Source organism: Marmota marmota, unplaced genomic scaffold, assembly GCF_001458135.2.
Source record: "Marmota marmota marmota unplaced genomic scaffold, marMar, whole genome shotgun sequence".
Classification (NCBI taxonomy): domain Eukaryota; kingdom Metazoa; phylum Chordata; class Mammalia; order Rodentia; family Sciuridae; genus Marmota; species Marmota marmota.
Genome location: NW_026000016.1, coordinates 7,829,501 through 7,933,631, shown reverse-complemented (window position 1 = coordinate 7,933,631; position 104,131 = coordinate 7,829,501). Strand labels below are relative to the sequence as shown.

The window sequence follows — 104,131 nt, the reverse complement described above, 5'->3', positions numbered from 1 at the left end:
TTTTTTTTTTTTTTTTTTTTTGGTACCGGAGATTGAATGAACTCAGGGCACTCAACCACTGAACCACATCCCCAGCACCCCCTTTTTTTTAAAAAAAATGTTTTTTAGTTGTAGATGGACAAAATACCTTTATTATTTTTATGTAGTGCTGAGGATGGAAACCAGTGTCTCACATGTGCTAGGCAAACACTCTACCACTGAGCTACAGCCTCAGCCCCTCCCCATCTCTCTTTTATATTTTATTTAGAGACAGGTTCTCACTGAGTTGCTTAGTGCCTTGCTGTGGCTGAGGCTGGCTTTGAACTCACCATCCTCCTGCCTCAGGCTCCAGAGCTTCTGGGATTACAGGCATGTGCCACTGTGACTAGCATCTTTTGGAATCTTGGTGGAAGCCTTCATGACACCATGACTCTAGCATTTTCATTCCTGCAAAACCAACACCATGTGAACAATGCCAAGGCTATAACACTGTGGTACATGTTATTCCTCAAAAAAGTCAAATCTAGAATTAACACCAATCCAGCATTCTACTTCCAGATATATGTTGAAAAAAATTGAAAAGAGGACCTGGAACACATTTCTAATAACAGTATTTACAGTAGCAAAAAGGTGAAAGCAACCCAAGTGTCCATTGACAGATAAATGAATCAATAAAATTTGGTACAGACATATAACCGCAAATTATTAAATCTTAAAAAGGAAGAAAATTCTGACATGCTGTAATGTGGATGAATCTTGAAGACATGTCAAATGAAATAAAGTCACAAAGGGACAAATACTCTGACTCCACTTATTCAAAGAACCTGAAGTAGTCAAACTGATACATAATAGAAAGTAAAATGTCAAGTAGTCAGGGTCTAAGTGAAGAAGGCAATGATGAAATATTTTTTAGTGCGTAGAATTTCAGTCTCAGAACATGAAAAAAGTTCTGAAGATAGTCATGATACAAAATATTGTGAATGTATTCAGTGCCACTGAACTGTATACTTAAAATGCTTAAAGTAAATTTTATGTACATTTTAGCATAATAAAAAAACTCAGCTCTTTCATTATTTTCAATTATATTTTGGTATTTCATTTGTTGAGAGACATGAAAAAATCAAATAAGGATAAGCTTTTAAACATTTTGAGGAGCAAAGATCTTAAGTTTGGAGAGTTTATAAATTTACTTAAGACTGTTGTTTTCCTCAGTCTTTCTGGTGCTGTTACCAAAACACCTAACAAGAACAATTAGAGGAGAAAAAGTTTATTTGGGGGCTCATGGTTTCAGAGGTCTCAGTCCATAGAGGCCAACTCCATTTCTTGGGGCCTGAGGTGAGGTAGAATATCATGGCAGAAGAGTGTGGTGAAGGAGAGTGGCTCAGGACATTGAACCAGGAAGCAGAGAGAGAGAGAGAGAGAGAGAGAGCGCTCTCCTCACCAGGAATGAAATATATACCTGAAAGTCAGGCCCCCAGTGTCCTATCTCCTCCAACCACACCCTACCTGCCTATAGTCACCACTCAGTTAATCCCTATCAGGAGATTAATGCACCGAGTAGGTTAAGGCTACCATAACCCAATCATTTCACTTCTAGAGTTTTGCACAGTCTCACACATAAGCTTTTGGGGGATACCGAATATCTAAACCACAACAGATATAGAGAGCAATGTCACATTCATGGTAGGAGTATAAAAAATTCACATTTGAGTTGCTTAATTTAGCAATTTATTATCTTGAATTTTAATTATGTATATTAGCATCAATAAACTGCTAATGTAAATTCTAATGCATCACTAAATTTTCTACTTATACTTTTATTTTAATATCAAGATATCACAAGGAATTGTAAATTGGAGTGACCATTATTTTTATATAGTCAAATAGATGAAACTAAATAATGAATGACTTTTACTCAAACAAATTATGAACATGTATACGGTAGATCTTGTTTTTTTTTTTTTTTAACTGCAGGGACATTTAATTGAGTTAATTTTACTACTAATATTAAGGCATATTATCATCACCATTTTATTCAAGACCCCTGTTTTATTTTAGTTTTGTGTTATATTCATCAGTATGCTTCTAATTATATTGAATGGCACGTGCCCTTCTATAGGTATGATTTTTGAAATTTGTTTTATTTTATTTTTTTGTGATTCCTGTACATTTGTATCAATAATTTGGTTCTATACAGATTTTTTAAAAATTTTTCAACAACTGTATGATTTTAAATCCCTATTCTATAGTTGTAAGAGCTTCTAAGCCATTGCTTCTCATGATGTATGATAAATATTCTGATGCAGTAATGATCCAATTCAGTGCTGGTAGAAAAATTCATTTATATATATATAAATTGATTTTTCTCCATATCATCAGTATATATATATACTGTATATACACTTTTCCTGAGATTCTCTCAGATTCTCTAAAACAGTTAATTTTCTCCTTTTATTATTAATTTTAATTGATAGAACATAATTTCATTTATTTACAGAATACAATGTGATGTCTTTGTGTATATATACAAAGTGGAATGATTCAACTAATCAATATATGCATCACTGCACAAACTTATCAGTTTCTGTGGTGGGACATTTGAAATTTACTCACTTAGCTATTTACAAATATACATTATTAACTATAGTCTTTGTTTCCAATAGATCTCAAACTTATTTCTCATGCCCAACTGAAATTTTGTACCCTTTGATTGTCCTTATTTCCTCTCCCTACTCTCCCCATTATCCCCCAACCTCTGGTAACCATTATTCAACTCTCTAATTCTATGATTTCAACTATCTTAGAATCCACATGTGAGATCATAAGATATTTTTGTTTATGTGCCTGATTTACTTCATTTAGCATAATAACTTCCCCCAGTTCATCCAGGTTGTTTCAAATGACAATTTTTTTCTTTTTTTAATGCTGAATTGTATCATTATATGCAATAGTATTCCAATGTGTGTATACCACACTTTTTTTTTCCATTCATCTACTGATGCACACTTGGTTCCTTTGCTATTGTGAAGAATGCTATAATGAAAATAGAAGTAAGGATATGTTTTTGATATAATGATTTTAATTCCTATAGATATTGTGTTAGCTTTTTGTCACTGTAACAAAAGTACATGATGAGAATGACTTAGAGGAGGTAAGAATGATTTGGGCACAGTTTAGGGATTTAATTCATCTGGCTCCATTTTGCAGAGGGGAAACGAGATAAAGTAGAACATCATGGCAGAATAATATGGTGGAAGAAATCTGCTCAGCTCACACCATCTGGGAAGCAGAGCAGGTGGGCAGCAGAGAGAAGATAAGCTTTCCAGGGTATACCTCCAGTGATCTCCTTTTTTCACTAGGTCCCACCTCCCAGTAATTCATTCAACTATCAGAGAATTAATCTACCCATGAAGTCAGAGACTTCATGATCTAATTTCTTCCCCTAAACACCACTTCTAAGCCCATGAGACATTGGGGTATATTCCAGATCCAAACCATAACATGTATACCCAGAAGTGAGATTGCTGGATCATGGTAGTTCTTGCCGGAGTGCGGCTGCAGCAAAATAACTGGGGGGTGACGAACGACTTGTGTAGATTGATACAGCAGGAGTAGGAGCCGTTTATTGCAGGACAGGAGCAGTATTTATACATTCCACACAGCTTATCTAATTAGCATAAACTAGATACATCAGTCAACCAATAAGAAATCTCCACACTTAATGGCTCGCTGGTGTTACTTCACAAACCACTCCCTCTGGCATTTTGCCAGGCGCCATCCAGACTTGTTTACAGACTCTAACAAGTTCTAATTTTATTTATTTATTTTGTGTGTGTGTGGTTTGGGTTTTGCAGTGCTGAGGATATCAAACCCAAGGCCTCATGCATGTTAGTCAAGTGTTTTACCACTGAGCTACACCCTCAGTCCTAATTTTAGTTTTTTGAGGATATTTTATACCATTTTCCACAATAACTTCACTAATGTACATCCCAACCAACAGTGTATGAATGCATGTTGATCATTTGAAATGTGTGGTTCTATACAAATTTTCCTTTTCCCTTCCTTGTCAACACTTGTTATCTTTCTATTGTACATAAAAAGATAAAACTCAATACTAAATGACTTATTCTCAAATGGATCCTGAATGCATACACTCTTGATCTTGTTTCTATTTAATTGCAGAAACCCTTAATTGAATTAATCATACTATTACTATATGGCATATTATTATTAGTTTATTTGAGACTTCTCTCTTGTTTGATTTAATTTTTTCATTATCATATTCATCAACATCATTCTTCCATTTTTCTTTTTGTATTAGTCTACTAATGATCCCACTTACCTTTATTAGTTTTAACTTGTATGGCAGTGCATGAATACCCTTGTCATTGACACTTAATATTATCTGGCTTTCTAATATTTCCTAATTGGATGTAAATAAAGTATAACTTATTATTTTAAATTTTATTTTTCTAATTGTGATTATTGTATTAAGAAAGAATTTATCTTCACATATTTTTATTCATTTTTAGCTACTTAGGCGTTTCCTTCTACTAAGAAAGGGTTTAGCTTGCTTTCTTTTTTGTATTAATTTTCATGGGTTCATTTTATATTCTAGATACTTGTTCCTGGTTGGCTTTGTAGGTTATATATATTTTCTCCTACTTGCTAATCGTGTCTGTCTTGTCTATTAAAACAAATCTTTATTTTGATATAGTGGAACACATCATTTTTTCTATTTATGATTTGGAATTTTGGGGTCCTCAAAAAGTCCCAAATATATCATTTACATTATTTACTATTAACTTTATACTTTGTCTTTTACATTGATATCTTTAATCCATAGGGATATTTTATGTGATATGCTATAGGGATCCAATTGATTTTTCTCCATATCATCAGCCATTTCTTTTCCAGCTCCATCTACTAAAGGAACCATTCTTTTCCACATTCACACAGCCACATCTATTATATGCTAAGTTCTCACAGAGTTGAGGCTGATTTGAAAGTGTCTGATTTGCTCCTTAAGTCTGTTCTTATACTATCATGTTATTATTTTTTTGTGTGTGGTTGTTTTGGGAAAGGTGGTCTTTCCAACCACCCCCACCCACCCACCAAATCTACACATAATATTGGGTTCTGAGCCTTAAAATGTTTCCTTTTTAAAGAGATAAAGAGCTCATAAAGCCTCAACAAGATGTACCACTGTGTGCAAAAATATCTTTCACCCTTTAAGACTCAATGAATAACACTTTGTTTGGCTTAAGCATATATATGTCAAGAGCCCTCAAGCATAGCCCCAGCTTTCAGAATTTCAGACTCCACAAAGAGTCTGAAGCACAAGTGCGGTGCAATTAGGCAAATTGCTCTGCATTGGTTGCTGAGAGAGATCTGCTAGACCTGAGGGATGTTTTACACTATTAAAGCCAATCCCATTCTGTCCCTTTTCTATGTGAATAAAGGATTGTTTCATCTAAACTACTTTGTGTTCTCCTTGGCAACTGCAATATAATACCAAGATGCAACGAACAGAAATGTCCTATCCTGGAATTGGTAACTCATGCATAGTGTTCTGCTCAACATTTTAAAGTACGATTTGTATTATGCCTCATAGTAAGCTCTTGCCACTTTGCTTCTTTTTGTAAAATTTTGCTGAATTTAGCTATTTATTATTCTTCTACATAAAATTCTTATAGGAATTGCATTAAATTCCTAGATTGATTTGGAGAGAGTGACATCTTTGCCATATTAGTCATTGCATCTATGAATGTTAAGATCTATTTTCATCCATTTGATTCTTCTTTTCAGTCTGAAAATGGAAAAAATACCTCTGTGAAGGTCTTCTGTATTCCTTGTTAGGTTCAAATCTAGTACTTAGTTTTTGTTGCTATTGATAATGGTCTGTTGGAGATCAGGAACTGGTCCTTATTCCACAGTGTGGAAGATTAAACACACAAGAAATTCTGAGGAAAATGTAGAAAGCGAGTTTTATTTAGGAAAGAGACAGACTTCTCTGAAGAGAAGGGGCCCCAAAGCTGGATGTCCATGGGAAGGAGTAGTTTTGTCTCTCTGATAGATTCCAGAATTCCCCATTTAATTATTGTCTTCTCTGTCTTCTCTATGTACGTTTCTGAGGGGAGGAAGGGGCAGGAGCACAGAGGTTAACCTCTAGCAACCCATTGTTCTTTATCTGATAACCAGTCCTCATCTTCTCAGTCCTGATCATTCATTACCTATACTGACTATCTGATCTTTACCCCCACTCCTTCACTTCCCTCTCTGATTAAGGGAACCCTTACTGCTGTGAGCGGAAGTGGGTGATGACCACCCTGGCTGCTTCAGGCTGAGATGGGGCAACATAGGGCAAGAAGTTCAGCTTTCCCTTTAGGAATGTTTTAGGTTAGTCAAGGGGTTCATGGTAAAAGGCTAGTTTAGTAAAAACAGGTTGCAAAATCATCTAGGAGTTGAGTGCCCCATGAGAAAAGAAAGAAGACATGAGATTAATACAATTAATACAATGCCACAAGATCCACATATACCAATGAATATTATGATCATGATAGAGACCAGCAATTTTTCCCACAAGGAGGTGCCAGAGAACCAAGAGCTAAAAATCTGTTCTCATGACAAGGCTAGTGAGGACACAGCATTTATTTTGGAATGTAAACCTTTAAGGATTTTACTCACATTGTCAGAGTTGTCAAGTATATAAACACAACATTCAGTTCAGATAATGGCACAAGCACCACCTTGGGCTGCACTAATAACACCCAAGGCCATTGGGTTTTGTAAAAACAACCTTTCTCATGAGTGCTCTGTGTAAAGGAGAGAAATACATTCCTCAACCTCATGGAGAGCATTTAGAGTATAATTGATTAGGGACTCCATGTGTCATATTACATCTTGTAGGCCCATTTGTGGGAAAAACAATAAAACTAAATGATCATACTAATGAAAAACATCATTCACATCTATGTTTGAGACTGGGGAGATTTGATGGTTGTCCTATATTTTATGTCAACATCCCTTTCATCCAGGGTTCCCAATAGTACAACTTCCCATCCAGCCTAGGGGAAACTGTATTAGTTCCACATACTCATTGGTTCCCATTGACTGCTGGCCATCTAATTTCAGGTCCAAAAAACCTTTGGTCCCAAACCAGTCATTGGCCTGTAAAATCATCATGTGTTGGCATAGTGACTCTGGAATCCATCCTCATTCCCAAGAGGCATTAGGCCATCTGTCATACATGTGGTTACATTGTTCCTAAAAGACTGGGTATTTTTTTTATTTAGATGCCCCATGGTGGGTATAAGCCATATATTTGTTCCAAATCTTATCCTCTTATCTTTGACATTAACAATGGAAAGAGAGGAGTATCTGGGCTTAAATGTAGTTTAACAGCTGAAACATTTTGAAGATTGGCTTACTGTAGAGTGAAATTCTTTCCATGACCTGGCTGTGAGAAAATATCATTTATAGGCCATAATTTAACATCTGCATAAATAGCAGTTTTAAAGAGTGTATCTCTTTCTTCTGTTCTAACATTAAAGATTATCACTTTATTCAGTCATTCCCTTGTAAGGGAGATAACCGCCGAGGCAGCCCAGAAGTGCTGGAAAGGGGCAATGTTCTGCACATCCAGCAATTATCTCCCTGTAATCTAGTGGCATACTGCTGAGCCCAGTCTAGAAAAGAGTTGACTTCAGTGGACTTGTCTAAAATAATAAAGAAATAAAGAAAAGTTTACATATCACCATTGTCTCTGCAGAAGACATATTTTAGGTCTCCTAATGGGCTGCAGAGATTTAGGAAGAGAAATTTCTCTGGGAGTCAATCCGGGATGCCAAAGTTTTACCTGAGGGTGGTGGATCCAGTTCTCTTTTCCAAGCACTTTTACTGTAGAGGGTGTAGATAAAATCCCAGGGCGTAGATAAAACCACAGTGAATGTCCCTTCCAGATGGGGTCTAAATTTGGAGAATTTGAAGTATGGTCTTGACCATAATTAGATCCCCAGGCTCATACAAAGGTGGAGAAGTGAGTATCTCAGAGATGGGATATCTACAGATTTCAGCATGAAATTTAGCCAGATTTGTGATACGAGTCACCACATCTGTGGTTTCCTGATCTTTGGATTAAGCCTTAGTGTTCCCAAGGTGTTTTTAATTCTGAGTACGGCTAAAGGGAACACTTTGGGTCACAGGTAGTGGGTTTCTTGAGTGAGTTTTCTCAGATGTGTCTTTAAGATATCATTAGCTTCTCTACCCTTCCCAAGGATTGGGGTCTCCATGCACACTGGAGATGATATGCCAAGGGCCATGGATACTCCCCAAGTAACAGCTGCCTTGAAAGCTACCCTGTTGTCACTCTGGAGGCTGTGAGGCAGTCCAAATTGGGGAACTATTTCCTGCAACAGCCTTTACCACCTCTCCTGCCTGTTCAGTTTGGGAGGGGTAAGCCTCAGTCCATCCAGTAAAGATACCTACCATAATCCACAGGTATTGGAACCCACTGCTTTTACGCGTGGGGGTAAAATCAAGTTGCCAGTTCTCCTCAGGGAATTGTATTGACCTTTGTAGTCCTGGAAGCCTTTTGGTGAAGTTAAGTGGGTTATTTCTCTGGAATTCTCACAGGCTTTGATTATTTGATGGATCATTTGGGGCATTTTTTTTTCTCTCCAGTCTCTAGAGTTAATTAGAGAGTATTTTCCTTTCCAAAATGGAAAGATTGATATAAGGTATGTAAAATCTCTCATTAAGAGTTAGCAGGTAAGTAAAGTTTATTATTTTCCATCTGAATCCACCCAGAAGGCAACAGAATGCCTACCCTTTTCTAACCTGTTGTTACTTTTTGGTGTATTAAGGTTTTATCTCTGGGGGAGGTCCTGTCCATAGCAGAGGGGCTAAGGTCATTTTTGGCAGAACATTCCCATAGCCTCTCTGGCCTGCTGTTCTGCTCATTTTTGCCTTCTGTTATCTATTCCTTTTTGATATCCTGGGCAGTGGATTACTCCTACCTCTTTAGGTAAATGAACAGCTTCTAACAGGGTTTAGGATCTGTTGGTAGTTCTTTATAGAAATTCCCCCATCTGTTTGCAATCCTCTCTCTCTTCAAGTTGCTGCATGTGCACGCAGAATTAGGTAGACCTATTTAGAGTCGGTGTAAATATTGACTCCCTGCTGTTTTACCAGCTTGAGTGCTTTTGTTGAGCTATCAATGCTTCAAGCTGTGCAGTTGCACCTGGAGGCAAGGATTGTGCCTCTAAGGTGTCATGTAAAGTCACCATGGCTTATCCAGCTTTGCACTCTCCCTGCTCCATGAACAAGACTCCATCCATGTACAAGGTGAGGTCTGAATTAGACAGGGGAGGCTTTGAAGGTCCCCTCAGGCTGAGTAGTCTATAGCTAAGACTTGTTGTCAGTCAATTCAGGATTTCCCTCTAATGATTCTGAAAGGAGAATGGCTGGGTTTAAGTTAGAGCAAGTCCTTATTTGAGCAACTGGTCCTTCTAGAAGTAAAGCCTAGTATTTTAGAAAGCAAGTATCTGAAAGCCATAATCTCCCTTTAGTATTTAAAATCCCTGAGAGATCATGAGAGGTACAGACAATGAGATCCCTTCCTAGGGTGATTTTGATTGCCTCAGGGGCCAGTAAAACAACTGCAGGCATCACTTGAAAGTAATGGGGCTATCCCTGAAACACCTTGTCAAGCTCCTTGCTGAGATAGCTGCTGGCTCTTGAACTGGTTCATTCTTTTCTGTGACACTCTCATGACTATTCCTCTTCTTTCAGTGACAACAGGTTAAATTCTTGCTCTGTAGGCAAGCTGAGAGGAAGGTCTTGAAGTAAGGCCCCTTTTAATGCTTTAAAGGTTTTAACACTCTCTGGTTCCCATATTAGGGTAATTGTTCATTATGTAGAGTTTCCTTAAGGAAGCTTTAAAGAGGCTTAACTAATTCCCCATACCCAAGGACCCCAAACCTGCCATATCCAGTTATTCCTAGGAAGCCTCTGAGTTGTCTTATGGTTTGGAATAGAGGGTATCACCTTATGTGGGTTGTCCTCTCTTCTCCTAGCTTGATTCCCTGAGACAGCTGGAATCCTAAACATTAAACTTGTTGTTGACATAATTGAGCTTTCCTTTTTGAAACCTTATATCTGCTATGAGCTAAGAAATTTAGGAGTTATGTAATGACCTCCTGGTACTCTTCCTGGGTTGTGGCACACAGGAGGATGTCATCTACATATTGATGAAAAACCAAAGATGACCTTTCTTTGAATCTGTTAAGTCCTTGGCTAGGGCTTGTCCAAACAGATGGGGAAAATCTCTAAGTCCTTGAGGCAACACTTCCCAGGTTAATTGAGATCCACTATCAAATTCCTTGAAAGCAAATAATATTGTGATTGAGAGTCTACGGGTATACAGAAAAAGGCATCCTTTCAATCTAATACAATAAGCCAACCTGCAGAAGTTGGGATCTCAGATAATAGAATATATGGATTAGGAACCACAGGATGGAGGGGAATGACTGCTTCATTAATTATTCTAGAGGTCTTGAACTAGATGCCATTCCCTTTTTGGCTTTTGAACTCCTAAAATGGGTGTATTACATGAGCTGTTGCAGGGCACTAGAAGTCCCTGCCTTTTGAGGTTTTGAGTGATATCCAATAAGCCCATTTTTGCTTCTGGGTGCAGGGGTTATTGTCTCTGATGTGGAAAAACAAAGGGATCCTTTAAGACTATTTTTACGATGACTGTACTTTTTGCTCACCCAATCTTGCTGTCAGTGACCCAAACATCAAGGTTTATATCACATTCTGATAGAGGTAGACATAGTGGTCCCAGGGGTCCTAGATTCATCATGATGGAAGCCTGAGGCTTTGAAAGGAAATCTTTCCCCATAGGTAGAGCACTTGGACTATAAAAAATGCATGAGAAAACATCATTCTATCCCACTCACAACTCAGTAGGGGGAGTGAAGTTCCTGAATAGATCATCCAGACACCCCTTGCACCATCATAGTATTAGAGGAAAGGGTTCCAGGTAAAAGATGAGTACTGAAAAGCTAGCACCAGTGTCCAGGAAGTAACTGACCTCTTGGGATTCATGTGTGGTGACAGGAGTTACAGGAGCCATTAGAGTCAACCCCCGGCCCTGTCAGTCCTGTGTGGGGAAATCTAGCCGCCCTGAAAGCCTACACACCTAAGGACATTCATTCCTCAAGTGATTGCCACAGCACATAGGACAGGGCCCTGGAAATAACCATTTGGCCTATGGGCATTCCTGTTGGTATTGTTTCTCATTCCCATAATGGAAGCAAGTCCTTTTGTGACTTAAGGTCCACTCCATTTCTCCCCTTTCTTACCTGGGAAACTTACTCTTTGCAGGGCCATAATCAATGTTTCAGCCTTCTTTTTGTCTCTATGTTCATTTTCCTTCTTTCCTCCTGATCTTTGTTATAAAAGATGAAAGTTTCAAGTCAGAAGATGTCATCTAAGGACTGATCAGGGCCATATGCCAAGTTTTGTAACTTCCTTCCAATGTCTGGGACCAACTGAGTGATAAATTTATCTTTTAAAATTAAGTGGCCCTCTGTGGGCTCAGGATCCATGGTGATGTGTTTTCTCAATGCCTCTCTGACTTTCTCCAGAAAGACAATCAGATTTTCCTGAAGGCCTTATTATGTCTCAGACAGCTTGGAATAATTAATAAGTTTTTGTCTGGATCATCTGAGGCACTCAAGGATTAATGTCTGGAAATGTCTAATTTTTCAGTTTTCCTGTTCATCATTTGGATCCTTTTCAGCATCAGGTCTAGGAACCAGTTGTGCTCCAGATGGATAATTAGGTTTGCTTCTAGTTTGTGCTGCTGGGGCCTTACTGAGATGTAGGTCACCCCCCAAATGTTCAGCCTCATTGGTGGTTAAAGTCTGGTTAAGCAACAGCATAATATCTTGCCAGGTGAGATCAAATACCTGACATAAGTTACGAAACACTATGATATGTATTTAAATCCTCTGAAAACCTCCTTAAATCTCTTTATCTGTCTTAAGTCTTGGAGGGAGAAAAGGGTATGTACTTTAATTGGTCTGAATTCTCCTCCTGGCAGAGGGGCTTTTGGTGGGTGAAAGAAGAAGGTGGAAATTCCTGGGGTCTTTTTAGTTTTTCTCCCTCAGTAAATGATTCTTTAAGGCCTTCTCCTGTTGTGGTAGTGACCACAGAGTCTAATCAGCATTGTTGGCATAATTTGGTGTTTTCCCTACAAGCAAAGAAAGCATGAACATAGGGAACTTCAGACCATTTCCCTTCCCTTTTCTGAAACACACTAGGCTGTAAAATAGTATTAAAGTTCATACTTCCCCGTGGCATTCAAGATTCCCCATCAGAGAGTTTGTACTGAGGCCAGGCCTGGCATCAGAAGAAAATGAGATGCTTTTTCTCAAGAAAAATTTAGGGATGAAATTTATCCCAACTTTTCAGTATGGTTTGGCATAGAGGGTATCACTTTATGGGCAGGCCAGTGGTGAACCTGGCATAACTGTTACTCCCACCTATGTAAGAGAAAACAGAATTCTGGTGCTCACACCAGAGAAACCACCCACTCTGCTAGGGACATCTCCCTTATGAGTTTTTGATGGCCAGCAAACCCATTTATCACTTTTATGTCCTGCTGTATTTATTGCAGCATTAGCAGTAAGGATGTGAGGGTCTTTGCTGGCCACGTGTCAAAGACTCAGTGGCCCTTACTGGTTTCCCCCCGCCACTATGAAAACTTCCAGATGTGATGACCCATGATAAAGAAATGACTATGATAGGATGCATTCCTCTGCTCAGTGCATCTATATGATTATGGAGTCTGGTCTGTAAAAAAGTTGCCACTCACGTAGACTGGAGAGCCAGAGTCGCCAAGGGTGAAAGCTGGAATAAAGATATTATGCTTAAAATCACTGTAGGTCAAAGGAATCTCCTGAGAGCAAGGAGGACATCTAGTGGTTGTTGAATGCTTAGTGTCCTGTTTCTGGAGTCATCTAAGGAAAAAGTGAATTGAAAGGATATTGGCCCTGTGATCTTGGGAGTGTCGAGAGGAGATTGTAATTGGGAGGCTTCATCATCTAGAGGGTGATGGGTTAAAATATGTCTTCCAAGATCTCTGAAAAATAGGAAAGTATAGGTATAAATCTCCCATCTGCAGCCAAAGAAGCTAATGAGACACACAAAGCACAAAAACAACAATGGGGACAATCTCTATAGGCTTGTGATGGCTCAATGTAAGAACCCAGGACTTTCTTATGAACCATTCCATGTAAAATGTCCCTCTCTCAATTTCTGGAGTCTCACTGGTGAGGGAAGGAGAGTGCTCATGAGAAGCAAGTGTGGAAGAGTGTGGTCAGCTCATACAGAAGTGTATGTTTTACTGGGGTGTTTACTCAGCACCACTTAATTGCTTGGTCACTACAGGATACCCAGAGGGCTGTTGGGAGATGGAATCAGACAGAGATCTGAGATCCCCTGAGGAGTAGCTTTAGACAGGACCTCACAATTGTTCCCTAATTTTGCCCAAATCCTCACATCCAAAGGCAGGCCAGGATCAGGGGCCACTGTCTACTAGTGCCAGACATGCTCCAAGCCAGAATAGGAAAGTAGGAAATAACCTTTGCAGAGCCCAATATGTCTGCCATGCAGGGCAGGTGATTAGGAACCCAAAAAATTTCGAAATTTTTCACCCGAGATTTAAGATTGACAGCCTTCACTGAGCATGTTTAAATGACAGGTGCCCTAAACTGTCATCCAGAAAGAGAAAGAGACAGAAAAACACACAGAAAGATGTAAGGTATGGTGAAAGAGCTTATCTCCATGACCATCCTGGGTGAGCCTCCAGCTGATATAGGTCCATTGGACTACCACTCAGTAGTCCATTCAAATCATTAATCTATTAAGTGGATTAATTCTCTTCTCTTCTTTCAGTCTAGCTTTCAGTCCATTGGAGATCAGGAACTGGTCCTTGTTCACCAGTGTTGAAGATGAAACACCCAAGAAATATTGAGCAAGCATACAAATAAACTTTTATTTAAGAAAGGAACAGAGACAGAACTCTCTGAAGAGAAGGGGCCCCAAAGTTGGATGTCCATGGGCAGGAACGGTCTTGTCTCTCCTATAAATCCCAGACCCTCCTTTTAATTATTGTCTTCTCTTTCTTCTCCATGTATGTGTTAGGGCAGGAAGGAGCAGGAGAACAGAGGTTAGTCGTTAGCAATGCATTGTTCTTTCTTTGACAACCAGGCAGGCCTCATCCTCTCATTCATTACCTACACTGAGTACTTGATCTACTCCCTCTATCTCACTGACTGGTATTTTTTCCTAGTGAGTTATTGCTGGCTATGAAATTTTTTTGATATTATTAGTAGAGATTTATCTGGCAATCTTCTGAACTATCTTCCTGATCTTAGTAGTTTTTCTGTGTAGATATCAACATGTCATTTCTTTTACAAATCTTTTATCTATGTTGCCTCATTGGTTCTCCATTTTATAAAAGTACTAGTAATTAAAGAGGTCATCTTTGTCTTGCTCCCAAAAGTAAATCAAACCAGTCTAATTTTTTTCTATTGAATAGATATTATCTTTATATCTATGAAAGATGGGCTTTTAAAGTAAAGGATATCATGATATAGTCTTATTTTTCTTTTATGAGATATCATTGACAAATTAAGATTATATTTAAGGTGTACAATATGATGTTTTAATTTGCATATATACAAAACACACTGTGTGGTATCTTTGGTTGTTGGATGAAATTCTTAATAGATGTCTGTCATGTGGTCTAGGGTACAATTTAATTCTGCTATTCTTTGTTGATTTTCTGTCTGGATCACTAATCCATTAATTGAAAATGTTGTGTTAAAGTCATCTACTGTTTTTATATTGGTTTCTATCTCCCCCTTTTGTATCATTAATATTTGGGTGCATGTATGTTTGTAACTGTTATTTCCTTTTGTTGAAATGATCCCTCTATCATTATATAATTACGTTCCTCGTTGATTTTTACTGCTTTTAATTTAAAGTCTAATTTATCTAATAAAACATGGCTACTCATGTTTTATTTTGGATTCCATTTGCATGGAATATACTAATTATTCAATCTCTTCACTTTAGTCCATATGTGTCCTTACAGTTTAAATGTTAAGGAAGTTTACATATATATTCAAAACGTACTGGGCTGTAGTTTTCTTTTCTGTGTTGTTGTTTATAGAGTTGGGTTTTGTTGTTGTTGTTGGTGGTGGTGGTTTGTTTGGTTTTGGTTTTGGTTTTGGTACTGGGGATTGAGCGCAGGGGTGCTTAACCTCTGAGCCGCATCCCCAACCCTTTATACATATTTGCTTGAAGACAGGATCTCACTGAGTTGCTTAGGGCCTCCATAAGTTACTGAAGCCGGCTTCTAACTCACCATCCTCCTACTCCAACCTCCCACAGATGTGCACCACCTTGTGCCTGGCTTTTATAGAGTTTTTGCATCCAGATAATGCTGGCCTCTAAGAATTAGTTACAAAGTGCTCTTCCCATTTCTATTTTTTTTCTTCTTGGAGCAGTTTGAGAAGTATTAAGATCACTTCTAAAAATATTTAAAAATATTCATCAAATGAAGCCATTCTGGTCCTGCACTTTTCTTTCTTTGAGAGGTTTTAATCACTGATTTAATCTCAACGTTATAGGTGAAAGAATGAACAAGGCTCGGCGTCAGAGAAAATGCCCGTTTATTGAGGAACAGCTCTGCATATTTATAAAGCCGGAGGTAGTTTGACAGTTATGACAGTTTAACAGTTTAAAGGTTTGAGGTTGGCATGGGGTGCTTTCTGATTGGTGGGTAAGGATCATGTGAGCCAGCAGGGCTAGTTTGATTGGTGGGTAAGGATCATGTGAGCCAGCAGGGCTAGTCTGATTGGTGGGTAAGGATCATGTGAGCCAGCAGGGTTCACCATTGGATGGCTCTTCTCTGCGGATGGGGAAGTTAGTCTTTGGAGCTGGGGTGTCTCCCAGCAATAGGTGTGTTCAGATTTAACATTTATTTCTGAATCATTTGATGTAATAGGTGTGTTCCTAAGAATTTTTCCATTTCATCTAAGTTTTCTAATTTTTTATCATAGAAATATTCATATTATCCTTTAAAAAATCTTTTTAGTAACTTTAGGTATAACATCCCATCATGTTTTTTTCTCCTCTTCTTTCAGTCTAGCTAATGGTTTTGTTAACCTTTACAAAGTATAAACTTTGGTTTTTTTGAATCTCTATTGTTTTTCAATTCTCAATCTTTGCTCCAATTTTTATTATTCCTCTCCTTCTGCTAGATTAGGGTTTATTTTATTTTTTCTTTTCTCATTTCTCAAAGTATAGTTAAGTGATTGGCCTGAGTTAGTTCCTATCTGATACAGGGGTGGATACCTATAAACTTCTCTCTGAGCACTGCCTTTGCTAAATCACATACATTTTAGAATGTTATTTTTTAAATTTTCATTAGTCTTCAAGTACTTTCTAATTTCATTTGTGATTTCTTCTTTGGCCCATTGGTTGTTTAGAAGTATGCTCTTCAGTCTCCAGATATTTGTAAATTTTACAGATTTCCTTCTGCTATTGATTTCTAGCATTATTCTATTGTGGTTGGAGAACATACTTTGCCTCATTTCATTATGGAATTTTGCTTTGTGATCTCACATGTTTTCTTGATAATGTTCCATGTGTACGTGAAAAGAATGTGTATCCGTCAGCTTTTCATCACTGTGACCAAAATACCTGACAGAACAACTTAGAGGACAAAAAGTTTATTTGGACCTCACAGTTTCAGAGATTCAGTCCATGATCAGTCAACCAGTTTCACTGCTCTAAGTGCAAGATGAGGTGGGGTATCATGGCATAAGGCATACGACAGAGGAAAGCTGCTCAAGTTATGGCAGCCAGCAAGCAAAAGAGAGAGACAGATAGGGTGAGGAGCCAGAGACAAAATATAAACCCCAAGGGCACAACCCCAGTGATCTACTTACTTCAGCCACGCCAACCTGCCTATAGTTACCACCCAGTAGTCCATTCAAATCATTAATCCATCAAATGGATTAATCCTCTGATTATAGCTCTCAGTCATTTCAGCTCTGAGCATTCCTGTATTAACACATGAGCTTTTGGGGGGACACACTGTATCAAAACCATAACAATCTATAGAGGAGTCTTCTCCATATTACCTCTGTTTTGTATAGGGTATTGCTTACCTTCTCCATTTCCTCATTGATCTTCTGTTTAAATGTTCTAGTCAGTATTGAAAGTAGGGTAATGCATTCCCCCACCATTAACATAGAACTTTCTTTTCTTCTTTCAATCCTGTCAGTGGTCGTTTCACATATTCTGGGGCTTTATTTTTGGGTGTATGTATATATTTATAATTATTATATCTTCTGATGCTTCGCTGAATACATGATGGCATTCTTTGTCTCTTGTAACAGTGTTTTACTTAAAGTCTAATTTGTCCCATGTTAATATTGTCATCCTGCTCTCTTTTGGTTGCTATTGGTATGGCATATTTTTCTGTCCTTTAACTCTCACCTATTTACATCTTTAGATCTAAAGTGATTCTCTTGTAGACGAGCACAGTTTGTTATAAATTATGCTTTTGTTTTGTTTTTTTTATTCATTCTGGAAATCTTTGCCTTTGGATTGGGAAGTTTAATCCACTGACATTTTAAGTATTACTGATAAGCAAAATAGAAGAGAAATCAGTGGAGTCGAGGGAGATGTTTCAGAAGGATAGGAAAAGGGAAGAACAAAGGAGCAAATGTGACCTCACTTTCCAATGTACATACATGAATATACCACAGTGAGTCTCATATTTATGTACTCCACAGGTGCTAATTTTAAAAACACTATATGTAAATAGCAAAAAATGTCAGTGACGTAAAGGGAAGGATGAGGAGGGATGAGAGGAGGGAAAGGGGAAGACCTAGGGACTGAATTAAATTATATTCCATGCTTTTATCATTATGTCAAAATGAACCCTAATAGTAAATTAAAAAGAGTAAAAAATAAAATTCTAAAAGTATTACTAATAAGGACTTCTGTCATTCCCTTCATTACTGCCTTCGTTTGTGTTTAGTTGACTTTTTAATGAAACATTTTGGTTCCCCTTTCATTTCTCTTTGGGCATTGTGTGTGTGTGTGTGTGTGTCTATGTGTGTGTGTTTATAACATATATAATGGGCATTACATTTAACATTAAATTATTAACAATCTAAATTGATGTTATTAACAATATAAATGATAATGTAACTTAAATAGTATACAAAATCTCTACTCCAATGCTTCTGTCCCTCCCCCACATTTGTTACTATCACAGATTATACTGTTATACCTGCATGCCCAATAATAAAGGTGTATAATTTTTTTATGCAATAGCCTTCTAAATAATGTGGGTAATAAAAGTGGAGTTACAACCTCAAAACAAAATAATATTGGTGTTTATAGCCCATATATTTACCCTTATCAGATGGCAACCGAGAATCCCTTGTACATGATGAGTTACTTCTCTCCTGCTGCTTTTCAGAAGCTTTCTTTGTCTTGTGGTTGGTTATAAAGGGTCTGTATTTGGATATCTTTTGAGTTTATCCTATTTGGAGTTTGTTGACTTTTTTGATATTTTGATATCCATAGATTTGAGAGGCAGTGAGGTGTAGGTTCTTTGTCACAGATCAGAAGAACGAAACCCAACAGCAATGGAGGCTAAGGTTAGAGTAACTGGTTTTTGTTTGTTTATTTTTTGGTTTGTTTTGTATAAGAGAGAGTAAATGAATTTCTCACAAGGGAGAGGATCCTAAGTGGATTGTTGCTGAGTTGCTGTGTCTAGGAGTTTATATGGTATTGAGGGGGGTGACCTTTATTGACTATTGACTCATGACTTTTAGGGAGGGGAGTTTTTACATCCACAATGAGACACGGGTAACCATGTGCCCCTGTCCAATCAGGATGTTGCTCATGTGCTGTTCAGGTGGTTGATCAGGTGCTGCTCTCTGGTCCCTCAGATACTTTGCACATGGAATTGTTGCAATCCAGCCAGACCCTCCCTGTCAGTCATATTTCTAACTCTTGCTTTCATATGCATGTCCTTCATCAAATTTGGTTTGTCTTTTTAACCATTATTTCTTCAAATATAATTTCCCTTCTATGAATCCTATAATGTGTATGTTTATCTGCCTGATAGTGATCCTCAGATCTCTTTGATTCTATTTCTCTTCAATCTTTTCTTCTTTCTGCTTCAGAGACTCAATAATTTCAATTGCGGTAGCTTCAGGTTCAGTGATCCTTTCTTCTGCCTGCTCAGATGTGCTACTAGGTCCTTCTACTGAATTTTTAATTTTTTCTAGAATTTTTTCTATAATCCCTGTTCATTTGACATAATCTTTAGTTAATATATCATTTTCCTTTAGCCATTTGAGTATATTTAAGACAGTTATGAGGTTTTTTTTTTCTTTTTGTTTGTTTTGGTGGGATACTGGGTATTGAACCCAGGGGTGTTCTACTATTACTGTAGAAATCAGAATCCGGTCCATGGTCCATGGACTCGAAGAATGAACAACGGATACGGCAAAGATAAGCAAGAAAGAGAGCTTTAATAGAGGAGATTAAGGTTCAAATGAGTAAGAAAGCTCTCAACGGAGAATATGAGAGGGGCAAGAGTGCCACCAGGGTCTCTTGACATCCCTTCTTTTAAAGGCACCTGAGGGGAAGTTGACTGACCCTCTTATAACCAACCAGTCCTTGAGAGTTCGTCAGGTGTGAGCTACGTAGCCATTCTTTTTGTTAAGAATAGAATCTTTTGACCCATTTGGGAAATAGATGCTGTTGTTTGACATGCTGGGATACATCCAATGGTGAAGCATACCTCCAACAGGGGTCCTGACATCTGTCCTCTTATGGACCCTCACCATTTCCCCTCCTCTGCCTGTTTCTCCTACCTCACCACCACTGAGCTACATTCCCCAAGCCCCTCACACCCACCTTTCTTTGAGGCAGGGTCTTGCTAAATTTCCAAGGTTGGCCCTGAACTTGTGGTTTTCCTGCCCCAGCCTCCGGAATTGCTAGGATTACAGCATGTGTTACCACAACTGGTAAGATGATTGTTTTAAAGCCTTCAAAGTTTTACCTTCCTTAGGAAGATTTCTGTCAATTTGTTATTCCTCTAAGTGAACCATATTTTCTATTTCCTTGTGTGCCCTATGATTTGTTGTTGTTGTTGTTGGAAACAACTTGAAAAGATGACGTAACACTAAAAGTCCTATTCTTCCTTTCCCCAAAATTTCCCAGGATTGTTTTTCCTTTTTAATTGTTGAACTCTAATTCCATTTGCTTAGTTACTTTCCCAGATAGTTTCTGTAAATATTGCACTCCTTATTGTGTATGATTACTGAAGTGTGTATGATGCTTTTGGAGACATTTTCTTGATTGTCAAAAGAGTTTTAAAACATCAGCTTTAGTTTTTGCCGATTCTCTCTGCTAGTGTACTCCTTGAACACTTACCCAGGCTTGCACTGAGTCTAGGCATCAGCCTGAGATAAAAGCTTAGGGTCTTTTCAGGTCTTTACTGAGCATGCATCTTGCCTTGGGCATAAATGTAGTTTTCTACAGTCCCTTATTTACATGGGCACCTCTGAGTGTCCCAATTCCCTAAAGAAAACTCCACAGATTTTGCTTCTGGACTTCAGGCAGTCCTGCGTATGTCATTGTTTACCAAGCTTGTCATTAGTTCATCTGTAAGATCTTTCCTTTTCCTTTCCTTCCCACCCCACCCCTACCCTTTCTTCTTTTCCTCTTCTTAGTCAAGAGTTCTGAATCAGGTGAAATGGAGGCAGCCCTTGGAGCATTAGAACACATATACACAGTACTTTGCAAATTTGCCCTTGCTCCCTATGAACCAGGGACCAGGATCCCCACTAAGAATGGGCTGTTCTCTTCAAGAATGTCAGAGTTGGGGAGGAAGTGAAGCACAAGTGAGGAAAAATGTCATGAGGCTTTCCTGCCATTTTTAAATCGCCTGTTCTTGATCCAGTATCTGCATGGCTGCTGTGCTTCCTGGGTTTCTGATAAAAGCTGGTTCTGACACTTCCTGCTTGTTTTTTGTTGGTTCTATGGGGACAAAACTTCAGAGCTATGTATTCCATTATTTTGCTTGAATTTTATGTTGATCATTTGCTTGCCTTTCTTTATAGCTTCACCATTTAAAATACATGTATTTAAACAATATATCACTTGTTTTGCCTGATTCTAAAGATTATGAAATATCATTCTTCTATGACTGGATTCTTGTGTTCAATTTTGTTTCTGAAATTGACCTACTATACCTCAATTACAATTCTACTGTGGGTAGCCATTTAACTGGTTTGGGTATTTTGCTCTTTTTAATGCTACAATGAATCCTTCTGTACATGTAGATTTTTGGTGCACATTTATAACTATATATCACTACCCAAGAATAGATCTGTTAGGATATTCACGTTTATACATAATGAGGAAGTGTCAAAATATTTTCTCAAAGTGACTTTTCACCTATGTTTAAAATACTTACTTCCATATGAACCTGTGTTTGTAATCTTATTCCATTGGTAGGATTTGTCTGTTTCTCCTATGCCATTATCATATTATCATTTTTAGTTACTGTTCTTGTATTATAAAACAATTTTTGATACAAAAATTGCTCCTATCTCTTAGTTTGCCTTCAGAAATATCATGGATATTCTTAGTCATTTTTTCAACTGTTTAACTCAAGCATCAGAAATTTAATTTCAAATGTCCATTGGTAATTACTTTTTCTTTACCTTTTTTTTTTTTTTAATTTTGTTTGGTTTTGGGTATTGGGAATTGAACCTAAGGGCATTTAACCACTGATTCACCCTTCCCCAGCCTTTTTTATTTTAAGACAGGATCTCACTAGGTTGCTTAGGGTCTCGCTAAGTTGCTGAGGCTGACTTTGAACTTGCAATCCTCCTGCCTCAGCCTCCCAAGCTGCTGGGATTACAGGTGTGCGCCACTGTATGCCTCAGGTTGTTAATTTCTAAAGTTCTATTTTGTTCTTTCCCCAAACTATTTAGTTGCTTTTTATCACATATTTTCTTCCTCCTATTTTAAAACTTAGCAAGTGGTAAGATTATGGCAATACTTATTTTTATAATATTGTTTAGAATGATTATTCATTGAATATGAACTCTAATAAGGTCTTTTTCTCCTCCTTTTTAGGAAAATATAGATAAGGAATAAACAAAAGGTAAGTCATCCACAGTTTTGTCTCCCTGAAGAAATCATGTAATCATTTCTTTTTAATTCATTCAGAATCCTGAATTGTTTATTCTGTTTGTCATCTTTTATTTGTATAACTAATTTTTATAATGTGATATTCTTTAGCTAAATTCCTAAATTTTACAGAACTTGAAGGGACAGAGTATAGTTATATACATAAAGTTAAAGTAATTATTACTTTTCTGGATAAAATCTAGACCTTGACATAGTTTACCAATTTATGTAAACACTGTTTGTTATAATATTCTAACACATGTAGCTTCTGTAACAAATATAGATTCTCAGGTTTATAAACAAACAGTCCTTAGAACATGTATATCAAATCTTCCAATTAAACTGAGACACAAAATTGATTTTGCCATACAAAATAAGATTTAACCTAATCACCATGGTAAATGTTGTGTAAAGATTTAGTAGTAGTTTCCTGATCTATCTAGCTAGAAGATGTAATGACTAGCTAAATATTTTCTTCTCCAAGCAAGTGCTTGGGTAAATTACCTCCTTTTTTTTTTCTTTCTTTTTTTTTTTTTTTTAATGTTTCTTATTCTTGCCTGCTCTGTTACAATTTCACACCAGGGCTAAGTGAAACAACCTGGGATTTATAATTTTGTTTCTATACTACATATATTTTTAATAGGGTCATCCTACCCTTACAAAAACAGGTTCATGCAATATTTATTAATTTGTAACTTTTTTTCCTAACCAAGTATTTTAAACATCTTTCCAGTTACAATACAGACTTCATAAAATTGGTCACACAGTATTCCATTTAACACCTAACTTCCTGTTGCCATATTACCACCGACTTAATGGCTTACAACACAAGTTTATTAACTTCCAGTGTCACAGGTCAGACATCAGCCAGTTGAGCTGAATCTCACCTGCCAAACTGTTGGGACGAAGACGTTCCTTTCTGAAGGCTTCAGGAGACAATCTATTTCTGTTCTCTTTCAGGTTGTTAGCAAATTTTTTCTTATGTTTAGAGAGCTGTTCTCATCTTTTAGAGGTTACCTGTATTCACTGGCTTATGTGTTACTTTCTCCATCTCTACAGTCAACAACTGGGTGGGGAGAGGGATTGTCAGTTTCCTCTCATGCTTTGATGCACTGACTGACTCCAGTGCCTTCTTTTTCTGCTCTTAAGAACCAATCCAATTTCATCAGGCCTACTTAGGTAATCCCTACCTAAGGTCAGCCAATTCGCAATCTTAATTCTCTCAGGCAACATAATACAGCATATTCACAAGTGCGACACTTGATCATGGATAATGAAACCTTGCTGACTCTAATATATTGCTCTGTTGTTTCATGAATTAATGATGATTAAATATTTGTTGTTTCTAATCATTTGGTATTACAAAGACTTGTAATACAGTTAGATGCATCTCACATCTATTTTTAAATGGTTACCACTACATTCACTTTTCCCCCTGCTTTATCAAGGTATTATTGTTAAATAAAAATTATTGATATTCAAGGTGTACAATGACTTGACACCCACATGTATAATGGTTACCACAACAAAGTAATTAACATATTCTCTCCACAGTTCCCACTGGGCGTGTGTGTATGCTGCGTGCTATGTACATGTGATAAGGACGCTTAAGATCTGATTTTAGTAAACATAGTCACCATGCTATACATTAGATCCCCAGAACTTATTGATCATTAACTAACATTTCATCATTTCTTCCACCCATGATCTTTGGCCCCCACCCTCTATGCTTTCACAGTAATTCCTTTGAGTTCAACTTTTTTTGGATTCCAAATAGAAGTGAGAGCATACAGTAATGTCGTTCTGTATCTGGTTCATTTCACTTAATATAATGTCCTCCAAGTTCATCTGTTTTCCTTTTAATGGCTACATAATATTGCATTACACATACGCATTCTTTAATTTTTTTCTAATTATTTATATATGACAGTAGAATGCAAAACATCATACATAAATGGAATATAACTTATCATTCTTCTGGTTGTACATGATATAGAATCACACTGGTCGTGTAGTCACATATGCACACAGGCTAATAATACCCAATTCATTCAACTACCCTTCCTACCCCCACACCCCCTCCCCTCTTTTCATTCCCTTCTGCCTAATCCAAAGTACCTCTATTCTTCCCTTGCCCCCTCTCTATTATTGTGAATTAGCATCCGCATGTCAGAGAAAACATCTGGCCTTTGTTTTGGGGGGATTAGCTTATATCATTTAGCATGATATTATCCAGCTCCATCCATTTACCAGCAAATGCCATAGTTTCATTCTTCTTTAAGGCTGACTAATATTTCATTGTGTATGTATACCACATTTTCTTTATCCATTCATATGTTGGAGGGCATCTAGGTTGGTTCCATAGTTTGGCTATTGTGAATTGAGCTGCTATAAACATTGATCTCACTGTGTGACTCTAGTATGTTAATTTTAAATCCTTTGAGTATAAACTTAGGAGTGAGATGACTGGGTCAAATGGTGGTTCTATTTCAAGTTTTCTGAGGAATCTCCATACTACTTTCTATAATGGTGACACCAATTTGCAGTCCCATCAGCAATGTATGAGTGTGCCTTTTCCCCCCACATCCTCACCATTTGTTGCTTGTATTCTTGATGATTGCCATTCTGACTGGAGTGAGATGGAATTTCAGTATAGTTTTGATTTGCATTTCTTTGATTGCAAATATTTTTCAAATATTTGTTGATTGTATTTCTTCTTCTGTGAAGTGTCTGTTCAGGTCCTCAGCCATTTAATTTTTTTTTTTTTTGGTGTTGAATTTTTTGAGTTCTTTATGTATCCTAGAGATTAATACTCTGAAGTTCATGTGGTAAAGATTTTCTCCGATTCTGTAGGCTCCCTCTTCATGTTATTGATTATTTTCTTGGCTGAGAAGAAGGTTTTTAGTTTGAATTCATCCCATTTATTCATTCTTGATTTTACTTCTTGTACATTGGGAGTCTTGTTAAGGAAACCAACATGGTGAAGATTTGGGCCTACTTTTTCTTCTGTTAGGCACAGGGTCTCTGTTCTAGTGCCTAAGCCTTTGATCCACTTTGAATTGAGTTTCTTGCAGAGTAAGAGATGGGAGTTTAACTTTATTTCACTACATATGAATTTCCAGTTTTCCCAGAACCATTTGTTGAACAGGCTATCTTTTCTCCAATAAATGTTTTTGGCGCCTTTAGAATGAGATTACTGTATTTATGTGGGTCTGTCTCTGTGTCTTCTATTCTGTACCACACTGGTCTACATGTCTATTTTAGTGCCAGTACCATGGTGTTTTTGTTACTATGGCTCTGTAGTATAGTTTAAGGTCTGTTATAGTTATGTTTCCTGCTTCACTCTTCTTGCTAAGGATTGCTTTGGCTATTCTGGGTCACTTATTTTTCCAAATGAATTTCATGATTTCTTTTTTCTGGTTCTATGAACAATGTCATTGGGATTTTAGTAGGAATTGCATTAAATCTGTTTACAGCTTTTGGTAGTATGGCCGTTTTGACAATGTAAATTCTGCCTATCCATGAGCATGGGAGATCTTTCCATCTTCTAAGGTCTGCTTTAATTTCTTTCTTTAGTGTTGTGTAGTTTTCATTGTAGAGGTCTTTCATTTCTTTTGTTAAATTGATTCCCAAGTATTTTATCTTTTTTGAGGCTACTGTGATTGAGATAGTTTTCCTTATTTTTCTTTCACTGGATTCATCACTGATGAATGTGTTTGATTTATGAGTGTTGATTTTATATCATGCTACTATGCTGAATTCATTTATTAGTTCTATAAGTTTTCTGGTGGAATTTTTTGTATCTTCTAAATATAGAATTATGTCATCAGCAGATAGTGACAGTTCTTCTATTTGTATCCTATTTGTATCCCTTTTATTTCTTTCTAATTGTTCTGGCTAGAATTTCAAGGATGATGTTGAATAGAAGTGAAAGAGAACATCCTTGTTCCAGTTTTTAGAGGGAATGCTTTCAAGTTTTCTCCATTTAGAATGAGGTTGACCTTGGATTTAGCATATATAGCTTTCACAGTGTTGAATTATGTTCCTATTATCCCTAGTTTTTCTAATGTTTTGTACATGATGGGGTGCTGTATTTTGTGAAATGCTTTTTCTGCACCTATTGAGATGATTATATGATTCTTGTCTTTAAGTGAATTGGTGCAATGAAGTATGTTTATTGGTTTCCATATGTTGAACCAATCTTGTATCCCTGGGATGAATCCCAATTGACTGTGGTACACTATCTTTTCAATATGCTTTTGTATGTGATTTGACAAGAATTTTATTGAGAATTTTAGCATCTATGTTCATCAGGGATATTCATCTGCAGTTTTCTTTCCTTGATGTGTCTTTGTCTGACTTAGGTATCAGGGTGATACTAGCCTCATAAAATAAGTTTGGAAGGGTTCCCTCCTTTTCTATTTCATGGAATAATTTGAGGAGTATTGGTCTTAATTCTTCCTTGAAAGTCTTATAGAACTCAGTCAAGAATCTGTCTGGTCCTGGGCTTTTCTTGATTGGTAGGCTTTTGATGGCTTCTCCAGTTTCACTGCTTGAAATTGATCTGTTTAAATTTTCTTTATCTAGTCATTTACTGATGAACACTTAGGCTGCTTCCATTCTTTGGCTATGATGAGTATTAATACTAATTTCATTCCCTTGGATATATATCCAGAAGCAGACTGTTATATCGTACAATAATTATATTTTTAATGTAGGTACAGAATGAATATAAGATATACAATCAATACCTACAGAATTGCCTGGGGTCCAACAGCCTCTTGCCTTGTGTAGGTGGCATCTTAATTTTTTTACTTTTAAATATATTTGGAGAACTTGAATAAAAGAAACTGCATATGATTAAAGCATACACTTTTACAGCACTATGTATATTCACTTAAAGTGACATATTTTTTTAATATCTGTTTTTTCAAGTGAAGTTGGACACAATACCTTTATTTTATTTATTTATTTTTATGTGGTATTGAGGATAGAACCTAGGGCCTTGCACGTGCTAGGCAAGTGCTCAACCACTGAGCCACAACCCCAGCCCCTAAAGTGACATATTTTACCTACTCATTTTTCATAGACCTACATGGAAACATAGAACTATGCAATCAGCATGTTTAAATTGTTAAAGACTTGTGTCACATTAGCTTTTCCGTTACTGTGACTAAAAGGCACAGATACATATTTTGGGCAAATATTTCTCTCATTCTGCAGGTTTACAAGTCTTTTGACATGTCTTTGATACACAAAAGCTTATATCATTACTCCTGTTTTTGTTGTCATGTCTACAAACCTTCTGCCAAATCCACAGCATGAAGATATATTGTCTTCAAAAAATCTTATTGTTTTAGCTCTTATATTTAGGTCTTTGCTCCATTTTTAATTAGTTGTTATATTACAGTGAGAGCTAGGGATTCAACTTCATTTTTTAATTGTTTTTAATGGGTGAATTCCAGTTATCCAGCACTGCATACATAATCAAGTGGCCAGAGATGTATGGGTTAGATTACTCTTGAGTTGTATAAGAGAAAGGGAAAACAGAAATGGTAACTATAGCATGTTTGTTTCTGACAGGGATGATCCAGAAGAGGGGGAAATTGATGACACAAGAGAGAACTGAACTGCCTCCCTGAGCAGGTAAGAGGGGAGGGCACCTAGAATCCAAGTGCAGGACAGAGTTCCATCTACAGGAACTGGCAGCAAGGCAGAGTATATCACTGATAGGTAAATATGGTGGGAAAAAGCAGATCCATCTATTCAACAAGTACTCTGTGCTAGACATTGTTCTTAGGACACAATGGTGAATGAAAACACACAGGTTCCTATCCCAATAGAGCTATCAAATCTAAGGATAAAACAAAGTTCAAATACAAAGAATGTGTGCAAGTCTTAAGGATCTGAAAGTCAGACTCGAATGGGGGTGTTTAAAAATTTGATCAAGTTTACATTTAAAATGCTGCCTAGGGGCCAGTCAGCTGGCAATTGCAGGAGACCTGAATACCGATCTCTGTCTCATGAATAGTTTTAGTCATTAAGCAACACTAATATTATCAATGTGTGAAAACATGTTGCCTTTTACCCATAAAACTGAATACAACTGTTTTCTATAAACTTACAATAAAGTTGTAAAGAAGTAATGCATTAAATTACGAAATTGAAATCTTTTGAATAGCAATTTTATACAAATAAATTAACTTAGTTTTTGTTATGTCACTATGTTTTAGAATTAGGCCTAATAAGACCATAAACCCAGAATATGTAGAAAGTCAAATAAAATTAAATGAATGAAGAGTGACTTTTTGTTAACTTTATGTCCTTAAAATTTTCATAGAATTTTAAGTCTGGGGATTTAACTGAGTTATATTTGCTGCATGCCTTTTCCTGGCATTTTTGCACCCCATCAGTTCAGATGAGATACTACCCTCACAGTGGTAGAGCCTTATTTCATCCAGTTTGGATATGTATTCCCACTTTTCACTCAAAAGCTACTTTTAACAATCCTTGAATTTTTAGAAGAATTCTGAAGCATGAGATATGTTTGATGAACAGGATAATTTTTTTTCATGGATCTTAGGAATTTGTAAAAATGTATGATTTTCCTCACCTCAAAGATACTTTAGTCAAAACTAGAAAACACATCTAAATGAAATATTTTTTTAAAATCAATTAATAATGATGCATGGGTAGAAAACTATAACACAATCTTTCCCCCCTAAATCATTCTGACATCTGTTGTATGCTCAAGAAAGAAATACATATTTCTTTTAATAAACACAAGTTTTTAGTTTAGTTTGTACTGGGGATTGAACCCAGGAACATTTTATCACTGAGCTACATTCCCTGTCCTTTTATTTTTTTATTTTGAAACAAAGCCTCAGCAAGATGCTGAAGCTGGCCTCAAACTTGCAATCCTTATGCCTCAGCCTCCTGAGTCTCTGGGATTAGGCATGAGCCACTGTGCCTGGCTTTCACACAAGTATTTTTTATGAATATATACTTTTACATAAAAATAAACCAAGACCAAAATAATAAATAAAAATTTCCCTTGTTTATCTTATGATTATGATCCCATCTCTAAAATTAAAATTAGAGAATTTCCAGTTTCTAGTAACAGCTCTAAGATGATGTTCATAAAGATCTCCCAATACAGGGAGACAAGGATCTAAGTCTATATTTCACCCCACTCCCCCAAAAAAGAACTGCTTTCGTTTCTCAAGTGGAATACCAACAAACCAGGAATGCTTTTCCTCAACTTCTTTAATTGAGAAAAATTTTGTGCACACAAACTAATAAGGTAGATCAATATAGCACCAAAACATACAATTTAAGTATTTTAGGCATTTTTATTTAATAAATAACTTCAGTAAATAGCATTGTAAAAAGTGAACTGTTAAAATTAAAAGGCACTTAAAACAAGAATGTGACTAGTATGAAACAAAGAGGAGCAATGCAAGCAGTGAGAAGTAAATACACAGTGGTCTGTTAGGACACCAACCGAAAGTAAGACTTGTTCAAAGTGACTGCTGTCGCGAAAACCACAGTACAACATCACACAATCATGAAAAAGGCAAATTTACAGCTAAAACTTTAAAGAAAACGTATTGATTAAAAAAAAAAAAAAAAAGTTTTACCCCCAAATTGCAAACAAATACACTAAAAGATTAGAAGAGGTGATAAAAAGCACCAGGAATTAAACAAAATAAAAATAACAAAATAAAATAAACTCAATCCAAAAGGTCCCCATTCAGCATATACTATGTAAATCATGGCCTTTAAGTAAATAGTGCTAAATCAAGGCCTCTTCAGCAGAAAATTTCCCAGCACTTTTATAGAAGGCTTGAATTTATAAAGGCATAAAAGTTACCAAGATTAAGTAACTCTTAAAATGGCACACAGGTTTTAAAGCTATTTGTTTTTCCTTCCTAACTCTGAATTTTCCCCATGGCCTTTGGAGATCAACTGTTCAAAACTGTTTCACACCAGAAACTCTCAACATACTTGTCTTTCAGATATGTCATCAGTCATGTCTAACAGGCAAACAGCAAAATAAGATTTAAAAACAATCCTAAACTAGCTAGCAGGACATTTCCTTTGGATTCTGTATAACTGAAAACTGACATATCTATAAAGCTAAATATCAGTTTTAATACGTGATTAACAAAAATTCTAATCATGCTCCTTACTTTATGCCCTTTCAATCACCCCAGGAATATCGCTTAATCCAATGAGAGCTTGATTTCAATAGTCCAGGAAGAAAAGGTCAAAAAAGGCACAATGTGACCTTAGCTGACAAGGATACTGATCCTGTCTCAAGTCTTTTGTCAGTCCCTGGCATGGATTATAACATTATTTTAAAAATAATAAAAAAATTAAAATTATACATATTGTACATTTTCAAAACCTGCACATGAATAAAACCATGGCAATAGTGCCCTAAAGCTACCTTACTGTGACTATGAAAATTGCTACTTTGTATTCAGTGTTGTGAAATTTGCACAGGTAATACTCATTTTCCCTCGTATTTTGGATTGACCACAGTTGTCACGGCACTCTTATAAATAGGATTTTCACCCTAAAAAGAAGAGAAGAAAAAAGTGAGTAAAATTATCACTTTGCTAAAACTAGATAGTATTATTTTATAAAACAAGATTAAGAGTTAAAGTCATCTTAAAAAGTAATTTCTGTTTTATTTGTTCAGCTATCACAATTTTTTAGAAGGCATTATTAATAATTGCTTCTAAAGATGAAAAATGAAACTGTTGTGCAAGTCTAATGATATCTCTGTTATCTGGCATAATTCCTTTCCTGAGTCCTTCCTCTGTTGGAGGGTTGAGTTAACAATGTCCTCCATAGCAGAAACTATACTGCTATCATGGTGGATTCTCTCCTTTGAACAAGTTTTTAATGCCCACGTCATAGAAGAATTAACTCTGACTCTTATACCCTTATTATACACAGAAAGTGCTTATCAAAATGGTATTCCTTGGCTTCTTCACTGTTTGATGAGTTCCTTCTACAAAAGTTAATGACTGAGAGCTTGTGACTCAGTGGTAGAGTGTCTCCTAAGCAGGAAGCCCTGGGTTCAACCCCCAGCACTACCAAAAAAACAACAAAACAAAACAAAACGAAAAAAAAGCAATTATTGATTTAGAGGTCTGAATAAGGATGTTGGTGTCACTGAGGGTACTCCTCCAAGTCACATTGCCAATTTGCTTAAAATGTTAATTCTCATTCTTCATGAAATTTTTATTTTGGTGACGTTTTACTACAGTACTATACATTAGTAAAAAATACTGCAAGTCCAGCAAGAGACTCCAAGCTATAAATATAAGAGATCTTTCAAGATCCAAAAATATACTGACAATGATGTTTTAAGCAAAAAAATAGCATACAACCAAGTTTCTGCCCTCCAGGGGTTATAGTTTTGTGAATGACAGTTAAGAAAAATATCACACTCTGATACAGTACAAAATAGAATTATGTATGTAATATGGGAATAGTATTAGAAAAGAGTTAACTTTATCTGTGATTAGGACTCCTTTCATAGTGAAATCAACTACAAATAAATTACTGAAAAATAAACAAATACATGCAAAGTCAAGGTACAGGGAAACAATGGCAAATATACACAGAAACACATATATAATTCAAAAGTTTTAAGTATGAGTGTGGGGTGGCATAGAACAGGAGACAAGACAAAAGGAGAGCATTCAGAGGCTGGGTTCTGTGACTTCAAATAAACTACTGTGATTTCAGCTCAGCAAGTAGCATAAATGCCAATTAGAACAAGACCTTACACCTTAGCCCTCACCTAATACTCCTTAAAATGCAACTTAATTAGTTATTTCCCAATCAAGATCCCTCAGGAAAATATGACCTGTAGTCTAGAATCATACAAAATCTCAAATTCTACTATCTAATCCAATCCCAACTGGAGATTATACATTATTATACTGACATCAAAGGAGATATTTCGAATAGGGGTCAGGGAACAGGATTCTAGCAACTATCTTCTTAGGAAGTTTTAGAGTACAAACAAGTTAGACTTATTATTTCCATCCCTCCATCTGCATGTGAGGCTAGTACTGCCTTTTTTTTTTTTTTAAGTCGTGATGATAAATTACCATTCACTTAGGTTTTTATAAAAACAATAAATTAGACATACCTAATATTTTTATTTTAGAATTATAAGAACAAAAAAAATTTTTAAAAACCTATTATTAATTAATCCAAAGCATAATTTATATGGAGGAACTTACCTTTGGAGAAAAGTTTGCTTTGCTGTATGTACAAACATTTTTATTATACTATTTCAAAGCCCATCCAAACAAAAATTTAACATGCAAGGTTAGAGGTAAAATTAAATTCACTATCTGTATTAGGCATCAATTTAAATGGAGGTGAACTAAAGTAATTCAGATTAGTGTCCATCATTCAGAATGCAACCCCGCCTTGCAAAAAATCAAAGCTTATTTTATAACTAGAGAACAGGGCTATATTCTGAAATAAGGTCATCTGTACTCAGTTAAAAACTCTTCCTTGTTCTCTGGAATGGCAGTGGGGCTGCAAAATCCTTTCCATAATACATTAGGCATGCAGTGCATAACTATGTGAGATACGGAATCCACATTTAAATCTGCAAAACAGCAGAGGAAGCTAAACTAATTTTTTAACCCACTTTAATGGTTATAAGTTGATAACTTAATGGTTTTTTCCTAATGCTCCAACATGGTAGTCATGCTAAAATAATTACAGTGCCTGCTAATAATGTAAATTAGTTGACCTGTAAACCTCTGTCCCATACCAGAAAAGTGTGTTACAATCTATGATTTGTTTTAATTTCTCAATGCTTATTTAATAATTTCTATTATGAATTTCTACTTTAATTTTTTTTATAGAAAACACCTCAGGATATTCTCTAGCTATAAATTTGCCTGGAATTCACCAGTACATACAGAAATTTTTATCAAACATTTACTTCTTACATTATGTGAAATGCTAATTTTGGTTAAAACGTTGAACATTACAGCTAAGAAATTAAGTAAACAATAAAACATTAGGTATAAATAAAAATTATATGTTGCTAATTTATTTTGAGGTAAAATTAAACATTTATAGTAAGGGTGAAAATTTCATCTTACTAATACAAGTAGAAATTGTTTCTCAATGTGATTAAAAAAACACATGAAATGGTCAATATATGACTTTTTTGAACTATAAATTAAAAAAAAAGTATCATGTCTCAGACTAACACAAAAATGTACCAATTTTCCCACATATGAATTTGACTATAATTTTCTGCAAACAAAATTAAATTTAAATATAATTTGCTTAGGAAAAAATCCCCAAAATCCAACAAGTCATGATCCCTAGTATTATTGAAGTTCCAACATGCCAGAAAAATAGTTAAACATTGGTAATGTGACCTAGGGTTCAATTCCCAGTACCAAAAATAATATATATATATTTTCTCAACAGAGCAAATAAGCTATAGTGAATGGATTCCACGTAACTAAGTAATTTTCCTATTACTTTTGCCATAGCACAGAGTTACCCTGATTTACAATCATCACAAAGCTATAATTCTTTATAGTGATCTACCTCTTCCTAATCAGATAACATAGTTTTCCGTAGATAAGTGGCTGCTAACCAGTACCACATAGAGGACTACAACTAGGACCTAGAGTCCAGCTACCCGGGTTTGGATCTCAGTTCTCCCATTAACTTGTGAACTTGGTCAAGTTACCTAACCCTTCTATGCCCCAGTTTCCTTATGTGTGAAACAGACATAAAAATAGTTCCTACTGTTTTCACTAGTAAATAAATATAGAGTAAGTATTGAAAAGTGTGTCTGAGACATAAGGATTATCATGTATTTTCTATTATTACTAAAATTATTACCAACACCATCATTACCTACACAACAAAGTAGGAAGTGAGAAAAACTAAATTCTTCCAGGCTGTATTACATTCAACTGGTGAAAAAAGCATTCTGAATTATCAGGAGAATTTGGTTCTAAACTCAATTAACTTTTTTATTAGAGAGTTTTAGGGCTTACACAATTATATTAAATAAGGCTGGAAGCATTTCATAAAAATCCATATATGAACAGTTTGTATAAAGAAGAATTCTACCCACTGCTGATATAAGAGAAAATGATAAAAAAACAGAACAAACCAAAAAACCATGTCATCTATAAAACATAAACTTACCAAAACAAGTCCCCCAGGTATGGAGAACAGGATAAGTCTTATTACAACTGTAAATTTTTCAATAAAGTTTTTATTTAAAAACGTAAAAAGATTTTTCTAAAATATTTGTTATAAAAATATTCAATCTTAGTATTGAATGTTAGAAATTTTGACTTATTTAATAACTAAAGAGAAATACACATACATAATCTTATGACTCTTATTGGAATTTCAAGTTATGATCAAAACCCAAAGAATCTCAAAATATTTCTAGACTCAATAATGGTACTGTAGATGTAAACCACATAAAAAAATTATTCCATTTTATCTTGATCTTCCTATTTTATAATTTGGACTTTACATTCAATTTTCACTACTCAACCCTAAAAGTTACACATAGTAATTTGTTATTTCAAGATAACACCACCAAAGGCATACGACTATAATGAAGATCATTTGCCAAGAACCACCACCCCAATTAATAGATATTACCCATCCCTTACTACAAATATGAGAAATTGAATCTCTGTGTGGTGAAGTGACTCAGTGCTCTTCTACTTACTAAGTGGAAGAGCTGGGATTGAACCTAGGTCCATCTGATTGGAAAGAACATTTTCTTTTCACTATGACATAGTCATTACTTCTGTACCATACAGTTTATTTTAAAATCCTTCTAAATGATGTTAACACACAAAATGAAAAGCCAGAAGATAGCCATATAAAAAAGCCAGAATTAAAAAGAATAGCAATGGTGAAAAAGGACACACGGTGCAGTAAAAAAAAAAAAAAAAAAAAAAATTTAAAAAAATAAATAAAAAATAAATGTTCACATGCAAAGACAGAAAGTGAAAGGAAATACGAACGGCAACTTAGAGACCAGCTTTACGTCCATAGTTTGGATTCTTGAAATTATTAATAGGACTCTTGTAAATCGGATTTTCTTGCTAAAGTAAAAGAAATAGTTTCTAATGACTTCACCAGAAAATGACACTACAAAAGAGAATTTTTACTATTTCTACCCCTCTGAAATTCATATTTTTTAAAAAAAGCAAATTGTAGTAAAATGCAAATGACTAAAATTCATTTATAATTTAAAAATACTTAAGATTGTCATTACCTTCTTGTGTAAAAAGAGGAATATATGAGGGCTGATCATGTAGCCACCCCACCCTCTGATTCTTTATCCAAAAGCACTAAATGTTAAGCAAAAATTTTCAGTCATCTGTAGTTTTTAAATTTTCTCATGAAGCAAGGTCTATCGAGATTTACTTTATATAAATTATACTTTTTTCAGGCAGAGTTCCATGAGTTTTCAAATGCATAAACACCTATAATCAAGATCATCCCAAAATGATCTGGTCAACCTTTCCCTCAACTCTAACCGCCAGCAATTACTATTATGATCTCTGGCCCTATAAATGTGTCTTTTCCAGAATGTCATATAAACAGAATCAATATTGATAGTCTTTTGAATCTGGCTGCTCTCTGCTTCATGTTCTTTGTTTAAAAAAGAGGGTGGTGGTAGACAGGCACAGTGGCACACATCTATAATCCCAGTAACTTGGGAGGCTGAGGCAGAAAGACTGCAAATTTGAGGCCAGCAACAGCAACTTAGGGATGGCCTATCTCAAAATGAAAAACAAAAAGGGCAGGGGATATAGTTCAATGATACAGTGCCCCTGGGTTCAATTCCCAGTACCACAAAAAGAGACAGTGTATGAATGGTTCCACTGAATAGCTTACTGCACAGACAGCATTATTGAGGATTCTGTTTTTCATTAGACAAAGCAAAAGAGCAAACTTAGGATCAAAACTATTAAAGAACTAAAAATACTGGCCTCTGTAATTAAAACATATTATTATAATGTTTTGTTTCAAAGGGACATATTTACAATACCTTCTGTTTTTCACTAAATGTAAATCCTCTCTGAATAATGAACTTTTGGGAAAATGAAATATTTAAAGAAGACTTTAATAATCAGTCTTTCAGTTAATAAAATAGTGTTACATTTATTTTACTTTTTAGATGTTTTACAACTTACCGTGTCCCACTTGGCATTCATTTTCTCCTTTTCGAATTTAGCAAATTCCCTTCTGTCATGAATTATCATTAAAAGCTTCCAAATCAGCAGTAATGCAAGGCCAATGAGAACAATTCCAGCAACCACACCAGCTACAATTGGAATGATGTCTGGACCAGTGGGACAGTCTGGAAAATCAGAAGGTTAATAATGAGCATACAGGGACTAAAATGTTCAAATTCCAATCATGACCACAAAGAGCTGGGCAGTATCTTATAAAGTAAATAGGACTAAAAACCCAAGATGCCGAGCACAGTGGCTTACACTTATAATTGCAGCAGCTTGGGAGGCTGCGGCAGAAGGATCGCGAGTTCAAAGCCAGCCTCAGCAAAAGTGAGGCTCTACACAACTCAGTGAGACTGTATCTAAATAAAATACAAACCAGGGCTGGGGATGTGGCTCAGTGATCAAGTGTCCCTGAGTTCAATCCTCTGTACCCAGTCCCCAGCAAAAAAGCCAAGGTAAGTGAATGGATGCTATCCCCCAAAAGCTTAAAAAAAAAAAAAAAAAGACAAAACAGGTAGTTTATAAGGTACAACATGATTAATAATCAAAGATCATGTATTTTTCAACACATATGTTCATTTCTATAAGAAATTGAAATTTTTTTAAAAATCACTTATAATAACATCAAAAATCATCAAAAACTTACATATAACTCTAATAAAATATGTGCAAGATTTGTACATTAAAATTACTAAATAATGATAAAAGAATCAGAGAAGACCTGACTACATTAAGAGATATTCCATGTTCATGAATTAGAAGATCTAATACTGCCAAGATGTTAATTCTCCCCCATTTGATCTATAAACTCAGTGCAATTTCATCAAAATTCTGGCAAGATTTTTATAGGTATCACTCAGCAAGCTAATTCTAAAAGTTACATGGAAGGCAGAAAAATAGATTTGGCTTAAAAATAGACAGACCAATGGAACAGGATAGAGGGCCTAAAAGTAAACCCACACATCTATGCCAAGTCATTTTTGACAAAGATGTTAAAAACATATACTGCAGAAAGGAAAGTCTTTTCAAAAAATTGTTCTGGGAAAAACTGAATGAATATCCACATGCAGAAGAATGAAGCTAGACCCCTATATTTGACCAGTGACAAAAATCACCTTAAAATGGGTTAAAGACTTAAATGTAAGATCTCAAAGTGAAACTTCTTGAAGAAAACAGAAGGGAAATGCTTCTGGACATTAGAATGGGCAAAGATTTTTATTCCAAAAGCATAGGAAACAGAAGCAAAAACTGACAAATAAGACTATATCAAACTTCTGCACAGGAAAGGAGACAATCTTTAACATTCAGAGACAATCTAGAGAATGGAAAAAGAATGTTTGCAAATTATACACCTGACAAGGAATCAATATCCAGAACATAAAAGCAACTGAAAAAATAAATAGCAAAAAAGACACACACCAATTTAAAAATGAGCAATAGATCTAAACAGACATTTCTCAATAGAAGACATAAAAATGGCACAACAAGTATATGAAAAAATGTTTAATATCACCAGTCATCACAGTAATACAAATCAAACCACAATAGGATTATCATTCCAATCCAGTAAGGACAGCTACTATTAAAAGATACAAAGTGCTGGCAAGGATATGGAAAAATGACAACCCTTGAACCTGTTGGTAGGAATTTAAATTATTACAATAATTATGGAAAACAATATGGAGGTTTCTCAAAAATTAAAGACAGAACTACTAACAACCATTCCAACAACATTCCAACAACCCCATTCTTCAGTAAATACTCAAAGGAAATAAAATCAGTAAGGTAAAGATATCTGCACTCTCATTTTTATTGCAGCACTATTCACAACAGTCAAGAAATGGAAACAACCTAAATATCTATCAATAGATGAGTGCATAAAGAAAGTGTGATACATATGCACAAACAGAATACTATTCAGCCATGAAGAAGAATGAAATTTTGTCATTTGCAACAATATAAATGGAAGTTAAGTTTATTATGTTAAATCAAATAAGCCATGTACAGAAATACACGTATCACACTGTTACAGGGTTTGGGCCTTCCAGGAAATTGAGATAGCACAAACACACCCCCAACCCCGCCACTAAACCCCGAATTCTTGCCATCAAGTCAGAAAGGTTTCAGACATGTCACTCAGACTAACAGCCATGAGTTTAGTTTTTTAAAGGGACAGGAAAAGGAAAAGGAAAAGGAAAAGGAAACACTCTTAAGGAAGAGAGTGCTTCCTCTCAGAGAGGAAAGGGAGAGTTGCCTCTCCTGCACGCCAGTTTTATTGGGAATCCCAGAGAAGGTCCCATAGTCCCACCCAGGTCTACCTCTAGACTTTTGACTAATAGCAGGATGACTTCAGACCTTCAATTCCCCACTGCCAAGACAACTCTAGGTCACTTTGGACCATGCTGATGGGTTCTAATTGTATTCTTTTTTTTTTTTTTTTAACATCATTCCTTTTTTCTTTTCCTTCTTTTTCTAATAATATTCTTAACCATAAATTCTTACAGATTTTTTGGTAAAGAGGAATTATCCTTATCCCTGAGTTTCAGGATTTGGTCTGTGAAAAAGGGCCACAAAAGTCTCCCCCTTCAGAGTTACTTGGGTTTCTTTTATTGACATTTCAGGCCTGCACTTCTCCTGAAGGAAATAGAGGAATGTGACATATCCTGTCCACTTAAGTCAGTCATGGATGCAGGTAAATTGATTCTTAAAAAAGAAAGCATGTAGGGGTCAGCACAGTGGGCCCATTTAATAGAAATTCCCTTAACCTGTGTTCCCATCATTTGCATCTGTCTGTGCCCTATTAACATGATCTCACACATATGTAAAAATCTAAAAAAGTTGAGATCATCAAAGTGGAGAGTAGAATGTGTATTAACTTACAGTGTAGTGAGAACAAGAAGTTTTGGTATGCTATCGCACAGCTACAGACAACAATGACCTGTGTTTTTCAAAAAGCTACAAGAACATATATTCAAAGTTTACACTATAAAGAAATGATAAATATTTGAGTAGATATGTTGAACTGAATTTAAACATTACAAAATGAATATATGTACCCCAAACATTCCATGTTTACCCCACTTAAAGACATTTTTATATTTTATGTATCAGTTAAGAAATGAATTTAAATGGAAAAAAAGAGACTAATCATAAAGCTATGAGACAGTCTAGTACAGCTAAAGGACCGACACATAGATTAATGGAAGAGAATAGAGAAGAGAGTCAGAAACCCACCTACACACATTAAGTTCACCAAATTTTCAACATAACTGGAGAAAGGACAATCTTCAACAAAAGATGCAAGACCTAGACAATCATTCAAAAAGCTGTCTCTTACTCCATATACTAAAATTAACTGAAAATGGGTTATAGGCCTTCATGTAAAACCATAAGTTATCAAATTTCTAGAAGAAATCACAGGAGAAAACCCTTTAAAATCTTGGGTTATGCAAAAGAATTCTTAGATACAATAGTAAAATCAAGGTCAATAAAAGAAAACATGGGGGCCAGAGTTGTGACTCAGTGGTAGAGTGCTTGCCTGGCATGTGCAAGATGCTGGGTTCAATCCCCAGCACCACATAAAAATAAACAAATGAAATAAAGGTATTGTGTCCATCTACAACCAAAAAAAAAAAAAAATTTTTTTAAAAATTAAAAACTTGGTAAACTGTATTTTGTCAAAACTTCCAGGGCTAAGAGTAGTAGAGTAGCTTGCCTAGTGAGTTTGAGTTCTATCCTCCAAAATACACAAAATAAAAAAAACTTCTGATATCCAAAAGACAATGCTAAGAAAATGAGAAGACAAGGAGGTAGACTAGGAAACAAAATCTGCCAAACACCCCACCTGATAATATAAAATAGCACTGAAACTTAAAGAGTTTGGCAGTTTCCTATAAAGTTAAACATGTTTATCGTATCTTCCAAAATATGTTCACACAAAAACCTGTATACTGCTGTAGAATATTCCAAAGAATCTACCAAAAAGGCTACAAGAAAAACAAAGATAAAAAAAAAAAAAAAAAAAAAAAAAAAAAAAAAAAAAAAAAAAAAAAANNNNAAAAAAAAAAAAAAAAAAAAAAAAAAAAAAAAAAAAAAAAAAGCTTCATCTTCTGAGAAGGTGAGCAAGTTCAACACTTAATAATATATTTTAACAAATTATATTTCACACTATCCAAGGTTCAGTCAAGCTCAAATTTAAATATCACCTGTGACAACATTCTTACTGAGTACCTCCTGTCAGGCATGGTTCCACATTCTGATTATTGCCATTTCATCTTTAAACACTCCCCTCAGAAAACTTAAAACTTGACTTCTCTTCTCCTTATTTCTTAGTTAAATTTTAAAATTTGCGAAAAGGAAAATTTCCCAATTGAACCTGAAATAATAGAGCTGCTGAAGGCTGTTTCTGGGTCTTAGGAAACCTTACAACAGGCCTGAAAAGTAAGGGATAAAATAAAATGAAAAGAATTTTTGACATTAAGAGATTTTTTACCTGGAGTCTCCACAACATGAACAATGGCTTCGTTGTTCCCATTCACTGAATATGTGAAGTAGAACCAGCAGTCATCAACATCCTTCTCCTTACAGTGGGACAGGGGATCAACCTGTACTGGCTGGGGTAATTTGTCCCGACTTTCTACCTTGGTCAGGTTGAAATGTGAACATTCTTGTGCACATCTGTCTTTCTTTTCTCCTTTGTTGAATGCTCTGCACTGAACACATTCTCTGTTTAAAATATAAATTGTTAAATTTAAAATGTAGTATTAAGATAAATTTCCTTAAAGATTATTTTCTGTGTCCAAATTCAACCAAAAATAATGAAGAAGGATTTGAATGGTAAATTAATAAAAGAAATGCTAGTTTCAAGCAGCTATGACCCCACTGCTGTCAGTGGCTAACCCTAGCACCACCTCTGGCTCGCCAAGTCCCAGTTGAAGGAGAACAGAGTAGGAAAGAAACGTGTATTACGTGGCTTATAAAAAGCCAATTGCTAGCAAACCTATCAGCAAACCAAGTAGTGGCTAAGCACCCAGGAAGCAACTGGTTATAAAAGTTGCTTGCAGGATTGTACCCATTACTGTAGGAGTGAAGAAAACTCACTGTTAGAGGCCAGGCACTATCAGAAGCCCACTGTACTGATTCAAAAACTTCCCACTTCCTGTGACTGGTAAGAGAAATTGTTCAGGACTTCAAAACAGATCTGGGGCTTTGCAGGAGGCAAGTGAGGCCTATCTGGTTAGCCTTTTTACAAAGATATCAAGTTGTGTGCTATTCATGTCAAATATGTAACAATTATGCCAAAAGACATCCAGCTAGCATGTGGCATACATGGAAAACGTGCTTAAAAATACACTTAAGATGAGAAGCATTTCATTATCAAAATGACCAAATATTTTCTCTTCTCCCTGTTGTTGGTAGTAATGAATGTAAGACTTTTCACCCCATGGGGTCAAAAAGTAACCAAGTATATGCCTGTGAGTGGAAAACTAAGGGACAGAAATCAAGTAATTACAAATTTTCTCATTGTCATTCATGTATGGATTTTTAATATAAATGCAGGGATGTAAAGCATTAATGCAGTTCAAAATGTTTCAATGAACAAATGTTAGCAGTTCAATTTTATAACAATTATAAATAACCCAAACAGACTTTGCTGAACAATGCCAGCATCTGGTATTTTAAAACAAGTAATTTCTTACTGATGGTCAAAAACAGATGTTAGTTAAAAACAAAACAAAAAAAAAAGTTTTGTCAAATTCTATACTTTAAATATGTCAAGTTTTTGTATGTCAGTTATATCTCATTAAAGCTATTTTTTATAAAACTCATCAAATTAAAAAAATGCTAGCTTTCCAAATCAATTATAATTTCATAAGAGTTTAAGTTGAAATACAGGTAATAAAGTTAACCCTATCACATAATGTGTGTGTGTGTGTGTGTGTGTGTATACACACACACCTTAATTTAAACAATTTACTACTATTATTATAAGAATCCTGCAAAAGAAAAAAACTTTAATTTTACAGAGTTAACAAACAGTAATTGGACTCAGGAGTATAGCTTAGAGGTAGAGCATGTGCCTAGCACACACAAGGCTATAGTTTCACTCCCAGAAACAGAACAACAAAAAGATAGTAATGCTAATTTAACAAAGGTAACCACACAAATTCAATTATAGAATAAATTCAGATCAAAGTAATAATGCAGCTCTCATGTGACATACACTTCAATATCATGCAATACACACTGCCTATTAAGAAAGAATCTTTAAGAAAAAAGTTGGTTTCTTTGCAGTCAACATTTCATTTATAACATATTGGCACCTGTTATAGTTCTATGGATAATGACAATACATATTTAGATCAGCAGAAAGTAAATGTTAACTATATCAAGAATTAGAAAATACCTACTTATGCTCAGCACAGACGCCAAGGCAGGTCTGACATGTCTCACAAGTTTGCCCTTGAAACTTTGGATCTGTACATTTACAGACACCACACTCACAGATGCCCCGGCCATTGCAGATCTGTCCATTTACGGCCATACATGGCACAGTATCCAAAGAACAGTCACACGCACTGCCAGTGTAGTTGGGGTAGCATTCACACACACGACACCTGCAAACACCATTGCCTGCAATTAAAAATATCATTTCTCAAAATAGTGGTAAAAATACAAAACCACAGCATTTATTTAAAAATAAGCAGAGAACAAAGTGTATCTAAGTGATGGACTGACCCTGAATGCCACCCTTTTCTAATTACTGAACATGTAAAGTCCTAAGATGTTTTACCATGTTGGAGGGGTCATATTTTATAACTATTTTAGGTGCTTTTCTCACCTCCACAAATTAAGCCATTGGATCTATCACAGTTGAAATTATCACACTCGCAGAATTTGCCAGAATAAATTTCATTTGTATTATCCCTCTTCCTACAAACACACTGTCCACAGACGCACTCTCCATTGTTACTACAGATTTCTGAACTGTTTTCTTTCCTGCAGTATGCATCCATGTCCTCACTGTTAACTTCATCTGTACTACATTCACAATGTCTACCAACACGTCCCTCGTTGCACCTGAAGAAGAGTTCAAAATTGCAATCAGAATAAAAATAACTTGAAATAACAATTCACGAGAGAGAAAACAAAACTATGAACAAGCCTTTCAAACTACCAATATATCAGGTGAGAATACATTATGCAAAGAATTTTCAAGGTAAACTTTTTGGTTAAATGAGATTTTATTAAAAATAGATCTTCATGACTCAAGCAGGAAATGTACAACATGAAAATAAAACTATAACATTCACATTGTTATTTAGAACAGGCAATTAATTGATGGTAAGCCATGCACAGTGGTGCACATCTATAATCCCAGCAACTTAGAGGGCTTAGGTAGGAGGATCACAAATTTGAGGCCAGTTTGGGCAACTTAGCAAGACCCTATCTTAAAATTAAAAATAAAAAAGGGTGGGATCTATTTTAATAGTAGAGCACCTCTGGGTTCAATCTCCAGTACTGAAGGAAAAAAAGAAAATTGATGGTGAATTATAGCCATGTATTTTCCTCATGACCAATAACTCTTCTAAGCATAGTCATCTAAGGCTGACATTTAAATCAAAATATCTTATTCTCCTGTTCTTTTAAGGAGAAAGGTATCCTCAGTACATTCAGCTTTACATTTAAATTTAAAAAGGTAACCACATTATGAAAATGTTTATATAATTTAAGTTGGTAGATTCTGTATTCTAAAAATATCATTTTCTGGGTAAACATCCTTCAATGCCCCCTAATCTTCCTTCTTAGATAAAAAATCACCATTATCAGTTTGGTATGTTTTTCTAAAAGATATTTTACGTAGGCTTTTTTTGCTCTAGAAAAGTGCAAATGCTGTCATAAGAGAAAAATCCAAATACTACCTTAACAGTGTATTGGGTAACTTCTTGCAGAGCTATGAAAGCATTCATTTTAGCACTTCGATTTAGTAGTAATTTATGAGTACTCTTCAAAAACCAGCACAAAAGGCCATCAAAATGATCCTTTAGTTATGAACAGTGGTTGGAACAAATAATTCATTTTTGTTCCAAACAGAGATTTTCTATGGTATCCCAAAATACAGCCTGCCTATAACTTTCTAAATCCATATAACTATCACTCGACAACTCCCAGCTTACCTACAAGCTCCACACTCAAATGTTCCATTTCCTTCATGACACTTTGGACTTTCAGGGATACCTTCACTTTGGCATTCACATTTACAGATGAACTCAAGAATAATCTCCACTTCCTCAGTGAAGCCCAGAGGCTTAATTTTAATGGTCTCAGATTTCTTATTTGGACATTTATTTGCAGTTATGCTAATTTCAAATTGAACCTTGAGGGAAGAAAAACTAGATTAAGTTAGCAAATTAGCAATGAATATCACAAGTATTTCAAAAAATCACTGATTTGATTTCTCTCAAATTAGAAACTAAATTTGCTTTTCTATAAACAAGTAATTTTTTTCTTTTATATAGAAAACATTTTTAGAAAATACCTCATCTCCAATGGAAATATTAGAACATTTTCGCCCATTTTCCCCAGTTCCATTCACTCCGTTCTTGCAGTAGGATTTGTAATTTATTGTTACTCCTTCTGGCAACTTGCTGTTTTCCAAAATGACTTCTGAGGAAAGGGACTAAAAGAAAGATGAAGTATAAATAGGGAAGTCAAATAAAATGCTAGTTGAATGCATATAAGATGAATTGTTAAAAAGAAAAAAAAATCTTTTTTTTTTTTTTGGTATTGGGGATTGAACCCAGGAACACTTAACCACTGAGCCACATTCCCTAGCCTCTTGCATTTTATTTAGAGACAGGGTCTCACTGAGTTGCTTTGGGGCCTCACTAAGTACTGAGGCTGACTTTGGACTGACAATCCTCCTCCCTCAACCTCCTGATTACAGATGCACGCCACCATGCCCAGCTAAAAATGTCATTTCAGTAAAGTATTTTGAAACCAAATCCAAATGACTAGAAAACATAGAACCTAGAGAAACAGGTTCTAATTAATAAAGGGTCCAATCTTCAAACTAATATACACAATTGAAAAGGGCATTTGTTTTAATTTTTCAGTTAAAATATTAATGATCATACAGCACAGTGGCAGAGTGCTTGCCTAGCATGTGTGAGATCCTGAGGTCCTGAGGTGAATTCAAGTCAATCTTTATTTAAAATATCAGCTCTCAGAGCAAATGAAGGAGGTTGCAGTGGCAAGCTACCTCCTGCTCATATCACTACTAAACTAGGAACTAGGAAAATGTTCTGTTTAGACAGAGAGAGACCAACTATGGGGAAGACATAGAATGACTAGAATCTTGAAAATCTGCAAAAACCTTCTCAGATAGTTCTTTCCAAAACATTTGGGAATACCCATTGCACAATGTAAAAAATATCTAAAATTCAACCTACCAGAGGGTTATGGAGGAATATGTGGAATTAAATGCAATGCACAATATTACAAAGTATTATAAAAGCCTTCAGATTATTTTAAATGATTACTAACAAATGCTCAGTAGTGAACTAAGATCTAAAAGGGAAAAACAATTTGTCTTTAGTATCAACTCCCAAGTGAGGCAAGAACAATCCTATAAATCTTTTTAAGCAAGTCACATATATATTTACATTTTTATGTATTTTATGTCATGTGTGCATATATATAGCTGTATATATAAATGTGTGAGTGTGTGTACCTATTGAAAATAGAAAAATATATCCTCTGAATATATGAGACAAGAGGAGAAATGGTAATAAAATTTTCCAGCACAGTTCATCAAAATAGATGAATCTATAAAGGATACTTTGGGGAAGAAAAAGATTAGGGGCAACCTGTAAATTTAAATGTGAGTTATACTTGCTCACCAACACATACATCTACTGCTTAATGACATACAAACATATACTCAAAAATTTCCCCACATGCCTTTATCATATTTTTTCTTGACTTAGGCCATGTTCTGATACGATAATATAAAAATTTTCTTTCAGATATAGAATATAAATTTTTTTGTTGACTTACTGGCTTGCTAAATTGTTCATAAAGGAAGTTTTACTTTCTTTGAGCCAAGTATTCTCAGTAGGATTTTGTTCAAATTTAATCTACTTAATGTACTCACATTGTAAGCATCAATGATCAACTGTATCACATTGCTAGAATTTGCAGACAATGTCCCAACTGCTGACTTAGGGATCAAATTTTTCAGTTCCTGAAATTAAGAAATAAAACAGGTAAAATACAAATATTATTCATTTAAACAATTAGAGTCCATTGAGCAAGTAACAGTTATCTTTAAATATCAGTTCCCTACAAGAATGGAATCCTAATTAGAATGTTATATTTCACCTATGTAAAATATGTCAGAATACACTCTACTGTCATGTGTATCTAAAAAAATTAAATGAAGAAATATTAGTTCCCTACAAATGTCGTAAACAATTTTAGGAACCAAACTTGAGGAAAAGACAATTGTTTCATAATATGTAATTAAAAATTAATATAAATCTCTGTAAAATTAGTCCACCTATCAGTGGACTAGTCCACACATTTCAATTCAAATATAATTTTGCCTCTAATGATTAAACAAATGAAACAGAAAACAAGTCTAGAACTTTTTTCTATCTCACACATATTTACCTTGTAAACGGGCTGAAATTCTTCAGTCACTGCAAAAATCGTCTGAATATTATTTTCACTGAGTTTCTGGACAAGGTGAGCAATAGAGGGATAATCCTAAGAAATTAATAACAAAATTTAATATTCCAATATGTTCCATTTTTTAATACTCTTTGAAAATAATAATTATTTGCATATATAACTGCTTACACAAAAGTACTTTCAAATAAGAGTATCAAATGCATATAATTGCTGAGGTGGGTTATATGTAAATGTGGGTTTCTAATCTTCATTCTACTTTTTGTTTATATAAGAATTTTCATATTAGGGCTGGGGTTGTGGCTCAGTGGTAGAGCACTCGCCTAGTGTATGGAGGCACTGGGTTCAATCTTCAGCACCACATAAAAAAATTAACAAAATAAAGATATTGTGTTAATCTACAACTAAATTTTTTTTTAATTTTCATATTAAAATGTCTTAAATAGTAAGATAATCTATGTTCATTAACTATAAGGACAATTAAATAAAAGATTCTATCATCTATCACTTAAGATCAAGAGTCACCAACATTTAAATTTCTTTTGAATCTTGAGTAATTTACCCATCTTTATTTTCAATAAAGACAATTTGCCTGTTTTTAAAAATCATATAAAGGAAGAAAATGAAAGTAAAGCTAGCTGGGCTAGTGATACACGCCTGTAATCCCAGCTACTCGGGAAGCTGAGGCAGGAGGATCAATTGAAGTTTAATGTCAGGCTAGGCAACTTAGCAAGATCCTGTTGTCTCAACATAAAATATAAAAAGGAATGGGAATGTAGCTCAGTGATAAAGTGATAAATTATTTTGGAACAATATTAATTTTGCTACCATAAGTTGTTGGCAAATGAGAGGAGACGGGTATGGATTAAGACAAGAGTCCAAGTAGTCTCTTATGTCTCCTTTTACCCAATGAGGTCCTTGCCTACATGCAAGGAAGTAAACACAGCACTACATCTTCACCAACAGCAACACTAGTTTGCCTGGACACCAGGGTAGGACCCATACTTACCTAAAAAACACTATTCCAAAGGCTGAAAAACCCACAAGCCAGTCACCCACAATACTGAACACTATAAACACTAAAACTCAACATAAATTCATTCACCATGTAAAAACTTGAGCACTTACATAATAATGGCTCATTGTGTACACATTATTTTCTAGGTGACACTGTCCATCATTTGGTAAAACAATGCCACCAAGTTTCCCATCTCCAGCAAAGTGAAATCCAGCATCCGTGGAAAATACCAGTAGCCGTGTAACATTCCTCCAGCCAATTGATGACTTAAATAAATGAAAATAAAAGGATTTCAATTTTAAAACGCTACTCACAATAATTTGACATAAATCTTTATTTGACACAGACTACCACTGTACTTTTAACCTCATTCTGTATCTTTCTCTTTCAACAATGATAATAATCTTGCTGATAAACACAGAGAGACCACTGAATGATGGTTATCCACTCCACAGCTATTTCTTGCTAGATGTCCACATACCTCAGCTCATTTTAAAAAGTATTTAAAATGAGCTGAGGTATGTGGACATCTAGCAGGGATTACTGTACAGCAGCATGCACAGTGCGCCTGCCTTGTAATAGGAGCTTGGTGAATATTTATGAGTGATAAGTGTTCCAGCCTACACCTGCTTTTATGCTACCGCTGTGTCTTGTTCCCATCCATCCTCCATCCACTCTTGCCCCATCTTGAGTACCATATACTTCTTAATCAGCCCTCCACATGAGGCCTTCCTTTTTTATTAGAGAAAAATTTATCCAATTGCTGTTTAATTCTACTCATCTTAACTCACAGATCAATACTATTTATTTGTTCATTTATTTTATTCTGTACCTAGTCAACAAAGAATTTAAAGTAGCAGTAAAGTAACATTCTATTTCATAATTGTGTCTAAATTTAAATTAACTCAATATAACTGTTTATACCCTTCAAGTCTAAACTCCTTGTCTAAAGGAATTAAGTTTATTAATGTTAACAATCTTTTAAAAAGTAGAATGTTGTCTTTTTCACCTCTAGAGAAGTAGAGCATGACAAACACAGAAAGATAGCCATCATGACAATGAATGCTGATTGGTTTTATCCCTCTGGTTAAGAGGTGGATAAAGGCAGCCCAAAGAATACTGTTCCTATAACAATTGAAAATAAATAGCCAGAATGAAAAGAGGTAGCAGGCCAGATACTATCTGGAAACTACTTTCTTCAGCTTTAAAAACTTGAGACCAATCTTAATTTATAAACACTCTAGTGAGAAGTCAAAATTACCAAGACAGTAGTTAATATTTGCTGAGTGCATACTGGTACATTAAATGGATTACTGCACTAGAATTTCATAGCCCCACGAGTATACTATTATTATCCTTTCAAAAGAAAACAGCTATGTGCAGTGGTATGTTGCTGTAATCCCAGAGATTCGGGAGGCTGAGGCGGGAGGATTGCAAGTTTGAAGATAGCCTGGGCTACCTTAGCAAGACCCTGTCTCAAAATAAAAATGTAAAAAAGAGCTGGGGATATAGCTCAGTTCTACAGTGCCTACCTACCATGTACAAGTTCAATCCCCAGTCCTGAAAAGAGAAAGGGGGGAAGGGAGAAAGAGAAAGAAGGAAACAATCCTAGAGAGGCTAAGTAAATTGCCTAGGATGGAGAGGATAGGAAAATTCCTAACTATTGCACTAATTACCATGTTGTTTCACTTATTATCTTGAATATCCATTAGCACCTTAGCAAGGGAGAAAAAATGAGACAATAGTAGGTCCTCCAGACAAACTTGTATTTACAAAGTTTTCTACTTTCAGCCTCGACTCTATCATTAAAAGTTTACTGCAGGGGCTGGGGTTGTGGTTCAGCTAAGCACAACATAAAAATAAATAAATAAAACAAAGGTATCGTGCCCAACTACAATGAAAAAATACATATTAAAAAAAAAGGTTTATTGCAAAATACTAGGCTGGTGGTACATGGGTCACAAAATGCTAATCACTGGCCAATTAGAGATGAAGTTGCTACTACTTATAACCCTGCCACTAAAACCATAAATGTAGCTTATAATCTAAAGCTTTAAAAGTTCTTTCCTTTTGAATTACCAAGACACAGAAGAAATATTTGTCTTTCAAAGACAATGAGTGGAAGACAATTGACCAGAGAAAATGATATGAAATGCTATTCCCTCTGAGCATGTTCAGGATTTTTGGTGAAGCCTCAGATAACATTAATTCCATCTCCAGTAGAAAGTCTGAAAGTCGAGACAACTGAGCCTCTTCCAAAAATGCTGGTGGGACTGCAAATTGGTGCGGCCAATTTGGAAAGCAGTATGGAGATTCCTGGGAAAGCTGGGAATGGAACCACCATTTGACCCAGCTATTCCCCTTCTTGGACTATTCCCTAAAGACCTTAAAAGAGCGTACTATAGGGATACTGCTGCTGTTCATAGCAGCACAATTCACAATAGCTAGACTGTGGAACCAACCTAGATGCCCTTCAATAGATGAATGGATAAAAAAAAAATGTGGCATTTATACACAATGGAGTATTACTCTGCACTAAAAAATGACAAAATCATGGAATTTGCAGGGAAATGGATGGCATTAGAGCAGATTATGCTAAGTGAAGCTAGCCAATCCCTAAAAAACAAATGCCAAATGTCTTCTTTGATATAAGGAGAGAGAACTAAGAACAGAGCAGGGAGGAAGAGAATGAGAAGATTTACATTAAACAGGGACGAGAGGTGGGAGGGAAAGGGAGAGAGAAGGGAAATTGCATTGAAATGGAAGGAGACCCTCATTGTTATACAAAATTACATATAAGAGGAAGTGAGGGGAAAGGGAAAAAAAAGGGGGGGAGAAATGAATTACAGTAGATGGGGTAGAGAGAGAAGATGGGAGGGGAGGGGAGGGGAGGGGAGGGGGGATAGTAGAGGATAGGAAAGGCAACAGAACACAACAGACACTAGTATGGCAATATGTAAAAAAGTGGATGTGTAACCAATGTGATTCTGCAATCTGTATATGGGGTAAAAATGGAAGTTCATAATCCACTTGAATCAAATGTATGAAATATGATATGTCAAGAACTATGTAATGTTTTGAACAACTAATAATAAAAATTTTTTAAAAATGCAGAACTTCAATTAATGGTCAGAATTCTAGCTTTTAAAACTCTCTCTGTATGCCTGTTTTTAAATAGAGACATAATGATTAAACATGATTTCCCTCCTCCTGCAGTTGGAGGTAATTTAAGAGATTACTGCCTGTACTTCTCTGGAGTAATTTAATGACATGGTAATTAAGGTAATTTTTGATGTTACACTAAAATGCACACAAGTAATACAAATGATATCCCCTTGTAGAAAATAAATGCACTTACTCCACAAACTGCAACTTGCATGATTGCATCAAAACCACCTTCTGGAGAATCCAAATTTCCAGATATACGCTGTTTACCCACAAGTTCGTTAAATATTTCCCCTTTATCAGTAAGACTGAGTACATTTTTGTAGCTAAATGGACTGGTACAGTTCTGTTCACTTGTGCAAGGGTTCCTGAGCTTCGCTGGTGTTGTACTAATGTAAGGCATCACAGTTTTCTCCACAAATGAGCCAAATCCTGGGAGAAAAAAAATGCACATGTACATAGATCGATGCAGAGATACAGATAAGCTTGTATTTTTTCCAAAAGTCAAATATGTTATCACATATAGGTTTCTATGAAATGAATATATGTGAGCCCCACCCCCAAAATTCACATGTTGAAAACCTAATCCCCAATGTAATTAATATTAGAAACTAAAGCCTTTGGGAGGTGATTAAATTATGAAGGTGGGGTCTGCATGACTGGGATTAGTAGTCTCATAAAAAGTGACCCCAGAGGGGCTGGGGTTGTGGCTCAGCAGTAGAGCACTCGCACATGCAACACCCTGGGTTTGATCCTCAGCACCACATAAAAATAAATAAATAAAATTAAGGTATTGTGTTCAACCATAACTAAAAAATAAATATTAAAAAAAAAAAAAAAGAGTCCCCAGAGAGAAGATACAGCTAGAAGGACCATCTGTGAACCAAATGGTGGATCCTCGCCAGACACAGAATCTGATTTGATGTTGAATTCTCACTCTGTAACTGTGAGAAAAAAAGTTCTGTTGTTTATAAGCTACTCGGTTTACAGCATTTTGTTACACAGCCCAAGAGACTAAGATATAAGTGTACCCACTTTGAAAATAACTCAGATTCATTTTCTTAGTGTACCAGCTCTCAATAACGGCATGATAGAAGGAATATTCTAGATTTTGGACCACCTCACAAAAGACTAACTTGGTAAAAGCTTCCAATCTCCATGGTCAATTATTTTTACTGAATGAAAGTATATTTTAACCAAGCGCTATTTTTTTTAATGTTTCCACACAGAGTTAATTTTTGAGAGGCATTTTTAGCCTCAAGAAGATAGTCAAGTCTTTCCAATGTTCTGTTTCTAAACTTCTGCTGGACGAGTGGTGAAATGTGGCAGGAAGAAAGAGGTTCACTTGGGGATACACTGAGATCACTATAATATGAAATCCAGGTATAAAATGAAATTAGGACATGACATACAAGCAAGTGTGCTCACACTAGTTGGTAATGAAATAGAACCTGGGGTACTCAACACATGTCTATAAAATGAATCAACAGATGAATGGATAAATTCCTGTGAAAACAAGCATAGATTTCACTACCTATAAGGAATAATCTGTGTCAAATTACATAGTATCATAAAATAACAGAGGAATGAGAAAGCAGAAAGAGCATTAGATGTACGTCAAGAATATCAGTTTCCTCTCAGAAAGAAAAAGCTACAAACTGGCAAATTTATCTCACAAGAATGTTATAAAGAATAAAGGAGGAAAACTGGCTGGGGTGGTGGCGCGCACCTGTTATCCCAGTGGCTCAGGAAGCTGAGGCAGGAAGATGGAAAGTTCAAAGCCAGTGTCACCAAAAAGCCAGGCACTAAGCAACTCAGAGAGACCCTGTCTCTAAATAAACAGAGTTGGGGATGTGGCTCACCGGTCAAGTGCCCCTGAGTTCAATCCCCAGTACCATAACCACTACCCCTGCCCCCCAAAAAAACAAAAGAATAAAAGAGGAAAACAAAAGGACTTTGACAAGTGTCAAGACTTATACATATGAAAATTATTAATTTTCCCAATAGTCCTACCAATTCGGAAGTCTGAAGTAATCCTCCTCATTTCATTCATCAGATCTGTTCCAAGACTTTTTACATTCTCCAAATCATCTTTCATTGAGTAAGAGAGGTCCATGAGGTAATAAAGATCAATGGGATAGTCTTCAGCTCTCTTGAATTTTAATGTAAACATCTGTGGCTCTCCTGATTAAAAAGCGATTAGAAAATGAAATTAGCTCACCAATAATCCAAAGCAAATAAGCTGGGTGCAATGGTACACACTTGTAATCCCAGTGGCTGGGAGACTGAGGTAGGAGGATCACAAGTTCAAAGCCAGCCTCAGAAATTTAGCAACACCCTGAGAAACTTAGCATGACCCTGTCTCAAAAAAAATAAAAATAAAAAAAGGGCTGGGAATGTGACTCAGTGGTTAAGAGCCCCTGGATCCCTGGGTTAAATCCCTGGTACCAAAAAAGCAAATGGAAAAAAAAAAAAAAACAAATAAATCTGACTTACATGGTAAACATAATAAAATGAAATATATTAAGTATATACTTTTCACAAAACCTGAGAATTCTATAAGTAACTCAATGTGTACTGTACTAAATTTTGTTCAACAAATACTTAAAACACCTGATCTTAGAGAAACAAAAATGAAAAAGACAACATTCCCAAAAATTGACTGTCAGCAACACAATCAATCTTTCTGGATCTGGAATGTCCCCCAATGGTTCATGTGTTAGGTCTCTGGGGGGCGTGCCCTTAAAGGGAGTCAGTGGGATCCTGTTCCGCCTTGCCACAGGCCCAGAGTAACAGGACCACTCAACCATGGACTGAAATCTCCAAATCTGAGAACCCAAATAAACCCTTTTTCCTTATAAGCTAATTATCCCCAGTAGTTGTTATAGTAATAAAAAGCCAACTAACACAAGTTTTTAATTATGAGAGAAAAAACAAACAAAATAACATCTATTAGACTGAGGAGGACAAAGCAGGGTACAACTAACATTTGGAGACTGAAGCTGTAAGTGACAAATCTCTGTGTAATAGGATGTCACTATATGTTGAGTAAATAATATGATTTTTACTTCAGAAAACGTGGCAAAAAAAGAGTTTTTTTTAAAAAGAAATTATACAAAGATTCCAGGTAAGAAACTATAGAAAAATTCAAGAGAAATGAAGTTCTGAACAATGAGGAAGGAGAAGAGGAGAGAAACACACAACATGATAAATGTATTCACTCAGAAAATATAGGGGCTGGAGACGTAGCTCAGAGATAACACACTTGTCTAGCACTTGCCATACCCTGGGTTTGATCCTTAGCACCTAAAATACACGCACACACACACACTCTCAGACACTACAGGAGAAAAATAAAGGTTTGGATGAAAACTTACTGGTTTTTATTATGTTGATTTTTCTGTATGAAATGGTACAGAGCTGTTGTTTCAGCATATGAATGGTTTTAAAGCCATGGAGGAAAAACAAATTTTAAGAGAACTTCAGAGAGAGAAAAAAATAAGACACAAAAAGGGACTAGAAAGCAATGATGAGATGAGAACAACAAGAAGTTACATCACAAAAGCTAAGGGCTAAGCATCCCAAGAGGTTCAAAGCATCACTTAGTGCAGAAAGGCTTAAAAGTAATAATAATAAATGAATTAGATAAATATATAAATGAATGACTCTGACAAGGATCCCTGAAGGTTCAAGGTGATAATGGCACTTTACAGACCAGGTGTGGAAGTTGAGGCCTGACTGTACAGGTTGGAGAGCCGAAAGAAAAGGGTCATGGGACAGGAATGTGTACCATTCTTTCTAAAAGGATAGAAATGAGAAAGGATATGAAGAATGCTTGCTGTTTCTTTGTTTTTAATTGTGGGATTGCAATGCTAAATAAATACAAAGGAAATTGTTAAAATCTGATTTTATATTATGAAATTATAGTGGAGGATGGACATAATTATTTTTAAAATTCATTTAGTCTATTTAATACCTTCTGAATATTTAACAAAACTTGCTACTAACATTAGACATTTAATAATATTAAGTATACACACACACACACACAATGCACATATATTTTTTAACATTGCAAAAAAAAAAAAAAAATCCTAAACTTAAGCCTATTCCACATCTTGGAGTGCCAGTTCACATGTAAAAAGGAGCCTTCCACAGAACTAATTAAGAGGCTTGTATAAAGATGGTGTCAAAAACTCGAGTAGAAGGTTGAAGGTGTATCTCAGTGGTCTTGGGTTCCATTCTCAGCACCATAAAAACAAACAAAATACCCAAGTAAAAAGGAAGGTATTCATAGAGTTAGATTCTATACCTGATCGCAATTGCAAAACCAACTGCTGTGGCTGGATCTGAGTAATATCTTCTGGCTGGAGCTTCTCTGCTGTTCCTTTGCTCCGGTTCGTTACATTTTTATTTTTCTTTATAGTTTTGGAGCCTCTGGGATTTTCTATGTCATCTGGATGGCAACCCTTCTTTTTTAAGGCTTCTAAATCATCACATCGTGCAGAAGTAGGCATTCCTTCTTGTAAAAATGTCTAAATGATACATAAAATACTAGTATAAATAAGCAAACTTTTTTACATAATATAATTGCAAACACACAAATTACAAAAAATAAATGATACCCAACACATTTCATTTTGGGCTTTTACAACAAAAAGCTCCCTTTGTCTAAACCACAAGTCCTCTTGTTTAAAATTAGTAAAATCAATTCTAAGAAAGTAATAAATTTCCCAGTACTTATTTCAGTGTATTATTTTAAATAGTAAACTTCAAATTCAAATCAAATCAAACCACATTTCTTTCAGTGAAATCACTTATTCAGTATGGTTGACAACTACTAATCATGTATAAATCCAAATATCAAACAGTAGTTATGTCCAGAGCTCAAAGGCTAAATTATCTAAGGAATAGTTTGGCTAGAATAATCCTCAACTACATATAAACTATGGCCTTTATGAAATGGATGTTGATGATAATAGCAGCTACTACTTATTTAGAACCATCAAAGAAACACTACTACAGGTCATCAATTCTAATTGAAGCTACAGATAAAGGGGGCAATATCCTCATTTTCCAGAGAAGAAAGCAAAGAGGTGCAGTTAAGTAAGCCTTGCCTAAGATAAACTCACAGCACTCTTTATTCCACTGTTTCCAAGTTAATACCAGCTTACCATTTTAAAAACGGTAACAGAAAAGAACCATAAGAAATAGTTTGATATAAAACAAAAACCTCTCTTTGATATGGTCAAATCATCTGACATGCTTGACATTTGACCAGTTAAGCCTACAGTTAGGCACTTGCAATTTGAGTCCAAATGCCTAGGTAAAGACATAATCAATAATCCTTTGACTTTATTATTATTTATTCATTATTTGAATAAATTATATAACCTCAAAATAACCTCTCCTTACTTCCTATTCTTACATATTCATTTATTTACTCAATGAAATTTGTAGGCTTTCTAGAAGGCATCATGTTAGGTAAGGTATAGAGATTTTTCTTTTTTTTTATTTTTCAGTTTTTGGTGGACACAACATTTTTATTTTATTTTTATGTGGTGCTAAGGATCGAACCCAGCGCCCCACGCATGCCAGGCGAGCGCGCTACCACTTGAGCCACATCCCCAGCCCGGTATAGAGATTTCTAAGATTAATCTATACCTCCCCACTGAAACAAGGGAAAAAAATCTACAATAGTCAAACTAAATAGCTAGATATTTTTCTGGAAAGTTATCCAATAGAAACAAAGAAACGAGAAATTAATTTTAACACTTATTACATGTTTATATAAAATAATTATTTCAACACTGATTTTTTTATACTGTCTTCAAATCTGTACTTGAGACTTAGAGCAACTAATCTGTGCCACCCACATCACAAGTGCTCAAGTGGCTACTGTACTTAACAGCACAGTTCTAGACCATCACACACTGTTCAATAAACACTGACTTAAGTGAAAATTCATATCTAGTACTTCACTAGGACACAGCATTGGGCAGTACTCAATAATCAGAGAGTAAATGGAAAGGACATGTGCAACTTTACTTACTGAATTTGTGCACCACCCACAATTTGGCCCAGCTTGTATACATTCTCCACATGATTTGGCATTTGCTTTCAGACATCTATTTTTATCTGTCCAGAAAAGGAAAGAAAGCCAATTTATATGAAGTTTCAGAGAAAAAAAAAATGAAAAATCAGATTATAATGACAAATGATGCAATTTATACGTATGTTAAATATGAAAACTCTAAACTAGTTACCAAACTAAAAGAGAACTACCCACAAAAAACTATGCATGTTGGCAATGGAAGCCATATAAGAACACAGCTATAAGCAAGGAGTGCTGGCCTATGCCTGTAACCCCAGCGGCTCCGGAAGGTGAAGCAGAAGGATTACAAATTCAAAGCCGGCTTTAGCAATTTAGTGAGGCTCTCAGCGATTTAGCGAGACTCTGTCTCAAAATAAAAAGGGCTGAGTATATGGCTCAGTGGTTGGTTAAGTATCACTGATCTCAATCCCTGGTACCAAAAAAAAAAAAAAAAAAAAAAAAAAAGCCCAAAACAGAGAACACAGTTATCTTTCTTGTATTTTATACCAAAAACTAAGTACTATTAATCCAACTATACATTTATCATTTTTTTCAGAGGTATAATTTCAGAATCTATTCATTTGGATGGTATTAAACAAAATGAGTTTTCTTACAAATGGGTAAAGTATTATTACTTCTTTTCATGTGATTCAGGATATCACACCTATACTCCCACAAATGTCTTAGTAATTTGCATTTTTAGTATGTTAAATAAGTGAAAAATCCACACTTATCCAATCCAAAATCCCATGAATTTTTAGGCTCTGTATTCAAAACAAGTCTTAAATATTTCTTATTCCACCTAAGAACTCACATGCCTTTCATGTGGCAAACACAAATAAGAACTGCATTCACTGTAACTTTTCTTATTATAAACCTAATACTCTATATAGAAAATTGGAAAACACATGAAAGCATAACAAAAATAATCATTCACAATGTGCTCACTGAGCGATAAGCACATTTTTTTGTATATTTCTTTGTAGTCTTTTTTTTCTGTACAGACATATAAAGAAATAGCAAACAAGCACATACAGACATTATTTTAAAGCAATTGACAATACATTTCATAATACAGTTTTATATACTGCTTTTTAAACATTATTCTCAGTGTTTTATTCATGTTGTTAGAAATACTTCAAAAATGTGGCTTTCGATGACTATATAATATTTTATTATATGAATATAATCTAGGTAGTGTTGGGCAAAAGGAGACAATTTCCAAGCACGTGTGTGCACAGCTCACAATAGCTTGCTCACACACACAAACACTCCAAATGCACACACACATGCCCATGTACACTGTTGAGGGCCACAGCCCAGTAGGGATGGAGCATGGCATTTTGCCAGAAGGAATGGTTAAGATGTGATGCCATCAAGCCATTGAGATGATGATGATTAAGTTAAGCTGTGTATTCAGTTGTATATAGACCTTTGCTGTCCAGCAATAGGGCAGCTCCTGCAGCCTTGGGCGCCCGCTACTTTGGAGTTCCGGTTGAGTTCTCGAGGAGTTCCGAGAGAGTGGGCGCAGAGCCCGGTGGAGGATGAGAGTGTTCCTGGGAGGTGCAGGTGGAGTGCTGGTGGAGTTTGGGCAATAAAGAGTTCCTGTTTGAACCTACAAGTGCCTCGTGGCGGCTCGGTTATTTTGTGCTCAGCCAGACTGCGGCAGTACACATGCACTTTGATGACCATTCTTACATATAAACCTCAGTACAGACCTAATAACTTTCTTATAACAAATGTCCAAAAAAAGGGCTAGCAAGTTGAAGAGTAAATTAACATCTCTTGAGATCCGCAATACACACTAATTTTTGCACAGAAGTAATACACTAATTTCTATTCCACCATGCAACACATACATATTATTTTGCCACACTCCAATTACACTAAGTACTTAAATATCAAAAACTTTTATTCATTTAAGAGGTATATATTAGAATATTAATTCAATTGTCAGTTATTTAATGGATCACATTTGTTGTTTGTATTTACTGATCATTTCTTTTTGTGAATTTTCTGTTAGGTCTTTTTGCAAGTTTTTCTATTATCATGTTCATGATCTTTAGTGGCGTTCCATAAATATTAAAGAAGCTAAGCCTTTGTTTAGTTTTTCATTTATGGTGTTCTAACATACAGATATTGGACTAATGATTTTTAATAATTCAAATTTATCAAGTTTTTTTTAAAAGGAGTTTTCCTTCACTTTTACATATAGTAAGTCTTTCCGATCCTGAGAGCAAATAATTCTAATTGTTCTATTCAATGTACTTTTTTGAGATGTGGAGAACAGATTTGGTATCTACTATTCCAGATGTGGACACACCATGCTTCACAGGATTAAATGTATCTTAGCTTTAGTTTCACTGCTCTTCTAGATGATGCCAACATTTTGGAAAACTTTTTCATCCAAGGGTAAGAACATTATTTAGAAAGTTAACATTTTTTTAGGTAATAATGGGCAGTTCTTAAGCCACCATTCTATAGATTTACTTTATTTCTTTCTGAATATATTACATGCTTTTGCCTTCTCTCTGCTCAAACACTTTATACTTTCAAAAGATTTTTGTGTCATCTATCCTGCTCCTCTATCATTTCAGCATTTCACTAGTCAACCTGCCTATCAGGCAGCAGGTTAGAGGCAAGCCTGACCATGAAGGAACTGCAGGCCCTTGGAAGGACACAGCTCTTCACTCATGATGAGATGTGACCACTGCAGGGCTTTTAAAAGGAGCAGCGTGATCTGACTCAGGTTTTCCAAGGATCCAATTGATCAAAGAGTGGCATAAGATAAAAAGATAATTAGAAAACCCTTTTTTTTTTTTTTACCTGTTTGACCAAACACGCAGCAAATTGAACTGATCAGTCCAATCCAGAAAACCAGTTGTAAATTCATCTGAAATATAAAAAATGTGTAACGTTATATTAAGAAAATAATAAAAAATATATTAAACATAACAGGTGCCACGCTCCTTATCTTTGGTTGATTTTATAAACAAAATACCTCTCAAATCATTCCTCTAATCCTCTCCACATCCCCATCATTTCTCTCCACTAACTAGCTATCACTTTTTACTTATACTACTCAAATAACTTGCACAGCAGATCCCCATAATTCATTCTTCTCTAAATAAATGTTTTTTTAAATATTTATTTTTTAGTCATAGGTGGACACAATATCTTTATTTTATTTTTATGTGGTGCTGAGGATCGAACCCAGTGCCTCACGCATGGTAGGGAAGTGCTCTACCTCTGAGCCACAATCCCAGCCCTAAATAAATGTTTTTGTTTTTTTTTTAATATTTATTTTTTAGTTTTCGGCGGACACAACATCTTTGTTTTGTATGTGGTGCTGAGGATCGAACCCGGGCCGCACGCATGCCAGGCGAGCGCGCTACCGCTTGAGCCACATCCCCAGCCCATAAATAAATGTTTTAACATTGAACTAACAGTGCTCTAAAAAAGAAGAATAACAATATCAAGTACTCCCCAACGCCAGAAAACTATGAAAATTCTTTCTTTGTCCCATATAATTTCCATCTCCACGGTCTCCTGTGTCTCTCAGGAGCAAAAACATGCACATCCAGATGCCTCAGTTACCTGACTACTATACATCAGTTTCAATGAGCTTTTCAAAACCTGTTCTAGTCATCCCTCTTCATCAACTCTTCAATAGTCCTCATTTCTCCTCAGGTAAAAACCAATATCGTGTAAAGGCCCTAACTCAATTTTCACTTTGTTTCCTCTTACTTTTTCTCTTTGTTAAGAAAAAAAAAAAAAAATGCATGGAATTAGTAAAATATTCAGTTTAATTCCCTACACTTTCTAGATCTACAAACTAGACTTTAAAAAAAAAGAGAGAGAGAGAGAGAGTAAAAAGACCCAGGAAGAAAGAGTCTTGAGTGTCTTTTAAAATTCCTACAGAAAAAAATCAGGTAACATTCGGTATATTAAATAAACTACCTCACCATCCAATCATTAGCTATATAACTATTTTCTCTGAATCAAAGTTTTCAGAGTTTCACAATCTATACCTTACCAGATGCTCAAAGATGGCTACAGTTGAAGGTTCCTGCCGCAGTCTGGCTGGGCACAAAATCACGAGCCACCACACAGCTTGTAGATTCAAACAGCAACTCTTTATTTCCGAACTCACACCAGCCGTCTACAATCACGTTCTGGGGAAATCCACGTTCTCTGCCCAAATCCACGTTCTCTGCCCAAATTCACGTTCTCTGCCCAAAATCACCTCCACTGGGCTTCTATCTCCAAAATATACTGTCTGAATCCCGTGAGAACTCAAGGGGAACTCAGGCAGCAGGATACGCCCTATTCCCAGCAGGAATAATCTTAAACCTTAAACCTGGAAAGCCCTAATCCGCCTTGGTCCTTGAACAAGGTCACCTACATTCAATGTCACTGCAACATGGGGTACGCTGGCAAGGAAATTGTCATACCTACTTGGCTAATGGCTCCCAGCAGGTTCCTAAACCTTTCTACCCTTTAAATACTTACTAGACCAGCACCCAGTCTAATAGTTATACATAAGTATCTGCCCCGCCACAAGAATATCAAAAAAAGCAAATGTATACCTGCCAAAAAAGTTTAGCTTTACTAGTTATCAACATTCTCTCTCTCTCTCTCTCTCTCTCTCTCTCTCACTCACACACACACACACACACACACACACACACACTATAAGGAGAACTAGTGAGGGGGGAAAAAAGTTTTTTTTTTTTGTCCCCCCAAAACCTACTGCAGATAGCTGTAAGAAAGTGGTAGCTCTGTAAATTGCTGTACTTTTGAGGAAAAAATGCAAAATGTGTAAAAAATGTGTCATAAAATGTGTAAAAATAAAAAAGCATAAAAAATATTTCTCCCAACTTAGTAAATCAGCTACTGGGGAGTTCATCCTATGGTGAATAAATAATTTAAAATATGAAGAGAAATCACCAAAGAGATAAAAGATGATACACGTGCAGATGTGTTCAGTATAGTACTCTAGTACATTTATACTAGGCAAAATGGAAACATTGGTGAACTCTAATTGCATCAAATTTTTTGAACTATTAGACAATCATAAAAATAATAACATGCTGCAATATTAGAAGGTTTACAGGATGCTGTGTGCGAAGTATGTACCAATATCAAAGGAATGCAAAATACCAGTACCTAAACATATAAGAGAAACCAAAGAGATCTGGAATGACAAAGAATTATATGCATAATATAAAGGTAATGGGGATTTTGTTTTTCTAAACTCTTACAGTTTTTTCTTCTCTTCTTTTTGCTCTCTTATTAAAAACACAGATAAACTGTGTGAAATTTTTTTATTAGCAAATTTCCTTGGATAAGAAAAAGTTCATTGAATTCCACATTAACACTGAAGAGAAATTTTAAAGAACCCTCACCTTCAAGGGCCTACATTTCATGATGTTAGTCTGATAGTTCAGACAGGGCTCTAAGCTCTAGTCAGAGCACCTCTAGGATACTTGCACTCAATGTTGGCATCACAGAAACTGCAGATAAGAACAACTTGTGTAGTCACGTACTTCACAAGTGGGCTCAGATCAGAAAGTTCTGTTATATCTTAAGTTGGCAGTTATGCTTACATGCAACTACATCCAAGTGACTGACAAAACCTAAGCATCACAATTCATCTTTTAGAACCTGCCTAAAAGCTTAATGTGTAGTAAATCCATAGTCTATAATGCTAAACAATTCAAATAATGTAATCAATTCCAAAGCCAAAATGAAAATAATGTGGAACATGAAGATTTCTGAGGAAATGCATCACTGTGGTAAAGAGTATGTGGGCAGTTTCTATAAAAAGTTGGAACAAATATTTGTCCCATATAAAGATATACATATATATTTATATTTATTTATTCAGGCTACTTTAAGGACCACTGGAGAGTTTTGAGAAATCTTTCAAAATATTATATAATTCAGAGAATAATACTGAGATAAAACTATTAGGTAACATAAAATGTTTCTTAATATTCTGAGGCTACATCCCTTTAGAATATTGCTTTATCTGTCATAGTTCCTTTCCTTCTAAGAACCTTGACAAGTCAAACAACAACTCACCACAACCCTGGCACTGCTGAAAGAGCTCCAAGCCCAAAAGCAGGCAAAAATGTGGCTCAAGGCCCCAGTGGTTAAAAAAAAAAAAAAAAAAAGCTGAGAGAAAAAGGATGATGGCTGCAAACAGTTTGAGGACAAATGTCAACTCTCCTGACTATTCAGCACACTGGCAGAAACAGAGAGGAGTTGACACTGGCTGTTGGTGTCTGTAAAAGGCAAGGTCAGGCTTTCAGGGAAATGAAGAAGCAAAAGAAGATGACAGCAATTAAGAATAAAGATCTATGAGGACAAAGAAGAGGATAGTGAATAAGAAAATGGCCAGGCTGTAGTGAGCCACACCTGTAATCTCAGTGACTCAGGAGGTTGAAGAAGGAGGATCACCAAATTCGAGGTCAATCTCAGCAACTTAGCAAGGCCTAAGAAACTCAGTAAGATACTGTCTCAAAATAAAAAATTAAAAGGGCTGTGGCTATAGCTCAGTAGTAAAGTGTTCTTGGTTCAATCCCCAGTACCCAACCCCTACATACACACAAAAAGAATATGTGCTATGAGGACAATTAGAAGAACTTATAATTAGGAGAGGCCACGGGGGAAGCAAGCAGTAGAGCATTTTATGTAAAGAGCCACAGCCTCCCCTTACAAATCCTAACAGTCTTCAGAAGGTACTGGGAAATCCTCTTGTATGTGTGTGGAGAAATGGAAAGAAGACACACCAAGCATCTTATATTTCAAAACCTCTTAACGGAGCACTTCCCATAGTAGCTTGGGAATAACCCCATGAGACTCACCTGGATACCCTCCCCAAGCCAAAAACCATAACCTTTGTGGAGCAGGACCTGTTCACCAGGTGATTCTTATGTTCAGAAAAGGTACTAAAATATTTCCTACCGATGGCTTTCCACACAAGACAGCCTGTTAGGAGACAACAGGAAAAAATGCCATTGAGACATTGTCCTCATTCTATTTGGGTCTCTTTTTCATAGTCAAAGGTCTAAACTTCTTGTCTACATTGGTCCCCATTTCCTAATCATTTCCCCTCTCCTCAACCTACTACAACTGATGTATACTCCCTCCCATGCGTATGAAACTCACCATATAAAAGAACTCTTTCTTGGCCTCATCTACCTGAATCCCTTCATTCATAAATTCTTGACTGGCTATAACATGTAAGGTACCCTTAATCTATTTTCTTGGTTTCTACTTGTTATTCCACTCTGCGTCACTAGAGGTCACTTCTCAGGTTTTGTGCTATATCTGGAAATAAAAATATTGCTGCCTCAAGGAACTTTGAGTTCAGTTCAAAGACAAAAATACAAATAATTACAGTATGATGTGATGATTTCTGTAATGAAGATAGGACACAGCACATTGAGGATACTGAAATCCCAACAGGTGTGAAGGCTTCACAAAGAGGCAGGATTTCAGACAGAATTAAAGGCACTTACGAGGCAAGAAGGAAGAGAGATGATATTCCAAGCCAAAATCTGTGCATGCACAGAGTGGGTCCTAAAGAGATTATAGCAACTCCTTTCTAATCTGATTGCCAAAAGTACATGTTTGGGTGTCCCATCCCCAAGTTAGAATTTTTTTCTCTCTTCTTTTTCTGGAAAAAAAGACAAGGAAAAAAATTATGTGTTTCGTAGTTATCATTTTTTTGCCATAAGCACAAATTATATTATTTTAAAACACTAAAAAGGACAAAAAGAATCTTGAAGTGCTTAAATCACTCCAAGACTTAAAACACAAGTTAGAAACAGCAGAAATGGAGAGCAGGCAGGCAGATGGAGCTATATGACTGAGAGCTTTAAATGCTATCTATGCTGAAAGAGTTTAGATTCTATTGTACAAATAGTAGGGAAACTAAAAAAAAACCGGGGCAGGATAGCAACATAACTGCATATACATGGTAGGAAATTAGCATGAAAAAGGATGGGTGGAAGATAGACGCTAGAAGATAGGCCTAGCAGTTACTGCAAAGGTTTTGCATAGGAGGTGAATTCAGACAACAGTAGTAAATGAAATGACAAGGGAGTGACTAGAGGTAGCTAGCTACGTGGCTCTAATAATTTGCTTGAATAAAGAAGGGGGCAAAAGAAAGAAATCTAGAATAAACAATAGTCTAATTTATGGTGTTCTGTTTTTCTCTGTCATAGTTAAAAACTTGCATTTTTAGGGCTGGGGATATAGCTCAGCTGGTAGAGTGCTTGCCTCACATGCACAAGGCCCTGGGTTCAATCCTCAGCACCAAAAAAAAACAAAAAACAAAAAACAAAAAAACCTTGCATTTTAAATAAAGAACACAGGAAAAGGGAATGGAGATAGGGAAGAAAATGACACGTTTTTTTCTTGAGAAATGTGGAATGTGAAATGTCTGCTTGTAGTCTAGGGAAAATACCCCCAAGGAGGTGAAGACACCTCCTGAGAGGAAAAGATACATGGCTCAGGATCTCTGGAGATAGGTCAAAGTTAGAAATACAGACACTGGAAGTGTCATTACTGAGGTGGTAACTGAAATTAGGAAAATGAGAGAAATTTTGTGAAGAATGCTCAGGAAGAAAGGAGAGCTGGTGGCAGACTTGAAGGGTGAAAACACAGGAATGAGGGAAGAAAAGGAGCCAGACATCCAGACCCAAGGAAGTATAATACCCTGAATACAGGAGCAGTACATTTTTTCCAAGGTGGAGAAGAGTTCACTCAGGACAACTGCTGGGAGAAAAGGATGTGGGGCTGAAAAAGAACCAGGTGAAGAAAATTAGAAAGACACAATAGACCTAGAGAGCAATGCTGAGGGCCTCGCAGGTATTGCACATCCTAACTTACAAAAGTACATTTATAAAACTAATCTCACTTGTACCTATCTTTAATATTTGTCTTCCCTGATGAAGTCACAGCTCCAAGAGAACATGGCCTCAGTGTGTCTTATTCACAGCTCTAGCACTTAGAATTACTTGGCACAAAGTCAATGCTCAAATTTTTTTACTGAACTATATAAAATTATATATTTGTTTTCTAATATCACTCAGGAAGTAAGGAAAGAATAATTCTTCTGAATTAGTTAATGTGCCAGCCCTTTCTAAATAAAAAGAGTTACTGTAGATACGCTAGTGATAATAATTTTCAAATTTTTAAGCCATCTTAAAGCTAGCTGTAAAAGTGTCTCATGCTTATGGTTCTTAGACATTATGAAGCCAAAACTGATTAACAAATGAAAACAACACTAAAACAATAATTAGTTCTAAGGTAGCCAACCAGATAATACAGAGGTTTATTATTATTATCTACCAAAACAAAAACATGAATTTTTGAATATTCTCTAGAAATGTTCAAATCTCTGAGAATATTTCATGGGTCCTAAAACACTGAATCTGAAATCAGTGAATTATCTCACCAGTTTGCAGGGCAAGCACAGGAGGAAGAAAAGGGGACAAAGAAATAGTGGTGCTATCAAAAGTCACATCTTCTCTCTGTTATCTGGGTGCTAACACACAAGAGGAGAAGAGGGGAAGAATAGAAGTTCAGTGGATTAGACAAAGGGGATTGAAGGGAAGGGGGGATGGGAATACGAAAGTCAAATGAATTGGACATAATTTTCCTACATACTTATATGAATACACCATCACTGTAACTCCACATCATGTACAACCACAGAATGGGATCCTAATTAGAATAAGTTATACTCCATGTATGTCAAAATACGCTCCACTCTCATGAATATCTAAAAACAACAAATAAAAAAGTTAATAAAAAAGAAATAGTGGTGCTGACAACAAGTTGACAACAAAGAGGAAAAAGTTAAAGGACTAGAAATGACAATGGGAAGGTAACACTGAGGGAATCACTAAAAAACAAGTGGAAAGTGAGCCAGCTAGAGTTTAAGTCCCAAGTGTTCAAGTCTGCAAACATAATAACCATTCAGGTAGTATTTTGAAGTTATCCTAAGTGGCATATCTTATGCTCATTTTTTTATAGGTGCTCCACATCTGGAATAACTGGACATTTCAGAGAAAGGAAGTCTTAGGTGAAAAGTCTTAACTTAAAGTACATATATCAGCGATTGTTTCGAAAACAGGGCCTGAAACAAGGACTGCGTACAGGCAGTTTAATCTGGAAGGTGACTCCAGGGAAAGAGGTACTTTGAAGAGAAGAACTAAGACAAAGAAAAGGTCAATATAAAGACGCTTAATTTATCACAGTGGATACCTGGGAACTTGATCATGCATAAAGACCCAGGGAGGGTCAACAGGAAGAAGTAAATTCATCACCTCCAGTCCCCACAGGTGAAAAAGCTGTCCATACTCCCCACATTTCCCAGAACTGCAGCTCATGTGCCCAGAGGGTTGCCATCCACTTCTCACAGGGACAGACAAGAGGCCCGGGGGAGAAAAGCAAGACTGGGGCAAGATGAAGTCAGCCAGAAATGAGTCATAGGACTATTCCCAGTAGCAGAGGCTGGAACCAGAGGGGAGGTAAGAAGATGTGAGAAGAGCAGGAGAGGTTCCTAATATAGTGAATGAAGGCCAATGGAGTTGAAAGAATTAAAAATAAAATAAAATAATTGTTAGAATAGTGAGAAGTTTTATCAGCACGAATTCTTGAGGATCCTAATGATGGCAAGAATTGGGAAGGAAAGAATGAATAAGGCGATGATTCAAATGTAGCCATACATACATATATTAAAACAAATATAAAGATGTATGGAACTCGCACTCATCTTCTGTGAATGTGTACCATTGACTTGCCTGAAGAACTGTCATCACCTAAAAGTCGTTTTATGCCCTCTGTAGCACAATGTTTTAATAGTTAACAAGAGAAGAAACAAAATAAAGACAAAGATTTCCTGAGGTACCGAAAAACATAACAAAACAGGAAATTTCAGAAGACCAGGCAATGTGTTGTACCAACCACTGCATAATGATGGACAGCACAGAAATGAGTGTATGGATCTGAAACCAGGATGCACAGCCTCAAAGGTGGTGCTGGTACTAGCACATGATCTAATCTGTATCTCAGTTTCCTCATCTCTAAAATAGGGACAGTAGTATTTACTTTATAGGGGTTCCTAAGTGTAAATAAGTTGATACATATAAAACAATATCTGGCATATCATAAGTACTAGGTGTTACTTGTTACAATTATTAAGAAACATTACAGCAAGAGCTCCAAAACAACTAGATTAAATGAAGTAACTATGTTTGAACATTTTGCTTTTTTCAACTGAAATTATAGAAAACTTTGGATGGATCCACTTTGGGGAAGACATAATACAGAAAGACAGTGAAAGGGTTAGAAATAAAGCCACTACAAAAAGATAAACTGATGTCAATTATAACCATTCAGTTACTCATTTTGAACCTGATGACTTCAGTATCAAAAACTAAGTATTACGCTATTCTTAGGTACCACATTCTTCAGTGGGATTATTCTATTTAATACGCTTTCTCACTTAACAATTTGTATGTAAAACAATAAAAGCAACAAAGTCTAAGTAAGTGTTTAATATTAAACAAAACAGTTATTTCTGAAAGCTAATATCACAGACCATCTTTTAAAAAAGATCAAATACAGAAATAAGGAAGAATAACTAAAGATTGATAGATCATGGGAGAGCAAACTTAGCAGAGTCTAAAAGAAAGAAGGAAATCACCCTTGAAAAGACATTTTACTAGTAGAAGCCTGAATCAGAATTCTGTGGCATATTACTCAGACAAATCTATTAGCCTGCCTGGGCTGAGAGCAGTGGAGCATGCCTGTAATCCCAGTGACTCAGAGGCTGAGGCAGGAGGATCACAAGTTTGATGCCAGACTCTGCAACTCAGTGAGACCCTGTCTCAAAATCAAAAATTAAAAAAGGTCAGTGAATATAGCCCAGTAGGAGAGACTTACTTCCTGGGTTCAACTCCCAGCAAGTAATAAAAATTACTGGCCTGATTTCATTCAGGGACTACTCCCCATTGTGGACTATAGAAAAAAGGAAGATTTATTTGGCACTGAGAGGGTCACATTAGGCATTAAATGATTTAAGGTGATTTATAACAAAAGATATTTCATTTACTTTAAAAAAATAGATTTATATTTCAACACAATGACTAGAACAATAATGATAAAAATAATAGCATCTAACTATCTCCTCCAAAGAACTGTATGAGATAGAGAACGATATCATCTTTGTTTTACATTTTACAGATGAGGAAATCAATGCAGAAAAGTAAAAAAAAAAAAAAAAAAATTCACAGAATTTTTTCAGAATCAAAAGTTTCAAGAATTGAAACTTGACACCTGAAATCAGAAATTGTAACTCAAAGCCGACTTTGTGCTTCACTAAAGTGTTATTTTTTTGAAGGCCTACTTCATCACTATTTTAAAAGAAAAAACACTGAGTGTTAGAACTGACTCAGAGCATAGAAATGGAACAGGCTTATAATGTTCTATGAGTTTGTTCGCTGGGCATTCAAACTGAGAAGGCCAACAAAAGTTATTTTAATTGCCACATTTCGCAAATATAGACACAGGACTTGTGTCTTGCTCATACAAAAAAAGCATTTCATGCTAGGATCATTTTTTAATCACATTTAGTTTTATCTAAGGAGTCATAATTCATTCCTTGAGCAGTAAATGTTCTTAAGAATATTCTACAAATAAGCTCATTTTCATGGTACAATTGTTCATATACAACTTATACACATAGCCTCACAGTAATTTTATGCAATATTTTTAGTGTGTCTGAAAATGACTGTCATCTGTGACATGAGTTCAGTTGTAGAATTTTCCATTTGTGCCATGCTGGTGCTCAAAAAATTTAGAATTTTGGAGCATTTCAGAATTTTAGATTAGAGATGCTCAATCTACACTATCTTTGAAGGAACATTACACTTCAGAGAAAAATTAATTTTTTACAAAAAGTAGTAAGTTGTGTTTATTTCAGTTTTAAAATAAGCCAACTCTCATAAAAGCAAACTCATATAAAAAAAAGAAGTATATACCAGATTTCTTCCTATCTTTGTACAAGGGCACATTTGTATTCACTACAATTACATCCAAGCCAACAAACATTTATTACATACCTACTATGTGCCAGACATGTAAGTGACAGAACTATGATATGAACCCAGGCCTTATTTTGAAAGCCCAAGCTTTCGATGTAATTAGGTATCTAATGCAAAAAGCTAAATGTTCTCATCATTCAAATATTTCCCTTTTGTCATCATACCATTTTAAAATCTTTTCACCTTAATGGTGGTGAAGATCTGATACCTCTATCAAGGTATACTTTAAATCTCTTCTGTCTGGCAGGAAGAGGTGTGGTAGTGACTATAAAGGTGTTTATGGACCAAATAATATTCAAGAATTAATGATTAATACAATTTAGTAAAAGAATGGAGAAGAAAAGTAAATAGAAGGGGTTAGAAAAGAGAAGAGGATAAATAATCTAAGACAAAAATGTAAGTAACATTTAATTTGAAGTGTTTTCTCCAATCCCCTATGGATAAAAACAAAAATAGTCTGAACTAGAAAACATCCTAAATTTCACTACTCAGCAGAAAAATGGCATTTTAAGGCACCTGAAGCCCTTTTTTTTCCCTAATGATAATGAGGCTACTAACTTCCAATAACAACGTTTGATTGTTCCAAAGAGACAAGTTCAGAAAACAATTGAAAACGGCTTACAACATGGTCAGACATACTTTAAGACAAGAATAAAGATAAACTTCATCACTAACAACTACTCTACTCACCATCTCCAGGAATATGAGGATACAGATCAATCATCATCACTACACAGAATAAAAGGGCAAAGGAACTATGCAGAATGGACATACTTCAGGTTAGGGGGAATTAAAAAAATTGTAAAAGATAAATGTCTTGGGGAAGGGAGGAGGTAAAGGCTGGGATGATAGCACCTAAGAAAAACTTCTACAGACAAAAAGTGAAAGTAAGTGAAGAATCTTCTATGAAAATATAATAAAATATAGATGAACTCATTATACTCATCAAGGAATTTAGAAAATCCCAAGTAAATCTTACAATGATTAAAAATAGTAAGGCTTGGGGCTGGGGATATAGCTCAGTTGGTAGAGTGCTTGCCTTGCATGCACAAGGCTCTGGGTTCAATCCCCACCACCACCATCACCACCACTCCCTAAAAAGTAAGACTTTCTGGGGAATATAGCTCAGTGGTGAAGCTCCTGGTTAGCATGCTGGAGGTCCTGGGTTCAAGACCCAGTATCATGAAACATTAAGACTTCAAAACTAGAAGAAAAGTATAGAGAGATAAAGAAGGATTAATTTAGATTGGACTCCTTCAGAACTGACAAATGTTGAGGAACAGAATTAACATAACAAGAAAAATCATACAGAACTCAAATTAATAATTCAAGCCGATCAGATAACAGAGGTGGATGGACTTGGAAGGCTGAGAGAGAAGGATCACAATTTCAAAGCCAGCTTCAGCAATTGAGTAAGGCCCTAAGCAACTAACCAAGATCCTGTCTCTAAATAAAATGTAAAAACAAGCTAGGGATGTGGCTCAGTGGTTAAGCGCCCCAGGGTTCAATCCCCAGTAACCCCACCCCACCCCCCAAAAAAAATCCAAAAGGAGGTGGGGTACAAAATAAATCCAAAGACTGCAGATGGATAGACTTAAAAGGTCCAAAGTGTGTGTGGGGGGGGGGGACACTGTAAGCAAACTGTTAAACCATAATAGGAAGGGCTAATCCAAACTGATTACCATGAAAAATTGTCTGAACTTAATTCTTCTTTTTTTTTTTTTTTTAATTTTTTTTATTGTGGGTTGTTCAAAACATTACAAATTTCTTGACATATCAAATCAAAAATCAAAATCAAAATCAAAATCAAAGTGTGGAATATGAACTTAATTCTTCTGAGTTAGCAACTTAGGGGTAAGAAAACGTGCTTTGGGGAAATTTACAAAGGTAACTATGAATAGAGGAAGGAAAAGCTAACCATTCTGATTAATCAAAAGTATTTTTGCACTACATAATTTTAGTTAAGGAGAATCTTAAAACTATGTTCCCCAAATGCATAACTTTATCCACTTTTTAAATAGATTATTCTAAAATTCTTCCTTGGTCACATTAATTTTGACTACATATTTTGTCTTATCTCCCAGCATGGAACAAGCAGAGCACTGGGCATATTTTAAATATATAAATGTTTTAAAACCAAACTAAAACAGGGAAAAATCAATTTTTCATTTTACTAGCTGGGAATAACATCTACTTCAGAATTGTTGGCAGAATAAAATATAATCATAAATATAAAAACTCTTACCAAAAATTATCTTTATAGTTATAATTTACTAGATTACTGATTTTTTTTGTTGCCTGCAGTCATTCACTGTGGTCGTGAGCTTCTAAAATAAGATTCTGAGTGACTATTTAATAACTGTCAATTTCTTTGGGGGGTCGGGGAGGCGCTGTGGACTGAATCCAGGGCCTTGTACATGGTAACCTTTATAGTCTACCAGATTAGAACCTATCCCATGCAACCCATGCTTCTTTAATTAAAAAAAAAAAAAAAATCACTATTGTATTTTTGTTACATTTTCCTGACATAACATTATAATATAACATAAAATATACTAAATGTGCTTTCTCAAACTAAAGTCTTCTTCCCCAATAACCAAACAAGACCATACCACTTCCTTGTTAAGAGAAGCAATGAAATAATGTGATATGAATCACACATGAATCATAAAATACTGGATGTAGAGGGAAAGCTAATAAATCATTAATAAAGAACATGAAAGCTTATTTATATATTCATTCAATAAACAATTATTATACACTGAAATGTGACTTCAAGTGGTACATATCTGGTTATGCATGTAAATATTTTCCTGATCCCATTTTAAGTAGACTACAAATATATTCCCTAAGCAAACGGAATATTAATTAGTCTTCTACATTTCTTATTTTGGTTGGTCTTCATTAGGTCTCTGAGTCTTCAACAACCACAATAAACAGAATTAATACTCCTTCTGCTGTGGTCTTAAAACATATTCCTAATGCTGCCTAGCACAGTGAATGACAAACTTTCAATGATGCTCAATAATTGCAGTGTTATTTTACTGTGACATAGTGTTATTTTTATTCAAAATTACAACTAAATGCATTCATGCCTGTGTCCCTTGCCAGTCTAGAATAAAAATTCAAGCCTTCATTTTATATTTCATATGTAATTATGTATATATGGGTACACATTTTTTCCATGGGTAACAAAGTGGCCAAGTAATATTTGCTAAATTAGTCAGGATTCTGCCTTTAACTGTACTGTCCTTTGAGTATGCCACACATCAGTCATCCATATCTTATCTCAGCCAGGCACACAGTTCAATCCCTAGTACCAAAAAATATATATATCTTTGCTCTCACCATTCCAAACTCAGGCCTCTTCTCCTCTAATAAGTCTTTCAAAACCACTTAAGCCAAAATGATGTTTTTTTCTCAAAAACTATTAATATTATCTGTTTCAGTACATTGTGTAAAATATTCTTCAGTATGTGTTCTATTTTCCTGAGCTGAAAACTACTTGTCCCAGCTAGATAATTCACTCAATATCAAAGACGAGACCAACTTCTTGATCTATGCTCACTCAGTACACCATTTTTGTCTCTAGACAATGATAATATACTGATAGACTAAAATGTAATGTACAACTGAGCTACACCCCAACAAAGAGCTAATAGCAACAATTTCATCCGTCAGCACTGGCAAATATTAGAGTGGTAATTTGGCACAGCACCTATGCTCTCTGGTGATACAAAAAAATGGTTGCTCATGGAAAGAAAAAGAAGTGCACTCTACAGTACTCAGATCAGACAGTAACTATTCAACTCACAGAATGACAGAATGAGAAATGTAGCAGATACTTTATAGTGTGGTGTGAAAAAAAAAAAATCCAGAAGGTGGAGTATTTTGACAAAGGTCACAAAAAATTCAGTGGCAGAGCATGCCCAGGTTTCCTACCCTCTGTTCTGTTAGTCTTTAAATAAATTACCAAAGAGGGACATAAAGTTTCTCCGACTTTACATTAAACATGCTAATGACTGGGAAAACTCCACAAATCCCAGCCACTAAAATGTCACTCAAAGGAACCACAAATTCAGACAAGAAAGAGGGAAGGGAAATGCTTTTCTAGATCCCTCTTTCTCCACTTACCCATCCACTGGTAAATACTGCCCAGGTTCTGGCCCTTTTCACTCCTTTGGTATTTTCACCCTCAGCACACAGCTTCAATTAGCCCTTGCAGGCTAAGAATTCCCAAATCTAAATCTCTCAACCAGACATCTTTTTTATTTTCTGATCTCTAATTTCAGCTACACTCTAGACATCTCTGCCTATGCCCTGTGGTCACCTTAAAAACAAAACAAAACAAAAAACACCTCAACATTATAAATTCATCATCATTTCCCCTCCTCCAGCCAACCAGGACTACCCCTTGTGGTCACAAATCCTACCTTGGTGAATGGCACCACATAGCCAGAACCCTGTGTCACACCAGGCTGCTTCATTTCTCTAACCTCAGACACCAAAACTTATCAGTTCTGCCTCCTAAACACTGTAGTTCTTATGTTCCCACCCAGACCACCCGCTATACCCAGGATTGCCAAATCTTTTGATTACTCACCTTTATCACTAAAAAAATTTGGAATATGCATGTAAAATACACATAGCTTTATGGCAACGGTATAAGATATTGTAAACCATAATAAATTTTTGAATTTTAAAATGATTAAAATTTTAAAACATACATAATAGTAAGCCTAAAATTTTCTTCCTAATACTCTTGTGAGTCATTTTACATATCCCTAAGGATCAGAAAACTGCACTTTGGAGACTCACATAATGAGACTGGTCATGTAAGAAATGTCTATGTGTGGGGCTGGGATTGTGGCTCAGTGGTAGAGCGCTTGCCTAGCACATGCAGGGTGCTGGGTTCAATCCTCAGCACCACATAAAAATAAAATAAAGATATTGTCTCCATCTACAACTAAAAACCAAAATATTTAAAAAAAGAAATGTGTATGTGAGTGTGTGTTTATACATGAATGCACATATATTTGAAGCAGCTTTTTTTTTCCTTTCTCACACATTATTTTATTAGCAAAACATCAGTCCTTAAAAATCTTACAAATAAGCATTTTTAAAACAATGAGAAATTAACAAAGTATAAGAAGTATAGCTTGGCTCCTTTTGCATATAGTTCCTGAAAAGGGTCCGTTTTTGACCTCTACTGAAATATCTTAAGACTACCAATATTATGAGTTTTATGACTTGCACCTTCTTTAACCTCAATACATTTCAGCATGCTACAGCTGCAGATCCTGCTATTATTTCAGAATCCAGAAGACTAAGGCATTCTTTCTTTCCTACTCTTATCCTCCCTTACCCTGGATTCCCACCTCTGCAGCAACAATATAAAAGGACAAATGAAAATCTCAGGAGAACATATAATCAGGAACAGAATAAACACTAATATTATAATACAAATTTCTGCATATTTACACAATGTAATTCTCTAGGATTCTACCTACAACTTGACAGAGCCTAACCCCCACAAACAGTGGGGAAATCTAAAATTAACAAGTCCATCCAAATTCACTCAGATAAATTCAGCTTGTTACACATCCAGAATTCTAAATATAAAATCTCAGAACTCAAAAGTTCTCTGAAACTTTAGCCAGTTACAAGCTGTTTATCGTTATCAGTATGGCAGAACAGTTAAGAACAAGTGTGTTTCAGAATATAATGAAAAGAACATTTTCTTCAGAGAGAATACTACACTCCCCCCATCCCAACAGTCACAATTTATTTATCAAGAAGCCAAATAGATATTACATTAATTAGTAAGCATTGTCAAGAAAAATAGCAACTGGTCAAAAATGTTTAATTTTCATTAAGATAAAGTGAAGAGAGGTCCCCAGTGTCCCTCCTGGAGTTAAGAATTTAGAAATATCAAGTTAAACTACATTTTCATTCAGTGACGATAACTGGGGGCAAATTTAAGTTATACTAACCAGAAAACTAAGAAAGCTGCCTGAAGGTTGAAATTACTAAATGCAATGATTTTTTTAAATTGTTGATTCCATCCTATCATGCATAGAAAATTGAGAGGATTAAAAACTCTTAATGTAGAATTTCAGTCTTTAAAAAAGAAAACCAATATACCAAATACTTAAAATTGTTGGTCTGGGAAGTCAACACACATGAGTTAAATTGGAATTTATGTGTTTTCTAGTTACATAGTCTTTCTAGTAACATCATCTACTCTGCAAATGTCTATAAACAACAAAAAAAATACTGATCTGCTTCATTTCTTTTCTATTTCTCACTTCATCATCTTCAGTTGCTTATTTAATATTGATCAATATTCCAAAATTACTTAAAAACATGAACATCACCATGAATCTCTTTAAGTCCCTCTTGGGTACTTAAGTCTTTGATGTCCACAAATGTAGAATAGATAACTTTCAACTAATATTTCTTAATAGTTTATTAACATGTTCTAATATATAACCTACTGTAAAGGGTGTGTGTCATATAAGAAAAAAGTCTAATAAAAATCCATTTAGTATTTACTTTTGTACCATCAAAACAACAATAAAAAATAACTTCCTAGTAATTCTACTCACCTAAACACATGGAATACAGACCCCAAAAAACCTTACTAATGGTGCTATCAATTACATTGAGACATTTTTACAACCAAGGAGAATTGAAGAGGAGTCAATATTTATTGAGCATCTACTCTCAGGTAGGTGTTTTTTTACATTTTACATTTGATTTTCACAACCATCCTGCAGTTAAGGTGGTTACACATGGTTCAAACATAGGCTCTGGAGCTAGATCCCATGGGTTCTCCAGGGTCTCCTGAAGATCATAGGCAATTTACTTATGTTTCCCATACCTCTGTTTCTTCATTTGTAAAACAGGTATAAGAACAATACCTAAGCCTCAGCAGAGCCATTCTAGAAATTCAATGAGATAATATGTGCAAAATGCCTAGAGCTAAGCATGGTCCTCACTGTCATTATAATAATTATTATTCTTGTTCCTATTTTACAGATGAGGAAACAGAAGCAATGTAATTGGTGTTAGTTTTCCCATTTAAAGTACAAAGTTGTTGAAATAAAAAGTCTTCAGGTTTTAAATATGAGAATTCTCAGAATCCAACTTGTTCTGAAGCATAAGAAAGGGCACGCAGTGAAACGATACGAGAAGAGGTAGGGTTTTAAGTCTTGCGGACAAGTGGACACCTGCCAGGAGGGTCGGCCTTGGCCCCGTGTCCTGGTTTGGTCCTGGTCCCGGTCCCGGTCCCGGGGCCGCCCCGCGGTGGGCCGTGTCCTTTGTACTTCTAAACACTGAAGACAAGAACACACGCCGGCTCTGCGCCTCCCTTCCCCAGCGGCTGCGGGTGCCAACTTCGGCCCGGGCCTAGCCCGCACCCTCCCACGCCGCGGGCGCTCCGGGCTGCCGCACCGCTTCAGAAAGTTGGAGGCGGGAGCAGTTCTGATCCCGGGAGCAAGAGACCAGGCGTGTCCACGTAGCTCACAGAAAAAGCGGCCAGTGACAGAAACAGAGAGAAAGGGCTAGAAGGCGTCCACAACCATTCAAAGCCTCCTCGGAGGCTTCTCGCTCCCACTGACCACAGCCGGCGGTCCCAATTCCCGCACCTTAACCGCGGAGCTCAGGCCCGCAAGACCGCCGCAAGGGTCGCTAGATGGGGCAGGTGTGAGAGTGGCCAATGGGGGCCACCACCGCCCCCCGACGTGACAGCGCCCAGGCCCGCGACCCTCCCACTCGGACCCGGGCTAGGGCCGGCTCTACTTCCAGAGTCCGCCTGAGCAGGGGAAGGGGCGGCGGGACAGAGCCAGGAAAGGCAGGAAGGGCCGGGAGCCGGGCGGGGGGCGGGCGGCGAGCTTCCACTTCCTCTGGTGCCTGAAGGCTGGAATCCAGCCCTACCCCCTCCGCCCCGCGGCCCTGCCCGGCCCTGCCCGGCCCCGCAAAGAGGTCCAAGCCCGGCTCGGCCGGCCCGGCAGCCCGGGGGCCGCGCGCCCTCCCGCAGGCCTCAGGCCCTACCTTCTCCGGGCGGCGTCGGGTCCCGGCACGGTCGGCTCGGGCCTGCTGCTCCGCCGCTCGCGCTCGGCCTCTCCCGCGGGCTCTAGCGGCCTCCCGGTCTCGAGCGCGGCGGGCGGCGGCGGCTCCTCCTTCTCAGGGGCGGGAGGAGGAGACTCCGCCACCCGAGCCGCCTCCCGGCAGGAAGCGACCTCTGCGGCACCGCCTCCTCCGCGCGGCGGCTCCCGCTCCTAAGGCAGTCGCCGCCGCCCTCTCCCTCCGGAAACGCATTCCTCCCGGGCCGCGTCAGCCGAGCCTGAGGCGAGGAGGAGAAGGAGCCTGTGAGGCCCGTGCCTAGACAAAGGAGCGGGCCTGGACACGAGTGGGCCTGGGGAGGCGGCGGAGGCCGGGGGAGGGCCCGGTCGAAGCCTTGGCTGTGCCTCAGTGTCCTTCTCTGTCTAGGCAGGGAGGTGTGGGGAGGGACCCAGCGCTCCGCAGGCCCTGGGTGAGCTGTAAGCCTCCCGGAGCCTGGACTCACTTTCCTGTTAGGCCCTTCTTAGTTCTGCTTCCTCAAAGTCGCACCTCCGTGTTTTGATCCCTGAAAGTCCCCGGATCCCCCCGGGCAAATGGAGAGGGCTAGTCCTCCACCCTGCGGGGCCTCTTGGGGACCAAAACGACACTGTCCTCTCAAAAGGGAATTAGCTAGCAGCAATGTTTTTCGTGAAATAGTGGGCCTGACTTGTCTGTAAGAAACTTGAAGATTTAGAAAAGAGCTGAGTGGCAAGAAAGGGGAGGTGGGGGGGCGGGGGGATGAGGAACTTTTAGAGAAAAACTGATGAATTGAGAAGATGCTTTTGGTAGATTTATCTGGAAGTCCATGTGTGGGGAAATAAGGATGAGAAGGAAAATTCTCATCTTTAAGAGTACACATTCTCGTTTCTCCTCGTTTTTCCCCCCTTTAGGTGGAGTTGGGGGCCGGAAAAAGAACATTTAGAAGAAAAGGGAAACACTCATTATGAGATTGACTGGGCACATTTTGATTATAGAGGATTGAAATCTGTACCAATCAACATCATACTGAAACCTGGTAATGCAGAATATGTGGCTGGCAAGCTGCCATGAAGTTAGCAGAAAATGTGGGTTGCCACCTGGGGAACTATAGCACCCTGTTGGGAACAGAGCTCAAATTACCAGATTTATGAACCTGTGAAGTAGTGTTTCTGTTGTTAGAGATCAGAGACTGGGATGTTCATTTGGCCGTCAATATTAAATAGAAGATGAAGTGACCCCATCTATGGAAAATCTGCACGTTGTTCACCAGCAAAATCAAATCTATTGTTTAGCCAGTCTCTGAAGACCTCTAAGAAATGAGCATTATTTCTCCTGCCTAACGTTTGGCAAGCTTAAGAGGCTAAATGATGTTTCTATATTAACAACCTGTTAGAACTCAACATTCTTGAATTTAAAGGTATTGGCTTCACCACTGTTCAAAATTGGTCCAGTCTTAGCACAGGAAATTGTATAGTTTGAGATAAAGCACAATTTATCCATATTTGACTTGCAAGGATCTATATTTCCCAGAATTTCTTCCCTATGTGTGATTTGGTGAGTTACTAACAATTTTTGCCACAAAAACCTTAGTAATGTTCACATTTACATAACTCTAAATTAGTCCCTCAAAGTATCAAGCAATGTTGCAAGACACATAATCAGGTTTCAGCTAATATTTGATAAATGAACGAATAGATTTTCTTGTTCCCAACAGGGTGCTACAGTTCCCCAGGTGGCAACCCACATTTTCAATCTAGAGCATTTGCCTAAACTGAATTGTGAGTAGCAATTTACATGCAGAATTCAGGAGCTATGAGGAAAAATGAAATTAAAGAAACATATTCTCTAAGAAAAGTAGTAGTTGGTCAGGAGCATGACTACTTGTGATCTCATTCAAATATTGACAAGTGCATAATTAACTAAAATTTATGAATACTCCAAAGGAAAGTTGGTCTGCCTTATACTTAAGGGGAAATCCTATTAAGTAGATACAGTGCTGGTTACATTGCTAGATCACACCATGATAGTCCATTAAATTCAAGATAAATCCATACCTTACCCACGAAATTTCCCAATTGTCATAAATTGTTTTCTACTCTTTCATGTGTCATCATTATGTTAAATAACTAGAGTTGTCCTTTTCTTTAGTTTTGGCATCATATTACTTGCTCTTCAAAATATACAAGGTTCTTCAAACCTACTATTTTCTAAAATTAAGTTTCAAAGTTGTTCACTGAAAATGTTGTGATGCCCAGGTTTGTTTCAATTAGCCTTTTATTCCTATTTCTAAATAAAATTATAAAGACTTCCACAAATAAAAGAAACCTTTACCATTAAGATGCAAAGGAGGCTAGAGGCTTCTCTGAAAACCTTATTTTCTCCTTGCAACAGTGGGACCACAGTCGATTACTGAGCTTAAATTTAGTAAATTGAATTTAATCATGATTATGCAGTACTGGATTTGAAGTATAAGTGAGTCAATGTTGTCTTCAGGAACGGACAGCTATCTCTGGTGGATTGAGCCCTCTTGGGATTTAGGCTCTCAAATATTAGTCCCTTCAGTGAGCCACAAATCATCCCATGGTAACTTGAAGGCTTTTCAATCTTTGAGAGTAGAAACCTCCTTAAACAGTATAAATTTTTATGGGCCAATAGTTGAGTGCACATCTGTTAGAGTCTGTAAACAAGTCAAAATAACACCTGGCATTTTGCCAGGGGAATGTTAAGAGTTCATAAACAAGTCTGGATGGTGCCTGGCAAAATGCCAGAGGGAGTGGTTTGAGAAGTAACAAAAGCGAGCCATTAAGTGTGGAGATTCCTTATTGGTTGACTGATGTATCTAGTTTATGCTAATTAGATAAGCTGTGTGGAATGTATAAATACTGCTCCTGTCCTGCAATAAACGGCTCCTACTCCTGCTGTATCAACGTACACAAGTTATTCGTCACCCCCCCGGCCTTCTACACACATCCATTTATAAATCATTTTGCAAGCACAATAACATTCAGAAGGTAAGACCACCTCCCCACCCCAGGGTTAGAACAAAGAATGAATACCTGCATTGTGAGAATAGATGCATACCCAAGAACAATTTTTCCATTGATTGGCATAACACAATTCCATTTTTAAATAAGCAGAGTAACCTTGTGTTCTGATATCCCAAGATAGTACCAGTTTGTTACTGAAGCATAACTATTAATTTGTTCCCCTTTTCATTCTCAAAGTTATATTCTGGTATGAATGAAAAATGATATGGTCACCCTATGAATAAGAATATTCAAACTATGAAGAGTAAGGAGTAAGTAGAAATTCAAGGTAATTCAAAGGGACACATTACAAATCAGGTTCTAGGTTTATAGATAAAAACCAATTTTAACAATGATAATAGTAAAAGTAAAAAGTGATTGGGGGTGAGTGTGCAGAATTAGGCAGTTCCTGTAGATGAAGAGACCCTACCGGTGGATTTAATTAGGGGGAAAAAATCTTGAAAGTAGCCTGGATAAACAACAGAACTTGGATTTTAAATACCATTATAAATGAATATGATTGTGGTTAGAGCAAATTGACTAGGTGACTAGGTGAGTCTTTGACTACTTTTCCAAGAACCATGTCTACAGAGTGACCTAGATACATTTTTCTCATTGGTCACATCCAGCTACTTAGAATATGATTTTTTAAACAATAAAAAAGGAGGAGGAGGAGGAGAATGGAGAGAAGAAAGGAGAGGGGGAAGAAGAGGAGATAAAGGAACAAGGATAGATGGTTCTCATAACGTCCTATAATACTAATGCAGAAGTACTTCAGAATCATATCTCCATTCCATTTCCTAAGATACTAAAACTCTGCTTTTAAAACATAAATGTGTATTCCTTGTAAAAAGCAGCCCTGGGAATTATTGACCTTTTAAAATACCAAGAAAGGGTGACAGTCCTTGAAGTTCCTCCTTTTTCTGTCTCCAAATGTATAATGTTCAAATAGTCATATAATGCAGAGAAACTGGAAGTTTGTTTATTTTGCAACTTTTTGTTTTGGGTTTCAGGGCTTCCCTTTAGTGCCACCCCTCAATACTCTTCCTAAAAAAAAGACATGAAAAGTTAATTTTGCCACAAGGCAGCCACCAACTGAGTATGTATAGTACTTCAGTGCACTTGACCAGCCTGAAATGGACAAGGCTTAACTAGTGCTTCATTTCTCAACTTATTTAAAAGTAAAGTGCAAAATGGCAGAACATTCTGACCAGATTTGTAATGTGTCCTTTATAGTTTAGGCTAGCCATTAAGTCTTTTCCTTTTCTAGATAGTTAACAGTGGCTGGATTGTGGCTTTGAATGTGGGTCACTAATGAGTAAGGCTGCCTCCACTGGCTCAGCTTCCTGTTTTCCATATATAGTATCCCATTTTTTCTCTTGTTCAATCCACACAACGCAGCCTTCACTGGGTGTGAGCATTCCTTGCCAACATTCAGATGCTGAACATTTTTAAGGGCCTGGAGGGAAGAGTGTTTTGGGGCAGTGCTTTTCAAACAGAGTTTCTTCAGCTGTAGAAGGGAATGTGCCTTCCCAAATAAGAATAAAGAATACGCCAAATATAAGCAGTTGAATAGCACTGCAGTTATTTTTGGGAACAAGGGTCATTTAGTACAGGAAATGAGCATCAACCAGTTATAGCTAGTGACTATGAAACAGCATTTCTTTCCTAATTTAAGTACTTGAGTATCTAGAGAAAAATCAGCAGTGGCATTTTGAATTAGGAGCAGCTTGATTTAGGCCAGTTTCGTCAAAGAGTAGGAATCATAGGTAAGCAAGACCATCTCCCTGCACTCACCCCCCATTCAATTTAATCCTCATAGTATATTATCTAAGGCAGAGTTCTTGTCCCACCCAGATCTTGTTTCATGCTTATAAATGGGATATTACAAAACCCCTAAAATTGTAAACAAAATTTCATTTATAGATAGATAGATACATAGTTTTAATGGGATCTTAACCCCAAAACATTAGAAACCACTATTTTAAACACATGATCAGTCCTTTTTTAGACTAAATGCCTAAACAAATGTCTTTGTTATTATCCTGAAATTTTAAGTCCTATGTGGATTAGTCTTACTTGAAACAAGTTTCAAAACATCAGTTTGTACTTCCAAGTATTTATAATAAGATTTTCACAGCATGTTGTAGAACCTGCAGGTGGTAGAACAGGAAAAGTAATCAAACCATGCAATTACAAATTGCTGTTTTATTTATTTTTTGAAGTAAAGTAATTTTCAAAGAGAAACTAGAATTTTTTTTTTTTTATTTCCAAATTCCAACTTAGGGGCTGGGGATTTAGTTCAGTGGTAAAATGCATGCCTAGCATGTGTAAGGCCCAGGTTCAATCCCCCAAAATCAAATCAACACAATTAATTTCCAATTAATACACTGAGACTCAAATACCTTCATATTATAGCTAAAAATCAATTCAAAGCTGTTGTAAATTTTTAATGAATTGAGAATTCTAAATAAACTTCAATTATATTTTCTAACAATATTCTCAGAGCATTTGGAAGAACAAGCCTTGTGACACTCTGCTTTAAGATTTCTGCATGGTTGTTGGCTGATGTCATAAGTTTTTCCCTCTAGGATCACCAGAATTCCCTATTTAGAACTGCTTATGGCTGCCAGCTGGGTAATGTTTTAAACTGAAAGAATTTTGCATGTTGTGTTATTCTATTGTAATTAGAATGAAATAATCTTAGTCTGAAAGGTTTGATGTTTTAGCTCTTCAATATCTTTGTATGCCTGACTCTCCTTCATTTATCTAAGTTTACACCAGATTCCTAAAATACCAATTTCTCTTTTATTATAAAATAAATTCTCCCAAAACTTCCATATGCCTAAAATGTCAATTATACTGTTTTTTTCTGACATCAGAATATTGACCTTGGAAATGAAATACTTCAATCAAAATTTTATCAGTAGCAGGGTATGGTGGAGCTCGCCAATGATCCTAGATAGTTGGGAGGATGACGTAGGAAGATGGAAAGTCAAGCACAGTCTGGGCAATTTAAAGAGACCCTATCTCAGAATAAAAGAAGGCTGGGGGATGTAGTTTAGTGGTAGAGTGCTTGCCTAGCATATGCAAGGCTCTGTGTTCAACCCCCAGCACTGGGAAAGTATATATGTAAATATATAAATATATATGTATATTTTTTTAACCCATAAATGCATAAATGTTGCTGATTTGCAATGCCTTGTACATGGAATATGAGAAACTGAATTCTTACATATAAGAAATTTGTCTGTAATTGATTAAATAAATTTGAATATATCCATGGACTAAAATAATTAAAAGATTTAAATAAAAATAAACTATACAAGATGTAGAACATGTTGGGCTATAATCCTTGATGTGAAGTATTATAGTATTATCCACATTTTATAGCCAAGGAAACTGAGACAGGAGCGACTACACTGCATAACTATATGCAATAGTAAGTACATGCTGCATTAAGTTACAGAACACAGATTGAAACTGAGGCTGCAAGAATTGAGGGCAGCCCTGGCAAAGACAATGACTGCTCTGATTGAGCTCCACTATGGCAGACCAATCTGATTCTGGTGTTCAAGAAAAAGAAGTAATCTGTAAGCCATGCTTTCCATATCAGCATTTATGAAAGTAATTAAGTGACATTTTCATCTATAAGTTACTCCTTGTCTATCTTCTTAGTCGACACAGAACTGGATGGGCATGAGATTGCTATTAGGTGCTCTTTATTCTAAACAATCATATACATCTATATACATACAAAGGATGGCATCAGATTATAATTGTTATATACCAGGTGTGTGGGCATAAAGTTGTTCAACCAAATCATTCAAAGTTTGTCAGTTACATATTTTTTATCAGACACCTTAAAGATTTTTCTTAAGGCAGTGTCCATATCTTAAGTGTTTGTATGACTAACACAATATTTTATATATATAACACTAACACAATATATATATATATATTAGTTATTAGGATGACTGCTTTTAAAACAAAATTCCTAAAATATGAGTATTGACAAGGATGCAGAGAAATTGGAACACTTATGCATTTCATAGGGGTGTAAAATAGCACAATGGCTATGGGAAACAGTGTGGAGATTCCTCAAATAACTGAAAATAGAAAATAGAACTAGCATATGATCCAGCATTTCCACTTTGAGTACATGCCTGAAAAAATTTGGAGCAAGGTCTCCAAGAGATATTTTTCACCCGTGTTCATAGCAGCATTATATGCAGCACTACATAGTGAAAGCAACTCAAGTATCCACCAGTGGATGAATGGATAAATAAAATAGTATTGGAATAGTATTCAGTTTTACAAGAGAATAAAATTATGATGTATGCTACAACGTGGATGAACCTGAGGATATATGAAATAGTCCCCCCAAAGACAAATACTATACAATTCCCTTTGTGAATTACTTTAAATAGAAAATTCATAGAAACAGAAAATAACAAGTATTTTATGGTTGTCATGGGCTGAGGGCCTCACGGAATAAGGAATTGTTATTTTCTGGGATACAAAGCTTCAGTTTTGCAAGATGAAAAGCATTTTGGAGATTGGTTAGGATGATAAATGTTATGTTATGTATATTTAATCACATTTTTAAAAGTTACACATTTCCTGGGTTTGGAATACTGAAAAGAATTAGAAATAGTGATAACCCCAAAGCAATGAGCACAGGCAGTATTGAAATTATGGTCCATTGGAAATATCAACCTTTATCAATCAGATGCTTGAAAAATGATTAATTGCAACCTGAAATAGGACTGATAGATTGGTGTGTGTGTGTGTGTGTGTGTGTGTGTGTGAAAACACATCAAGTGTTTTCTCTCTGGAACTCTGACAAATGTTAAATATGCTCTGGTGCACCCAGGGACCCACACCCTACTGACCAAAATTGGCATGGGAGAGGCAAGACTTTAAAAGAAATTATACTTCAACGAACCAAGAGGCTTAAAATAGGAGAAAGGAGAGAAAAAGAAGAGTACATTAAATTAAGGTGCTAAGAGAGTAATCTCTGCTGTTTGGAGCCAGCCTAAGTTGTGAGGGGAATTTGATTTCAGAAGACCTCAAAGCCACGGGCTGGCATTCACCGATGAACATGTACAATTCTCAACATAAAGCAACTGGAGTGGACACCAAGTACTTGTACCCTCAGCCAAGGCATGATTGGTATTCCTACAGTGTTCAGGACTGAGTTACAATCAGCAATCACAGATCAGAAGGACCTGAATGTTCTTTTTTTTTTTTTTTTTTTTTTTTTGAGAACAGTCACTGGAATAAAAGAAAAAAAAAAAGAAACAAAATAAAACGGTATTTCCATGTGAAAAATCTCCTAGGAAATTTTGCCTATAATGAGAATGAAGAGATTTCAAAGATGATGGCTCTGAGACATAAAATGAAAGTTCTCCATATATTAAATATCAGAATGTAAAACTGTGAAGAGTGTGTAAGAGGGGAGGGAGTTCTGCAGGGAAGCAAGGCAGGTGAGTGCTCAGGCCAAAGCTACAGCTGAAGGAATGGTTGAACAAGATTTTGTACACAGAAAGCACCTGAGACTCTAGAAGAATTAAATGCTTTAGCAGCACTGCAGCATTCAGATCAACTCAGGACGTTCACTCTGAGAATGTCAAGTCTACCCCAGTGATGACAAAGGTGGGGTGTGGCTCTTCTGCTTAGCAGTGAAGGAAATTAGAATAAACTTATCCGTTGGATTCAGGTTGAAAAAAAATAATTGGTAAGTGGGAATTAGTCACTGAAGTTACAGAACACTTATCTTTGATGATCTTTGTAAACAGTCTATATTTTTATTTGCCCCTATTCAAACTTTAAGGTGGAGGAACATGGTAAGTGATTTCTCATCCTTTCTTAGACTTTTTGATTTGCAGAATTAGGAATGCGCTATTCCTTGGGTTATTAAAGAGTAATATTTTTGACTGGCCCCAGGACATAAAAGCAGAAGTCAGCTTGTGTCAGATATTACAAAAAAAAAAATACTTAATGAAATTATTGGCATAAAATATCACCTACATTTTTTTTTTTTTGTACAGAATGACTAATCCAAAACAGGCCTGCCATGTAAATTAGCATTACCATCTCAAGCATATCAAAAGTCTTGCAGCTGGTCAATCAGGATGTTATGCAAAAATAGATGGAAAGGAAATAGATTTTACAGCTATTCCATTTTGATTAGATTTCGATATGAGCAGCGTTTGATTGAATTTCTGCTCTTATATTTTGATATTTTTGTAATACATTGAAAATAAATTTACATCTCTTTTCTATAAATCTATATCTTAATGTTACTTACAAAACAGAACAATATTGGCACTATTTCAAGTAGATCTGTAGTTTGGTTTTGAGCTTGCTACATTACAGTGTAGAATTAAAAGAAAAAGAATTATTTTTTTGCAGTGCTGGAGATGGAATTCCAGAACTATGAGTATACTGACAGCTCTTATATTAAGAGAACTCCAAATTTCAGTATAAAATCTTTTATTGTGGGGTAGTGTTTTCCTAGTAAACATTCATATGCAATTTAAACTGTTTCAGCTTATTATCAGCTTAGATCATTTTTAGTTAAGAAAATTTGTTTTTTTAATTTTAATCTTAATTTTGTATGGCTATTATTGTGTGTTCACTTGGAAAATGCAATTTTAAGTATTATTCTAGTCATTATTTTTTTCCTCAAGAGGTTTTCTGACAGTATTTTCTTTCACAGACTAGAAATATGTACTGATCACTCTTCTTTTGCCAAACTGTGGACCCTAAAAGGGCAGAGAAGTTGTCCTAAAATGAGGCTGAGAGGTGGAAACAGTATGTGAGTGATTCAAAAAAAGGAAATGAAGCCATAGGCAGAAAAGACACAGAGGATGGCTCAAAAGATAAGCTAGAATGTAAAGAAGGGTGATTCCACATGAAATAACCCAGGAAAGAGCAATGAGCTTTTATAAATATGTAGTCATGACTGCAGAATTATCTCAAATAGTTCAGTCATGATAAAGGAACAGAAGGAAGAAGCTGAACTAGGTTCAGATTAGAAGCAAATATCACATACTAACACACACACACATACACACACACACCACACTACATACACAAAACAAACAAGACATATTTTGCATATTTCTTTTTCCTTTTTTTGGGAGGGGGGTAACAGGGATTGAACCCAGGAGTACTTAACCACTGAGCCACATCGCCAGTCCTTTTTTATATTTTATTTAAAGACAGTGTCTCACTAAGTTGTTTAGGGCCTCGCTAAATAGCGGAGGCTGGTGTTGAACTGGAGATTCTCTTGCCTAATCCCCAGATTTGCTGGGATTATAGGTGTGTGCCACTGCACCTGTCTATTTTGCACATTTATAATATGCTATTGATGATTTTTTCTGTCCCCAAAAAGGAACATTAGAAATAAAAGTGTTGAAATAAAAACATAGGTTTGTTCTAAAGATCAGAAGAGGCCTGTCTCCCAAGTTTAAAAATCAGAAATGAATTTTTAGGATCCTGGTTTTTAACTTCTTTGCATTTTACATACATTGAAGAACAAATTTATCAGTTTAAGAATAGATATCATAGTCTGTCTTTCTACTTGAAATAGAAAATATGCTTTACTGGTTATCTATGTTATTTTGAAGTGAATACTTTTAAAATCTTAGTAGAACTTCTCAGAGTACATAAACTTCTTCAGTAAGAGCCAAATTTTCTAATGACATCAAAGGTCTTCATCCTTCAAATGAAAAAAGTGTAGAGGTTTTGAAATTGTAAGTCCTGTAAATTTCAGATCATGACATCATATTTGTTCTGACAGAATATAAAGATAAGGTATTATCTAACTTCTTGGGGAAAAAAAGTAAATATGAATAAATTGAATTTTTATTTCCTAGTAATAAATGAAAATATTTGGACAAAATCAATTGCCTTGTTTTCAAATGCTTTTTATATAGTTTACCATATTAAGATATAAAACATTTAAATTAAAGAGAAGAATACAATAAAATATCATGGACTCATCACCAGACTTCCTAGTTATCAGGATTTTGCCATCTTTGCTTTATCAGGTCCTTGAGGGTTTTTTTTTCCCCATTTTTGAAGTATTTGGAAGAAAAACCCAGACTGTGAGAGTATACTTCACACTTTTCAGCACAAATTTTGAAAAGATGAGCTTTTTTTATATAGCCATAATATCATCACAACCAAAAACCTAACATTTCCCCCCTTAATATATAATATCAAATCAATAATCATATTTTACTGATTATCTAAAAAAATTTTTTTTGCAGTTAGTTTGTTCAAATCAGAATCCAAAATAAATAAATACCCCCAAATCCAAACCAGAACCAGAAAGCAGCCCTATTACCACCTATGGTTGTTAGGTCCTTTATGTCTGTAATATCCATAACAGTAACTCAACATTTCTTTTTTCCCTCAAGCTACCAGGTTGCTGAAAAGCTAGGTCAGTTTATCCTGTAGAAATGTTTATTTTAAGTATGTAGTTTAAAGGCTTAAATAATACAGTAGCTCAGAAAGTACTTGGAATCTTACCAAATATATAATTAAAGACCTACAGAGATTTTTTATTACTTCAGATGAAATTAACCCTTAGAGTATTTATTTCATCCCAATTTATAAATGAAATAATACAAAATAGGCCCCTTGTGAATTTGCCAAATTAACCTGCACTTTCCCCTTATATAATAAGATTTGCCCTTTAAGAGAGCAATCCAGATGTAGAAATGTACTTCATTATTATCATTAGGTTTTAGAAAATGTGCAGACTCTAGTGGACTGGCACATTGAAACTCTCCCTGAATTACCATTCTTGCTTTCTTATTGCTCATACTAACCGTTCTCATTTCTTTAACCTGGAGTGTATGTTGTGTAGTTAAGAACTTGCTAGATATTTTTTGTATATTATCTCATTAAATGTTCAAGATACACATTGTCTGTCCTGTTTTATAGAAACATTTCAAGCCAGACTCATGTGACAGAAAGCCTATAGATTTTTTGTCTTTGCTTTGTTTCGGGGTATTTTGTCTGTTTGATTTGGTGCTGAAGATGGAACACAGGGCCCTGCACATGCTGGTTAGGTGCTCCACCACTGAGCAAGAGCGCCAGCCCCCTGAAACCTCATCACTTCCTTCCTTCCCTGCTTGCTGTTTTACTGTTCTTGTCCTGTCTTCCATATTGTCCCTTTAATGTTCCTTTCCCCTCTCCCAGTTGTTTTAGAAGCTAGCACTTTCCTTCTCCCACCTCAAGGCTCTGCACCTTACCTCTGTGCACTCTGTGACAATGAAACTGACAGTGAGATGCTTAGACAACGCTAGTCCAACTAGTGGAAAACGGTAAATTCCAGGGCACTTCTCATTGGTTTAGAGATGCCCATGCACCCATCTTTTTCTTCTCACTGAATCAACCAGTTTGGGTTTTTATATGACTTTCACATCTTTCATCTACCCAGGTTTATTTTCCATCTAAGATTTCCCCTCATTTCAGGGGCTATACTTCATATTTATAATGGAGATATTATGTTTTGGATGCTTTTCTAGTACTTTGACTTTACATGTCACAGTTGAAAGGTTAAAGATATTTACATCAGGACTTGCTGTTATCTGATCTAATAGTGAAATAAAGAAATGATACCCAGGGTTGGGGCTGTAGCTCAGTGGCAGAGTGCTTGACAAACATGTGTGAGGCACTGGGTTCCGTCCCAGCACCACATAAAAATAAACAAATAAAGGTATTCTGTCCATTTACAATTACAAAACAAATAAAAGAAATGATACCTCAAAGCACAGTCATTGTTATTATCTAAATTAAAATAATCCCTAATACTTATCATTGGATATGGCTTGATATAAATTTAAAATTGATATAAATCTGGATTCTGACAGCTTTTATTCTCAGATTTTAGGCAGGCCTCAGGTGATGGTTTCATGGGGCCACTTTTTTTTTTCATCATTCTGAGGATATTAGGGCTATAGCCATCAGAAAAATCTTGGTGGTATCTCATCTTTCTGTTTTGTTTTATTGGTGCTTCCGTTGTAGCCTGTGCCAGAGTCAGTGAAATCTCTTGAGCAGAGGAACCTCTCTGTGTTTCATGTTACCACCATGATTTGAACACTTAGATGCTCTCAGAACCTTTGGGTGTTGCCTGAAGGGTGCTGACAGCAATCACTGTGATTCAGCTGCACATCCTGACAGCCCCGTCACTGAGTATTATATGAATCATACTGCTGGGTATTATTGGAGTGCATCATCACCCCCTTCTCCAGCCCCTTTGGGAACCTCGATTCATCCTACCTCTGAAGACAAATGGATGACACCACCAATGGATTAATAACACAGTAATTAAATAGGTTACTTAAACTGTGTTTTGTCAGTTTAATTTGACCAGGTATTACAAGGAGAGTTACAATTCTGAGCCACAATGAAATCCTGATCATAATGTACTCACTTCTTTTAGTAGGGCATATTAATGTCTATACTGCTTATTTTTAGTGGTGTTCTAGGGTCATGCTCTTGCAGAGCAAAATAGAACAGCAGGCTGAGATCCCAGAATGTACATGCTTTTGTCGTGACTCACAGCTTGGCCCAGGCTAGTCCCTTAGTCCTTTTAAAATATTATTGAAAAAAAAAATTAACCCACATGAAAACCATTTATGAATACTTGAGGTATCTACTACTTGTTGTATTGTCTATGTCTGTTCCTGTATCTGGCATAGGCCTGCTTCTATTCTTTGGTGTTCATAACACACCAGGCACATGATATGCTAAGCACTCTATTATTTCATTTTAATTTCCATGACAACCACATGATGAAAATATTAGGGTCCCAATTTTATAGTTAACATTAATTGAGAGTTAAGAGCTGACAATTGTCCTATGAGTTTTACACAGATTATTTTATAATCCCGAGTACAACTCAGTGAGGTGAGTGCTGTTTGACTATATAGCAGTAGGATCAGTATGCAAATTAAGAATGCTTGACACCAAAGCCCATGCATTTAACCACTATGTGATACTTTTCCCACCAATAATCTATGACAGATCCATAGGGATGTTTGGGGAGGCACTAGAACTTACTAGTTAATAACAGAGACTTGAGGGGCAAATTGTATTTGAATTTGGATGCAGAACTGTGTGATCTTGAACAAGTTACTTAACCTCTCTGTGCTGGACCAAGTCTACAAAATGGAGATAACAAGACCTGCCTCAAAGGCTTATGATGAGGATTAATTTTTTTTAATGCATATTAACATGATACTTGGCACACAATGTTCAATAGATTATAGTTATTGGGATATTATTAAAATCATAAACCAATAGTTTTTAGGTTAACATGGGAGTAAAAAAAGTTGCATATGATAATTTATAGATTTTGATTCTTAATCATTAACTTTTCTAAATTTTGCTTTTCATGATAATGTGTGTTTTTGAGGAGTTTTATTACACTATGCAAGAGTGAAAGTAACCCAATTAGTTTTTCTTATTGGCTAGGATGCCACAATCTTTATTTTAGTTACTTTCATTTGATTAAATTGCCACTCTTTTAAATGTTAAAATATGAAGACCTCAATAAATATGAAGAAGCTATTATGTCAGGAAAAGGAAACCATCATTCATGCATATATTTCATTAATTACCTAGATATTTAGATTTTCATTCTAAGAATGTAAGTTACAGAAAGCAAGAATGTTTGCTGGTTTTGTTTCTCAATGACAAGGACTCAAAAAATATCTGTTGAATAAATGCATCTTATTGGGTAATTCAGTCCCAGCAATTTGGCCTCCTTTCACTTGAATTCAAGGTCACCTGTTAAAAATAAGCCACTTAGGGCTGAGAAAGTAGCTCAGTTGGTAAAGCTCTTGCCTAGCATGAGTGAGGCTCAAGGTTTTTTTTTTTTTTTTTGTTTGTTTGTTTGTTTTTTGTTGTTGTTGTTGTTTTTACCCAATACTACAAAGAAAGAAAAAAAAAAGTTTATTTCTTTGTTTTATTTTTTTATTTATTTATAATTATCTTTGTCGTCTTTCCACCAACGAAACCATCTGTAGGCACTGAAGGTGGGCCGAGGGAAGGTTTGGGGACATTCTGTATTTATCTGCATTAAGTAGAAAAGAGCAGCCCTGGGCTACTGGCTGAGCTTCATCTGTAGGTGCCTCTTCCTGGCGGTGCCGGCACCTTTTCCTGGCCTTCAGGGAAGAATGGGGCCAGCAGCTCAGCGCAGAGCAGGGCTCTGCCAATACCACGTCATCGAAAATTTAACAGTGAGTCAGCTGCTCTTTGTCCTGGGCTGGTTTGTGAGATCCGGTGCCGCAGATCCCAGCGCTGCCCGGGTTCTCCAGCGCCCTCCTACTTGTGCAGCATGCCCTGCAGCAGAGCAGCAATCTGAGGCCAGGACGGGCAAGGCCTTGCTCCTGGAGCTGGACCCTGGGAAAGGAAAGGTGGCTGCACAGATAACTCAGGGCTCTCTGCTGAGGCTCCCTTGCCAGGAGCAACGGGCCTCTCTTCCCTCAGTCCCCGCCTCCTTTTATTGACTGACCTCTGTTTATCTCCTTAGGAGGATTCCGAAGACTAGCAGTGCCTCCAATGGCTTCACTGACCTGTTTTTGGTAACTAAGAAAGAAGTTGATGTTTGAAGACATAAAGTGCATTACGCCCGATGGAGAGCCTGGGTGAATTCTTTGGCTTAGATTTTAGTCACTTGTGTAATGAGAAGTTTGGACCAGTAGTTCCCACAGGCCTTGAAGATCTAATTCTTTTGGTCCAGGTGAAGCCAGGGAACTTTCTTTTTCTTTTTCTTTTCTTTCTTTCTTTTTTTTTTTTTTTCAGCCACATCACCAGGTATCCCTTGGATGGGCAGGCAGTTCCATAAGGATAAATTTCTATCTTGAAAAATTCCAAAAGGAACAACATTCCTAACGCAGAATCCAGTACACTCTGTGGCTTGTCACACTCTGGTAGACCCAGGGTCCCCTGGGAGAGAATGCAGGGGCTGGGTCAGCAATATTCGAGAGCTCCCATGTTATTCATAGGCACAGGCAGCAAAGTTCATTGTGAGCAGCACTTCCTGCCTTGTTAGTGAGCCACAGACTCCATCAGGAAAGAAAGTTTGTAAAAGTATATTCTTTGGCCAGGTCTAGGACTTGGTGAAATAGCTACATTATCTATGACATCAGTGACAAGGCCAAAGGTGAGAAAATTAACATTAAATATTCTCTCCAAAATATTCAGAAAAAGGCAGGGAGACCAGATGTTTCCTTTCTAAGTAGCAAAGGGCTGGGGAACAAAAGATGGGAAGAACCACTTGAAACCATGCACTGGACTTCTTTCTCAGTACCTAATATTACCAAGTTCCACAAAGGCATTTCACCTCTGTTTTCCAGAACATATAGTCAATAGACATTAAACAAATGTGTGGATCAAACAGTTCTGGTAGTCCAAGCTCTTTATCTGCTGTGATTTATTCAGGAAAAACTCTACTTTATAAGCTCTTAAAGGCAGAGATTGGGTCTTTATAGGGCCTGTCAAAATTATCTGGAAATATTTATCGAGATGAATTGGTCAAGAGCTCTCCTGGTGTTGGGGGACGGTGAAGGATGTGAGGTTGAAAAAGTATATATGTATATTACAAATCCAGGATTTTCTTGAAAAATCATTTATTGATTCATTAATGACATAAGGTCACCACTAACTGTAAATGGTAATGCTTATTTCAGTAAAAGAAACAGCATTATTCAAGACATGAATTTATGGACACTAATTTGACAGTTTTAGGACAAAACATTGAGTGATTTATGACACAGACAAATTGACTCACCCTAACTGTCTAACAGGGAACCTGTTATAAAATAAAAATGTTTTCATACAAATATGTTTTCAGTTAAAATCATGTTCTCAAAAATACTTACTGACATAGGGAATTTTATATATGATAAGTCAAAAAAAATAAGAAGGCAGAAACTTGATTTCTGTCTACACCCATTTCCTATTTCCTACAGGCTTCCTACTCATACTATTTCCCTCTTTCTTCCTAAACAACACAGTTTTGATGAGGTTTTCCTCCTCTTCTTTCACAGCTGTGTGCCTCATGCCAGGGGAAAGCAGAAAAATGAAGGGGTCCCAGATGCTGGTCTGTGATCTGCTGGTCAGTCAATGTTGAAGTGAATGGCTGGAGGTTGGTGGCCAAAAGCCAATTCACTAAAAACTCACACAATGTAAGTCAATTTCCTATAAGCTGATTTACTAGATGTGAAGTACTTAGAAATAGTTTACTGTTCTCATTTGTTCTTATAAAATCATTTAAGGGATATTAAAAAAAATTGTCTCTGACCCAGTTCCTTGTTGCTATAATTGGAGAATGATTTTGATGAACTGTCCTCAAGAAGTCACCTTATTTCTTATTATGAGAGCTAATAATTATTTCCTATTGTTGAAACCAATTGAATATTAAATCCACATTGCTTCTTAGTGGCAACTGAAACTGTACCAATAAAGTACATATAGAATGGGAGAGAGAGGAAAAAGAAAATTATTTGGGGATTGTGGAAGTGAGAATGCAGTTGATTTGTACTTTTATTATATTCTTTGGGTTTTTCTGTATTTTCAAAATTTTTCATAATAAACATATATTGTTATTATGGGTAAAGTAGGTATTAATACCTAGGTTACATGATACAATAGGTATAAGTACCAACCCCAGAGAGTTGTTAGATCATTGAGAATTTTCATCTGGTTCCGCTTAGTGAAGTGGTAGGTGTGCAGGTGGGCTTCCCAAAGGCAAGGGAGTGGATTAATCCTAGAAGAATGAGCATGCAGAGGTTGAGTAGGAAGAGGTGAGGGTCAGGACCATTGTTTTTTTGTTTCTGATTTGATCGAGGAGGACCAAAGGACCTCCTTCATAAAATTTATTGTTTCTTTCATGTTTTACGCTTTGCAAATATGTAATCATCTTTCATCATCACATGATTCTTGAAAGCAGGTATTATTATCTCCATTTTGAAGAGATACTGAGATAGAGATTTAGGATTAAGAGAGAGAAATACCAAATCTTAAAGGAAGCACTCACAAGCCATCAAGATGAAGAAGGCACAGTTGTAAATTTTGAGCAACGTGCTCTTGGCCTGTGCCCTTAGCCCATGCCCTTGCAAAATGAGGGAAATAAACAAGGGCAAGGAAAACCTGTGTGAAATTGTGTAGCTCCACCTGGATCCACCTCCAGTCCAGCTCCTGATATAGTCCTTCTATAAATATTGGACTCCCATCCCAAGTCAGGGCTGCTTCTCACTCTGGAGACAGTCTGCCTTCTCTCTTGAATGTATCTGCCTTCCTCAAAGTCATGCCTTTGTCTGGCTCAGGCTGAAATTCTTTTCTGTTTCATATGTAAAGAACACCACTGGACTTGATTTGAGTACCCCTTTCCTCTGGGAACTTCTAAGACCCTTCTCTGAAGATATCTCCATGTGACAGTGGAAACTTAAAGTCAAAATTACACATAGTTAACAGATACTGAAACTGTGATTTTAATGCAAGTCTGACATTAAACATTATGTGCAGTTACCCTCATAGATGAGTGAAAAATCATATATCAGGTAGACCTGAAGAGAATCTATTTTTTTTCAGACAAAAAACTGTTGTGGTGTAAGTGACAAAAATCAACTCAAAGCACTTAAATAAAAAATGGAAATTTATTGTCTTATGTAGCTAGGAAAGAATATAGTGAATTCGTGTCTTGGCTGGGTTTCAGGATAAAGACTATGTCCTGTACAGGAGACTTTGAAAGATTTTTTTTTCCCCTACCAAAGAACACAGGATCCCCAGACTGCAAACAGAAGAGCATGGAATGTGCTTCTATGATGCCACTGCTCACCTGTTGTCCCCTGCCTCAAAGCCTGAAGTCCCAAAGCAGCAACTGTTCCAATAAAAGTCAGGTTGGTCCATAAACCCAAGCAAAAAATTTTTGGAAGGATCTGTATCATTTTGATATTTATTGTTTATTATATCATTGTTGTTTGCTTACTATTGTTTGTCCTTAAAAAAATCACATTGCCTATGGAGCTGGAGCTCTACTGTGGCTCAGCAATAGAGTGTTTGTCTAACATGTGTGAGGCACTACATAAAAATAAATAAATAAATGTCCATCTGCAACTAAAAAAATTGTCTAATATATCTGGACATAGCGAATTGCTCTTTATTCCCACAGTCAGAGGAACTTAACTCACACTTCCTGTCCTCTAGCGGCAAAGAACTGACCACAGTGTGACCTTTAAATGTAGGCTTTAATTAACATGAGGCTTATGCTTGTTTTTCAATATTTCTATTTTAGAATCTTCTGATTGTACCATTACTGCAAGAAGGGGGAGTTTTGTTTTCTTTTTCCTTTATTTTGTTCCTAGATCAGGAGACACATTTTTTTTTCTCTCTCTTTTTTTTTTCTCAAAAGGCCCAATAGTAAATATTTTTGGCTTTGCAATCCATCTGACTTTAATTGCCAATTAAAGTACTATTTGGGGAGCTAGGAGTATAACTCAGTGGTAGAGTGCTTGCCAGGCATACTCTAGGCCCTGGGTTTCATCCGCAGCACCTGGGGAAGGATACCCTTCCAGGTAAGAAGAACTTCAGTTCTATATGTGTCTCTATTTTAGTTGTTTAAATGGTTTCTTAAAAAAAAATCTAAAATAGGGATTATTGACATGTGTTTTGTATTTCTGTTAACTCCAGAAGAGGAATAATCTTAATAAGGCATGCATATTAACAAACAAACAGACAAAAAGCTTAAAATTATACAAAGTGTTCCAACAGAAAATTTAACATTTTAAAATCTCACATTTAACAGGTAAATTTGATTAAGAAAGAGATCACAACAAACTGAACTGTGAGTAAATGGAAGGATCATAAATTGAAGAGGCCAATAAATTCTATTTTCCTTACTGTGGAGGAGAAATTGGTGAAATAATAGAAAGTGGCTATTTTAAGTCTCTAGTAATTCCTGCCCAAGGATGAATGTGTAATTCAAAACCTGTTTACAGGTTGTGCCTGACTAGGTTTTGTTTTGTTTTTTGATCAATAACAATTATTTCTATATATTTAAAAAATCAGGACTTAATATCATTTTGACATTTATTAATTATAGCATTAAATACATGTTCCATTTTATTTAAACTTAAGAAACCATCATTTCTGGTGATGGTTTTTACCATCCTTTTCTACTATCGCTGAAACATCAAAAATACAAGTGTGGCAAAGGAAACAACAGAATGAAGAAAGCTTATAGAGAGGAAAAATCTGTGCCCAGCTACTCTTCCAACATAAGATTAGTATCCAGAACATATAAGAACTCAAAAAATTTAACATTGAAAAAACAAGCAAGCCAATCAATAAATGAGCAAATGAACTGAACAGATGTTTCTCAAAGGAAGTACAATCAACCATTATATGAAAAATTATTCAACATCTTTAGCCATCAGGGAAATGCAAATCAAAATTGCAGTGAGATTCCATCTCACCCTAGTCAGATGACTGTTGTCAAGAATACAAAAGAAAAAAAAGCAAACAATCAAAATAAATAAATAAATAAATGCTGGAGAAGATGTATGGTGGGAAAATAGAAACTTTATACATGATTAGTAGGAATGTAAATTAGTACAGTAGGGGAGTTCCTCAAAAAACTAAAAATAGAACTACCATATGATCTAGGTATACTGCTCCTGGGCATATATGCAAAGGAATTAAAGTCAGCATACTATAGGAAACCTGTGTACCCATGTTCATCATAGCACAATTCACAATAGCCAATTTATGGTGCCAGCCTAGGTACCTATCAACAGACGAATGCATAAGGAAAATGTGGTAAAAATACACAATGGAATATTGTTCAGCTTTTCTTCTTCCCAAACTGGAACTCCATATTCATGAAATGACAATTCTCCATTCTCCCCTCCCCAACCCCTGGCCACCACCATTCTATTTTCTGTCTCCATGAATTTGGCCACTCTATGAACCTCAATAATGAAATTTTAGATTGCAAAAGATAGCTTTCATAAATTTGGCAGTTTTAATATTTTATTATATTAGGAACCCTTGAATTTTATTCGGAAAAAAAATATTATTTTGCTGAGCGGTTTAACTAAGCTAGATTGGTTTTCTTCCAGCTTTTGTGTTTTGTGATGCTTTGATTTGAGAATCAAATCTTTATCTGAATGTGAGAAATCTATAATGAGATTGTTTTAATTAAAAAATTGATATTTTTCTTATACTGATAATTTCAATCAAATCTTTTCTCTATTTGACTCATGATCAATAATCTCCAAGCTTTTCCATAGTTTTAGAGTATCTTAAAATATAGTACATGCTTAATAAAGATTAGTTAAATGAATAAATGAACAAATGAATGACTATAAATGAATGACAAAACAGACTTAAAGGTCCTGAAAGGGATGATGCAAAGGACCCAAGGCTGAGTACCTCATATAAGAGGAGTGATACAACATCGGTCCATTTGTATCCGGCTTATTTTTCAGCATGTCTTCGGATTTCATTTACATTGTCACATGTGTCAGTTTCCTTCCTTTTAAAGGCTGAGTAATATTTCACTGTCAGCTAGTGAATGCATATGACCACATTTTGTCTATCCATTCATCCATTATTGGACATTTGGTCTATTTTTGCTTTTGGCTCTTGTGAGTAATGCTACTATGAACACAGATGTATAAATACTTGTTTGAGTCCTACTTTAAATTCCTTTGGGTGAAATTGCTGAGTCTGTGGTAATTCTGTTTAACTTTCTGAGGAACTGTCATAGTGTTTTGTTTTTTTTTTAAATGGTTGCACAATTTTACATTTCCACCAGTAATGCCCCAGGGTGCTGATTTTCCCTGATCCTCACCAATGCTTGTTGTTTTCTGTTTTTGTTTCTTTTGTAATGGGTATGACCTGATTTGTTTTTAACTGGGTGAGAAGAGGAAAAAAGAAGGTAAAGGAGCCTGAGAATCCTGTAACTTTAGAACAGAATTAACTCAACTCCGAGCTCTCACAGAGCAGCCATTGGATATCATATTGTCTTATCCTGTTACAGACAATCCCAAAGCACTAAGAAGAAAATGGAAGCTAAGGGCAGATGTACTACGTGACAAATATGTTAGGACTTGCTCCAATCTGTTTTTCTCTAGAGTCATAAATAGGCCCTTTGGGCAAAATATTCTTACATAAAGTTCTTCAGATACAATGTTAACCAAACCATTTTTTGTATAGAGTTTAAGATGGAGGGATAATTTCCCAAATCCCTCTCTTTACAAAGTGTGCTCTTGAGTTCTGAATATATACAGCAATTTAAGAATATAAAATAAAACCATAGAATTCAGGAAAACAATAGAAATAACAAGCATTCCTATATCAGGAATATCACAAAAGTGAGTTGATGTTACTTTGTACTATTTTTCCAAAATAAAATAAAATAAACAAGGAAACCTCTTAACTCCAAGATTAACAAGCCGTCCAACAGCTAACTGTTCCTCTAGTGCTCCTTCCATTTCCCTCCCTGACTCACCTACAGCATTCCTCTGGGCTTCCAGATTCCTCAAATCACCTGCCTTGTACCTATACTCAAGAGAAGACAGCAATTATAGCTGAACAGCACCTTTGCTATAGATTCTCATCATGAGATGGAATTGTGTTACATATTTGTTATTGTCTGGCAGCAGAGGTGCCTAGCCTACTGCAGGGCCATACTGCTGTGTCCTGATCCCTTCACTGTAATCCTAGAGAGAACAAGCTTAGCAGTATGTGCTACATTCTATTTACCTCTTCAGTTAACATGGCCATGCACAGTGGTTACACCCAGGACACCATGCCAGGCATAATGATTGAGTTTGGAGGATCTTTTTGACATCAGCTGTATTCTGTGTCCAACCAGCTCTGTTCCACAAATCCTGGGAACCTTGGCTTTGGTCTTGGTTGCTTTGGATAGCATTTCCCTCAAGATAATATTTTAAGAAAAAAAATTTAAAGCAGCTCAAGATAATATTTTAAGAAAAAAATTTAAAGCAGCTCAAGATAATATTTTAAGAAAAAAAAATTAAAGCAGCTCAGGTTCACAAAACTGAGCAGAAAATCCCCATATAAGTAGTATCTATAGAATAGTTTCACTACCCACCCCTCATCCTTCTGTGTGCTGTTTAGTCATCACTCCCTCCCCCCCTCCCCCGACTTCTGGCAATCACTGATCTTTTATGTCTCTGTAGTTTTGCCTTTCCTACAATGTCATACAGTTGAAATCATGCTTGTATGCAGCCTTTTTTTGACTAGTTGCCATCACTTAACAATATGCATTTAGAGTTTGGGATATAGCTCAGTGGGAGATCACTTGCCTGGTGTGCACAAAGTCTTGGGTTCAATCTCCATCACAGAAAAAATAAATTAAGCCTTAAGGATATATATGCATTTATGTTTCCTCCATGTCTTTTCATGGCTTAATAGCTTGTGTGTGGGGGTGGGGGGGCATTCCTAAATTTTCAACTTATTTGTGTAAATGCCAAGCAGTGAAATTGCAGGATTGTGTCAGAAGAGTATGATTAGTATTGTGCTGTCAACTGCTTTCCAAAGTGGCTAAACCACTTTGTGTTTCTACCAGCAGTGAATGAGAGTTCTTACTGCTTCACATCATTTCCAACATTTGGTGTTTTCTGTATTCTGGGTTTTGGCTCTTATAGTAGGTGTATAGTAGCATCCATCTTGTTTTAATTTATAATTTCTAGACATAACTTGATGAACATTTTTTAATATGCTTATTTACCCTCTGCATATCTTTGGTGAGGCGTCTGTTCAGGTCTTTTGCCCATTTTTAAGATTGTTTGTTTTCTTATTTTGTGTGTTTCAAGAGTATATACATTTGGATTGTGGTTTTTTATCAGATGTGTCTTTTGAAAATATGTTCTCCCAGTCTGTATCTCATCTTCTTATTCTTTTCACAGTGTCCTTAGCAGAGCATCCCAAGACATTTTTATTTTTGGAAACTCATTTTTCTTCTGTGCCACTGGGCTTTGGTCCAAACTATGCTTTATCATCAAAACTATTCTGTCTTAAAATTCCCTCCCCAGAGACACTGTTCTACTTAAGCAGATTGAACCAGATTCTCCCTAATACCAATGTTGAATATCAGGGATCTCAGGTCAACTTCTATTCAGCCACAAAAGGCTCTGTTACACCACGATCTCATGACACAGTTGCCTAGACACTCACATTTGTCTGAGGGCGTTACACAGTTGATCTATGACAGGATAAATGTATGATTTTTTAAAAAAGCTTTCTTTATTAAACATATAGTTCTGAAATTATTCTGTATGATATGCATTTGCTAAAGTCATAGAATACATAAAACAAATAATGGGCCCTAATGCAAATTACAAACTTAAGTAATAATGTTTAAATACTAGATCATTGATTAAAACAAATGTGCCACACTAATTCAAGATGTTGGTAATGGTGGCAGGGGGAACTGTGCATATATGGGGAGATATGGAGACACATGGGAATTCTCTTCATGCTCAAATTTTCTGTAAACCTGAACTGCTCTAAAAATAAAGTTTGTTAATTAAAATAAATACACTGCCTCAAATTTGTAACATAAAATTTTATTTAAAAAACTATAGTAATCAACAACTGGTATAAAAGCAGACACATAGACTAATGGAGCAGAATAGAGTCCAGAAATAATCCAAACATATACAGTCACTAATTTTCAACAAGGGCTTGAAAAAGACACAATGTAGAAAGGATATTCTCTTCAAAACTGATGCTGAGAAAACTGAATTTCCACATGCAAAAAAAAAAAAAAAAAGAAAAAAGAAAAAAAAAAGAAATTGGAGCCTTATCTTAAACCATACACAAAAACCAACTCAAAATGAATAAAATACTTAAACTTAAGATACAAAACCAGGAAGGCCAAGGAAGATGGCGGCGAGGGGAGTGCATTGCCCCCGTGTGCTGCTTCACTGTGTGGGAGTATGACAAGTCAGGACGGCTAAAGGCTATCTTGTTAGGAATTTCCAGCAATAGTGGGGTGCTCCGGAACCTGGAGGAAGGATTTCCATCGCACGAGGATCGGCTACGGGGACTCAAACGCGAGAGGTTTGTCGCACGGAGGGTAACACTGCTTATTCAGCAAATCGCCCCGCGGCTAGAGTCTGCAGCGCGCACTGGGAAACGAGGAGATAGCGACGCAGGGATACAGCGCTGCAGTTTCTGCCAGTTGTGCAAGCACCGTACTCAGGGCTGAATTCTGGGTTCGAGACGGGGGAAGGAAGCGGTCCATCTCGGTTCTCCACACTGGTCAGACCACAGAGGAGGCCAGC

At 36.2% G+C, this 104,131-nt stretch overlaps 1 protein-coding gene and 1 long non-coding RNA gene across 4 annotated transcripts; one reads left to right on the top strand and one right to left on the bottom strand.

Moving 5' to 3' along the window:
- Window positions 1-29,625: 29,625 nt before the first annotated feature.
- Window positions 29,626-78,884, bottom strand: Itgb1 (integrin subunit beta 1). 3 transcript variants are annotated; one of them, XM_048809095.1, is made up of 18 exons: window positions 78,733-78,844; window positions 65,080-65,237; window positions 60,377-60,443; window positions 57,509-57,594; window positions 55,769-55,991; window positions 53,470-53,640; window positions 51,650-51,888; window positions 48,402-48,557; window positions 47,256-47,351; window positions 46,738-46,827; window positions 45,121-45,261; window positions 44,759-44,958; window positions 43,423-43,661; window positions 42,992-43,214; window positions 41,074-41,306; window positions 36,537-36,703; window positions 35,358-35,438; window positions 29,626-30,874 (listed from the first exon to the last, which is right to left on the bottom strand). In XM_048809095.1, exons 3-17 carry the CDS (start codon window positions 60,441-60,443, stop codon window positions 35,364-35,366), a joined length of 2,406 nt encoding a protein of 801 aa, XP_048665052.1. In that variant the 5' UTR covers window positions 65,080-65,237; window positions 78,733-78,844; the 3' UTR covers window positions 29,626-30,874; window positions 35,358-35,363. The 3 variants fall into 3 exon arrangements, with proteins under 3 accessions (XP_048665052.1, XP_015338956.1, XP_015338954.1); XM_015483470.2 differs by lacking the exon at window positions 65,080-65,237 and having other exon boundaries at window positions 78,733-78,884; XM_015483468.2 differs by lacking the exons at window positions 35,358-35,438; window positions 65,080-65,237 and having other exon boundaries at window positions 78,733-78,883.
- LOC125618440 lies at window positions 61,483-62,243 on the top strand. The gene is made up of 2 exons (XR_007349703.1): window positions 61,483-61,615; window positions 62,030-62,243. It is a non-coding gene; the product is annotated as an uncharacterized LOC125618440 (long non-coding RNA).
- Window positions 78,885-104,131: the final 25,247 nt, after the last annotated feature.

Bases quoted from the DNA above. Each gene is read 5' to 3' on its own strand.
- Itgb1 (XM_015483470.2), bottom strand. From the start codon at position 60,443: ATGAATTTACAACTGGTTTTCTGGATTGGACTGATCAGTTCAATTTGC. The intron at 46,828-47,255 runs GTAAATATGTGT...TCTTAATTTCAG, and splicing joins AATTTCAGCCCGTTTACAAG to GAACTGAAAAATTTGATCCC. The intron at 44,959-45,120 runs GTATTTTCTAAA...TCTTCCCTCAAG, and splicing joins ATATTTCCATTGGAGATGAG to GTTCAATTTGAAATTAGCAT.